A 139,284-nucleotide genomic window follows, 5' to 3' on the forward strand; every position below is an offset into this window, starting at 1 on the left:
ATTCTCGGTGTGATCTTGGGCAGGTGAGTGTCTGTGACTCGGTTTCCCCAGGTGTGACACGGGGATAATGGAGCCGTGCTCTGAGGTCTCCTCCATACCCTGCTCAGAGGGGGACGGCGTCTCGCTGGCAAATCCACTGATGTGCAGAGCTGCAGCCTTGTGAATGAATCTGATTCCCCTTCATCATCCCACAGCTGTTCCCCTCAGCTGGGCCTGACACCGGGAGCCTGCGACACACAGGAAAGGCCCCTGTCAGCACCTGTGGGCCCATCACACTCACTCGACAGCGGCTCTTCCCTGTGCTAACAGGATCCGCAGCTGCCCTGTTCTCCCGTCCAGCTCTGCCCTGGGACTGCCCCTCCCCACCACTGCCAGGGCCAGCCAGTGAGTGTCCCCAGTGAGTGGTTGGCTCACAGGTGTCCCCAGTGAGTGGTTGGCTGGAGCTGTAGAGGGATCCGAGCAGGGAGAATGAGGGGCAAACAGCTGAGCTGTGGAAGAGAGAGCTGCTGAGGGCACAGCCAGCACCCTGTGGCCAGACTGGCTAGCGCTGGCACCTGGGAACCCCAGATGGGGCACGTCTTCCCTCTGGGGCTGTGCTGGGTTGGAATAGGGCACCACTATCACGGGAGGAAGGGCATGAATGCCACCAGGTGGGGCCCCCCACAAATGGTGAGAAGGGCTGGAACTCCAGTGTGGGTGGGACTCTGCTGTAGGGACCTCTGGAAAGGGCAGGATACCAGTGCAGGTGGGACCCCACTGTAGTCAAGGGGATCCAGAAAGGCCTCCCTGGGGTGCCCAGTTAATGGCCCGCTCTGTACCATGCTTTGGAGGACACAACGGCTGCGTCTAGACTGGCAGGATTTTCCGGAAATGCTTTTAATGGAAAAGTTTTCTGTTAAAAGCATTTTCGGAAAAGCGCGTCTAGATTGGCAGGACGCTTTTCTGCAAAAACACTTTTTGCGGAAAAGCGTCCATGGCCAATCTAGACGCGCTTTTCCGCAAAAAAGCCCCGATCGCCATTCTCGCGATCAGGGCTTTTTTGCGGAAAAAAAATCTGACTGTCTACACTGGCCCTTTTGCGCAAAAGGGACTTTTGCCCGAACGGGAGCAGAACAGTATTTCCACAAGAAGCTCTGATTCCTTACAGTAGGAAGTGAGTGTTCTTGCGGAAATTTAAGCGGCCAGTGTAGATAGCTGGCAAGTTTTTACGGAAAAGCGGCTGATTTTCCGGAAAAACTGGCCAGTCTAGACACAGCCAACAAGCGCTCTTTAGACCAGCCAACATGGGAGGATAGACTGCTGACAGTACCTGAGGGCTTCTGTTCATTCTCTCATTGGAGCAGCTGTGGGCTAGTTTCTCTTGCAGGGTGTGGTGGGCTGACATCCCTGAGGTGCAGTCTGGGAGCTGTGAGAAACCGCTGCTCCCCTCTAACCGCTCAGCCGGTCTGACTCTGCCCACACTCTGTTTCTTTGGCTTGGGACACAGCCAAGTCCTGTGCTCAGCAAATACAACAGCAGGTGGCGGCACAACCCCAAACTGAGATTCCCTAAGCTGCTCAAGTGCAAACAGCAGACAGCAGCCAATTTTCCAGCTTCCCAGCCTCACATGTCTTGCTGGGGTAGAAACCAGAATTCTGCCATGCTGCACAGGGGCTCGACAGCATAAGCTCCTAGGGTTCCCCCTGCCTTACAGTGCAGAGAAAATGCAGCTGCCCCTGCACCTTGATTTAAAAAGTTGATTAACTATGGAAAGATCTAAAGTGTTGGTAAGAGATAGCAAACAGATCAAAGCAGATGGCCCAGCACATAAACAAAAGCACAAACAAAGCTTAACATACTAGATAGACTGGATGGGGATTGGTAGTTTCTCACCCTGGTGGATGGTACAAGCTGGCTTGCAGATTCTTAAGCACCAGGGGAATTTGCTTTGCAGCTTGGGTTTGGCAGGTTTTTGTGCTCAGGCTAGAAATCCCTTTCACCTGGATTCAGCACTCCCCCCAGTACAGTCTCTTTAGCTCATGTAGTTCCAGGAGCCTTCATGTGTGGGGAGCGAAGAACAACCAGTGACGGCACACCCTGCGTTATAGAGGTGGAGCATAGGGTGGGGACCCTTTGTCCTGGGCACTAAATCTGCAGTCTAGTTTGTAGAAAAATACAGGCACAAGATGGAGATCAATATCAGGTGGTCTGGTCAAATGCCCTTGCTGGGTCACAGCAGCCATTACTCGGAGGCTGGCTTGAGCATTCATAGGAAGGCTAGGAGCTTTCTCAGTTCATTGTCTTTGCTCATGGGCCATCAGCTCTGTCTGGCTGTTTCACTGTGCACCTGACCGGCTAGCTGTGAGGAAGCCCATTGGAAACGCGGAGACATAGTCAATAGTCACAGCTTTAGAATAGGTTCTGCAAATCATAATTGTTCCAATGACACCTCACATGACTGCTCGTGTACAAAATGCATCATAATGGTGCCATGATCATATCATAGAAATATCCCTGGGGAGATGATGGGGTGCAGCGTTACTGAGGGATCTGAGTTAGAGGGCGGCATAGTGGCTGGAGCTGCCCCAGGGGCAGGTCTCTGAGGGTGTGTCTACACTGTGGGGTTTTTCCGGGATACCATCCTGGAAAAACTGCCTTGTCCAGGGAATGTGTTTTCTCTTCTCTTTTTTGTGTGGAAGGCTCTTTCGGGGAGCCCTGTCTGCCTCGTTCTGTGAGGAATAAGAGCTCCTCTAAAAAGGATGCTTTTCTGTCAATTGGCCCCATTTAGATGGGGCCAAATGTCGGAAAAGCCTCTTCTGGAAAAGCAATCGGAAAACGCTATGCAAATTGTGGAGCACAATTTGCGTAGCTTTTTCCAAAAAAGCCCCCATGCTGATGACATTTGAAGTGGCGTCAGGTTTTTTTTTTCTTTTTTAGAGCCTTCATATTGTGAGGCTTGAAGCTGCGGCTTAGTTAGCTGAGACCCTAATCAGACCCTGGGCTGGGGAAGGACCCTAATCAGACCCTGGGCCAAGACCCTAATCAGCCCAGGCTGGCAGCGCAGAGGGGCTGGGCCAGCTAAACCGGGTTGCTGACGATAAGAGGCCAAGGCTCTGGCCCAGCCAGAACCATTGTTCTGATCCGAGTGGGCTCTGTGTGGGCTGGGAGCCAGAGCCCCTGTGTAGCCACATGACAGGATCACGGTGACAGGGTGAGGAGGGGGGAATCACAGGCCTGGGGGAGCCAAAGGTTTGTTCTCAGGGGCAGAGAGGGGCAGAGGTTTGGAGCTGGTTGGGGCTGGGGCCATGGGACAATCTCCCCAGCCCGGGAGCCAGAAGGAATCCCTGCTCTGCACCTGGGGAGCTAAGGAGGGAAAGCCCTTTCCCCAGTGATCTCCCTGCCCTTCTCTTCACCATCTCAGGGCCTGCACGGGGGGAGAGGGACCGAGTGAAGACACCCGCCTGCTGTTCTACAGCAATGCAGCAGCCCGGCTGCTCCCTCACCAAAGTCTGAAAGAGAACATCACCCCCTCAATCCTGCAGCTTTATGGCACCAGCTTCCAGGCACCTGCCTGCAGTATCCATCCCATGCTCCCTGCCAGCCTGAGATCAGGCTCCCTGCACTGCACAGGATTGGGCCTCAGGCCATGGGGAGAGGGGCCTGGGGCCTGCAGAGGTTACAGACAAATCAGGGCAGCCAGGAGGGCAAGGACCCAGCTAGAATGGGTGGAGTGAGAGAGCTGCACAGGGACCAGAGGGAGAAGGAGCTAAGAGACAGGGTGGGAGGGTCTTTTGTGCAAAAGGGCCAGTGTAGACAGCTGAGATTTTGTTTGCGCAAAAAAGCGAAAATGGCGATCGGGCTTTTTTGCGCAAAACCGTGTCTAGATTGGCCACGGATGCTTTTCCGCAAAAAGTGTTTTTGCAGAAAAGCGCCCTGCCAATCTAGACACTTTTTTCCGAAAATGCTTTTAACGGAAAACTTTTCTGTTAAAAGCATTTCTGGAAAATCATGCCAGTGTAGATGTAGCCAAAAAGCAGAACTAAGTCCTGCTACAGGCTGGGGACCGACTGGTTAAGTATCATAGAACCATAGAGCTGGAAGAGACCTCAGGAGGTCATCAAGTCCAGCCCCCTGTCCCCTAAGCCAAGGCAGGACCAATCCCAACTAAATCAACCCAGCCAGGGCCCTGTCAACCTGCGACTTAAAAACCTCCAGGAACTGAGATTCCACCACCTCCCTAGGGAACCCATCCCAGTGCTTCCCCACCCTCCTAGGGAAATAGTTTTTCCTAATATCCAACCTAGACCTCCCTCACCACAACTTGAGACCATTGCTCCTTGTTTTGTCACCTGTCACCACTGCAGACTAAACAAGCCCAAGATTCTTTCTAAATCTCTCTGTTTCTAAGTTTTCCCTACTTCATCTTTCACTGAAAAGCCAAGTGCCACCGCTTGGGTCCTCCGGGGAAAGGGTAGGTAAGAGAGTTATTATACTCGGTAACTTCCTCTGTATACTTAGATGAGTGCAATTATCTAACCAACGGTTGCTAATGCCACCCTCAGGGGCAAAGAATCGATCTGTGTGATCAGTGCTGTGTGCTGTGTTTTGTTTGCCCTCCGAATACCAGTCACAATGAAAATGGCTTTAATTTCATACTATCCTCCCCCGATCCACCTCCAGACATAGAGTTTTACAGCCCTTAAGCTTTGTGACCTGGGGCAGGAGGGCAAACCTGGAACCTTCTAGTCAGATTGGTGAGCACGACCCACAAAAGTTCTATTTCACTGCTGGGCTCTACCCTCCAGTTCCTGCCTTCTCAACAACCTGCTTTCTCTTAGCTCAGAGCACAGCTCTCCCACCATACCATCAGGGTGCCCCTTATGCCCCAGGGCTGACTGGTTATAGCCACCCCAACTCAACCAGACTGGACCCAACCTGGGACTTGAACCTACGACCCTGTCTGCTCCAGGCCAGCACCCTATGCCCCAGGCCATGCAGGAACCCACCCCAGCACCCTACTGTCAGGGTGCCCCTGGCTGCCCCAGCGGGACCCTACACTGCAGCTTTCAGGGTGGGAGCGAGGAGCACGGGGGCCCGGTCCCCGGCAGTGGCTGCAGCGCGGCCTCCCCAGCATGTCACTCCTGGTTTCCTCCCACCCAACCGAATGTTCCTGCCTGGCGACAGAACGACGTCATCATGTCATCAGCGTCAGCAGGCTCCCAATGAAGCAAGAGTGGCCAGAGAGAGGGGGGGTTGGCGAGAGGAGCAAGCAGGGGGGCAGCCCCTAGTAATAACAGAAGGATGGGAAGTGTTGGGTGCATCGGGCAGGCTGTGTCTGAATCTGATGTCAAGGCAGAACGAGACCAGAAGGGTCCTTGTGATTCATTCTGTCCCTTTGGTGCTTATGAGAATAGTGAAATAATCGAAGTGTGTTTGAATGTGAAGAATAGACGTTGGAGTGCTAGAAGAACAGTAAACGGGCAGGGGCTGGACTCAGTGACTCCTGAGGTCCCTTCCAGCTGTAGGATTCAATGATTTCACGTTCACTTTCACCCAAGTGGCCTTCCACTTTCAAATTCTCAACCAGTTCCTCCTTATTTGTTAAAATCAAATCTAGAACAGCGTCCCCCAGTAGCTTTTTCAACCTTCTGAAATAAAAATTTGTCTTCAGTGTTGTCCAAGAACTTATTGGATAGTCTGTGCGCTGTGTTTCCCAACACGTCTGGACAGTTGAATTCCCCCGTCACCACCAGATCCTGCGCGTTGGATGATTTTGATAGTTTAAAAAAAGCCTCGTCCTCTTCTGCCTGGGTAGGTGTCTGTAGTAGCAAAATGCTAATTCGAACTAGTTTTTAGGTCTAGATGCACTAGTTCGAATTAGCTTAGTTCAAATTAACTAATTCAAATTAAGTTAGTTCGAATTAGCGCTGTAGTGTAGACGTACCCCCAGAGCTGCCATGGGCAGTCGGACCCAAGGGCCATGCCCAGTGAGGGAAGCCCCCTTCTCTGGCTAGAGAAGCTCCCAGAACAGGCGCTGGCGCTGCGGCTTTGTGGGGGCAGTGTGAGCCTGGCGCCTGGGAAAGGTCCTGCTCAGGGACAGTCTGGCGGGAAGATGAGCACGGGAGGAGAACAGGGAGTGGTTCCCGCAGGACAGGAGTTTTCAGCCTGTGCCCCACAGCCCCCGGCAGGCTGCAGACATGCTCTGGGATTTCCAAGGGGCTCTGTGGTGCCTTTGCAGATGTGTTAGGAGCGGCGGGAAACCAGGGGCTTGTGTCTCAGCTACTCGGACTCGGATGGGATGGGATGGGATGGAGCAAAGAAAATCCAATTCTGCAGCTGAGGGCAGATCAAAGCCCCGCTGCACAGTGGAGGTGGGTGGAGCCCAAAGGAAAGACTGTCTGATCATGGAAAGGGTTAGGCAGCCTACACGGGGGGCTGCTACTAGCTCCCCCCCAAACATCCCCACCAGCAACAGGAATTAAATGCCACCCGCTCTGGTAGAATGAAGTTAGGGCTCCAGACGCCAGGCCTGGGCAAGGAGATGGAAATGTGGCTGCCCCCTCTCTGTGCACAGGACAATACCGTCTGTAAACGGGGGGCACGTCCTGTTCCCTGGAGGGTGACACCCAGCTCTCCTGGCCCCAGACAGGCCCAGCCCGCTGGGGTATTTGTGCCGTCGCTGCCCACTGAGACTGAGCTTGTGAGTTTGACTCTTTGCTGAATCTTTCAGTCCCCGGCCCCTCCCCACTGCAGCAGGTGCCTGTAACCCCCCCCCCCCCACACACACACACACTGCACCATGAGCTTCCTGCTCTCAAGGGCCCTACAAAGAGGTTTTGCTTCTCTAGGACGGGGGCGGGGGCTGAACGGTCTGTGGGGTTTCTTGCAACCTGTTCACAGTGTAGGTCTCAGGAACATGAGCCCTGGGCTGCCCTGGGGCCCTGCAGGCCTGGCTGGGCGGCCACAGCGCGTCTGTCAGGCTCTGGCCCCGGCAGGGACCGTTCACAGAGGGGCCCTGCCCCAGCACGGTCCCTGGCGTTACACAGGTGGCACCAAAACACAAACAGGCAGGAGTGGGGGAGGGACAGGCTGCTCCTCCCTCTCTCAGGCTGGGGCTGCCAGGTTCAGCCCAGTAGGGTTGCCAGGTGTCCGGTATTTTTGCGTCCTGTCCGGTAAAAAAATTCAGAAAATACCGAACACCTATAATGTGTCCAGTATTTTCTGACCTTTTTTCCCTGTGTAGCCAGACAGGAACCCCCCTGTAACATCCATTTTTGCTTGCCTGGAGCACTCAGGGCACACAGAGCAGTAAAATCAGCATAGTCTTTGAAGCCTTGACAGGAGGCCCAGATATGCCAGCTCACCCAGTGACCCTGGACAACTGTAAGCAGAGATAAGAGGGTGGTCGAACTAATTGTTGACCTCGAGGCTGCGAGAACTGCCTTGACTGAAACCCATATTGATACGAACACACACTCGTCCGGGGGGAGGAATCTCTCGCCCAGTAAAGAATGTCCAGTACTCACAATTTAGTTCTCTCTCTTGCAAGTGTAAATTAACTTGAAACTCCTTTGTAAGAACTGGCGTCACTAAGACAGACCAACACAATTTGGCATCTTAGATAAGAAAGAGGATACGGGCCCCTATGGGTATAAAGATGGGTCCAGCAGCACACTTACTCTGAGCGTCAATCTACGATCTATCTGCTGGTCGGGTTAGGTAATTGGCCTCCCGAGGTTCCATGGGGACGCCCACCTCGTATTCGTCTTTCCTAGGAATTGAGGGACTGGCCCTGGCCTGTCACGCTGGAGTCGAGAGGCACAGAAGGGGGTAAAAATTGTACCTGGATGTGTCCTTTGTCTTAAGTGTACACATAGACTTAGAGCTCTTTAAAGATTAAGCTGTCACTTGGTACCATTATTTCTATTTTCTATCTTTATTTTCTTTGTAACCATTTTTAAGATCTATATTTGCTAGCAGTTAAGAAATAGAGCAATAGCCATTGTAACCTTCTGATTTATAAGCTTCTTTAATAAACCTGTAACTGCTTAAGTTTTAACCTGACTCCTTCAGTTGCTGTAATGGAACCAAGCACAATTTAAAAGAACTCCAGCCGGACATAAGGGACAGATACGGGCATAGCTGGGCATTTGGATCGTGTCGGTTCCAAAGTACAGATCCGAAGGGGCATCTCTCAGCCTTCCCTAGGCTGCCCGCTGCGAAGGGATCCTGTATCCTAGCAGTCAAAGTCTGAGGTGTAATAAGCTCTCCCTGTAAACTCTGGGGCGTCTGTCAGCCTGTTGGCTGCCCACCATGAAGGGATCCTGATCCTAGCAGTTAAAGACACGGACGTTAAACTCCTCGGGGCGCCCATCGGCCTCCCTAGGCTGCCCGCTGCGACAGGACCTTGTGTCCCAGCAGTTGAAGACTCGGGTGTAACACGCACACGCACAAGCACACGCACTACCCTGACCATCGGATGACACCCTGCCAGGAGGCAAAAGTACCAGACATCTGGCAACCCTCAGACACACTCAGCACCTGGGCCCAGCCCCCCGTGCCTCGGCTCCCTCTCCCGGACCCCCTGCTTACCTGGGGCCACAGGGAAGCTCCCTTCCGGCTCCATGAAGAAAACAAAATGGCTGCCGGCAAAAAGCCTAAAGAACTGAAGCCTTCCCTGGTCTTAGCGCTCAGCCTGTTCCCTCTTGCTACCCCTGTTCTGACTCTGCAGGCACTTAAAGCTGTTTTCACGCTGTTTCATTTATTCATTTTTTTCTTAACTCTTCTTTTTTTGCTCAACAACTTTGGTCTCCCCCCTTTTTTTCCCTCCACAGAATTTTTTCCCTGGTGGTTTTTTTTGGAGGCGGGTGTTTGGTATTTTTGGGTAAATGATCTGGCAACCCTACAGGCCTGGCGAGCCAGTCGAGCTGCGGTGGGCGGCGGGAGAGAAGGGTCGAGGGTGGCTCAGCGTCACTCGGTCCCTACTCAACTGGACTGAGCTAATCAACCCTCCCCCGCAGCACAGCAAGTGCCGACCACTGGGGCGAGGCCTGGGGGAAAGTAGGTCAGGGCAGCTGGTTTATTGCCATGGAGCCTTGTGTAACCAGGGCAGCTCTGCCCGCCGGGGCTGGGACCTGGGGGCTGTCGCAGTTAGCGCAGGGCAGGAAGGGGGCAGAGCCGCAGGCCCAGGAGCGGCTGCTCTCAGGCTGCGGAGGAGACGTGCGAGGAGCAGCAGCCGGGCAGCACAAAGCAAGAGAGCAGCCTCACACACAGGCGGGGGTTGTATCTTGTGTTACGGTCTCAGCAGGACACACGGCAAACCCCCGGGGTCCCCACAGCAGCCCCTGGTTCCCACGGGTGACGGACACCTGGGACCCCGCGGCTGGTCTGGGGGTGGGAGGGGGGAGCAGGGGGATGTTTCCAGAGCAACCAGGGAGGCGTTGGCTGAAGAAGGTGCAAAGGGGGAACAGCAGCAGCCGAGAAGATCCTGGGGTGTCCGGCTGCCAGGGCGGCTCTCAGGACGGGCGCGGGGGGCTGCTGGGTGGGGGCTTCAGCAGGAATTTTCCATCATCTCAGCATCAGGGGCTTTAAATAAACAAACACCCCCTGAGAGAGGATCAACCCCCTCCCCCGCCCGATGGACACCTCTCCACATGGCCCCCAGAACTCTCCCAACCCCCAAAGACTCCCCCCTCACAGTCACCCCCAGACCACAGAGTCCCTTGTGCCCCACATAGACCCTTCCCCCGACACAGACCTCTCCCCCCCACGGCCTTGCCCCCCGGACAGGTGTAGGGACTGGAGATGGGTGGGTGCATCACACCTACCTGAGCCGCAGGGGGCGCTGTACTCAGCCTCTGTGTGCTCCCCTGCAAGGCAAGGGGGGTGAGGGATGAGGAGAGAGCCCCTCCCCCCACTCCCGCCCAGGCAGAGTCTGTCGTCCCAGCCCAGGGGAGCCCTGCTGTGGGTCTGAGCCCCAGAGGGTGTGCAAGGTCGCCCAGGTGTCTGAGTGGGGCTGAGCGCTCTCCCCAAGCCCCGCCCCCCCATGAGTCGCCCTCAACGCGCTGACATAACCACCCTGCCAGCCCTTTGCACCTGGGGGGGAGGTTGCACCTGGGGGGGATTCATGGACCTGGGCCCTTGGGAGGGGGGAGAGTTCAGTGACCCCTCACTGAGAGTGGCACAGCCCCCCAGAGTAGCAGTAACAGGGGTGGGGCCCATGCCGGAGACTGACTGTGCCATGGTGCCCACGGGAGCGGGGGTCCAGGGCGGGCCCTGGCAGGACTCACCCGGCTCGTAGTAATCGTACAGCCTCACAGGGGCTGCTCTGAGATTCTTCACAGGGAAATCCTGCTCCAGGGAGAAGGTGAAACTTGCCACCTCCTTCGTCAGCTACCGAGAGAGCGACAGAGCGAGTGCCTGGGCTGAGCGTCTGCACTGGCAGCGCTAACCCCCTTCCCGGGAGCAGCCAGGCCCAGCTCCCCCACCCCTGAGTTCCCCACAGCCCCCTTCACGCCCCTCCCTGGGGTCTGGCTGAGGCTGGTCCCAGGTCCCCGTCCTTCATGCAACTGGGGCCCTTGGGACGGGGGAGATTTCAGTGCCCCCCCACACTGAGGGTGGCGAGGCCCACCAGAGCAGTAGTTATGTGGGTGGCGCCCGCGCAGGACACGCCCTCCCCATTGGCACCAGCCCCAGAGCCCTGAGCCGCCCGCACTCACCTGGTCCAGGTAGATGGTCACCTGGTCCTTCTGCACCTCCAGCCTCTTCACCAAGGGCTGCTTCTCCAGCTAGGAGCGGGGGGAGGGAATGGCTGAGCCTCGCACGGAGGGGCTGGGACCGGAGTCACTGCCCGGCTGGGGGTGGGACATGGGGCCCCAAACACCCCCCATGGCCCAGGGGCCTGGCTGCCTCCCCCGAAGTCAGTCCCACCTGGCACTAGGGGGCTGCAGTAGGAAGAGGAAAGTCTAGGCAGGGGCGCTCTGTTGGAGGGGAGCTAGTCACAGGCAGGAGCTGCTCAGTGACGGGATGGGAGTCCCAGGGCTGTGCAGCGCCTCACGGCTGTGTTAGGGGGCGCTGTGCTGCGGGGGGCAGGGCGCTGTGGGGGTAGCTCTGTGGGGGTCAGAGCTGCAATCTGTGTTCTCCTGGGGGGCTGGGCTCTCCCCATGGACCAGTCCCTGGATTCGGACTGTGTGACTGGCACTGTCTGGTCTCACCTGCCCCAGGGAGCTCTTGGCGGGGACGTAGCCGGACGGCAGCTTGGCCTCGATGATGGCCATGTTGGTGGCTGAGCGCTCCCCCCTGTACCTGCAAGAGGAGCCAGGGGCTGAGGCCGGCCTCTTCCAACCCTCTGATTCGAAGATTTCAAGGGGCTCCGAGCCCTGGGGGTGAATGGCTCCCCCAGCCCCCCCCAGCCCTGCAGTAGGACGATGTGCTCGGGGGGATTTGGGGTTCAAAGGGTTTGCTCCAGGAGGAGTAACTCTCGGTGTCCCTGGGTTATTGGTGTTACGAGGTGAGAGGGGATTCAGGACCCTGGCCAGTGGCTGGAGGGTGGAGTCCCGTGACCAGGGACCTGCAGACCCAGCTCGGGCCACACGGCCGGTTGGGGCCAGCGGGAGGCCAATGGGCGGCAGAGAGAGGACCCAGTGACCTGCCCGGCTGGTTCCAGTCGGGGAGCGGAGGAGGGGGGAGGGGAGCAGAGAGGGGCCCAGGCGACCCTGGTTACAGGGACAGAAGGCAGGCGGGAGGGCGGGGGGAGCTGCTGGGGAGGGATCTCGGCGGCTTGGCTGGAATACGGGGGCTGCTGGACGGGGCAGAGGGCTCAGGCAGAGGCCCCCAGGCTGCAGGGCAGACTCAGACGTGCTGGCGGAGGGGGCCAGGCCCACAGGCCTGAGAGTTCCTGTGCTGGGTTCAATGCTCAATAAACCTCCTGTTTCACGCTGGCTGAGTCGCTGCGGACTAGAGAACAGGGCTGCGCCGTCCCCCTGGGAGTGCAGGCCCCGGGGCCCGGAGCGAGGGGACCCCCTGAGGGGCCCACGGCAGAGCCAGGCGGGCTGGAGCTCAGAGAGGTGGGGGGACGGAGGAGGGGCTCAGCCCCCAGGGGAGAGCGGATCCCCACGGAAGGGGGTTACCCCTGGGACCGCTGGGTGCCCTGTGAGTGTGACAGACAGCTCTGCCCAGCCCCTTCCCCGCTGCCTGGGCCTGTCCTTGCCCCGGAGTCGGACCCAGCGGGTGGGGGGCCGGGCTGGTACCGGGCGTGCAGGGCCAGGCTGAAGCGGGATGCGGCGCCCTCGCTGCACTCCTTCGGCTCCGTCTCCACCCGCAGCTCAAAGGTGGCGGCGCTCTTGGGGGGCGGCACGTTGTAGCGCAGAATCAGCTGGGAGAAAAGTGAGAGGGTTGGGGCGGAGCCTGGCACCGTGGGGCCCAGCCGTGGGGCAGTCCCAGGGCACAGCCACTCACCGCCGGGCCCCAGGCGCTCCTGCCCTCACCTGCACGAAGACACAGCCGCTGCCGCTGGCCTGCACCGTGTACTGCCCGGGGATCTCCTGCAGGGCCGCTCGCTGCAGCACCAGCCGGTTGGCGTTCTCCACGTGGAATTGCTGCCGGGCCCCGGCCGGGGAGCTCACGGTCACCGACACCGTCCCGCTCGCGCTGTACGTCAGGGCTGCGTATCTGGCCAGGGCCTGCAGGGCCACCACCGTGTCCTGGGGCAGGGGAGTCACCGAGCGGCTGAGAGGGCCCTGCCCAGACTCACTGCAGCAGGATCGGGACCTGCCAGGTGCTGACACCAGGGCCAGGCTCCCAGCCCCTGATGCCGGGGGTGTTAGCCCAAGGGCAGGGCGGTTACCTGTGTGGAGGCAAAGCCCCCGTAGGGGTTCTGCTGCTTGCTGAGCCAGCGGACGATCTGGGAGGCGGTCGCCAAGTCGGCAGCAGACACGTTGGGCAGGGAGAGATGGGCCAGGAGCACGTAAGCCGTCAGCTCCACCTCCGCCGAGGGGGCCTGGTCCCAGTAGGGTCCGGGGCTGGGCAGGGCCTTCACCTTCCTCCGCCAGTGGAGCTGTCCCCCTAGGAGAGGGGCCGAGGGAAGGGCAGCCCCACGGCTGCAGTTACAACACAGCGGGTCACCTGTTTGCCTGGCAAAGGGACCCGGGCCCAGAGGGATTCCTGCCCCCCACCGAATGCAGCCACCTCTGGGGCAGGACACAGCAGCTGGTTCCCAGGGCACTGGGCGGCTACACAGGTGTAAGAGCAGGCCACTGGGCTGGTCATCAGTAGGGTCTGATCCCTGGCTCCAGGGATGCCGGGAGCGTCGGCTGGCTGAGCCAAAAGCCCAGCCCAGGTACATCACGGCGGCAGGTCATCCCGAAATGTCTCTGTCATGCAGGCAGCAGAGGGGGACAGGGATCCCCATGTTAGTTTGGGCTCCTCTCTAGAGGCTGACCCAGCTGAACGACATGGGGCAGAGCTGATGCCTGTTTAACACCCCGCCACCGAGTGATCCCTAGATCCTTGAATGCGGGACCCTCACCCAAGGGGCAACAGCCCCTCGGGGCAGCCCAGGAACACAGCTCAGGCCATGTCCACACGGCCGAGCTTTTCCGGGATTTTAGAGGTGTCCCCGAAAAGCTCTTCCGCGCCCAAGGAGCGGTCTCCGAAAAAGCGGCCGCGTTCTCCCAGCATCCCTGTACGCCTCATTGTGTGAGGAAGGAGGATGGGCCGAAGGAGGAGGGTTTCCAACGTTTGGCCCCATGGAGACAGGTGCAATTTCGAAAACGCCTCTTCTGAAAAAAAGGCAGAAAAAGATCCGCAAACTGCGGTTCCCAATTTGTGTCTTTTTCCGACTTTCCTTTGCAGTCTAGACACAGCCTCAGTCTGAGCTCAAGGGAGCCAGCGAGAAGCCCCAGGGGTGTTGGGGGGCGCCCGCAGGGGCGCGTCCCGTGACTCCCAGAGACGGCAGAGCTGTGAGCCACTGGGTCCGAAGCTGTTGTTTAGCTGGCTTGTGCTTAGCGCTGGCACTTCCAGTCACTGGCAGAGAGCCCCTGCGTGAGTGCGGGGTCCCCCAGGCCTCGGTGCGGGAGGGGAGCACGATGCTGCTGAAGGGCAGGGGTGCAGCTGACGCCCGGCTACCCCCCACCTCCGTGGGGTCTTGCAGATGGGTTCCCCCAGTGCCTCTTAGCCCCTGGTGCCCCAGGAGCAGAGCTTCCCCACCCTGGGGCAGAGGCTGGGTGTTGTGCCTGGCACTGCTTACCAGGGGAGGAGGCAGCACACTAGCCGGGCAGAGCGTGGAGAGAGAAGGGACTGTCCCTGAGCCGGCCGGACCGAGCCCCCGACCACGCAGGTCGTGCCTCTCTGGGGGGGGGGGCAAGGACCCAGCCGCGTCCCCTTTGCCCCGTGTGCTGGGCCCAGGGACGATCTCGCTCTAGGTGTGGGGGGTGAGAGTCCCAGCCCATTGGCCCCTCGCTGGCAGCCTCAGCAGAGACCAGAGGCGGGTTGGGAAGCTCCGCTGGGAGCCTAAGGAGGCGCTGGGGGAGGGGGCCAGTGTGTGGGCAGGGCCGGGGGGGGCAGCCCTGCCCTGTGTCTGGAGGCCGCCAGGGGGGAGGGCACTGGAGCGAGGCGCTGCGGTACCGGCGCTGACGCTGTGCTGGGCCAGGCTCTGCAGAAGGGCGTCCCGCAGCTCCGTGCGCCCCGCCAGCCCGAAGGCGTAGGCCAGTAGCGCCTGCGTGTAGAGGTCACTGGTGCGCGAGGACTCCTGGAGGCACTGGAGGGCCCTGGTCACCGTGGGGTCCTGGGATGGGGGAGACACCCAACAGACGCCCCATCAGGCTGAGCTCTGGGGGAGTCCCCCAGGTACCACCCCCTGGGCCTAACACTGCTCCACCAGCCAGCTGTCACCTGCCCCTGAACCATCTCCCACCCGACTGCCCATAGCGTGGCCCGATCCCCCCACCGCCCCACACCCAGACCCAGACGCTGGCTGAACAGCTGAATATGCCTGATGACCTGACACCGCTGTCCCCAGCCCCTTCTCTCCCTGACCCGCTTCCCAGAACCAACCCTTCTGCCCACTGCCCCCATCACACCCCAAACCTCTCCCTGGAACCGACCCTCACACCTCCCCCATCACACCCCAAACCCCTCCCTGGAACCGACCCTCACACCTCCCCCATCACACCCCAAATCCCTCCCTGGAAAGAGCCCTCACACCTCCCCCATCACACCCCAAATCCCTCCCTGGAAACAACCCTCACACCTCCCCCATCACACCCCAAATCCCTCCCTGGAAACAACCCTCACACCTCCCCCATCACACCCCAAATCCCTCCTTGATACCAACCCTCACACCTCCCCATCACATCCCAAATCCCTCCCTGGAAATAACCCTCACACCTCCCCCATCACACCCCAAATCCCTCCTTGATACCAACCCTCACACCTCCCCCATCACACCCCAAATCCCTCCTTGATACCAACCCTCACACCTCCCCATCACATCCCAAATCCCTCCTTGATACCAACCCTCACACCTCCCCATCACATCCCAAATCCCTCCTTGATACCAACCCTCACACCTCCCCATCACATCCCAAATCCCTCCCTGGAACTAACCCTCACACCTCCCCCATCACACCCCAAATCCCTCCCTGGAACCAACCCTCACACCTCCCCGTCACATCCCAAATCCCTCCCTGGAAACAGCCCTCACACCTCCCCCATCACACCCCAAATCCCTCCCTGGAACCGACCCTCACACCTCCCCATCACATCCCAAATCCCTCCCTGGAACCGACCCTCACACCTCCCCGTCACATCCCAAATCCCTCCCTGGAACCAACCCTCACACCTCCCCGTCACATCCCAAATCCCTCCCTGGTACCAACCCTTACACCTCCCCCATCACACCCCAAATCTCTCCCTAGTACTAACTCTCCCCTCACTATCCCCAAGAAGCTCCAATTCTGCCCCCAGTTGCTCCCCCCCCCCCCCCCCGGGAAGGCAGGGTTTTGCCTCACCGTGAGCGGCTGCCCCAATTCCAGCAGCGCCGCCGTGATGTAAGCCGAGAGAGAGATTTCATCCACGATGCCGCCCTGGGGAGGATGGAGAGACAGGGAGCTACCTCAGACCCAGCTGCGCCTCGCTGCCTGGAGCTGGTGGTCTGCAGCCCAGGCCAGCCCCTTTGAGCCAGAGCAGAACCGGCTTGAGCACTGCACGTTGCTGATTTGAGCTCCTCCTCCAGAATTTGAGTTCCAAGCAGCTATCCCAGGGCAGTGAGTTCCACAGGTGTGCGATAAGAGGTGGTGGTTGTTCCATTTCAGAGTTGTATAAAACTGCCAGAGAAACGGACATTTCCCAGATCTCCTTTCTGCAGCGGCCGAGGGATTCGCCCCTCCCTGGGGGAGCATCTGCTCGTTAAATCGTCCCCCTGCTTCAGAATGTGATTGTTTCCCGAGATTTGTCTCCATCCAGCTCCCAAATGGGTGAGCACAACCCAGCCCTCCCGCAGAGACCCGGCTCCCTGCAAGCTGGGGGCAGGGGCAGGAATTAGGCTGGGACTCAAGCTGCGTGGGATTTCCCACTGAAGAGTTTCTTCAGGCCAGCGCAGTTTCCACAAAGCCGAACCTCGGAGGGAGACGTTCGTTTTGCTGAAATGTTTTGATTTCTCTCGGGAAAGCGGAAACGCAGCCATGGTCAGAAAATCCTATGGGCTTGTTGTGACTGGGTGCTAGGAACATTCCTGGCCTGGGGCCCAGCTCCAGTAAAGTTTGGGGCCAGACCTGTCTCCCAGCCCCACCTGCCAACACCATGCGCTGCCCCCTTTGTGTCCCTGGGCACTGCCTGTTGCCCCAGGTGATTTGAAATGACCCAGAGCCCCCACTGCCAGCACGCGCAGCACAGCGGGGATATAACGGCTTCTGGCCTCTTCTTTGGGCGGCTGCTGGTACATTCATCCCAGTGGCCCTGGGGGTGGGGGTGTCTCTGCACACTGCCCCCGCCCCGAGCAATCCTGCAGCCAATAAGAAGCTGTAGAGGTGGCGCCTGCAGGCAGCAGCGCCTGGAGACCCCCGGTCTCCCTGCTCAGGAACAGGATGTCCCAGGTAAGCTTTGCACCTGCCCCCAAACTCCCTCCCAGAACCTGCAGCCCTTGTCCCCTCCTGCTGACCCACCCTCTGCTCCAACCCAGAGCCTGCACCCAGCGCCCAGCCTCCATCCCACCCCCACATTCCCTCCCAGAGCCAGACCCCTCTTCCCCTCCTGCAGCCAAACTCCCTCTCAGAGCCTGCGCCTTGCAGCCAAACTCCCTCCCAGGGCCCACACCTCCCCCAATTCCAGGGGGGCAGGGGCAGGTGGAGCTGAAGTTCAGCCAGTCTGCAGTGAAAGGCCTCGGTTCAGGTTGACAATCTGGGCAAGGTGCAGCTTGGGGGCTGCAGGCAGCTCACTGGAGTTCTACGTGTGGCCTGCGCATGCCCCCTCCTCCTCTTGTGCACGGGGGGCCCACACATACCTACTCCCCCATGGCTTCCCAGATGGTTTAACTAAAAATACCAAACAGCCTCCTCCCCTCCAAGAAAAGGACCCGACAGATAGCAGGTATTAAACAAAATAAAAAAAAAAAATCATCATGGCCCCTTTAAGAAGAGGCCTTTTTTGCTGGTGGACATTTTCTTTTTTCTGTTCCAGCCACAAGACAAGCCCCTGAAGAACCAAGTAAGCGGGGGCCTGGGGGGGTCTCCGGGGGGACGTCTGGGGGAGTCTCCGGGGGGGCCTGGGGCCGTTTGCTGAGTGTGTCGCAGGGTTGCGAGGTGTCTGGTATTTTCGCCTCCAAGCAGGGGAAAGAAACAGGTGTCTGGCCGAATGGGGCACAAATCACCTGATCCCCGGTGCTCCGGAATGCTGGGAGGGGGAGGGAGGCGGCGGGATGGGATGTGCTCGGGGGGGAAGCAGGGAAGGGGCCGGGTGGAGGTTTGAGGGAAGGGTTGGACTGTGGGCGAGGCCTGCAGCAAAGGGGAGGGTTGAGACAGGCTAGGAGCCAGGAGCCCCGCTGACGGGTCTCGGTGTGTTGAAAAGGGCTGGCAAAGGAGAGCCCAGTGCAACGTATTTCATCTTATCCCTGGACGCGTGGTTAGCGCGCGTGTCCTATCCAGCCTGGTGGCCCACTGCGATGAAGGAGGCTACTCATGCGGCTACTCACTAGGGTTGCCCAACGCTGGCATAGTCTGCCCAGTGCCAGCCAGGAGGCCGGGCTGCACCGTAGCCAGGGGTGGATAGACCAGGGCTCCTCCCTCCTTCTGCAAAAACCCTCTGACCCGGCTGTCCTGGCCATTCAGCTGCCGCTAAAAGGCAGGGAAACGCCCAAAGGAAAGTGGGTTACAACAACCAGCTGCAATGGGGGGGCGGGGGGGCAGCGACTTCCCCACCTTCTCCCTCCACCAGCCCATCCCCTTGAACCTGCAGGGCGTTGTTCAACAGCTTCCCCACGCTGCGGAAGCAGCCGCTCTCCAGCTGGTGACGCTGCAGCCACCCAAGAGCGTCCTTTAGGTGTTTCTCGTCGATGAAGATGTAGGGTCTGGCCTGGCCAAAGGACTTGAGGACGAAGGCCGTCAGCCTGGGCGGGGAGAGACCCGTTAGAAGGACCCTCTGCCGGAGAGCTGTGGGGCAAGAGGGGGGCAGGCCTGGGGGTCAGAGCAGTCAGGGGAGCCCGGGATGGGAATAGGGGATTGGCGAGAGGGCCGTGGGGCAGAGCTGTGTGGGGAGCAGGCTGCAGCCCATGTCTGTCCTGTCCCCACCCGGAGCCCTGACTCGCCCGTGCAGGGTAGCCCCTCACCAGGTGTTGCCCGTGGAGTCGCTCTCCCCGAAGGCGCTGTACGAGCCGTCCTTGTGCTTATAGCGAAGCTGGCGCTGGTACCCTGTGGGGTGGGAGAGACGCACTGAGTCCTGGATCTGCTCGTCCGCAGGGGCTAGAATCCACCCCAGCCTGGGCCCCACGCGGCCTGCTAGCACCACCCCTCCGCCCACACTGAGACTCAGAAATTCTATGGGGCGGTTTGAATGCAGTGACAGAGCTGAGGCCGAAGAGGGCCCTGACCCCCCTAAGTCCTGCAGTGCCCCGGCCTGGGGCTGGGTCCCACCCGCCCCGGGTCCCTAGAGGGGAAAGGGCTTTTCTCCCTCTCCCGAACCCCTGAGCCAAACACTCCCCATGCACCTGGCTTGGAGCTGCGGCCCTGAGAGGAAAGACCCAGGATCCCATTCCCTGACCAGCCAGTGCCCGGAGCTGGGGCTGGACTGGAACCCGGGCCCAGAGATGGCATGGACAGGCCCTGCCCTGGCCCCAGCATACCCAGGGGGTGGGGGTGGAGGTGGGCAGGACACTCACCGCTCTGCAGGAATCCCTGGGCCTTGTCTCTGATCTCCGGGCTCAGCTGCCCGCTCTTCTCCAGGTACTGCTGGATGTAGATGTTGGGAGCGAACCGGACCATGTTCTGCTCTCCACAGCCGTAGGGCATGGCCAGCAGGCGGTCTATGTTCTGCAGAGCCGCGCCCATTATGTCTCCTGCCACCAAGGGGTCGGGGAGCAGAGAATGACCAGGCTGAACAACAGCTGCCCGGTGCTAACTCCATGTCCCTGGAGCCCTGGCACCCAGGGCTCTGAGCCCCCAGTTCAGTTCAGCCTGGGGGGTTACGTGGGTAGCTGGTGAGGAATGGCCCAGAGGCCAATGCCCTGGCACAGCTTCCTGGCACCACCGTGTGAGTCTGCAGCCCCTCGCTGGGCGAGGCCCTGGAGCACAGACTGCAGGACCGGTCCTGCCCCAGCCCAAGGCCCCCACTCCACCTCCTGGGGCTTTCCCGTCCGTGACGCCCTGGCTCTCTGACCGGAGCGCTGGGCACAGCCGGGCTGGCTGGGCAGGCACCGCGCCCTGGCAGGGGTGGGGCAGGGGAATTCCTTACCCAGGACAGTCACGTGGGCCCGCTCGGACCCCGCCAGGACGTTCGCAGGCAGCTGCAAGGAGATTTCTTCGGACGCTGCGAGACACAAAGGCAAAGACACAACCGGAAAGGCCTGCTGGGAGCCTGCCCCAGCCTGCAGCCAATCAGATCCCCCCATTCCACACCACTCGGGGGGTCTCGCCCGGTCACTGCCCCTCGCTCAGTCCCAAGCTCCACGTGCTGCGGTACGCCAGGGCCTTGGGGGAGGGGCGGGGTTCTCAGGGCAGGGCCCTGCCTGTGGGGTCGGCCCCTCTCCCGGCCCCACGGGGCCCTTGTGTTGAGCTCTGCAGGGAGCTTAGGACACGTGGGCCAGGCTGACGGGAGGAGGAGCTGGTGCAACGGGCCCAGTGAGACTCGGGAGGAGGAGCTTGGGCCATTGGTCCATGGCAGCCGGTTCCATAACTGCCCACTAGGGGGAGCTTCTTCCCCGGGCAGCTGGGCCCCGCCCCTGTCACAGGCAGGTCACTGGCCTGGCCTACACCTGGTCTGGTTCGGCCTGGTGGGTCCCGTGCCCCTAACTGGGCTGCTAACGTGCCATAGCCAAGAAACGGCTCAGGTGTCTTGTTACCTACTAGCTCTCTTGGGGAGCGGGCATGATACTCATGGAGAACACCCCCCACCCTGGGGCATCTGCTTGAACCAAAGACAGGGCAATGAAAAGGCAGAGGCAGGGAGATTAAGGGAACGCCCCAGGCTCATCAGCATGGAAGATGGAACAGACAGACCCTCCGTTAGCAAACAGAATGGAGAACGGCACTTCCAATGCAAGGCCCCCGAACAGTGCGACACCAACAGCAGAAAAGAGCAGCCTGGTAGGGTGCTCTGGATGCTAATGAACCCAGGCCTGCTCACACCCAAATCAGTCATTATCAGACCAACTATGGTAACAGATCCTATTGCTATCCAAAATACCGACACTGCCTAGGCCCGTCACGAGCTCTCTCACGGAACAGCGCCCCAGCCAGGAAGGATCAGTCTCTATTGTCCAGCCTAGACAAAACTTTGGAATACTCCCCTGAGCCATCTGTTCACCCATAAACACATCGGCTGTGTCTACACTGGGCCACTTATTCCGGAAAATCAGCCGCTTTTCCGGAATAAGCTGCGAGCTGTCTACACTGGCCCTTGAATTTCCGGAAAAGCAACGATGCTGTACTGTACAAAATCAGCCGCTATTCTGGAAAAACTATTCTGCTCCCGCTCAGGCATAAGTCCTTATTTCGGAACACTGTTCCGGAAAAGGGCCAGTGTAGACAGCCCAGTAGTCTTTTCCGGAAAAAAGCCCCGATCGCGAAAATGGCGATCGGGGCTCTTTTCTGGAAAAACACGTCTACACTGGCCACAGACACTTTTCCGGAAAAAGGGCTTTTCCGGAAAAGCAGCCTGCCAATGTAGACGCTCCTTTTCTGGAAAAACTGAAAACGGAATAGTATTCCGTTTTAAGCATTTCCGGAAATTCATGCCAGTGTAGACAGCTCTTCAGTTGTGTCCCTACAAACATTTCTGCCATTGCTCAAGTCCAGTGTTCTGATGCCTGGGTCTATTCTAAAGTCCGCATCAGTTCCACTGGACGTCATCTGCTCCTGACTGACCATTCTGGGGGCTCTGCTCCACTTGTCTCCAACACGCTGAACCCCCAGCTACCACCATCAACCTCTGGGAACCCCGATCAGTTCAATCTTCACAGACGGAGAGATCTCTCTTTTTCTCTCCCTCTTTAGGTATAGCCTGCTGATAGGGTTGCCAGGTGTCTGGTATTCTACCGGACACTCCGGTATTTGCGCTCTTTGTCCGGTAAAAAAAAATCAGAGAATACCAGACATGTGCAATGTCCGATATTCTCTGATTTTTCCGGCTGCGCACCAGACGGAAGCCTGGCGTGGGTGGGAGGAGTGGCTAGAAGGTGGGACCATGATCCGTGCTAGGAGCTTCTGATTGCGCAGAAGCCTGGTGGGGGCGGGGGTAGTGGCTGGCCAGACTCCCAGGCTTCTGCGCAATCACAGGCTCCCAGCGCTGATGGCGGCCCTGCCTCCCAACCTGGGAGTCCCAGCTGGGAGGTGGGGCTGTGATCGCCGGTCTGGGCCCGTCAGAAGGGGCAGGGGGAGTGGGGCTGGGAGAGGCAGTAATTATTATTCCGCACTCCTTGACCAAAATACTGCGTTTCTGGTATTTTGGGGGGGAGCATGTGGCAACCCTACCTGCTGGCCCTGCCTTAGGCGATCAGTTCCGGTTCGCTAGCCCTAGGGTTTGTAATCCCATTTCGTGAGATGAAATCGTGTAACTGCTCGTTTGTTTGGCTCCCCTTGTGTGGTTACTGCCTAGAAATAAATAACTCTCATTGCTAAGCTGGCTGCTTCTCCCTCTTTCCCTCTCTCTCCCTCGGGGTGTTGTTGGGCTTCCCCGTTCGCTCTTCAGAAGAGGTTCTTGTACCAAAGCTGAAGTTCCCTGGAGCGCCTCAAACTCCGGTGGGGTTTGCTCACCAAGGAGGTTCCCAGCAGGGCGGTTGTGGCGTGAAAGTGGGGATAGGGGGATGCTGGACCTGGGGAGGGACATGAGGGTGGCAGCTCAAAGTGCTGTTAAACCAGCCCACTAAGTCCAGGCACATCTAAGGGGTGGGCTCATGAGTGTGGATTAACGGGCCTCTCAGACGTGCTCTGGGTGTGGCTGTGTGTTTCGAGGGTGGGAGAACCCCATCCTGGGGAACTTAGTTCCTGCAGAAGGGCCCCGTTGGGAGGGAACTGGCCGCGGGGAGAAGTGCAGCTCCATATGAGAGCCCAAGTAGCCCATGCACCCCCCATAATCTTCCCTCCCCCATAAGAGTGTGCCCCAGAGTAACAGGCAAACCTGGTAACAGTCTCCCCAACCCACTGATCCCAGACAGGCGCTGGGCTCCTACCTTCCTGGCAGAGCAGGGAGCTGTGCGACTTCTCCTCCAGGATCCCCCCCGGCTGTTGGGAAGGGGCATCAGAGAGACAGTCAGACACCCCCAGCCAGGGCAGGCTCCTCCCCTATACTACAGCCCGTGGAGACTGTTCCCAGCCGGGCAGATCTCAGATCTCGGAGCTTTCCCCCTGCCAGTTCCCTCCGCCCTCTTGAGCTTTTCTGAGCCGCCCCCTGGGACTAACCCCCGTCTCTGTCGGCCCCAGGACTTCCCCCGACCGCCCCAAGCTTGCAGCGAGGGGCCGTGGGACGGGGCAGTGCATGCCTGGGTCAGGAACGTGCTGGGACGCTATTTTCGATGCCAGCACAAAGGACGATCACCGGTGCAGACTCAGCCTGCAGCCAGCGGGACGAGCGGCGCCGCACCAGTGAGAGAGGGCTCCGCGCGGGGGCCGTGCTCCCAGCCTGTCCTGCTCACCGGCTGGAAGCAGCAGGTGTGTGCGCCATGAAAGGGACGGGCGGGGGGAGCAGAGGCCAAGCTCCTGGAGGGGCCTTACCCCCTCCCCCGTACAACAGGACCGGTAAGAATTGTAAGTTACTTTCACCCCTGCCTACAGCCACCCGGGGTTGGGGGGTGAGCCCCAGGCACCCACCTCCCTCCGCTGGGCCCGGGCCCAGCAGACACTGACCAGGACCCGCAGGGGCTTGATCACGGTGTCCACGCGCCCCTGGGCCGGCACCACGGCCAGCTCGTTGCCGCACAGCTCCTCGGTGCGCAGGGCCTCCGTGCTGACGGTGAAGTTCACCTCCCCTGCGGAGCCAGGCGGAGACGCCCGTTAGACAGCCCCACGCCCATGCCCAGCCGCTGCAGAGGGCCCCGGTCCGAGAGGGGAGGGGACAGCAAGGGGGAGGATGGAGAAGAAGGGAGAGAAAAGCAGAATAAAGAGAAAATGGCGAGAGAGAGAAAGGGGGGAAGAGAGGGCAGGGCGGAGGGAGGTGGCGCCTGTGGGAAGTGGCGCGTAGGCTGGAAGGGGTTTCTCTGCCCGGGTGTCTCCCCCCCACCCTGCAGCTCTTCCCCTGTTCCCCTCCCCCATGGCACCAAGCCCTGAGAGACCCTTTCCTGCCCCTCCCCCCACTTCCAGCACAGAGCCTGTAGTACCCCTACCCCTACCCTCCTGCCTCCCCATGCAGAGCCTGCAGAGCCCCTCACCTGCCTCTCTAGTGCAAAGGCTCCAGCAAGAGGCCCCCCCCACACACACACTTTCCCCGCCCCTCCCCCAGCACAGAGCCCCAGCGCCCCTTACCCAGGCTGCTCGCTGTCACCTCCCACTGGAAAGTTTTCCCTTCGTCTGCACAGAGGCAGCTGCTGTAGGCGCCGTCCTCACCCGCCTGCACCTGGAACTGCGCCGACTCCGCCAGCATCACCCGCACCTGTGGGGCCGACACGAGAGCCCCTTAGGGCTGGGGGGGCCGTGCTCACACGCGCCAGCTCCAGGCCGAGAGGGGACCCCCTGAGGCTCAGGCCCCGCTCACCGCGTTGTGCTGAGCCCAGGGGTCACTGCGGGGTGTCTGGCTCACAGCTAGGGCCTGCTGGTGCCACTCGCTGGCCTGAGCCACTGCCCAGCCCCAGCCGGTCAGCCCTGGGCGGCGCTCACCTTGATGCACTGCTGCAGGTAGTTGAAGACGGTGGCCTTTAGGGTGAAGGCCTCTCCCCGGACCACGGAGTACGGCAAGGCCAGCTCCACAAAGAAGGGCTTGAAGACTGTGAGGGTGGCCGTGGGGGAGAGCCCAAAGCCCCCCTCCGCCGTGCAGAACATCCCGGCTTTCCACTGCGTGAGGGTGTCGGGCACCGAGAGCGGGACGTCCGTCGAGCCCCCCTCACTGGGCACGGACAGGCATAAAGTGATTTTAGACAAACATGCAACTCAGATTTTCTCTGTCATCCCAGCCCGGTGCCTGGACGGCAGCTGTGTGCTGCCCGGCATTACAGACTGCCAGGGAGCGTCCTTTGTGTGCCGTGGTGTCTCTGCATTAGGAGAACTCACATACAGGCGCCCTCCATCCTCGTGTGCCCCCCGCAGAGAACTGCGACCTCGATGTGGTCGAGCACCTTGAGTGCTCCCATGAGTCTGACAGAAACTGCTGGCAACCTCCCCTTTCTGGCAGAGCAGCCATGGCGGCAAGGTTGACGGTGGGTTCCAGGTGAACAGTGATCACGTCCCCACCCTACGTCCTCAGCAGCAGAGCAGGCAGTGGAGGGGAAACCACTGGGAGGGGGGCTGGGGATCACTTACTGGACAAGTGAGCTGCTGGGACTGATTGGGAATCCCCACTTGCACAGGACTGGGGTGCAGCCATGCAGAGAGAGAGCAGGGAGGCAAGACATGGCTCAGATGGAAATGATGGAGGGCTGGTCAGGTGCTCTAGGAAGAGACAAGTGAGGCACCCCATGCCTCTCTCCCTTGCACCTGATGAAGGGGGGGCAAAGTCCCTCAACATTTCCCACCACATAGTCATCTTAACTGCTTGGCACCATCAGATAGGCCCATCCCAGGACTTTTGGGGTAGGAAAACTGCTGAGCCATGGCCTATCCACTAGGCCTGCTGGCCTCCAAGTGAAACTCATTACCAATGTCTATTAAATAATTATTGTCTGGCCTGCTCTGTTATCTGACCTTCCATCATTTTCTGCAAACATGAAAATGTAAATCAATAGAATTAAAACAAAATAAAATAAAACATGGTGTAAAACCCATAATATTGTTCAATTGTGAAAATGTAAATGGATTAAAACTGATTTTTTTTAAATAAACATCAATATGATCTGTCAAAATTATAATTATACAAAAATGAAAACTGAATTCTGCCAAATCAAGACACAGGACTCAGTTCTGCCCTCCATGTGGCCCCGTGGAGCATCCAGGATTTAAAGCGGCCGTGAGCCAGCATGGGCTGTGCTTGCTGACTGGCGCAAAGGTATCCCTCCTTTAAAGACTTCCTTTGTTGCTTCTGAGCTCAATCCAAATACCCTGCTCTGTCCACTACTTCCTGGGTATGTCTACACTTGCCCCCTAGTTCGGACCAGGGAGGCAAATGAAGCATACCAAAGTAGCTAATGAAGCGTGGGATTTAAATATCCCGCGCTTGATTAGCATATTCGTGGCTGGTTGCGATTTTAAAATGCTGGTCGCCTGATTTAACTTGCCGCGTGTAGATGCGTCATAGTCTGCATAGACCACCCCATTTGCAACGAGGAGGGAGCACCACCAGCCCTCTCCCAATGCAGCTCAGCTGTGGCTCTGCTCCTGGCCCTGCCTTCGGACTGCTCGGCTCGGCTCTGTTCCTGGCCCAGGGCTGAGGCTGGGTGCAGGGGCAGGGCTGGGAGAAGAGATGCTCCCGGCTATGGGCCCGGCTGCCAGCTCCCCCACCCCCCATGGCCTGGCTGTGTTTCCATCCCTGATGCTCCTCATGGCCCCAGGTCCCCCTAATTGCTCCCCGCTCCCCCCCAAGAGTGGCTGCCTCGCTTCTGGCCCGGCGCAAGAGGGAGGAGGAGGGGGTGGACAGTGGTAAGGGGGGGGCCACCCTGGGAAGTTTGGGGACCACTGCTTCAGAGGGGCAGCCGTGGAGGTAACGCCATAGAAAGGTCTGCAGTGCCCCTCACTCACCCCACAGGGACCAGGTCCCACAGCCACGTCTCTGGGAAGTACACACGCGGCGCCGGCTCCGCCTGGGCGCTGGGCGCTGGCTCTGGCAGGGCGTTAGCTATATGAGCAGTGTCCATGTCCACGTGCGGTATCACCATTTCGACTGTCAGAGAGGGGATTAGGAAAGTGCACAAGAGAGTGTGAAACCGTCACCCCCACACAGGCAGCTCCAGGCCCTTCCTTTCCCAAACGCCGCTTTCAGGGCACTGCTGTTCTTCCCCTCACCAAACCGCCCACATACGGGCAGCAGCACCCGGCGCCCTGGCCCCTCCACGTCAACCACACCCACCCCTGCCTCCTCCCCCCCACACCTCCACATCCCTCCCACATGCAGCCTTAGCCACAGCAATGCCCTCCCCCCACACTCCTCCCCCATGCAGCCTTAGCCACAGCAACGCCCTCCCCCCCACACCCACACCCCTCCCCCATGCAGCCTTAGCCACAGCAACGCCCTCCCCCCCCACACCCACACCCCTCCCCCATGCAGCCTTAGCCACAGCAACGCCCTCCCCCCCCCACGCCCACACCCCTCCCCCATGCAGCCTTAGCCACAGCAACGCCCTCCCCCCCCCACGCCCACACCCCTCCCCCATGCAGCCTTAGCCACAGCAACGCCCTCCCCTCAAACTAGGGTACCAGATGGTTTGAAAAAATAGTAGACACACTTGATCTCAGTTTGGGAGTGGGGGGTCCAGCCGGGAGGGGAACCGGGCTGGCCAGGAAGGAGTTGGGAGGAGTGGGGCTAGCCGGGGGGAGAACAGGCCGGCAGGAAGCAGGGCTGGCTGGGAAGGGGTTGTGGGGAGCGGGGCTGGCTGGGGGAATCTGGGTCGGGGGGGCGGGAGGGGGAACTGGCTGGTGGGAAGCGGGGCTGGCCCAGGCGCACGCAGATCCTGGGGTGCTGCCCAGGCCACCCCCAGCCCCTTCTCTCCTCTCTCCCGTGTAGTTGCGTAAACACGCAGCGTGAGCATGTTTGCCAGCCAGGCCGTACGCAGCTATGTACTGATACTCATGATAATAATAAAACTTACTTAATTAGAAAATACCGGACATTTCTATGTCCAGTATTTTTGCCGTTTGTTTCCTGGACAGAAAGCTCAAATACCGGAATGTCCGGTTCAAAACTGGACACTTGGCAACCCTACCTCAAACACACACCAACACCTCTCCCCATAGAGCCTTCAATTCAGCAATGTCCTCCCCTCAAACACACCAACACCCCTCCCCTGTACAGCCTTAGGCACAGCAACTCTGTTCTCTCACCCCCCCAACATCCCTCCGCCATATATCCGTAGGCAGCAATTCCCTGCCCTCACAAACACCAACACTCCTCCCCTCACAGTATCAGACACACAACACTCAATTTTTTATGTTATTTCATATGAATAGACCCCAGATAATCCATGGATATTCATTTCATATCTGTGGGTATCCTCATCTGCAGATATGCATGTGGATATCCTTGGCTGATTCTTGCAGATATGGATGCAGATGCAGACACAAATTTGAATCTGAAACCCCGCAAATTTGCAGATATTACTGGATGTCAATGTGATACCCACAGACGTCCGCAGCTCATTTTTGTGGATCAAGGTGCAGATATACATTCTGTATCCATGCTTTCCACATAAGCCAGTGCTCTTGGTACTTCAGGTTCTGGTGGAATTTGGGGAAACTACAGATTTTCTCTGCGGCTGGTGAAAAACTCTTAAGAGTGACTCTTGGTCAAAATTGGCTAGTGCATATTTGTGACCTGAACTTCAAGTGCTCCATCAATGAGGTGCCAGTAGAGGAGAAGAAGCCCTGTCAAGGGCAGCATGGGCAAGCACACCATTTATGAGGGGTTCCCTAGTTTGAAACCCCTGGATTTCATACTTGAGGTCTTCTTAAGCTGCATGCCCTGACTCCAGAGGCAGCTCATCAGAGTTTGAGTTTGCTTGCCGTTTTGCCTTTGGGGTAGGGAGTTGGTTATAAAAAGAGGAGGGAAGGGTGATGACGAATATCAGCAGAACTGACTTAAATGGGGCCTGTGCATTGTATAGTCTTGCCTTAATCTTTGTATTCATGCCTGTGAGTGTGAAAGAAGTTATTTGCATATATAGTTGCTTGTATATGTAATCACATTTAAGTTGAGGCCCTCAGCATGTTCTGTGAGTATCCTTGTGGCCCCCGGGGCTTCCAAAGTTGAGTTCTCTAGCTCATCCCTGACAGGTGTCTGTCTAACCTGCTCTTAAATATCTCCAGTGATGGAGATTCTGCAATCTCACTAGGCAATTTATTCCGGTGATTAATCCCCCTGACAGGCAGGAAGTTTTTCCTAATGTCCAACGTAACCTCCCTTGCTGCAATTTAAGCCCATTGCTTCTTGTCCTATCCCCAGAGGCCAAGGAGAACAATTTTTCTTCCTCTTCCTTACGATACTCTTTTAGATACTTGAAAGCTGCTCTCATGTCTCTTTTCAGTCTTCTCTTTTCCAAGCTAAACAAGGCCAATTCTTTCAGCCTTGCCTCACACGTCATGTTCTCTAGACCTTTCATCATTTGTGTTGCTCTCCTCTGGACCTCCTCAAGTTTCTCCACATTTTTACTGAAATGTGGCACCTAGAACTGGACACAATACTCCAGCTGGGGCCTAATGTGGATGGTTCATTCCCTGTCTAGGGGACACGAGAATGGGTGGGTTAATTTACAATCTTCCTGTTTATTATTTTCCTAGCCAGGAGGGCACAGTGGGTGTGTCTAGACTACAGGGTTTTGTCGACAAAAGTGGACTTTTGTCGACAAAACTATACCTGCGTCCACACTGCCTTTGAGTTATGTCGATGTGACGGACCGGGCCACGTCTGGGCACAGCTGAGGGCGTCCGCTCAGGGCGAATTGCTGAAATCCGGGGCTCCTTACAGCCCCCAGACTGGTGACCTCTCCAAACAGGCCACACACCAGTCCCACAGAGCACTTCAGCAGCCTGCCTGAAGCCTCATGAGCAAAACCCCTCCGACACTCCAGCAATATCCGTGCCCCAGATGGCCCCGGGCCTATACACAGGTGGGGGGTCCTAGCACCCAATCCCACCTACCCCGAACAAGTTCTGTCCTGTTCCAAGAAACCAGCCACAGATCCCTGGTCAATTTACCCTCTGGACCTTACCCACAAATCACGCTGGGCCAATCCTTTAGCATCTAACATCTAAAGGTTCATTATCACAAGAAAGAAAAGCATGAGAGTCAGGTTGTTAAAGAATAGTACGTTACATGCACCGAATCTCCCAGTCCTCGACTGGTTTAAAAGTTCTTGTTGCACATCCTAGGATCAGGATGGGTTCACAGGTCTTCCAGGCTCTTCGATCCCTGCAATGCTGCCTCTGGGATGAAGTGCTGAGCTGAGAACAAAATGGCATCTACCACATGGCCTCTTTATACCTCCTTCCTGGCCTCTTCTTGTATGCAGCAGGTCACCTGGCCCTCAGCCTCTCTCTGCTGGCAGCTCTTAGGTCTCCGCCCTCATGCTTTAGGTGTGTCCTTGGCCCATCGAGTGCCATTGTCCCACAGGGCCTCGCTAATCAGCCTGTCCATAGCAATGCTCAACCACATTCTCAGAAATATTCAGCTTTCACACAGATTACAGATTCCTACCTACACACACAGACATTATACACTCACATAAATAGCATATACAGGATCAGCAAACAATAAGCTCCCATTCAATAACTCACATGGCCCCCTTTTATACCAATTTCTGGGGCCAACACCCCCACCTATGGGTGCAGCAGCGATCTGGCTGCTTCCCTCAAATTTGGTAATGTGACACCCCCAACGCAAAATTGATGCAGGAAGTGATGCCAGTAACATCACTGAGGGCATCACAGGCCTCCCTATGCTTTGGCTCTGTGTCATCACGTTCTACCCAATGGCAGAAACAACAGTATAGAGCTGAATGAGAGTATGAGAACCCAGTGTGCCTAAAATAGGCTTCATTATTGCAAGGTCTGCCCTATTGACAACCATGTCCTTGCACTGTCTCACCAACCCAAGGTATAACTTGCTAAAAACCACAGCTACTTGGATCTGCTTCTGCGGCATGATCCCTAAGTGTGTCAGGTGATTTTGGCCTGAGCTGAAGAAAATAGCGAATTTATCCAGGCCAGCTCTGGCAACTCTCTGAACCACAATTAACATTGTGTGAATGCGGGTATTCTCACCCCAAATCGTGTAGGCATTTTTGCACTTAGCCACGAAAACAAAATGGTGGCGTGCCTCAGTTTCCCTTTTCACACAGGACCTTCTGGCTGGAACCCCTTTTTTCCTGTAAAACGTTCCAAGACTAGTTACAAGCATTAACCATGAACTAGCAACATCACAATGTCCCCTTATATACCGTCTGTCCTTTGGTACATCTCCGGACAGATTACATGGTATCAGATCGTGCCCATTGTATACCTTTACATCTCTCTGCAACAATAATACATTGGTTACAAGAATTAACATCAGTAACAAGAACAATCCTATCCCAGGTGTATACTGACATTCTCCATCATGCCCCTTCTCTGGCCCCACACCATTGCAGTTTTGGCCCCTCAGGTTTAAACTGCAAATCTTCTTTGACAAAGCAAGTCCTGCCCCTCCCCCTTGTCCTCTGGGCCCCAGGCCTGAAACCTCTGGCCTGACCAAGACAAAGGGCTGGCTGGGCGTGACTCCCTGGCTCACAATGGCCCTGGAATTCTCCCCCTTCCCCCACTCAGTGGGGTAACAGCAGTAAGCTGTAGACTCCCAAGTCTCTCCTCTGTCCCTCTCTAACCTCTGTTTCCACATGGAACCAGATATCAACCTCCCTGATTGAGTATGAGTGTCCACAGTGTCCAGAGATGGGAGCGTAACTGCCATCTCCTGCATCCTAGGGAGAGTGACCACACAGCTGTTCTGCTCTGCATACTTAGCTACACAGTCCTTCCCCTGAATCAGAGACACTAACTTCCCACTCTCCTCATTCACCTGGGAATAATCCTGTCCCAAAGACACTGGCTTCCCAGTGTCACACACAGTCACTGGGTTAGCAGCCTGCTCCAGTTCTCTGGATGTTCCTGCCTCATCTGGAACAACCCTCAGTCCCTCCGAGACCTCTCCAACACCATCCACACTGGGTTTCTCTAAACCCAAGTCAGTGGAGTCACTGTTAACAGACAAATTCTGTCCAGCAGGCACTGCAACAAGTGCCTCACACAACAAGCCACTGCCCTTTACAGGCAGAGCCTTCCCTTGAATGCCTTTTCCAAGCAAGGCCCTGTCACCTCCCTCAGTCACTGCAAACTGCTTGCTACAAGCACTGCCAGGACTCTCCTCCCTATGAGCTTCCTTAAGCAACAGTTCACCCTTCCCTGGCTCTGCAGCAGCCTTGCCCTGCTGAGCCACAACCAACTCCTCCTGCAATTCCCTTACTCCCTGAGTCATCTCCAGCCCCTCTGGTGGATTCACAAACAATCCCCTCTCAGGCACACAGACAGACCCACAAGATACAGGGTCAGAGGCACCTTCTCCCCCTTCGCAGCTCTCTAGATGGCTGTAAACGTCCACACCATCATTAGGCTCCAGAGTTAACATGCCCCCATTCTCTCCTTGTGCCTGGGCTAAGGGGTCACCCTGGTCCCACAGAGTCGCTCCCCCCTCTGCCAGCAACACAGCAGCATCAGGCACAACATCAGTGTCACCACTGTCTGGTCTCTGGGGTTCTGGCAAGACACTGCCTGGATCTACCCAAGTCACAGCATCCTCCTTCCCAGCAGATACAAACTTAGAGCCACCTCCTTTCTGGGCCTTAGCCATCTCCAGACCCAGCTCCAGGACATTAGCACTGCTCTAAGCCATCACAGGCTGTGGGGCACCTTCCTCAGACACAGGAAGAAACTCCTCCCCACACTCAGACAGACAACCAGAGACAGCTTCTCCCTTGTCCCAACACCCCTGGCTAATTTCAGGCATACAGCTAGCCACTGGGACAGCTTCCTTTACTGCCCCACTGCTACTTCCACCAGCCAAACTGCCAGCTTGCACACACTGTGCTTCACACAACTCAATTTCAGCTTGTGCAGGTTCAATTCCACAAACCTCACCAGCCAACAACTCCTCAACTAAAACTCCGCTCTGGCCAGCCACTCCAGACTGCCCCATAGAAACATTTCCCTGACTTCTGGGCTCTTCCTGCCCTGGTTTTAATTCCAGCCTCACCTCTGAGGCATCAGACGGGCCCTCACCCACAGGCTCACCGCCCCCCTGCACAGACACACAGCCATCTGCCACAGGCACACATGTAGAGATACTTTCCCCTTGGTTACAGGGAGACTGACCAGCTCCAGGAAACTTTCCATACCCACATGCACCCCCTTCCCAAACCTCCCTGTTAGCTACAGGTAACACAAAAGGTTTGCATTCACACATGCTTTGGGGTTGGGTCATCACATCAGCTGGGCAAAATACGTCTGCCATATCATAAGCGCACCGCATACCCACAGAGTTATACATTGAACCTTCAGGAGAATACAGTCTCTCTTGTTCTTTTAGTCTCTTAAGCTGGAGGTCAAGTCTAGCATTTTCCTCCTTGGCTAGGGCCATCTTCTTTGCATGCTCTTCCATTCTCTCTGCATGTTCTGCTTTTCTCATCTCAAGTTCCCGATCCATCTCCTGCTTTCTCTTAGCAATTTCTTCATCTGCCTTCTGCCTTCTTTCAGCAGCCTCCTTGGCTCGCTTCTGATCCCTTTCATCCACATCTCTGGTTAGTAACAACACTACCAGATCTAGTTTAGAGGCCCTTTTCCTAAAGGCAATGCCTCTCCCCAAGCACAAATCCTTCAGAGCACTTTTGCCCAGACTCTCAGGGTATGTCTACACTACCCCGCTAGTTCGAACTAGCGGGGTAATGTATGCATACCGCACTTGCTAATGAAGCCCGGGATTTGAATTTCCCGGGCTTCATTAGCATAAGCGGGGAGCGGCCATTTTTAAATCCCCGCTGCTTCGAACCCCGTGTAGCGCGGCTACACGGGGCTCGAACTAGGTAGTTCGGACTAGGGTGCCTATTCCGAACTACCGGTACACCTCGTTTCACGAGGAGTACCGGTAGTTCGGAATAGGACCCTAGTCCGAACTACCTAGTTCGAGCCCCGTGTAGCCGCGCTACACGGGGTTCGAAGCAGCGGGGATTTAAAAATGGCCGCTCCCCGCTTATGCTAATGAAGCCCGGGAAATTCAAATCCCGGGCTTCATTAGCAAGTGCGGTATGCATACATTACCCCGCTAGTTCGAACTAGCGGGGTAGTGTAGACATACCCTCATATAGTCCCTGGCTCATTGCAGTGGCTCTTTAACTAACCAAACTCTCAACACCAAAAATCAAATTTAGACAGCGTGGGGTCCTGATCCCAAAGCAAAATTGACCAAGATCTGTGGATCCTGCCGACTACGCCACTGTGACGGACCGGGCCGCGTCTGGGCACAGCTGAGGGCGTCCGCTCAGAGCGAATTGCTCAAATCCTGGGCTCCTTACAGCCCCCAGACTGGTGACCTCTCCAAACAGGCCACAAACCAGTCCCACAGAGCGCTTCAGCTGCCTGCCTGAAGCCTCATGAGCAAAACCCCTCCGGCACCCCAGCAATATCCATGCCCCAGATGGCCCCGGGCCTATACACAGGTGGGGGGGTCCTAGCATCCAATCCCACCTACCCCGAACAAGTTCTGTCCGGTTCCAAGAAACCAGCCACAGATCCCTGGTCAATTTACCCTCTGGACCTTACCCACAAATCACGCTGGGCCAATCCTTTAGCATCTATATCTAAAGGTTTATTATCACAAGAAAGAAAAGCATGAGAGTCAGGTTGTTAAAGAATAGTACGTTACATGCACCGAATCTCCCAGTCCTCGATGCAGGCTCCAGCAGAGATGTTACAGCTGATGGTTTAAAAGTTCTTGTTGCACATCCTAGGGTCAGGATGGGTTCACAGGTCTTCCGGGCTCTTCGATCCCTGCAATGCCGCCTCTGGGATGAAGTGCTGAGCTGAGAACAAAATGGCATCTACCACATGGCCTCTTTATACCTCCTTCCTGGCCTCTCCTTGTATGCAGCCAGTCACCTGGCCCTCAGCCTCTCTCTGCTGGCAGCTCTTAGGTCTCCTCCCTCCTGCTTTAGGTGTGTCCTTGGCCCATCGAGTGCCATTGTCCCACAGGGCCTCGCTAATCAGCCCGTCCATAGCAATGCTCAACCACATTCAGAGAAATATTCAGCTTCCACACAGATTACAGATTCCTACCTACACACACAGACATTATACACTCAGGGTACGTCTACACTACAGCGCTAGTTCGAACTAACTTAGTTCGAATTAGTTAATTCGAACTAAGCTAGTTCGAACTAGCGCATCTAGAACTAAAAACTAGTTCGAACTAGCGTTTTGCTAGTTCGAACTAGCGCGTCCACACTGATTGGACGCAGGGGGGCATTTAAGGGCAGCTGAAACCGGTTCTGGCAGGGCATCAGGTCAGCAGTTGCTTTGTGTGGCTGCTGTCTGAGGCTATCTGAGGCTCGTGCTTAAAGGGACCCCCCTGGACAGCCGGTTCTCAGCTTTTCCTGCTTGCTTGCCAACCTCGCCGAGGGACAGCAAAGCGTCGGTCTCTGTGCCCGTCTGTGTCGGTGCTTCCCTTCGGGGGGGACCGCCGCAGGTGGCAACATGGAGCCACGGCTCGCCCTGCACCTTCTGGTGCACGTTCTGGACTTGCTGCTGCAAGCCTGCCACCAATGGCTCGAGGCTGCCTGGCACCACCTGGGGAACGTCAGCCCCCTGCCTCTCCGCCTGGCCGCCCTGGGGGCCGTGGAGGAGCCGCGGCGGCGCCCCGGCACCAGCGTGCCCCGCCGCATCTGGCGTCTGGACACCAGCAGCGACTGGTGGGACCGCATCGTCCTGGAGCGCTGGGACGACCGACAGTGGACCCAGAACTTTAGGATGAGGAGGGACACCTTCCTGGAGCTCTGCGAGTGGCTCGCCCCTGCCCTGCAAAGAAGGGACACTCGCATGAGGCCCGCCATCCCCCTCCAGAAGCGGGTGGCCATCGCCCTCTGGAAGCTCTCCACGCCGGACAGCTACCGATCCGTCGGGAACCAGTTCGGCGTGGGGCGATCCACTGTCGGAGCAGTGCTCATGCAGGTACGGCGCTCGTCGGCCACCGAGCCGGGGGGGAGGGGGGCTGCGAGGAGGGGATGGGCCGCCCCAGGGACAAAGGGGGGGCGGGAGGAGGCGAAGGCGCCCCGCACCAGAGGGGTCGGGCTGTCCCGGCCGTACTACACGCCGCCAGGGGGGTTGCTTCCGGGAGTGGGGCGCGGGGCACTGCCAGGGCACGCACGCTCCCAGCCACCCGGGCGCCCCACTGATTGACGCTTTGCTGTGTCTCTCTCCGCAGGTGGTCAAGGCCATCAACCGGGTGCTGCTCCGCAGGGTGGTCCGCCTTGCCGACCCGGATGCCGTCATCCGGGGATTCGGCGCCCTCGGCTTCCCCAACTGCGGGGGGGCCATCGACGGGACGCACATCCCCATCCGTGCCCCGGAACACCAGGCGTCCCGGTACGTGAACCGCAAGGGGTACTTCTCCGTCATCCTGCAGGCCGTGTGTGACCACCGGGGACAGTTCATGGACATAAATGTGGGCTGGTCCGGCAAAGCACACGACGCCCGGGTGTACCGCAACTCCTCCGTGTGCCAGCGGCTGCAGGACGGGACCTTCTTCCCCGACCGCCACATCAGGGTCGGGGACGTGGACATGCCCGTCTGCCTGGTGGGGGATGCCGCCTACCCACTGCAGCCGTGGCTCATGAAGCCCTACACGGGGCACCTCAATCCCTCCCGCCAGGCCTTCAATAACAGGCTGAGCAGGGCCCGCATCGTGGTGGAGGGGGCCTTTGGGCGACTGAAAGCCCGCTTTCGATGCCTCCTCACCCGTCTGGACCTGGCCGAGCACAACATCCCTCCCGTGGTGGCGGCATGTTGTGTGCTCCACAATTTGTGTGAGCGGAAGGGGGAGGCTTTCCTGCCAGCCTGGATGGCTGAGGCTGACCGCATGGCTGGACACTACGGTCAGCCCCGCACCGCCGCTGTCCGGGAAGCCTAGCGGGGGGCCGTCCGGATCCGGGAAGCCCTGCGGGAGAGCTTCCTGGAGGAGGAGGAGGACTGACCTCTCCCTGCATGCCCCACCGGGGCCTTCTTCCACCCTACCCCCCCCTTCCCCTTTCCCCTCCCTACCTACTGTCAAATAAAGACACCTGTTTTTCAAACAAAAACGTCTGTTTATTTCACAGAACTGGGGTGGGGGAGGGAGGAATGAAGGTGGGAGAAGGGAGGGGGAAACCTGGGACGAGGGAGCTGGAAGGGGAGGGGAGGGAAGGGAGGAAGGGAAAGGAAAGCTCAGGGGTGGGAGTCCGGCTGCCTCTCCCGTCTCGCCACACTGCGGGTCCGGGGGCGTCGGTGGGGAATGGTTGTGGAGGGGGGGGCAGAGAGGACAGGGGGTGTGGAGGAAGCAGGAGCGGAAGCAGGAGCGGAAGCAGGAGGAGCAGGGGGAGCAAGAGGGGGAGAAAGAGGGGGAGCAGGGGGAGCAAGAGGGGGAGCAAGAGGGGGAGCAGGGGGAGGAGGAAATGGAAAGCGGTCCAGCAGGCTCTGGAGGTGGCCTCGCAGGGCACGGCCCTGCTCCTCCAGGGCCTCCAGACTCCTCTGGCGCAGCCTGAGGTCCTCCTGGACCCAGTGGTCCTGGAGACGGAGCTGTCGGTCCAGGAACCGGAGATGCCGCCTCTGGTAGTCCTCCTGGTTCCTGGCTGTCCTGCTTGCCCGGGCGCGGGCGGCTGCTGCAGGCGGTGTGGTGCGCCCTGCAGGCCCCGGTGCTGCAGCTGTGGTGCAAGAAGACCAGCGGTCAATTACCCCAGGGGCCCAGGTGTGTGAAACCCAGCTCCCCTCTGCAAGGCCAGGGCCCCTGCAGGATCCCCAGCTGCTGCTCCGTGGTGGGCAAGGCCCAGGCGCACGGTCCCGGGGCTCCCTCTCACCCCAGCCCCCCGTACACATAAGGGGAACACGAGGGTACTCACAGGTGGACGCCTCCCCGGCCTCTGATGATGCAGGCGAGCGGCTCTGTGGGGTGCCTCGGGGGTCCCGGGTCCTGGGCAGGCTGGCGGCAGGCTCCTGGCTCTCAGAGCCCTCCTCCTCCTCCTCCGTCTCCAGGAGCGGTCCCTCTGCCCCGGGGTCAATCACGTCCCGGGGGGCAGGGACGGCATGAGGCCCCAGGATGCGGTCCAGGGCATGGAAGTGGGGGCAGGCCTCCGGGTCAGCCCCTGGCAGGCAGGCCCGGGAGTAGGACTGCCGCAAGTCCTTAATTTTGCAGCGCACCTGCTCCCAGCTGCGCTGGTGGCCCCTGGCGGCCAGACTGGCAGCCATGCGTCCGTAGACGGCCGCGTTCCGGTGGCTAGTGCGGAGATCGTGGACATTGGAGGCTTCCCCCCAAACCTCGATGAGGTCCACGATCTCCGCACTTGACCAGGCGGGCGCCCGCCTTTTGCGCCCCCGGGCAGGCTCCCGGGAGCCGCCAGGCTGGTCGTGGGGAGCAGTGGAGGGCTGGGAGCCCTCGGATGGCTGGCTCATGGTGTGGCAGGTGCAGGCTGTGCAGGCACGGGTGCTTGCAGCCTTGCAACTGGCACAAAGTGAGTAGCCAGCCCGTGGCCCTTTAAGGGCTCCGGGGCCGGGAGGGGGGCAATAGAGTTTCCCTGGTGTTGGCCAGAGTGGCCACCAGGGAAACCTGGGAAGCCTTAGCCTCCCACTAGTTCGAACTAAAGGGCTACACAGCCCTTAGTTCGAACTAGCTAGTTCGAACTAGGCGTTAGTCCTCGTAAAATGAGGTTTACCTAGTTCGAACTAAGCGCTCCGTTAGTTCGAATTAAGTTCGAACTAACGGAGCGCTAGTGTAGCGCCTAGGAAAGTTAGTTTGAACTAACGTCCATTAGTTCGAACTAACTTTCTAGTGTAGACATACCCTCACATAAATAGCGTACACAGGATCAGCAAACAATAAGCTCCCATTCAATAACCCACATGGCCCCCTTTTATACCAATTTCTGGGGCCAACACCCCCACCTAGGGGTGCAGCAGCGATCTGGCTGCTTCCCTCCAATTCAGTAATGTGACAGTCGACATAACGTCGACAAAACTCAGCAGTTTGGTCGACGTATGTAAACCTCATTTTATGAGGAATAACACCTTTTGTTGACAGAGTTCTGTCGATAGAAGGCATTATTGCATCTACACTGTCCTTTGCGTCCACACTGTTATGTCGACAATGTGGCTTGCTTTGTTGACAGAACTGGCTGTAGTCTAGATGCTCTTTGTCGACAGAAGCTTTGTCTACAGTATCTGTCGACAAAACTTCTGTTGACAAAACCCTGTAGTCTAGACGTACCCAGTGGTTCTGATGGGAGCTCTGCAGGAAGGCAGCTCGCACTGCCCCCTGCCTGAAACCCCTTGTGCAGGTGTTAAACAACTGTCAGCCCACCCCAGAGGTGACTGCATTTCAGCGTGCCTGAAGCAAAACAGCACCAGCAATGGACAGGGGAATGGCTCCCGGGCATGGCTTGCTCATGACTGCGTCAGTCCCATTGGATGGGCCTCAGCCTCTTTCCTTCCCCTCCCCCACTCTGTGATGGGGCTGTAGATTCAGGGGGAGAGGTGTGGAGGCAGGCAGGGTGTCTCCCTGCAGCAGGTGTAGACACGTCTCTGTATTAATCATTCTCTCATTGAAGTTTTTAGCTTTGTATTGAGTCCTTTTACATGGAAACTTTACGTCTTGGTAGAACAGATCCTAAAACAAGTGAGGCAGAGACTGTCCCTGTGGGGTGAATGAGGTGGGAAGGGATAAGGCAGAAGGTGAGCACTTCTGGGCAGTTGCAAGGGTTGGAGAGGGGATGGAAGCCAGATCCAAGATCAATGAGCCCTGGGAAGTGCGCCCATTGAAAGGAGACTGGACCTGTGGATGCCTTGGGGGTCAGCAGCAAGGGCCTGCTTTGGGAAGCCCCCTCTTTGGAGGTGAATGTGGCAGCATTGAGACACCACCCAGAAGCAGGCACCACAGACACTAACTGCAGATGCATGGGACAGCTCTCACAGATCTTGCACATGCAAAGATGATAGATCTGCAGGAGGGAGGAGCAGTGGTGTAGCGTGGGGGCTGGAGGGGTCAGATGCCCCTGGGCACCATGCTAGGGAGGTGCCAATTTAGTCCACCTCTGCTCCCCCTGTCATTCCTCGGCTCGCCTGCTCCTACTCCGCCTGCCCCTGGCAGCTGGAGCCTCCTCCCCGCCTCTCTGCTCCTAGCTCAACCCTCCTCCATCTCCACTGGTGGGTTAGTGCATGCGGGAGCCCAGCCCCAAGCTGGAGGGGGTTGGGGAAGATACGGCACAAGTTTCCCTTCCGCCCTCCTCCCAGGGTCAGGCTCAGCCGTGTACCAGGTTCGGGGCCCTGCCACACAGTGGTGGTGGAGTGGGGGGGTGCAAATTTTTCCTTTGCCCCTGGGGCACATAACACCCTCGCTCTGCCTCTGGGTCAAGGCTCTCTCTAATGCCATTGAGATACAGTCTCTGTAACCCGCCTCCAACATGGGGCACCTTTGAGTGCTGTTGCACTTTGGGTAGATGGTTTCATAGAGTTCTTTCCCGAGTGACTGAGCGCTTTCCCCAGCCTGAATCCCAGTCCCATTTCTACCCATCAGGGAACGGAGAATCCATGGGGTATTTCAGAAACAAGAAGGATGAAAGCTCACTCTTTGGTGGTCCCGGCATTCCTACAATGCCCTGGCGCCTGAAGTAGGGTTGACTACTGAATTTGTACCATGGAATTTCAGGGCAGATGAAAGGTTTCTTGGTGTTGGCATTGGTGAAAACTTTCAAAGCCGCATCCTGGGAAAAAGGAAATAAAAGTAAAAGAATACAATAGGAAAAAAACTGCACAAGAGGCAGCAAGGGGCTGCTTTTCACTGCCTATTTAAGGGAAAAGTAACTATGAAGCAAGAAAACTGCAGTACTAGCAGTCCCAAGAGTGAGATCCTACATCTGTGAGTGGATGAAAGACGGCAAGTCTTCTAATTCCCAGATGCTCTCAAAACAGCAACTCATCACACAAACAACTCTCCCAGCCCCATGACTCAATCTGGACAATGCAATGAACAACCAGACTAGAAATTAAATTCTACAAAGTACAACAAGGAGTCCGGTGGCATTTTAAAGACTAACACATTTATGAAGGTATCATATATATAGTAGCCCAATGTCTGTGAGTCTGTAACGCTGTAGTGTTACAGTCTTGCCTCTGGGGAGCGCTTTTGCCTCCTGCCATGGTGCTCAGCTGAGTTCTGCGCCACTCAGCTGGGCCACGGCGGGGGAGCAAGCGGAACCCAAACAGCCACTTGCCTCCGCTTGCTCGCCTGCCGCAGCCCAGCTGAGCGGTGCAGAACTCAGCCGAGCGCCACGGCGGAAGGGGAAAGGGGACGAGGCGGTGACATACATGGCCCTGCCCCCTGGATGTGGGGTAGGGTGTAAAAATAACCCGACACCCTTGATCGGGGGCGGGAGGGGGGAGGGACTGGCTGGGAGAGGAGTGGGGTTGGCTGGGGGGGGGAAGCAAAATGGGGGGGGTCAGAGGCAGAGTAGCTGACCAGGGGAGAACGGGGGAGGGACGGCCGGTGGGAAGCAAAGCTGGTCGGGGGTGGGAGTCGGGGGCAGTGAGGCTGGCCGTGGGAAATCAGGAGGAGGAACTGGCTGGTGGAGGGGAGAGGGAATCGGCCGGCGGGGAGCTGGACTCACTCGGGCACCTGCAGATCCCAGGGTGCTGCCCACCCCACTCATGCATCCCTGACGGAGACAGAGGAGAGCAGAGAGAGAGTGAGAGGCAGGAGGGGGAGAAGAGAAAGAGAGAGACAGAGTGGAGAGAGAGTGAGAGGCAGGAGGAGGAGGAGAAGAGAAAGGGAGAGTGAGATGCAGGAGGGAGAGAAGAGAAAGAAAGAGACGGAGAGAGAGGCAGAAGGCAGAGGAGAGCTGAGAGAGAGGGGGGGAAGCAGGAGGAGGAGGAGAGAGAGAGAGAAAGAGACACAGAGCGAGAGACTGGAAGCTCAGGAGAAAAGACTGACGTGGAGGAGAGACCTGAAAATCCTGTCTTATGATTGGCTAATCGGCTAGTTAGAACATAAGCTTTCGTGAGCTACAACTCACTTCCTCAGATGCTGAAGAGAAAAGGACAAAAAAAGGATATAGAGATGGGAGTTTGACAGCTCTGCCAGCTCTGTATTCCTTCCTTCCTTCCTTCCTTCCGAGGAAGTGAGTTGTAGCTCATGAAAGCGGATGCTCTAATACCCTAATATATTTGTTAGTCTTTAAAGTGCCACTGGACTTGTGTTTGCTGAAACAGACTAACACAGCTAGCTCTGTGAAATCTAAATTCAACAAAATACCCTCACTGCCATTCCACTCTGCCCTCCCCAAATCTCTTGCGAGTGCCAACCCTCTCCTCCCCCCCGATGGGCCTTGTAGCATCTGTTGACCTTGAGGGGCAACATGTTCGGGTGACTCTCAACTCAGAGGGCCTCCTGCAGAGAACACCCCACAGCCAGTGTCCCTCTCCCTCGGTCAGTGCATGGGGCTCCAACTCCAGCAGCTCTGCTGGTCTCCCTGTCGCACTGACTGACACAGCAGGCAGGACTACCCCAGGGCATTTACTGCTTCAGAGAGAACATGAAAACCAGCAGCTTAAAGCCCATGCAGAGCAGGCAGGCAAAGCAGACCCTGGAGCACCAGTCCAATGTGGAGTCCGCACGACACTCTAGTGACTCTGCTGAACAGCAGGGAGAAAGCTGCTGCCAGGGGCAGTGCAGCTTCCTCACTGCTGGGCACCCCCTATCAGAGGCGGCCTGAAAAAACAGAGGGGGTATGACCTGCCTGCCCCTCCCCCATGTGTGGCCTCATGCCCCTGAGCTACATTAAGAGCTTCTCACTGCTCACTGCAACGTCAAGTGTCCTTGGGTTTGTTCCTCAGCTATTGTAGAACATCGATTTGAACCTTTTAGGGGCAAGAATAACATCTTTGCTATATTATACAGCCCCAAGTAACACTCAGTAATACACTAGAATAACCTTAAAGATTATTTCCACAGATACAGAGAATGAATGAATTGTCACACTGAAGGCATGTCTACGCGAGGAAATTATTTCAAAATACTGAAAGTTGAAATAATAGCTCCCGAAATAACTATTTCAAAATAAGTTAACCCATGTTATTAATTCAAAAATTAATTGTAATTAATTGCACTGTTGAACAATAAAATACCAATTGAAATGTATTAAATATTTTTGGATATTTTTCTACATTTTCAAATATATTGATTTCTATTACAACACAGATTATAGAGTGTACAGTGCTCAATTTATATTATTTTTTACTACAAATATTTGCCCTGTAAAAATGGTAAACAATTTGTCCCATATAAGTACTGCAGGAACATCTCTTTATCATGAAAGTGCAACTTACAAATATAGATTATGTAGATTTTTTTTGTTACATAACTGTACTCAAAACCAAAAAAGTGTAAAACTTTAGAGCCTACAAGTCCACTTAATCCTACTTCTTGTTCTGCCCATCACTAAGACAAACAAATTGGTTTATATTACATGAGATAATGCTGCTCTCTTATTTACAATATCACCTGAAAGTGAAAACAAATGTTTGCCTGGCACTTTTGTAGCCAGTGTTGCGAGATATTTACATGCTAAGATACACTGAACATTTGTATGCACCTTTATGCTTTGGCCACCATTGCAGAGGACTTGCTTCCATGCTGATAATGCACATTAAAATGCATTAACTAAACTTGTTGAACTCTTTGGGAGAGGATTATATGTTTCCTATTCTGCTTTACCTCCATTCTGCCATATATTTCATGTTATAGCAATCTTGGATGATGGCCCAGCACATTTTTGTTGTTAGAACACTTTCGCCACTGATTTGAAATAACACAATGAAGATATAAAGCTGCAGAGGGGTAGCCGAGTTAGTCTATAACAGGAAAAACGTAAGAAACAGCAAATAGACTAGTAGCATCTTAAAGACTAACAAACCACGTAGCTGGTATCATGAGCTATCTGAAGAAGTGGGCCCATGAAAGCCAGCTACATGTTTTGTTAGTCTTTAAGGTGCTACTAGACTATTCGTTACAATGACAATACTGTGAGATTTCTAAGGTTAGCTACAGCAAGCAATTCCAGGTGTAAGAATCTGAAGTGCTGTCCCAAGTCTGAGAAGGACAAGATGTAGCACAGTGATTCCCAACCTTTTTCCCATGGAGGAACCTCTAAAGTAATTTTTCATATCCCGAGGAACCCCTACCTATGAAAACATTTGCTTGGCCAGAAAAAGTTGACAGTGGGGAGCGCAATTCAATTACTGCTAAATTATTGTCAAGAACATTTATTTGTAAAGAGCTGTTTTATATATATATATATATATATATGTCAGCTTACATTGTAAGAAAACATTTTTGCATTTGTTTATTCCACGATTTCTTGCAGAACCCCAGACAATGGTCTGCGGAACCCCAGGGTTCCGCAGGACCCAGGTTGGGAAACACTGGTGTAGAGTATGCTTTCAAAAGTCTTAAAAGAGCAGCATTCTGATGCAGAAACTACAGAACCCGAACCACCAAAAACGAATCACGACCTTCTGCTGGTAGCATCTGACTCTGTAACCAGACAGGACCCCCCCCCCCCCCCACCTGTAACATCCATCTTAGGTGCCTGGAGCATACAGGGCACTCAGAGCAGTAAAATCAGCATAGTCTTTGAAGCCTTGACAGAAGGCCCTGATATGCTGGCTGCTGTGACCCTGGATGGCTATAAACAGAGATACGCCAATTGTTGACCTCGAGGCTGCGAGAACTGCCTTGGCTGAAACCTATATTGATACGAACACACAGCCGTCCACAGGCGGGGGCGGGGGGGCGAGGAATCTCCCGCCCAGTAAAGAATGTCCAGTACTCACAATTTAGTTCTCTCTCTTGCAAGTGTAAATTAAGTTGAAACTCCCTTGTAAGAACTGGCATCACAAAGACGGACCAACACAATTTGGCATCTTAGATAAGAAAGAGGATACGGGCCCCTATGGGTATAAAGATGGGTCCAGCAGCACACTTACTCTGAGCGTCAATCTACCATCTATCTGCTGGTCGGGTTAGGTAACTGGCCTCCCGAGGTTCCATGGGGACGCCCACCTCGTATTCTTCTTTCTGAGGAATTGAGGGACCAGCCCTGGCCTGACACGCTGGAGTCGAGAGGTACAGAAGGGGGTAAAAATTGTACCTGGATGTGTCCTTTGTCTTAAGTGTACACATAGACTTAGAGCTCTTTAAAGATTAAGCTGTCACTTGGTACCATTATTTCTATTTTCTATTTTTATTTTCTTTGTAACCATTTTTAAGATCTATATTTGCTAGCAGTTAAGAAATAGAGCAATAGCCATTGTAACCTTCTGATTTATAAGCTTCTTTAATAAACCTGTAACTGCTTAAGTTTTAACCTGACTCCTTCAGTTGCTGTAACAGAACCAAGCACAGTTTAAAAGAACTCCAGCCAGTCATAGGGATACAGGCAGAGCTGGGCATTTGGATTGTGTCGCCTCCAGGGGGCAGATCCGTAGGGACATCTGTCAGCCTTCCATAGGCTGCCCGCTGCGGAGGGACTGTGGTCCTAGCAGCTAAAGACACGGGTGTAATAAGCTCTCCTTGTAAACTCTGGGGCGTCTGTCAGCCTGTTGGCTGCCCGCCGCGAAAGGACCCCGATCCTAGCAGTCAAAGACACAGACGTTAAACTTTTCAGGGCACCCGTCAGCCTCCCTAGGCTGCCCGCTGCGACAGGACCTTGTGTCCCAGCAGTTGAAGACTCGGGTGTAACATACACACACACACTGCCCTGACTATCGGCTGACAGACTCATGTGATGAAAATGAACATGTGTGGGTCTGGTCTGGTTTGAACTGTTATCAAGCAGAACTCATCACACCACGGACTCAAGTCCTCTGGAATGGTGGCTGAGGCAGAAAGGGACACGTGAATCTTTGGTACATCTGGTACGTACGATCTTGCAATGCCTCATACAACAGTGCCATGCAAAGGCCTGTTCCCCACGGGTGGGGAACTGATTTTTTTGAAAAATCAGACGGCGCCTCACACAAATGAGAAGCAAAAAACCCCTCACTAAGGTGGCCCCTGAGGCTACATCTTCACTGCCAGTTCTTCCTGCAGAAAATATGCTAATGAGGGGCTCATTAGCATAAGTCGCAATCTCATTAGCATATTTTCTTCTGTTTCTTTTTGTGCAAGGGGTTTTTGCGCAAAAAGAAGCAGTGTGGACTTTTTTTTTGCGCAAAACCCTTTCCTGGAGAGGCATAAGGATTTTGTTCAAAACGGGTTTTGCACAAAAAAACCCCGTCCACATTAGCATATTTTCTGCCAGAAGAACTGGCAGTGAAGACGAAGCCAGACTGAGAAGCAGAAAGACACGCCCCACATTCCCCTCACACCCCAGAGCCTAGGGGGCCCAGGCTAGTAGAGCGTGTGTGCTCCAGCCTCACAGGGAGATGATGGAGGAGCTGGAGTGCCAGCACGGGATCCCCAAGCTGAGGGGGAGAGCCCTGAGCCTTGGAGACTGGATCCAGGCAAGCTGGGGGTCACATACGGCCCCGGACCTCAGGTTCCCTCCCTCTGTGGTAAACAGAAAGCAGGCAACATTATCTCCTGCAAATTGCAACCAAACTTGTTTGAGCGATTGGCTGAAGAAGTACAACTAAGTGCAGTTATTGGCGCTAAAGTTTGAGACTGTTTAATTTTTGAATGCCGCTATTTTTTGTACGTAACTCTATACTTGTAAGATCAACTTTTATGATAAGGAGACTGCACTAGAGTCCTTGTACTAGGTGAATTGAAAATACTACTTTGATTTTTACAGTGAAAATTTAGCAATAACGATAAAGTGAGCACTTTACACTTTGTGTTGTGTTATAACTGAAATTAATACATTTGAAAATGTAGAAAACAGCCAAAATATATGAAGAAAGGGCATTATATTATTTAACAGCGCAATTAATTGTGCAATTCATCAGGATTAATTTTTTAAATTGTTTGACAGCCCTAGCTGCAACAGTGTGACCAGGCTTGTGCGGAGAAATGCTGCTTTAGCTACTGCTGCTATCGGATCCACTAAAAGCAGCCTCAGAGCCAGCATTCCCTGCCTATTGCAAACGTGTAAGTGGCCTGCCCTGGGGGAGGTACTGATATAATCTCTGCCATCTTTTCTGGTTGTTCCCTCCCACCTAATCTCAGCCTTAGGGGCTGGATAGCTCTGCTACGCCCCAGCCTCCACCCAGCTCTGGCTAAAGCACTCAGCTGACCCTGTGCGGCGTAGTGCAAGGGAGACAAGCCAGGATCTTGAAACATGCTCGAAGCCACTCAGGAGCAAAGGGCGAGAGCACCAACCGCTGGGGGCTCTGCTAATGGGACAAGGATACTTAAGGGCACGTTTTTCAGCTCTCTCAGTGCCTTGTGATCAGCAGTCTTCCAGGCAGCCTGGTGCTACCAAGTCCCTCTCTCCCGGGCTAGGCCACCTGCACAATCAACGTCATTTCATTCACTCCACCGGTGCTGGACACTTTTACACCTGCTAGGGAATCTGGCCCTCTCACCTCCACTGGTGCTGGGCCCGTTTACACCTGCCGGGGAAATGGCCCCAACTCCTACATCTATGTCTTGCCGATTTTGAGGCTCCAGTTACGCACCGGTGGCCTTCTCACACGCTGACCCAGGCGTTACCTTAAATAAATGGTAGGAGTCACTGGCAGTGAACCGGACTCGTGAGCGCCTCCTGCTGGGCCGCCGCCAGGGATCCATGAATACAAAGCTCTCATGGAAAAACGGACAGTCACTTGGTGCGGGCTCTCGCGCCAGGGCAGGAGAGTCTCCTTGGGGAAAACGGGGGAGCAAGCTATAGACCTAAAAATAAACAGAAAACGTCAGTCCTGGGAGCGAAGCCAGGGCTCAGTTCTGGCCCCTTCCCTCACTAACACATCTCCCCAGCCCTGGCCCTGGGGCCCAGCCCAGCTCCCGTGTGGGCCTCTCTTGCTGCAGCTCCCCCACGTCCATTCCGCACTGTCACCCAGGCAAGGGGCAAATCCTGCTGCCGCAGAGGAATGGAGGCTCCCACAATGCACCTGACCCACTATCCCCTGCTAGACTTGGGGGCAGAGAATTCTCCTTCCCCTGCCCCTGGGGACCAGCTCTGCCCCGGAGAGCGAGCTCCGGTTTCCCCGGCCATTATCTCAGCTCCGAGCTCCGTGTGCCCAGCCAGAGCCGGGTGAGGGGAATTGGGGGGGGCGCTGCAAGGGCTGATGGGAGATCAGACAAGGGAAGTGGGGACCCCACAGAGTCAGGGGGCCAAGTGCCATTGGAGCAGCCCTGTGACCAGGAGAGGTGGCCTCGAGGGGTGTCCCCCAGTGGCCGTGCATCGCCCCTCCTGCGAGGGGGGAGGACTCGTCGGGGGAGGGGTGGGGCGAATGGCCGAGCTGCTCTGGACTCACCGTGTCGATGCTGAGCTCGGCCTCAGGCTTCATGAGCAGCACGCTGCGATCCACGGCGCGGACGGCGCACAGGGACCCGGGGGCAGCCTGCACCTGCAGCTGGAGCTCCGAGCCCGGCAGGGCCCGGTCCTGCGAGAAGGCCAGCTTCACCTGGCGAGGCACAGGGCATCACAGTGGGGGAGAGAGACCCCCGGGGCAGGGGCAGGCCCTGCGTGTCACTCTGGCCCCAGGCCCTGCTGGCCGAAAGCCCGGGGCTATGGGAGTCGCGCTGGGGTGTGAGAGACAGCCCAGGCTCATTCAGTGTCCCTGTGTGGCTCGTAGCCGCAGCTATTTCTAGACACCCTGGGAGCGTGTGAATGCAGTCGAGAGGGAGCGAGCCTGGAGCACTGGACCTGGTGCAGGACCCTGGCCGGAAGGAGAGGCTGTGAACCAGCCAGGCCCTGCTCCCAGGCCGCTGTCTGGCCCAGGAACCTGGCAGCTCGTACTGGTGAAGAAGGCAGGAGGTAGTCCTGTTCATCTGTTCCCGCTCACCCAGAGTCATCTAGGGTTGCCAGATGGTTGAACGAAAAATACCGACCCCTCCCCCCACCCCACCCCACCCCACCCCACCCCAAAAAAACCACCAGGGGGAAGAAAGCAGGGGAGAGAAAAAAAAAAGACTCGGAGACTTATTAAGCAATAAATAAATAAATAATGAAACAGCATTAAAACAGCAGGGCCCCTGTCAGAGTGAGCGCAGAGTTAGAATGGGGATAGGAACAGGGGCACGGTTGAGCCCTAAGACCCAGGGAAGCATTGCTTCCCCTTCGTCTTTAGGCTTTTTGCTGGTGGCCATTTTGTGTTCTTGTTCAAGCCAGAACTTAGCTTCCCTGCAGAACCTGGTAAGCACAGGGTCCAGGGGCGAGGGGCTGGGGGTGTCGGGGCCCAGGGGGGAAGGCCGGGGGCTGGGCCCGGGCCCGGGCCCAGGCGCTAGGGTTGCTAGGTATCTGGTATTTTCGCCTTCTGGCCGGGAAAAAAAAATCAGAAAATACCGGACATTTTAGGTGTCTGCTATTTTCTGAATTTTTTTTACCGGAGAGGAGGCGAAAATACCGGACTGTCCGGGTCAATACCGGACACCTGGCAACCCTAGATTCATCCCAGCCTAGCAGAAGGTAAGGTAGCTTGACAAAGCAATGATCAGACATCAGAAACCAGGGGAGGGAAGTGGTTGCCGTGGCGTCCCCCAGTTGGTGTGCACGCTGTGTGTGTCAGTTGTGTGTTTTAGTCTAGCAATGTCAGGGGACTTAGCTGGCACTCTTTGTTCAGCGGAGGGGGCAGCAGAAAGTTCCCCGCTGAGTGAGCCGTTCCTTGCCACGGGGCACTCATGTATTAGCATAACCACAGAGCCAGGGTGCCTTGTCATCGAACCAGGCCTGTGGCCTATTGGGGTGTGTCTAGACTACATGGCTCTGTCAACAGCCTGGGTAAGCAACATGGCAGCCTGCTGAACGAATGCTCTGACCTGTCTACTAGCAACATGGCAACTGTAAGGATAGAAGCACCGAGCAGCCCAAACCGCGCTACAGAGGCAGCCACATTGCAGCCTCCAGCACTTAAACACACTGCGCAGTGCTGGCTAGGTCTGCTGAAGGAGCTCTCTGCCCAGAGCTGAGCTAGCACAGAGAAAGAACACACAGTGCACACGCACAGACACACACAGACACACATGCCAACACATACGCACGCACACACACACACACGCATGCACACACACATACGCAAGCCACCTGGCAACAGAGGGTCGGGGGTGCGGTGGGATAGGGACGTCATGACAGAATCGCCAGCCGCATGCGATAACCCTCATGAGTCAGACTCCCTCGGGGTATGTCTACACTAGCCCCCTAATTCGAACTAGGGTGGTTAATGCAGGCATTCGAAGTTGCAAATGAAGCCCAGGATTTAAATATCCCGGCTTCATTTGCATCCTCTCATCCGGTGCCATTTTTAAATCCCCTTAGTCCGAACTAGGGCAAGCGACCAAGGAGCTTGCGAACAGGTGATTGCTAACAGGGAGTTTTGAGAGGGAGTTCTCCAGGTGAAGGAGAAGCAGATACAGGACTCTTGAGGGAAGTGTGTTTTGTTATTGGGGCTTTCTTAGGCTGTGTCCAGACTCCATGCCTCCGTCGACGGAGGCATGTAGATTAGCCAGATCGGAAGAGGGAAATGAAGCCGCGATTAAAATAATCGCGGCTTCATTTAAATTTAAATGGCTGCCCCGATCTGCCGATCAGCTGTTTGTCGGCAGATCGGGAGAGTCTGGACGCGATGCCCCGACAAAGAAGCCTTTCTTCATCGACACAGGTAAGCCTCGTGAAACCAGGCTTACCTGTGTCGATGAAGAAAGGCTTCTTTGTCGGGGCATCGCGTCCAGACTCTCCCGATCTGCCGACAAACAGCTGATCGGCAGATCGGGGCAGCCATTTAAATTTAAATGAAGCCGCGATTATTTTAATCGCGGCTTCATTTCCCTCTTCCGAGCTGGCTAATCTACATGCCTCCGTCGACGAAGGCATGGAGTCTGGACACAGCCTTAGTGTGTGCAGAGCTTGAGTGTGTTTGGTGTGTGTTGGGTTTTTTTTTTTTTTTCCTTTCCCCCCTCCCCCTGTTTGAGTGAGGCTTTAGAGGGGGAGTTCTCCAGGTAGAGGAGAAGTAGATACAGGAGTCTTGGGAGAAGTGGGTGTTGTGCTTGGGGCTTTCTTGCTGTATGCTGAGCTTGTGTTTGTGAGTGAGGGTTGGTGTGTGTGCTTTTTTGTTTCTTTGTTTGTTTATTTATTTATTTTCCCCTGTGTTTGAGAGTGAGGCTTTTTTTTCCCCCTTCCCCCCCTCCCCTTGATAGAGTTTGTGCTGTGATTGGTAGGGGCTGCGATTGGCAGGTGGAAACTGTTGGCTTCTAATTAAAGTTTGAATTCTAGAAGCCTCTGCTGATTGGCTGAGCCTTGGTAGGGGGAGGGGCTTTATAAGGCAGTGGGCAAGCGACCAAGGAGCTTGCGAACAGGTGATTGCTAACAGGGAATTTTGAGAGGGAGTTCTGAAGGGGAGTGGGAAGGGCGGGAGGTTCTCTTGTCTTTCTTTTTAAATCCCTTCTCCAGGACAGCAGCGATGGTTGATGATGGGTCTGCTGTTGTTACCTGCACGGCGTGTGCCATGTTTGTCTTCCTCCCGGAAGAAAGAACGGATTTCATCTGCACCAAGTGCAAGCTGGTCGAGATTTTGGAAGAAAAAATTAGAGGACTGGAGGCCCAAGTGTCGACCTTACGCTTGATCAGAGAGGATGAAGACTTCCTCGATAGAAGGCAGCAATTGATCCTTCAAGCACAGCAGGCAGAGGAGCCAGTGAGGGCAGTACGTGACCAAGAAGAGAACTGGCAGCATGTAACTTCTAGAAGGGGAAAAAGGCCAGCACGGGATTCCCCCGATGCTATAGAGGTAAGCAATCGCTTTCAAGCTCTCTCCACAGGTTCTGCAGTGCTGAAAGCTCTGGAAGGGACCTCACAAGGTAGAAACCAGAAGGGAGCACCATCTACTGAAAGGCATGGGATGCGTAGTCCTAGGGATGGGGGTTCCATGGCCACCACCCCCAAAAGGAAACGACAGGTGGTGGTGGTCAGGGACTCCCTCCTAAGAGGGACTGAGCCATCCCTCTGCCGTCCGGACCTGGAATCTCGAGAGGTGTGCTGCTTACCGGGAGCTCGCATTCGGGATGTCACTGAGAGGCTTAGCAAGCTGATCAAACCTTCAGATCGCTACCCCTTCCTGCTTCTCCATGTAGGAACTAATGATACTGCCAAGAATGACCTTGAGCGGGTTGCTGCGGATTATGTAGCGCTGGGAAGAAGGATCCAAGAATTTGGAGCGCAAGTGGTGTTCTCGTCCATCCTCCCTGTTGAAGGGAAAGGACTGGGCAGGGATCGTCGAATTGAGGGCGTAAATGCATGGTTGCGCAGGTGGTGTCGCAGAGAGGGCTTTGGTTTCTTTGACCATGGGACTCTGTTCCGGGCGCAAGGATTGTTAGGAAGAGATGGGATCCACCTAACGAAGAGAGGAAGGAGCATCTTCGCGGGCAGGCTTGCAAACCTAGTGAGGAGGGCTTTAAACTAGGTTCGTCGGGGGACGGTGACCAAAACCCTGAGGGGAGTGGGAAAGTCAGATACCGGGAAGAAATGCATAGAGCAAGGCGCAAGAAAGGAGGTCCCCAGTTTCGAATGGAGAAGATAGTGCAATCAACTGGTTACCTGAAGTGTTTGTACACTAATGCGAGAAGCCTGGGCAACAAACAGGAAGAACTGGAGGCCCTGGCCCAGACCAAGAAATATGATTTAATTGGGATAACAGAGACTTGGTGGGATGACTCGCATGACTGGAGCGCTGTCATGGAAGGGTATAGATTGTTCAGGAAGAATAGGCACGGGAGAAAAGGAGGAGGAGTTGCACTATATGTAAGAGAGCACTATGATTGCTCTGAACTCCAGTATAAAGAGGGAGAAAAACTTGTTGAAAGTCTATGGGTCAGGTTTAAAGGAGCAAACAGCAGTGATGTTGTGGTTGGTGACTGCTACAGGCCACCGAACCAGGTGGACGAGGTAGATGAGGCTTTCTTTGGACAACTGAGCAAAGCTTCCAGATCGCAGGCCCTGGTTCTCATGGGGGACTTTAATCACCCTGACATCTGTTGGGAAACCAATACGGCAGTACACAGGCAATCCAGGAAGTTTTTGGAGAATGTTGGGGATAACTTCTTGGTACAAGTGCTGAAGGATCCGACCAGGGGCCGGGCACAGCTTGACCTTCTCCTCACAAACAGGGAGGAACTAATAGGGGACGTAGAGGTGGGTGACAACCTGGGAAGCAGTGATCATGAGATGGTAGATTTCAGGATCCTGACCAAAGGAAGGAAAGAGAGTAGTAAAATACACACCTTGGACTTCAAAAAAGCAGATTTTGACTCCCTCAGAGACCAGATGGGCAGACTCCCCTGGGATGCTAACATGAAGGGGAAAGGAGTCCAGGACAGCTGGCAGTATTTTAAAGAAGCCTTATTGAAGGCACAGAAAGAAACCATCCCGACGCATAGCAAGAGAGGCAAACCTGGTAGGAGACCAGATTGGCTTACAGGGGAAATCCTTGGTGAACTTAAGCACAAAAAGGAAGCTTACAGAAAGTGGAAACTTGGACAAATGACTAGGGAGGAGTTTAAATGTATAGTTCGAGAATGCCGGGGGTCTATCAGGAATGCGAAAGCGCAAATGGAGTTGCGACTGGCTAAGGATGTGAAGGATAACAAGAAAGGTTTCTACAGGCATGTCAACAAGAAGAAGGTGATCAGAGAGGGTGTGCAGTCCCTAATGGATGAAGGAGGTAACCTAGTGACAGATGTGGGGAAAGCTGAAGTACTCAATGCTTTCTTTGCATCTGTATTCACGGACAAGGTCGGCTCCTGGACTTCTGTGCTAAGTGACGCAAGACAAGAAGAAGATGGACAGCCCTTGGTGGGTAAAGAACAGGTTAGGAACTATTTAGAAAAGCTAAACGTACACAAATCCATGGGTCCAGACTTAATGCACCCGAGGGTACTGAGGGAGTTGGCAAATGTCATTGAGGAGCCTTTGGCCATTATCTTTGAAAAGTCGTGGAGATCGGGCGAAATCCCGGATGATTGGAAAAAGGCAAATGTAGTGCCCATCTTCAAAAAAGGGAAGAAGGACGATCCAGGGAACTATAGGCCGGTCAGTCTTACCTCGGTTCCTGGAAAAATCATGGAAGGGATCCTAAAGGAATCCATTTTGAGACACTTGGATGAGAGGAAAGTGATCAGGAATAGTCAGCATGGATTCACAAAGGGCAAGTCGTGCTTGACCAATCTGATTAGCTTCTATGATGAGGTAACTGGCTCAGTGGACATGGGAAAGTCAGTGGATGTTATATACCTTGACTTTAGCAAGGCTTTTGATACGGTCTCCCACGCTATCCTTGCCAGCAAGTTAAGGGAATGTGGATTGGATAAATGGACGGTAAGATGGATAGAAAGATGGCTAGAAGGCCGGGCCCAGCGGGTAGTGATCAACGGTTCGATGTCAGGATGGCGGTCGGTTTCTAGTGGAGTGCCCCAAGGTTCGGTTCTAGGACCGGTTTTGTTCAATATCTTTATTAATGACCTGGATGAGGGGATAGATTGCACCCTCAGCAAGTTTGCAGATGACACTAAGCGAGGGGGAGAGGTAGATACGCTTAAGGGCAGAGATAGGGTCCAGAGTGACTTAGACAAATTGGAGGATTGGGCCACTAGAAATCTCATGAGATTCAACAAAGACAAGTGTAGAGTCCTGCACTTGGGACGGAAGAATCCCAAGCATAGTTACAGGCTGGGGACCAACCAGTTAAGTAGTAGTTCTGCAGAAAAGGACCTGGGGGTTACAGTGGATGAGAAGCTAGATATGAGTCAACAGTGTGCCCTTGTAGCCAAGAAGGCTAATGGCATATTAGGATGCATTAAGAGGAGCATTGCCAGCAGATCCAGAGATGTCATTATTCCCCTTTATTCGGCTTTGGTGAGGCCACATCTGGAGTATTGTGTCCAGTTCTGGGCCCCCCACTACAAAAAGGATGCGGAAGCATTGGAGAGGGTCCAGCGGAGGGCAACCAAAATGATTAGGGGTCTGGAGCATATGACCTACGAGGAGAGGCTGAGGGACTTGGGTCTGTTTAGTCTGCAGAAGTGAAGAGTGAGGGGGGACTTGATAGCAGCCTTCAACTTCCTGAAGGGAGGTTCCAAAGAGGATGGAGAGAGGCTGTTCTCAGTAGTGACAGATGCAGAACAAGGAGCAATGGTCTCAAGTTGTGGTGGGAGAGGTCCAGATTGGATATTAGGAAAAACTTTTTTACTAGGAGGGTAGTGAAGCATTGGAATGGGTTACCTAGGGAAGTAGTGGAGTCTCCATCCCTAGAGGTGTTTAAGTCTCGGCTTGACAAAGCCCTGGCTGGGTTGATTTAGATGGGATTGGTCCTGCCTAGAGCGGGGGGCTGGACTTGACGACCTTCTGAGTCTCTTCCAGTTCTATGATTCTATGATAAGGGGATGGTTGGATGAAATAACATGATCTTGGTAACTAATTGACCATTCATTATCAGTTGGAAATAGGTCAATGGAGGGATGATAGGAGTTGCTATAGGGAACTTTCTGGGTGTCTGGCTGGTGAGTCTTTCCCACATGCTCAGGGTTTAGCTGATCGCCATATTTGGGGTCAGGAAGGAATTTTCCTGCAGGGTAGATTGGCAGAGGCCCTGGAGGTTTTTCGCCTTCCTCTGTAGCATTGGGCACAGATCACAGCTGAAGGATTCTCTGCATGTTGGGGCCTTCAAAGTATTTGAAGGCTTCAATATCTGAGACATAGGTGAGAGGATTATTCTAAGAGGGGTGGGCGAGATTCTGTGGCCTGCACTGTGCAGGGGGTCAGACTAGATGATCATAATGGTCCCTTCTGACCTTAAAGTCTATGAGAACTAACTGCCCGTGGCTACACACTGCAGTCTAACGTTAACTCGAACTAAGCACTGGGGGGGTGGCTGTGGGAGGACTGGGGGTGGCTGTGGGAGGACTGGGGGTGGCGGAAGAGCGCTGTGGGTGGCTGTGGGAGGGCTGGGGGTGGCGGAGGAGCGCTGGGGGTGGCTGTGGGAGGACTGGAGAGACATCTGCTCCTAAATTGGAAAAGGGCGGGGCCCTTCCCATCACTGCACCGGGGCGTGTGTTAAGTGGCGACCTGCGACACGGGAGCTAGAACGACTGTACTGACCCTGGTGCTGTCATAAGAGGGGGGGCCCAGGGCTCCAGTTACAGGGCAGGAGCGGTTCCCCCCAAGCCCCTCGGCCCCGAGCCCCAGGCTCACCTTGTTGGGGAGGCACTTGGCCACGCGCAGCAGGGCGCTGTCGGCAGCCATCTCTCCGTCGGGCAGCACCGTGTAACCCAGCACCTTGGCAGCCGGCGCCAGCTCAGTGCCGATGGGCAGCTCCACTGAGAAGGAGCCTTTCAGTCCTAGGGGCAGTGGGGGGCAGTCAGGGGCAGCCAGCAGAGCCCCACCCCCCGCCCGGTCCCTGCCCGGGGCTCCATCCCCGACACGCACCCCTCCCCCCCACTTACCAGCCTCCTCGCCGAGCTCCAGCCCCTTGTGGAGGATCCTGGTGATGGCTCCCTTGGCCACGACCTGCGGAGGAGGAGACGGGAGTCACTGAGCTGAGGCTGAACAGGGGCTGGCGAACGCCCTGATGTGGGGATGCTGCACAGGGCGGGGCAGCCTCCCCCCCCACCCCTTGGACTGAGCCAGCGGAGGTGGATGTGCTGACTGCACACCCCATTCTCTCTCACACATGCACAAACACAGGCACACACACACACACACAGGCGCGCGCGCGAGCACAGACTTTAGCTTCCCAGGTTGGGGCTCACCAGGAAGATGAAATCCAGGCTCTTGGACCCGTTCCCCAGGGCCTCCCTGGCCAGGACATAGTCCACGTGGAGCCGCTGGGCCTGGTCGCAGGGCAGCTCCCCGCCCAGCCTGCGGATCTGCAGGAAACTCTGGCTCTTGGAGTAGAAGGGCTCCACATGGTGATGGGCATCTGGGTAACTGGGACCGATTCTCCCATACTCAATGGTCTGATCCACATGCTTGAAGTGGCCCTGGGGAGAGACAGCAATGAGGCGCGCCGAGTGCTGAGCGCCCTGCACAGGAATGCCAGGGCAGGGCCATCTTTGCCACCTGAGTTCCTCAGCCAGCCCCCTCGCCCGGCGTCCACCAGAGCTGTAATTGCAGCAGAGCGAGCGAGTCTGGAGCACTGCAGGACCTGAGCCCCGGAACACGGTCGTGAAAGCCGGGCCATGCTATGAGCAAACATGGGGCCCTGTCACAAAGCAGGCGCTCGCTTACAAGTCCACTGTCTAGACACAGGCACTGCTCCGTGGCCCTGGTACTCAGTACTGGCCACACACTCCAGACACTTAGCGCAAGTACATCCCCAGCCAGAGTCTCCCGTCATGGCCGCCCCCCCGGCCTGGGCGATGGCTCAGGAGCTGGGCGGCAGAGCAGTGACTGGGGATGTTTGTTTGGCCCAGCAGGTACAAGGTGCAGGGAGATGCAACCTGTTTATATCAATGTGTACAAGGAGACGTCTCTGGGGGGAGGGGAGGGCAACTTTCTCCAGCCTCTGGGGCAGCAGACGCTCCTGGGGCTGACTGAGTGGCCTGTTCTCGTGGACCTGTAACCACAGAGCCAGGGAGCGAAGACGGCGCTTCATCGACGATGAACCGGGCCGAGGCCCTGAGCCAAGCCAGTGACCCTTCTTTGTGTGCCGCGGAGGTCTGCTCAGCCCAGCGGAGATGATGGAGGCAGGCATGAGAGTCACCACAGGTGCTGGGAGGCCCATAACTTACCCGCAGAGTGACCGACCCGGTCCAGCCGGAGGTGTCCAGCGCGAAGGAGGCTCTGCCAGCCTCGTCCGTCAGGAAGGTCTGGTTCTGCCTCACACCTCCATAGGCAACAAACAGCTGCAGCGGCTCATTTCTCAGCGCCGAGCCATCCGCCGCCTTCAGGAGCATCTGAGCGGAGAGAGGAGGAGACGCACGGCTTGAAGGGGAGCATTACGCGGGTGGGAGCAGACAGGGGAAAGCCAGGGAGGATCAGTCTATTGTCCAGACTAGACAACACTTTGGAATACTCCCTTGAGCCATCTGTGTACCCATAAACACATCCAGTGTCCCCTGGAACCAGTGTTGTCTCCAGTCCATGGAGTGGTATTAGCCAGGGGGTAGAAATGGTGTCCCTGGCCTCTGTTTGTGGAAGGCTGGAGAGGGATGGTACGAGACAAATGGCTTGGTCATTGTCTTCAGTCCATCCCCTCCAGGGTCCCTAGTGTTGGCCGCTGTCAGCAGACAGGCTACTGGGCTAGATGGACCTTTGGTCTGACCCAGTACGGCCGTTCTTATGTTTTTATGTTCTAAGCTCAGGGTCGGGGGTCTCAGTGGACCCCCTTGATTTTAATGCAAACCTGCGCCTGGGTGGCCAGGCTGGCAGCTATCCTGCCCTAGACGGCCACTTTCCTGTGCCTAGTGCGGAGATCATGGACATTGGAGGCTTCCCCCCAAACCTCGATGAGGTCCACGATCTCTGCACTAGACCAGGCGGGCGCCCGCCTCTTGCGGCCCTGGGCAGGCTCCTGGGCGCTGCCAGCCTGGTCCCAGGAAGAAGCGGAGGGCTGGGTGGCAGCGGGTGGCTGGTTTGTGCCATGCCAGGTGCAGGGTCTGCTGGCTGGGTGCTGGTAGGCTTGCACCTGGCACGGGCACTGTAGCCAGCCTGTGCCCCTTTAAGGGCTCCGGGGCCGGGAGGGGGGCAGACAAGTTTCCCTGGTGGTGCCCAGGGTGGCCACCAGGGCAAGCTGGGGAGGGCTAGCCTCCCACTAGTTCGAATTAAGTGGCTACACAGCCCTTAATTCGAACTACTTAATTCGAACTAGGCGTTAGTCCTCATAGAATGAGGTTTACCTAGTTCGAATTAAGCGCTCCGCTAGTTCGAATTAAGTTCGAACTAGCGGTTTGCATGTGTAGCGCCTAGCAAAGTTAATTTGAACTAACGTCTGTTAGCTCGAATTAACTTTGTAGTGTAGACATAGCCCAGCTGGTGACCCTGCCTTAGGCGATCAGTTCTGGTTTGCTAGCCCTGAGGTTTGTAATCTGATTTCATTTAGATTTAAGCATGTAACTGTTCTGTTTGTTTGGCTCCCCTTGTGTGGTTACTGCCTAGAAATTAATAACTCTCATTGTTAAGAAGAAAAGAAGAAGATGAGTGGTGGTGGTCGGGGACTCCCTCCTAAGATGGATAGAGCCATCCATCTGCTGTCCAGACCTGGAATCTCGAAGTGTGCTGCTTACTAGGAGCTCAAATTCAGGATGTGACCAAGAGTCTTCCAAAACTGATCAAACCTTCAGATCGCTACCCTTTCCTGCTTCTCCACGTGGAAACTAACAGTACGGCCAAGAATGACCTAGAGTGGGGGCACTGCAGATAATGTAGCCCTGGGAAGAAGGATCGAGGAATTTGAAGCGCAAGTGGTGTTCTCGCCCATCTCCCTGTTGAAGGAAAAGGTCCAGGGAGGGATGCTCAGTCAGAAAAACAAAGATTGTAGAGCAGATTGGTTTACCGGGGAAATCCTTGGTGAGCTTACACACACAAAGGAAGTTTACAACAAGAGGAAACTTGGACTGATGATTACGGAGGAGTGTAAATAGGCACAAACGCCATGCTCATTTCCCGGGATGCGACTTTATTATGACTCCCTCCTCCCCCCTGAGTTACATAGAGTCCCACGGTGTATCTTGTCCCAGAGTAACCCTGGCCTTGCTCACGCCAGCTGGTCGTGCCCGAGGGATTAAGAGGGCGGAGTAGAGGGACTCGGGCCTGCCCTCTCTCCCGAGTCCCGAACCAGGGCCTTAAGACAGGGAGAGCACTCCTTGTTCAGTTAGCTACCCCTAAACTCACCCGCTCGCATGGTAAACGGCCCCGCCCTGGGCTGCTTCCTACTCCACCGGTCCCTGAACCCGAGTTACCTCACTTGGCACCGGCCTTACCCATCTCCTGTCCACAGTCCTTCTCCCCCCTTTTCCCTTTTGAAGTTTGGGTAGGTAGGCTGGCGTGGGACGTCATCTCCCGGCAATCTCCTCCATCGCACCTGCTCTGACGTCATCCCCCGGTGCCTCTGGGGTGCGCCACGCGGCAGTGATGTCACTAGCCTGAGCTGGCTGGATGATGCAGTGGGCACTCTCAGCCAACTGATCATGGGTGTCCCTCTCCCACAGACCCTGCGCGGCGGCTTCGGCTGCTTCCCCACGGGTCTCCTTGCCTGCAAATCCCCTCTCCCAGGCCTTCCCTGACTGCCCCTGCGTGCGGGGTTGCGGCACTCCACTACAAGGAGTATAAACATATTGCTCCAGAATGCAAGGGAGTTATCAGGAAGATGAAAGTACAATTGGAAATGTAGCTTGCAGGGGATGTGAAGGGTAACAACACAGGTTTCTCCAGGCAAGTTAGCAAGAAGAAGGTGATCAGAGGGGATGTGGGGCCCTTACTGGATGAGGGAGGTAACCTAGTGACAGATGATGTGGGAAAAGCTGAAGTACTCAATGCTTTCTTTGCCTCTGTATTCACGGACAAGGTCAGCTCCCAGACTACTGCACTAGACTACTGGGCTACGTCTAGACTGGCCCCTTCTTCGGAAGAGGCATGCTAATTTCTAACTTTGGAATAGGGAAATGCACGGGGGATTTAAATATCCCCCGCGGGATTTAAATAAACATGGCCGCCGCTTTTTTTCCGGCTTGGGGAAAAGCCGGAAAAAAGCGTCTAGACTGGCGCGATCCTCCGGAATAAAGCCCTATTCCGGAGGATCTCTTATTCCTACTTTCAAGTAGGAATAGGGCTTTATTTTGGAGGATCGCGCCAGTCTGGATGCTCTTTTCCGGCTTTTCCCCAAGCCGGAAAAAAAGCGGCCGCCATGTTTATTTAAATCCCGCAGGGGATATTTAAATCCCCCACGGATTTCCCTATTCCAAAGTTAGAAATTAGCATGCCTCTTCCGAAGAAGGGGCCAGTCTAGACGTAGCCCTGCAGTATGGGAAGAAGGTGGGCAGCCGTTGGTGGGGAAAGAACAGGTTAAGAACTATTTAGAAAAGCTAAATGTACACAAATCCATGGTCCGGATTTAATGCATCCGAGGGTACTGAGGGAGTTGGCAAATGTCATTGCAGAACCTTTGGCCATTATATTTGAAAACTCATGGAGATCGGGAGAGATCCTGGATGACTGGAAAAAGGCAAATATAGTGCCCATCTTCAAAAAAGGGAAGAAGGACAATCCAGGGAACTACAGAGCAGTCAGCCTTACCTCAGTCTCCAGCAACTCCAGGACATTGGCATACGAAGGTGTTCAGATCCCTAAGGTCTAATATTGGACACCGAGTTCCCGACTTCTTGGAGACCAGAGACCGGTGGGAGTAAAATCCCTGTCCCCAAAAGTGGGGAGGAACCTTCCAAGAGATATAGAGATTCGAGTGACTAACTGTCTAGCTGTAAGGAGGGGACCCTGGTGGGACAGGGAAGATGGATGGGGGCTTGGGAGGACTGGGCACAGCTGTTGAATTACCTCTAGTAGGTCATTTGAGATGGGTTGGTAGCTCTCCATGGAAATGTCAAATTTACTGCTGTAGATAAAGGAGGGCAGTGACCGTCCGCTTTCTTTTGTGAGGCTCTTGCTTCTTTCTGGACTGCTCTGAAGACCTCTGGCAGATGTGGGGGAATGCAGCAGTAGCAGGATGTCTCTGACATGGGTGGAATTGCTGCCTTTCAGTCTTTGGGGTGTAAGTACTCCAGGGCCGTGTTGGGTAGTATGCAAAGATTTGGGAATGTGTAACCCCAGAGCCCAGGGCTCCTTTGGCAGAGAGCACAGGGGACATAAGGCCAGGTTGCCTCCGAGTCTGGGTTGTCTGTGTGACTGTACCCTAGTTATGTTCCTCCTTTTTACTAGACTATGATCCATTCTGCACAAAGGCCTTGGGAGGTATCATCTGAAAACTCATACTTTGCCAATCATTTTGATCCTTGTGAAATATGGGCAGCAGTTGTGTAAAGTTATAAAATTCTTCCATATGTTCCAAGTCTGGAGAGCAGTCATAAACCAGACCTCCAGAGACAAAAGGACATGACGCTTCTGCCAGGGATTGACAAAATCAAATGGACCATCTCGTGGGTAAGTGGCCACGCTTCGGCAGGAGAGGATGGGGGCAGAACCCGGTATCTCGACAAAGAATTAACTTGAGGTTTTCACGCGAACAAACTTCCTGTTGACCCTCAGGTGAAGATAATTCTCAGGGAAGAGGGAAAACGATAAGACAAGCGAGCAGATGCCCCAGACGATTTCCTCCTGTTTCTCTACCCACTGTCCTGACAGCACGTGAAGAACAAAGGAAGCAGCACTGAACTGGGGAAGGATCCTCTCTGGAAGAGAGTCGGCCATAAGATTGTGGTGAGAGAGACCTTTGCTTTGAATTGACTCAGCGTGTAAGCTAGGTATCAGCTGTTCTTTAACGTAACCAGTTCTGGGCCCCACCGTTCAAGAAAGATGTGGACAAACCAGAGAAAGTCCAGTGATGAGCAACAAAAATGATAAAAGGTCAAGAAAACAGGCGCTATGAGGGAAAAATGAAGAAACTGGGCTTGTTTGGTCTGGGAGAGAGGAGACGGAGGGGGAAGATGACTTTTTTCAATTACATAAAATCCTGTTACGAGGAGGAGAGAGAAAAACTGTTCTTAACCTCTGAGGACAGGACAAGAAGCAATGGGCTTAAATTGCAGCAAGGGAGGCTTAGGTTGGACGTTAGGAACCACCCGGACAGTTCAGATGTTTTTAAGCACTGGAATAAATTGCTAGCGATGCTGTGGACTCTCCGTCACTGGAGAGCTTTACGAGCAGGTTAGCTAAATACCTGTCAGGGAGGATCTAGATCAGGGTGGGGAACCCCAGGCCGCTTGCCTGGATCTGGCCCCCAAGGCGCAGGTCTCCCCTCCTACCTTTGGGGAGCCTGCGCCTACTGAGGGCCTGCAGCACACCGGGAGCAGCCCTAGACGTGCTGCTGGCAACTGGAGCCCTTGGCGAGACGTGCGCCTCCAAAGCCCTCAACGGCCGTTTTCCTTGGTGCCCGAGGTGACGGCCTATGTCGCCTGTATTGACGGGCCGCCACTGGAGCACACACACTCTACTAGCCTGGGCCCCACGAGGCTCTGGTGTGTGGGGCATGTGGGGAGTCGTTCTCCTTCAGCCAGGGGCCATGACAGGGAGGGTTGTTTTGGGGTTTTTTTGACTTCTCACTTGTGTGTAGCCCCCGACTGATGTTTGCATGGGTCAGCAGCCCCCGGCCCAAAGAAGGTTCCCCACCCCCTGCTCTAGATCAGTGGGTCTCAAACTTTTGGGCTCATGGACCTCCTGGCTCAATGCAAACCTTTCTGCGGACCACCAGCTGCTAATGGAAACTCTCCATTAATTACCCTGAGCCATTTTGCTAGTGCTGCAGCTGGGGAGATCGGTTTAACTAAAATGATTAAACAGATCAAGAGTTTTAACTTTCTCATGTTCGTTTATATAAGGTAAAATATTAATTTATGTCCAAAACAAGAGGTTTGAATGTTTTCTTTATTAACTAGCCAATTAGCCCGTCATAAGACAGGATTTTCAGGTCTCTCCTCCACGTCGGTCTTCCCTCCTGAGCCTCCGGTCTCTCGCTCCGTCTCTCTCTCCTCCTACTGCCTTCCCCCCCCCCCCAGCTCTCCCCTGCCTCTCTCTCCGTCTCTCTCTTTCACTTCTCCTCCCCATCCTGCCTCTCACTTGGGGGACCGTGGAGCCCAAATGGTCATTTGGGCTCCGCACACCCCGTGCTGCATGGGGAGCGCGGAGCCCAAATGGTCACTTGTGCCGCTTGCTGTCACGCGGCGGCCTGGCTGAGTAGCGCAGAAGTCAGCCGAGCGCCACGGCGGGAGGCGAAGGAGGGTGGGGCGGTGACGTTCATGGCCAGGGGGCGGGGCCTGGAGCTGCTGTCACGCCGCACATCACAGCCCTGCCCCCCTTCGCCTCCCACCGTGGCACTCGGCTGACTTCTGCGCTGCTCAGCCGGGCCGACGCGGGGGAGCAAGCAGCACAGGCGGCCATGTACATCACCACCCTGCCCCCTTCCCCTTCCTCCATGGCGGCTCAGCTGAGTGTTGCATGCTCAGCTGGGCCGCCGCGCGGGAGGAGGGGCGGGTAGGGTTGCCAGGTGTCCGGCATTGTACCAGACAGTCCGGTATTTGCGCGCTCTGTGCTGTAAAAAAAAATCAGAAAATACCGGACATGTGCAATGGGCAATGTCTGGTATTTTCTGATTTTTCCGGCTGCGCACTGGATGGAAGCCTGGTGTGGGCGGGGGGAGCAGGAACCCTCAGTCGGTTGAGTGTGAGGAGGAGGGGAAGCCTCCCTCTCGCTCGTGTGTCACCGGGACCCTGCGTGGGACGGGCAGCAAGTGCCCAGGTCAGTCCCGCTCCCCGCCGGCCAATTTGCTCACCCCCTCCTTCCCGGCTGGCTGGTTCTCCCCCACTTCCCCTCCTGATCTTCCCCGGCCAGACCCCCTGCACCACCCCCAGCTCTGCTTCCCACCGGCCCATTCCTCTTCCTGATCTCCCCTGCTCCCGCCAGCTCTGCTTCCCGCCCCCCCCTTCCTCCTGGCTAGCGCCACTGCACCCCCTGCCGGCAGCTGTGCTTCCCGCTCCCCCTTCCTCCCGGCCATCCTCGCAGCCCCCAATCCCCTCCCCCAGCTCTGCTTCCCACTGGCCCGTTCCTCTTCCCGATCTCCCTGCCCAGCAGCACTGCACCCACCCCCCACCAGCTCTGCTTCCCGCCCCCCTTCCTCCCAGCTACCCTTGTGGCCCCTGATCCCCCTGAGATGTGCTTCCTGCCCCCCCTTACTCCTGACCAGCCCTGCCCCCTCCCGGCCGGTCCCCCCCACTCCCTGATATCCCGCGGCCAGCCCCATTCTGCCTGATGCCCCCATCTGCTCCAGCCAGCCCCATTGCCCCCCCCTTCCCACCCAGCACCGCTCCCTTCCTGGCCGGTCCCCCAATGAAGTGGGCCACTGCGGGGAAGGAAAAGGGAGCAGGGCGCTGACATACATGGCCAGGAGACGGGGCCGTATACGTCACCGCCCCGCCCCCCCTTCCCCTTCCCCTCCCGCCGTGGCGCTCCGCTGAGTGCTGCACTCTCAGCCAGGCGCAAATGGCTCCCCGTGGTGGCCCAGCTGAGTGCCACGGCAGGAAGGGAAGGGGGGCGGGGCGGTGAAGTACACACGTACACTTCGTCCCCCCGTTGCATGCATGGGGAGCGCGGACCCCAAACAGCCGCTTGCCGCCGCTTGCTCCCCCGCCGGGGCCCAGCTGAGTGGTGCAGCGCTCAGCCGAGCCGCCATGGAGGGGGGAAGGGGGCCGTGTACGTCAGCGTTACAGAACTCACAGACACTGGGCTACTATACATATGATGGCAGGGGCGGGGGACCTTTTTCGTGTCAGGTCCACTGACCCACAGAAAAATGAGTTGGGGACCACACAAGTGAGAAGCAAAAAGATTCCTCCCAAACCCCCAACGCTCAGAGATGTGGCCCCCATGTGAGACTTCTCGCTCTTCTGGAGCCCCAGTCCCATGGGGCGAGGGGAAGGGACAGGGGGACTGAGGTTCAAGGCTCCCCAGAGGCCAGATTTACCCTTCTGGGGTTCCAGAGTTACTGGACTTTGTGGACCCCTTTAGGCTCTGGAGTGGGGACAAAAATGAGGGGTTGAGTGTGCCAGCAAGTGGGAGGGATGGGGGCAGGATCTGGGGAGGGGGGGAGTGCAGGAGAGGGGGAGCTCTGCTGGGAGGTAGGGTGCAGAAGCAGGCTGGGAGTAGGGTGTCTGGCCAGGGAGGAGGGTGCAGGAGCAAGTTGGGGGTGCAGAGTCTTGGCTGGGGGAGGGGGTGAGTGAGGGTCTGGGCATGGTGGGGATGCTTATCTGGTTTCGTTCCCCAGTTGCTCCCATTGGCTGGTTGTTTGCAGAGAGCTGCTCCCTCGTAAGACTGTGCTACCGGGAGCAGGAACGGCCGCTGTAGTGCATTGCTAGCGCAAGCAGGGCGGCCCGTGCCTGTAGGCAAACGAGGCAGCCGCTAGGGCGCCAAATTCCAAAACCTGCCCCTTCCATTTCCCATTCCCTTTCCGGTGCCTTACCTGGAGCACGGCTGCCCTGCGGCCGGGGGGAGAAAGTCCTGGGAGAGGCAGCGCGCGGGGGGGGGGAGGAACACGAGGGGGGGTATCCCTTGTGCCGCGGGGGCGGGGCGGCCCCAGGGGAGGGAGGAACGCGGGGGGGTTGCCCCGTGGGAGGGGGGGTCAGCCCCAGGGGAGGAGGAATACGGGGGTTTCCCCTGCCCTGCAAGGGGGGGGGGTTGGCCCTGGGTGAGGCAGGTCGCCTGGGAGAGGCCCTGGGAGAGGCGCATGCTGGCTCCTCTTGGGGGGAGGGATCTTGGGAGGAGGCGGGTGCAGGGGACTCTCTCCCGCGACTGGCACCCTGTTCTCTCTCCCCGGCCCCCAGTCCCCGAACTACATCCCCAGCCCCCCCTCCCCAGCACAGAACCAAACCCCTCAGTCGATATCTGCCCCTGGGGTTGGGGGAGGGGCGCCGATTGCGTGGTTTGCCTAGGGCGCCAGTGGCTGGCAGCTCGTCTAGGGCCGGCCCTGAGCGGAAGCAGCACAATCCTACAGGCTTTTGCTTCTAAACCAAAACCCAGATGTTTAGAATTGCTGCCCGGTTCAGCCCTCAGGCCCCTCCGTTGTCCTCTCCACGGGCTTTGTGCTTATGGCAACCCCATGGCACCTGCCATCACAGGGAACCCTGAGTCCCGGGTAGCGTTTGGCGGTGCGACAGAGCCAGCCGGGGGTGGGCACTGGGCAATACAGAAGCGTTTCTCGGTTTACACCAGCTCTTCAGTGAGGGTGAAGGTGGGGGGCAGAGTCCCCTAGTGACTCCGCCCCCTCTGGTTACACCCTGCCAACCTCCTGGGGAGACAGGCAGCCCCCCCAGACTTCTGGAGGAGCCCCGCTCTGCATGGCTGCCCAACAGAGCACCCCGCCCCGCCTTGCAAAGGCAGCTGCCTGCGCCGCTGAGCAGAAGGCAGGATGGGCAGGTGCCCCGGGGGAAAGGCCTCTGGGCTCCTCTGCATGTTTCCCAGCCCCGTAGCGCGATGGCGCCAGCCCTGCCGCTTCCAGGGCTTGTCCGTGGCCAGCGCGGCGCCTCCCCCGGGGAGTACCTCCCGGAGCCGGCTCCCCGCAGGCAGGGCTGGATGTCGGGCTGCGGCGGCCCTAGCGGGCTCCCAGAAGTGGTGTGGTGCAGAGCACGACTGCTGCTCTCCCACTGGGCACAGCTGAGACCGCTGCCCGGGTAGCACTGGCCAATGGCAGCAGCGGGGAAGGGGGGCAGTGGGGCGGCAGCGCGGGCTCCCCGCCTTCATGGGTGGGGCTGAGCTCACGCCGTGGATCACCTACCTGGGAGGTGGCTGCGCACCACCCGTGGTCCATGGACCGCACTTTGGGAACCACTGGCCTGGCTCATGCTTAGTCCTGCCATGAGGGCAGGGGACTGGACTAGCTGATCTCTTGGGTCCCTTCCAGGCCTCAGGATCTGTGACCGTGTATCTCCATTGGGAGCTCACGTGTCTCTGAGAATCCTCCCCAACCCCGAAGTGGTTTGCACCGTCCCTGCGCACGGCCAAGCGCCTGTGTTGTGAGCAGAGGGACTCTAGGCCCGAGAGCTCCCTAAGCTACTCGCCCATTGGCGCCAGTGAACTATCAACAAGTAGTGTGTCACAAAGGTAAAGAGAAAAACTCCCGCGACGCGGGAGACCGAGCGCTGCTGCCGGCCCCGTCTCACTGCCAGAGGCTGGTGGTTGCTCCATCGCCTTTCTGCCCTCTGCGGCGGGACGGCACGACGAGCGCGGGTAAAGAATTCTCATCCCCACGGGCACGTCCTGCAGGCCCTCCCCGGGAGTGGAGGCGATCGTGTGGCACGGACACATTCACCCTGCCCCGGCGGTTACCCTCTTACCTTGCCAGTGTAGGGGATTCCAGCCTTGTAGGTCCTGTCAGCTTCCTCAAAGGTCACCGTGGCGATTTCAAACACGATCTTGCAGCTCTTGGTCTCATTGAGCTCCACCCCTAGCAGGAGAAGGAGAGACCATTGGAGGAAGGTGCCAGGAAGGACACCAGAAACGAGGCTGCACCCCGATTTCTCTCCATAACAATCGGTGTGGCCATTTCTACCCCCACTAGCTGTGGGCTGCAGGGTGGGAGGTTTCGCTACATTCGGGGGAGGATACAGCAACTCCCCACTTATCGACATCCTGGTTTGTTTCCTTGTTATGTTGCTCATCTATAAGAGCCCATGCTCATTTGGCGTTGCACAGTGTGTCCTACTAGTGTCACCTGGCTCCTGCTTTGCACACGACTCGCAGGGCTTTCTGGAAAAGCAGCCTGTCCTGGGGGGTTTGGAAGCAGGGTGGGCTGGCAGCCCCCATCAGCTCCCCTATGTTCCCTGTGTAAGGTTTGCTGCTGTCCAACTTCCCCTCCCCCCCCCCCCCGCGCCCCTTTGCCCTGCTGCTTCTGTCCTCTGCCTTGGAGCTGCTCAGGAAACCTCCTGCTTGCTGTGCGGGGGGGGGGGGGGGGGGGGGGGGTGAGGTGGGAGAAGGGTGCTGATGTCAGGATGTCCCCCCCCCACTCCATGAACCAGCTCCACAAAGCAGAATCTCACCCCTACAGAGTCCTGTGTCTGGACTTCCTGGGCTACTTCCAAGGGCAGTGTATTTGAAATGGAGCCGCCCCCCCCATTAGCGATTTTAGCCAAGCAGGTGCTGGCTGCTCTGGACATCAGGGTTCCCAGGGGTTAAATGTGGGGCGCTCTGGGTTCATTACCGAGCAATTGGCACCGGGCTGGGCAAAATATGGCCCGTGGGCCACATTCAACCTGGCAAGCTGCCAGATCCAGCCGGCGGACACAGTGCGGAGCTGCAGGCAGGCTCCCTGCCTGTCCCGCCCCCCCCGCCGCTCAGGAAAGGGGCTGCAGGGACCTGTTTGTCTTTGACCAGCTGTGAGCCCGGGGGCGGGAGAGGCTTTGCGGCTAGTCCTGACCCAGCACAATCCCAATGACCGGCTTCTGGCCGTGGGAGCTGCCTGTCTGAGGAGCAGGCACGGTGCAACGCACCCTCCGCCCTCTGCTCAGGCTTGCAGCTATTCACAGACCCACATGGCCCCTGCCATGGCCAGGCAGGCCTGAGAAATGTGCTGGGCTGCTGGCCAGGAGTTGCCAGTTGCCCAGGTGAGTTTCCCTGCCACAGCCTTCCTCTGGCACCACAACCCTCTGCCCCTCTCCTGCACCCCAGTCTCCTTGACCCAACCCCCCCCCCAGTCCCTTACCCCAAGCTTCCTTCTGCACCCATGTGAGGAAGTGGGGAGTTTTGGGGTCCGAAGGGGGGTGTTGCATACAGGGGGGCACACAGGCCCGGAAGTTACTGGTTTAATGTGACGGGGGGGGGGGGGGAGTTTGTTGTTGCAGAGAACAGCCCAGACTTGGAGCCGTGGGGTCTGGGACTCTGGTGACCCCGACCCTGCTCAAAGGACACAGCCTAGGAAACTAGGCTGCAGAGAGGGACCCTGGTAACCGGCCCAGCTGGTCCCAGTGAGGGCAGAGCACTGGACGGAGGAAAGGAGGGGAGAAGAGGGGGGCCAGGCGATCCTCCTACCTGGGGAGAAGACAATGGCCGGGGGAGGGGCTGTTGCTGGGGGTTTTGGAGGCTCTGCTGGGAGACTGGGGGGTCTGTTTTTTGGGGGGCTGAGAGCAGAGCAGGCAGAGCCCAGCCGGCTGCAGGAGAGACTGATGCATGGGGCTGAGGGGGCCCAGGCCGACTGGCCTGAGGGATCCTTTGCTGCGTTCAAAGCTTTGTGCTGGCTGACAGCCGCTCTGGTCTAGAGAACAGGGGGGCGCTGTTCCTTCTGGGGGTGGAGGCCCTGGGGACCCAGAGGGAGTGGACCCCCCGAGGGGGCTCACGGCAGAGGCACCGTCCCAGAGGCAGAAGGGCAGACCCCCCAGGTGAGAGTAGCCCCCCAAGAAAGGGTCGCTGCACTGGAGTGGGCTCCCTGAGAAGGGGCTGCCGCACTGGAGCGGGGGTCCTGCCTGGGGACGGATGGGCTGAGCATGGGCCCGACCTGAGAGCCGAGACAGCCCGACCTCCATCCCAGACCCCGCGCCTCCTCCATTCATAGAAAAAATTCTTGCCCACCCTGGCGTAACACTTGCCGTTTTGCCTCTGAAGCGCTAACGTCTCTGAGGTGCTGCCTCAGGTCCCAGGACACAGGCTGGGCTCCCCCCCTTTCCCCTCCCCGCCAGCACAGTGCAACGCCAGAGCTAGGGCTGCCAGGTGTCCAGTTTTCTACCGGACAGTCCAGTATTTGCACTGTCTGTCCGGTCGAAAAATTCAGAAAATACCAGCCACGTGCAACGTGCAATGTGCAACGTGCAATGTGCAACGTGCAATGTGCAACGTGCAATGTCCGGTATTTCCTGAATTCCCGGCTGGGCGCCGGATGGAAGCGACTGGGAGGCGGGGCCGCGATTGGCGCTAGGAGCCCTGTGGTCATGTGCAAAAGCTGCGTGGGGTGGGGCGGGGACCAGGACTCCCAGCCACCATCCCCCACCCGACTTTTGCACATGACCAGAGGCTCCCAGCGCCAATCACGGCCCCGCCTCCCAGCTGGGAGCCTCTGGCTGCGTGCAGAAGCCAGGTGGGGGGAGTGACTCCTGCCCCCTGCCCCCACCCGGCTTCGGCTCCGAACTAGAGAGAGTGCCTGCCGGGGGCACGGCCCAAAGGACTCCAGCTGTGGCCAGTGGCTGCACCCCCCCCCGCCAGGTCTAATCCTGCCCCCCTTCCTCTGGGCCCCCCTCTCCTCCCGTCCAGCCCCCGCGGCTCCCGATACCCCCCAGCTCTGCTTCCCAGCCCCCCCCTTCCTTCCGGCCAGCCTTGTGGCCCCCAGACACCTCCCCCCGCCAGCTCTGCTTCCCGCCCCCCCTCCTCCCATATCCCCCTTCCTCCTGTCTAGCCCCGCAGCCCCCAACCCCCCAGCTCTGCTTCCCACCCCCCCTCCTCCCGTCTAGCCCCGTGGCCCCTGAACACGCCCCTTCACCAGCTCTGCTTCCCGCCCCCCCCCCCTCCCATCTAGCCCCATGGACCCCAGACCCCTCCCCCCCGCCAGCTCTGCTTCCCGCCCCCCCTCCTCCCATATCCCCCTTCCTCCTGTCTAGCCCCGCAGCCCCCAACCCCCCCAGCTCTGCTTCCCACCCCCCCTCCTCCCGTCTAGCCCCGTGGCCCCTGAACACGCCCCTTCACCAGCTCTGCTTCCCGCCCCCCCCCCTCCCATCTAGCCCCATGGACCCCAGACCCCTCCCCCCCGCCAGCTCTGCTTCCCGCCCCCCCCCTCCCATCTAGCCCCATGGACCCCAGACCCCTCCCCCCCGCCAGCTCTGCTTCCCACCCCCCCTCCTCCCGTCTAGCCCCGTGGCCCCTGAACACGCCCCTTCACCAGCTCTGCTTCCCGCCCCCCCCCCTCCCATCTAGCCCCATGGACCCCAGACCCCTCCCCCCCGCCAGCTCTGCTTCCCGCCCCCCCTCCTCCCGTCTAGCCCCGTGGCCCCTGAACACGCCCCTTCACCAGCTCTGCTTCCCGCCCCCCCCTCCCATCTAGCCCCATGGACCCCAGACCCCTCCCCCCCGCCAGCTCTGCTTCCCGCCCCCCCTCCTCCCGTCTAGCCCCGTGGCCCCTGAACACGCCCCTTCACCAGCTCTGCTTCCCGCCCCCCCCCTCCCATCTAGCCCCATGGACCCCAGACCCCTCCCCCCCGCCAGCTCTGCTTCCCGCCCCGCCCACCTCCTGGCCGTTTCTCTCCCCCTGCCCACAATCAAGTGTGTCCGGTTTTTTGGCGGGGTGGACCTGGCAACCCTAATCACAGGCTGTGGCCGGACTACAATGATGTAACCACATGTGCCAGTGAGCCCCCCCCCCTTTTAAGGGCTCCCTGCTCAGGGTGCCTGGGCACAAATCTTCTTGGGTTCAGGCTCACCTGTCCCCTCCTCCACGAGAGAGGCCGTGGCCCGCAGCCTCATCCTGTGGCCAGAGTGGGTCAGGTTGAAGGAAGCCGTCCCCACCTCCCAGGAAAGGCAGCCGTCGCTCTCAGTCTGCAGGGAGAGAAGCGCAGCCCGTTAGCAGCAGCCCAGCCCCAGACCCCGCAGGGTCAGCCAGCAGGTCTCGAATCTGGCTGGGAGGAGAGACGCCCAAAGAAAACCCGAGGGTGAAATCTGTCGCCGTGGGCGCTGCTCTCCCAGATGGCACCAGGGGGCGCTGTGCAGCCGGGGTGCTGCGGCGGGTTGAGACGTGAAACAGGCCCTGGCCACACTGACCATCCCGGACGCCGGGTGCTTTCCAGCCACGGCTCACTCTGGCTCAGCCCAATGGACTGAGCCGCCGGGCAGAGCTGTATCCCGCTCCGACCGATTGCTGCTGCTGAGGACGGGCGGCCCGTAGCCTCGGGGGCTAGGCTAGGACTCCAGAGAGCTGGGGCCAAGTCCCAGCAGTGCCCCCGGCTGTCTCCCCGCCCCGAGTGCAGCCACACACAGAGACACCATGCACGGCGCGTAGCACAGCCTGGGGTCGGCGTTCAGGTCCAGCTCCGAAAGCTGGGCGGGGAGGGGCCCCGGGGCCCAGGCTCCAGGCGAGCATCCGCATTCTCACATTGGCCCGGCAGCCGGCAGGCCTGGGCTCGGGACTCACCGCCACAGGGTGTTGGCAGCGCAGATGGACTCAGCCACGCTGTGCCTCAGTTTCCCATCTGTGACAAGGGCCCTGCCCTGCCGCCCAGGGGCTAGCAGGATAAGGCACCTCCCTGCAGCTCCTAGGGCGGGGGCTCCGCTCGCTGGCCCTGCCTGTAGGCACCGCCGCCCAGCTCCCATTGGCTGGGAACAGGGAACCGTGTTCAGGAGAGCTTTGGGGGCGGTACCTGTGGACAATGGCATAGAGCTTCCTTTCCCCCACCCCTTCTTCCCCAGGAGTGGCTAACAGCTCCCAGGAGCCATGTGGATCCAGCCCTGCCACTGCGGAGAAACCCTGCACCCCCCCCGGGCCCTAGGCCCCTGTCCAGCCCTATATTCATGGCCCACCGGCCCGCTTTCCTGCGTAATGGGGCCCTCAGCCGGGCTAACAGCTCTCAGTCCCACCCCGAAGCCTGCCACAGGGGGACCCTGATGGATCCAGCGCACCTGAGTCCCCTGCTTTGCCCCAAATGCCGTTAACCTCAGCCAGGCAAATCTCAGCCTGGAGAGAAGGCTCCTGAGCAGCAGGCCTGGGACCTGCCCGCCCTCCCCAGGGACACTCACCTGGCCAGTGAACTCGGTGCACACGTCCCTCGGGACAGCGCTTTCATACCGGTACCAGGAATACAGCTCCTGACACAGGCTGGCCTGGACTCTCCCCAGCACGGGCTTCCCGTAGGTGTAGCTGTACAGCAGGGGGGAGAGGATAAGTGGGAGGGGAGGGAGCCAGCACCCCTGCCCTGCCTATGCGGGGCTCCCTGCTGGTGTGGGGCTAGCCATGCGGATGGCAGCAAGAGCCCCAAGGAGCACGGGGGGCAGGTCCTGGCCGGGGAGCGCAGGAGAGGGGAGTCAGGTCCAGGGGGCACTGGGCCCGGCAGGGCTGGGTTCGCACTCACCGGCCACAGACCCGCAGGTGGAGCGTCTTGTCCAGCACCGTCACCACGGGGGGCATCTGGAGGGTCACTTCGAACGTGGGCAGCACTGGGGGCAGAGAGGGAGGGGCTGAAACCGACCTGCAGCCCCAGCTCTGGGGGACATGGGGCCGCCCCACGTGATGCAGGCCCCTCACCAGCCTGCGGCAGGGCTAGGAAGGCGAAGGGCCAGGATGCAACGAGGCTTGGAAGAGGCGGGAGGCTGCAGCGAGATTCAGTTCAGTCCCCCACTGGCAATCCAGGTGAAAGCCAGGCTCTGCCTCCCACTGCCTGGCTCCCAAGGGCAGGGGCCACCTGTGAGCTGGGGTGACTGTATGTCCCGAAGGCCAGGGCTGGCGGCAGAGCTGGTTCGGGCCCGGCCCCACCCCCCGAACTGACATGGCTGCCTGGGCGCCCACACGCTCCTCTGCCCCCAGACCAAGTTGGCAAGAGCCAGCGGGACAAAGGCCGCCCGGCTGGCCAGGGCAGGGCTCAGCAGCGCCCGTGTCAGCTGGCTGGAGAGCTGCCCTTTGGGCCCAGCCGGACGGCTGCTGAGAGCTGAGGTCTGGGCCCAGGACCCGGTGGGTCTGAGCGGAGGGTCAGACCCAGGTGCACCCAGTGCTTGTAGGCGAGTCTCTTGGCTGATGAGGTCCCTGCTGTGCCCATCTGGGAGCCAATGTTTGGCTGGGACCTCGCTCCCTGCAGGGCCCCACCATGCAGCCTGGACAGACAGGGCCGGATTCACACCTGGGCTCAGCCCAGGGCAGTTTCTCCTCAGGGTCTGGGCCCTCCTGGGGTACTGACTGGAGCATGTTCTGGGGCCGGCCAAACGGGAGGGGCTGGGACAGGTCAGCGGGGGGGTGGAGTTTGGGAGGGAGCCTCATTAATCTCTTCTGCTTAGGGGCTGAGGTTCGGCAGCAGGAAAGGGCGGGAGCGTTGGGGGGCTCAGAGGCTCATGCCTGAGGGTGCTGGGGTGTAGGAACAGCTGGGGACTCACCGGCTCGTGTCTGAGGGTGCTGGGGTGTAGGAACAGCTGGGGACTCACAGGCTCGTGTCTGAGGGTGCTGGGGTGTAGGAACAGCTGGGGACTCACAGGCTCGTGTCTGAGGGTGCTGGGGTGTAGGAACAGCTGGGGACTCACCGGCTCGTGCCTGAGGGTGCTGGGGTGTAGGAACAGCTGGGGACTCACAGGCTCGTGTCTGAGGGTGCTGGGGTGTAGGAACAGCTGGGGACTCACAGGCTCGTGCCTGAGGGTGCTGGGGTGTAGGAACAGCTGGGGACTCACCGGCTCGTGCCTGAGGGTGCTGGGGTGTAGGAACAGCTGGGGACTCACCGGCTCGTGTCTGAGGCAAGGGAGGGGGTAGGAAACAGCTGTTGCAAGGAAACCAGCAAAACTCTTCTCTCCCCCTGCTTTGCCCGAGCCTGAAATTTGGGGGAAGGGAGGCCAAGAGGGAGCCAATGGGATTTCCTGCTCCCTGGCATCAGCAGCAGTTCTGGGAAGGGGCCGGGGAATAGTGCGAAGAGCCCTTGTGCTCCAGACCGTGCCCAGCTGGGCCCAGAGTGTATGTCGGAACCGCGCCCTCGGTCGCTGCCCCGGCCCCGCTGCGCACCATACTCCTCCACGCTGAACGAACGCCTGGTCCCCTGCACCTCGATGGCGTACGGCCCCAGGGCCGGCTCGGCAGCCAGCGGGAGGGACAGATCCACGATGCCCTGCTGCGGAGTCACATCTCGCCACTGGGCGATGCGGTTCCCGTGGGGATCCTGGCACACGGACACGCCCTGCTCAGCCGCTGCCCGCACACGGCTCCACCCGGCAGCCCCCGAGTGCCTGGCGCTGCTGGCGGGGCTGGATCGACGGCCGGGGCCTCAGATCTTCTCCTTAGCCTGGAGCAGGCACCCCCGGGTAGCCCTGGGCAAGTTCCCCCCACAGTGTCCCGTGCTAGCGCCCCACAGCCCTGACCCAAGGGCTCCCCATCTCCAGCCTGGACAAAGCCCAGGGAACAGCCCTAGGGACCGTCTCCATCTCAGCTCTAGGTCTCCGTGGTAACGTTCCCTGTCCCCCTCCCCCAAGCAGCCTCCCCAAACCTCCACCCCCCCACCTGGTAGCCCACAGAACCCCCCCCACCCAAGGGAGCCCCCACTTAGTTCCCCACTGGCCTGACCCAGCGTGTGGGGGCTGCGAACATTCGGGATGAGTGTCTCAGGCAGGGATCCCAGCCAGGGCCCCACCCCCCAGCCCCTGGACAGCCCCAGAGGCTGCGAACGCGGGTGGGGAGGACGTAACCCAACGGCACAAATGTCCCTCCCCACCCCCACGTGGCCCAGCCCAGAAACACCCTCTGCTCTGGGACCCTGTGCACCCCACGGGCAGGGGGTCTAGGGTGGTTGCTGGACCCTGTGGTCAGAGCCCAGACCCCTCTGGGATCCCCACGACTGACCCCCCCACCCCCACTGCCCTCGGTTGAGCCAGACAGGAGGAGGAGGCTGGGGGGACAGACTGACCTGCAGGGTCACCAGGGGCAGCTGCAAAGCAAACAGACAGGAGATGCCGGTTAGAGGGACAGGACCCCCCCCCCCCCCCCACGGCTCTGCCTGGGACTGCCCAGGGTCCGAGTGTCTCTGATACCCCCTCCCACCCCCACTCTCACCAGCCCTCATACCTCCCCCCACCCCCCTTTAACCGGCCTGCTCGCCCTGCCTTCCCCCCCCACGCTCTGCTCTGCCCCGCCCACGCTCTCACATGCCTGGTGGAATGTGTTACCCTGCCCTTCACCCCCTTCACCCCGCCCCACCCCACCCTCACAGGCCACATGTAACGAGTTACCCTGTTGCCCTGCCCTTCCCCCTCCCCCCGCCTGCCCCGCCCCCGCTCTCACCCCACCCCCGCCCCCACCGGCCTGCCCCACCCCCGCTCTCACCCTGCCCCCGCTCTCACCCCACCCCCGCCCCCACCGGCCTGCCCCAGCCCCGCTCTCACACTGCCCCTGCTCTCACCCCACCCCCGCCCCCACCGGCCTGCCCCACCCCCGCTCTCACCCCACCCCCGCTCTCACCGGCCTGGCGCTGGGAACAAAGTCTTTGTCCAAAGTGACGATTCGAAACTTCACTGCAAAGGGGCAGAGGCAGAGGGGAGTCAGCCCTGGCCTGGTTCTCTGGGTGATTCCCGGGGGACGGTGCCAGCCGGACGCCCAGGCACTGACGGCCTCTGTGACCCCTCGCAACGGGCACAGCCCGGGCAGGGCGGCGCGAGCTTCCCCACGCTGCCTCTGCCCACGGGCCGGGGCCCTGCCCTGGGCGGCTGCCGGGAGCTGAGCCTCCAGGGCCCGGCCAGACCCCGGCCTCCCTGCGGAGGCTGCCAGAGGAGGCCGATCGGGGCCCCTGCAGCCAGCACCAAGGATGGGCTGAGACCCCCCTTGGTTCCATGCAGCCCCCAAACGGGCTCAGGCTTTGGGCCTCTCACCCCCTGGGCCGGGTGCAGACAGGGCCCTACAAGTGAGAGTCCCGTATCCCCGGAGCCCCCCTCCCCTCCCCACAGCCCAGGGTCCCTCCCAAGGGCCTGGGGCCCCACCAAACCCCTCCTGCAGCCCCTGCCCCTCACCTGTCTGTCCCGGCTTGTAGACGGCCTTGTCCGTCTGCACAAAGGTCCCCGGCTCCAGCACCCGCAGCAGCACTGTCGTCCGCTCCGAGAACTGCAGGGTGTCCCCCCGCACCGAGAGGTGCAGCTCTGCGGCTTCCTGCTGCCCCCGAGACGGGGCTGGAACCTGCACAGGGGAACCCCAGCAAGGCCACAGTGGCCAGTGACGGGCCGGTCGGGGCGCAGACCCACTACTGCGCGGAGTGGGGGGTGTCACTGACACGTATGGAGAGTGAGAGGTCCCTGCACCCCCATCCACAGCCAGATGTGACTCTGCCAGCGCGTAGAACACCCAAAATTCCCATCCCCCATCCAGTCATTGTTGCAGTGCCCAGGGAAACTGAGGCACATGCCTGGGGTTATTATAACACCTCAAGGCTCACATGCAATCTAACAAGGGGAATGAAACTTTGTCACAGGGGGGCATTGGCAGCGTGTGTTGAATATGGGATGCCTGGTGAAACTACTCGTATTCAGGGGAGTTCAACAGCAATCAGCTGACTGGGCCCCAGTTAACACACAGAGCGGAGCTGGATTCTCCGCTTTGTAGCTCGAGGGGTCCCACGGGGAGAGGACACAGCAGGGGGAGCGGCAGGCTGGGGTTTGCACTCCCACTGCCATCATCGGCCACTGGACCCCACCATCCCTGGGGGGCAGTGGGCAGCAAACAGGGATCTGGCCAGCAGCAGGACCAGCTGGTGCTGGTGGAAGTAGAGGAGAGAGACAGGAAACACAGGACAATTTGCCTGCTTGTAAGAAAAAGTCAGGCACCTCCAGGAGAGCTTGAATATGGGCCGTCCTGGGAATCTGGTTGTCTGAAGAAGTGGGCTGAGCCCATGAAAGCTCATGATCCCATCTGCACGTTTTGTTAAAGAGCTACCAGACCATTTAGGGTTTTTTCCTGTTAAAAACAGGACGTCTGGTCACTCGAGGCAGGGCTGTTCGCGAGTCCCTGCTCCAGCCTTCCCCAAACTGTGGGACCCTCCTGCCCAGCCAGTGGCCCTCAAGGGGAGGGGCAGTGAACCAGGCGGGCGCTCAGTGGAGCTGAAAGCCAAGGTTCCGTCTGCGCCCCCATCCCTGCCCCCTCCGGCTTGTCGCTGCTGAAGGACGCTCTGTGGCTACAGCTGCCCATGGCCAGGGCCGGGATCAGTCTGTGCCTGAGGCCTGAGGCCGGGCTGGGGCTGCAGGCCCAGGGCTGACGGGCTCGGTGCCCATGGCCAGGGCCGGGCTGGGTGGGGGGCTCACCTGGAAGCTCAGGTTCTCGTGCAGACGGGGCTCCTGGACCTCTCTCTCCAGCAGGGTGACATTGCTGAGCCCCTCCCCCCTCTCCAGCCGGACGCTCACCCGGACGGTCTCGTTGAGGTCGCTGAGATGAACTGACACCGTCCCCGTGTGCGGGTGGTAGAGCTGGGCTGGGCTCACCACCACATAGTGCCTGGGGAGGGGGCAGCACCGTGGGTGGGGGGTAGGGGCAGGGGAGGGGAGAGCCCAGAGAGGGGTCCCTCCTGTGGGGGACAGAGCTGGGTCTGTGGTGCTGGAGGCTGATTTATCTCTCTAGCTGCAGGGCAGGGCAAACACCCCCTGCTCTTTCGCCCCATGGACCTGGAGGGGCCCCCAGGGCACAGAGAGGAGCTGAGTCCCTGCCCATCCCTGGCCTCTCGCTTGCCCCTGCACCAGGGTTGGACAGACCCATTACCGGAGCCAGGCCATGGCCCAAGGAGGGGACCGCTGAGGGAGCCGGTGGCCCCAGGGCATTACCAACCCATGGTACAGAGGGGCTGAGGCACAGAGAGGGGGTGTCTGGCTGAGGGCGCACAGGGCGTCTGCGCAGAGGTGGGCACTGAACCCAGCTCTCCTGCACCCCAAGCCACTGCTCAGCCAGAGCCAAGCTCCCCCTGCCTCTGGGAGCTAGGAAAAGGGGGGCCCCATCAGGGACCCAGCATCAGGGGCTGAGCTCCCGGGGAGAATGGATCTGTCCCCTCAGCTTCTGGTCAAGCAGCCCACTACACACAGACAGACAGACAGACACGGACAGGGCTTACGGCTCTGCAGACGTCCCAGCTGTGAGGTGCAGGAGGAGCAGCAGGCCGGCCGGGGTTACCGGGGCCCCCATTCCTGGGTGCAGGCAGACGTGCTGGGACAAGGGACACACACACGTCACGCCCCTCTGAGTCCTTCTTCCTCCCTCCCACGCTCTGAGCCGGGGACCAGCCTGTTGGGCCCTGATATAAACTCTGGGGCCGGAGCTTCGCCTGTGGGCCGGGCACAGAAGGGTCGGGTCAGGTCTCTGGCGGGGGCTGGTACATGCAGCTAGGACAATATTTACCCACCACCCCCCGCTGCTGGATCCGAGTCTGACGGTTCTGGCTGGCAAAGGCCCAGGCGGCCAGGGGGCCCCTCGCATTGGTTACAGGCCTGGGGGCAGGACCCCCTGTGGTCAGTGGCCGGGCAGTAGCTGGGATGCTGGGAAAGCCCTGGCAGGAGTGGGGGGAGGAGCCTGCTGAGAAATGAGGCTGAATGTTTTTGTAAACTTTCAGCAGAAACAAGCTGAGCCATTTCAGAGAACACGTTATAGCACAGGTGGGTTTTTCCAGAGAAATCCATTTTTCTGAGTATTTTTTTAAGGAGCTCTAGTGACTTCAGGGTTGGTGCCTGGATCTGAAATTTGGCAGGGGATTGTGCTAGGGAAAGAGAAATGTTTTTCCCATTTCTATGGAAATGCATGCTACTCTGGCTGGGTTCGAAATTAGGGACTTCTGCTGTTTGCACCTTTTCTGTAGAGAGTCCGACATGTTCCCGAGTCATTGAGCTCTTGGAAGAAAATGACCGTGAATGGTTATGGGGCAGTGTCCTAACTGATACACACAAGATGGGGGTTAGCTGGGGGGTAACACAGGTAGATCACCCAGTCACACAAAGGAGCAGGATGAGCAGCTCCTCATGCCGCTCTTAATATGTGTAGGGATAAAGCTGTGTGACTATGGGGAGTTCATAGTGAGTGATACGCGCTGGTGGTCTGGTGCTGCTCATACTAAAATATTCTCAGAATTTTGTATTATACACGACAATTTCCCAACTCAAAACATGTTGCATCTGCTATGGGAGTATTCTATATTAGTCCTTATCTGCAGTCATAAAGAGGAACTTATCACAGCTGTATTTCTATCCAGAGTTTGAAAGGGCCAGTTTCAGAAAGCGAAAACAATTATGAGATGAACCAGCCGGGAGGAAGAATTTAGGCAGAAAAATGTACTTGATTTAAATTGTTTAAGATGTCCCAAAAGCCAAAGAATGTCACCATAATGGTTAAAAATCTGACCCAAATTAGAAGGCACAGGAAAGCAACTATAAACTATTTTTTAAATGATGTGTATCGAAGGGAATAAAAAGAAGTTGATAGTGATCGGTATAAATCAAAAGCTAAGAATTGTTGAAAATTGAAAAGGGAAGCAAAGGGATACGAAGCTGGGAGGGGTTGCAACTGCTTTGGAGGATCGGGTCATAATTCAAAATGATCTGGACAAACTGGAGAAATGGTCTGAGGTAAATAGGGTGAAGTTTAATAAGGACAAATGCAAAGTGCTTCACTTAGGAAGGAACAATCAGTCTCACACATATAGAATGGGAAGCGACTGTGTAGGAAGGAGTACAGCAGAAAGGGATCTAGGGGTCATAGTGGACCACAAGCTATATGTGAGTCAACAGTGTGATGCTGTTGCTGATTGGATTAGAGACAAGGCTTTGAGCCGTGCCTACTCTCAGCCTTATACAAAGGCAGCCAGAGTGAATGCAGTGAGCAGCCGACAGGGGAGCTTGCCTGGGAAAGGCCTGAGAGGAGCTCACGTAAGTGTGGCTTTTGGGGGACTGTGTTGTGAGCTGGTGGGGTGAGTATCAAAATGTTTGTCTCTCGGGGTGTGTCTAGACTACATGGCTCCGTCGATGGAGCCATATAGATGAGTTTACTAAACATAGCAAAATGAAGCAGCGATTTAAAGAATCCTTTACATCAAAATGTCCACAGCGCTGTGCTGATCAGCTGATTGTCGGCACAGCGCGGTAGTCTAGATGGGGATCAGCCAGTCCCAGAACCCTTTGTCATCAGACCCTGTAAGCCTCGTTTCATTTTGCTATGTCTAGTAAACTCATCTACATGACTTCATCGATGGAGCCATGTAGTCTACACACACCCTTTGTCTGTGAGCATTTGTTTGACTGTTTGAAAAGAGCAGCAGTTTGAAAAGAGCCACAGTTGTAAAGTTTGAAAAGTGTGAATTGGGAGTGCTTTGTTTCAGATGCTGAAACACCTTTGATCTGAGGAAGTGGGTCTGGCCCATGAAAACTCGTCACCTAATAAACCATCTTGTTAGTCTTTAAAGTGTTGCATAGTCCCGTCTGTTGTTTCAGCAAGATCAGACTAACGCGGCTGCATCTCTATTACTATTGTTTCAGATGGGCCTTCAGGGGCTGATTGGATTAGAGACAAGGCTTTGAGACGGGCCTAGTCTCAGCCTTATAAAAAGGCAGCCAGAGCGAACGCAGTGAGCAGCCAACAGGGCAGCAGCCAGGGGAGTTTTCCTGGGAGTTCACCCTGGAGGGAGCCCCATAGTGTTTGGTGCTCTTTTCCTTGGAATTATTTTCCTCTTCTGCTTTTCAAGGGAGTGTTTAAGCACATCTGAGGAACCTCTCTGAAGGAAGGCAGGTATGGAGGTGATAGGTCTGCTGTTGTTACCTGTACAGCATGTCCCATGTTTGTCTTACTCCCGGAAGACAGAAGGGATTTTGTCTGCACTAAATGCAAACTGGTTGCCATTCTGGAAGAAAAAATTAGAGGACTTGAGGCAACCAGTCCTCTAATTAGAGGACATGAGCATCAGCCCTACGATTCATCAGAGAAGATGAAGACTTCCTTGATAGAAAGCAGCATTTAATCCCGCAGGCACAGCAGACTGAAGAGCCAGTGAGGGCAGTACAGAATAAGGAAGAGAATTGGTAGCATGTAACCTCTATGAGAAGATGGCCAACTCAGGTATCCCCCACTCCTGAAGAGGTAAGTAACCGCTTTCAGGCTCTCTGCACAGGCACTACGGTGGAGAATGCTTTGACAGGGACCTCTCAGGGAAGAAATCAGGAGACACCATCTACCGGAAGGCATGCAATGCATAGTCCTAGGAATGGGGGGTTCCACGACCACCACCCCCAAAAGAAGAAGACAAGTGGTGGTGGTGGTCGGGGACGCCCTCTTAAGAGGGCTGGAGTCATCCATCTGCCATCCAGCCCAGGAATCTCGAGAAGTGTACTGCTTACTAGAAGCTAGAATTCAGGATGTGACCAAAAGTCTTCCAAAACTAATCAAGCATTTGGATCACTACCCCTTCCTGCTTCTCCATGTAGGAACTAACAATACGGCCAAGAATGATCGTGAGTGGGTCACTGCAGATTATGTAGTGCTGGGAAGAAGGATCAAGGAATTTGAAGCACAAGTGGTGTTTTCGTCCATGCTTCCGGATGAAGGAAAGGGTCCAGGGAGGGATCGTCGAATTGTGGAAGTAAACGCATGGTTGGTCAGGTGGTGTCAGAGAGAGGGCATTGGTTTCTTTGACCATTGGACTCTGTTCTGGGCACAAGGATTGTTAGGAAGAGATGGGATCCACCTAACCAAGAGAGAAAAGAGCATCTTTGTGGGCAGGCTTGCAAACCTAGTGAGGAGGGCTTTACACTAGGTTCATTGGGGTACGGTGACCAAAGCCCTGAGGGAAGTCGGATAACAAGGAGGAACGAGCAACAAAGGAAGACCCCTGACTCAAATGGAGAAGGTCAGGCAATCAACTGGTTATCTAAGGTGTTTATACACAAACGCAAGAAGTTTGGGGAACAAGCAGGAAGAATTAGAAGCCCTGGCCCAGTCAAAGAACTATGATTTGATTGGAATAAAGGAGACTTGGTGGGATGACTCGCATGACTGGAGAGCTGTCATGGAAGGGTATAAATTGTTCAGGAAGAACAGGCAGGGGAGAAAAGGAGGAGGAGTTGCACTGTATGTCAGAGAGCAGTAGGATTGCTCAGAACTCTAGTACAAAGCAGGAGAAAAGCCTGTTGCAAGTCTTTATGTTAAGTTTAGAGGTGGAAGCAACAGGAGTGAGGTTGTGGTTGGTGTCTGCTATAGACCAAATCAGGTGGATGAGGTAGAAGAGGATTCCTTCAGACAACTAAGAGAAGCTTCCAGATCCCAGGCCCTGGTTCTCATGGGGGACTTTAATCACCCTGACATCTGTTGGGAGACCAATACAGCAGTACACAGACAATCCAGGAAGTGTTTGGAGAATGTTGGGGATAACGTCCGGGTACAAGTGCTAAAGAAATTGACCAGGGGCCATGTGCAGTTTGACCTGCTGCTCACAAACAGGGAGGAACTAGCAGGGGAAGTAGATGTGGGTGTAAACCTGGGCAGCAGTGATCATTAGATGGTCGAGTTCAGGATCCTGACCAAAGGAAGAAAGGAGAGCAGCAAAACACACACCCGGGACTTCAGAAAATCAGGCTTTGACTCCCACAGAGAACTCATGGGCAGGATTCTCTGGGATGTTAACATGAAGGGGAAAGGAGTCCAGGAGAGTTGGCTGGATTTTAAAGATGCCTTATTAAAGGCACAGGAAGAAACCATCCTGCAACCATTCTTGCAATAAGAAAAGCAAGTATGGTAGGTGACCAGACTGGTTTACTGGGAAAATTAGGACATTAGGAAAAAATTCCTAACTGTCAGGGTGGTCAAATATTGGAATAAATTGCCAAGGGAGGTGGTGGAATCTCCCTCTCTGGAGATATTTAAGAACAGGTTAGATAGACATCCGTCAGGGATGGTGTAGACGGAGCTTGGTCCTGCCTTGAGGGTGGGGGGGCTGGATTCGATGACCTCTCGAGGTCCCTTCCAGTCCTATTATTCTATGATTCTGTGAAAATCTATGGTGAGCTTAAACACAAAAAGGAAACTTACAAGAAGTGGAAACTTGGTCAGATGACTAGGAAGGAGTATACATATATTGCCTGAGAATGCAGGGGGTTATCAGGAAGGCAAAAGCACAGTTGGAATTTCAGCTAGCAAGGCATGTGAAGGGGAACAAGACATGTTTCTTCAGGCATGTTAGCAATAAGAGGGTGATCAGAGAGGGTGTGGGGCCCTTACTGGATGAGGGAGGTAACCTAGTGACAGATGATGTGGGAAAAGCTGAAGTACTCAATGCTTTCTTTGCCTCTGACTTCACAGACAAGGTCAGCTCCCAGACTACTGCACTAGGAAACGCAGTATTGGAAGGAGGTGGGCAGCCCTTGGTGCAGAAGGTACAGGTTAAGAACTATTTAGAAAAGCTAAACATACACAAATCCATGGTCCGGATTTAATGCATCCAAGAGTACTGAGGGAGTTGGCAGATGTCATTGCGGAGCCTTTGGTCATTATCTTTGAAAACTTGTGGAGATCGGGAGAGATCCCGGATGACTGGAAAAAGGCAAATGTAGGGCCCATCTTTAAAAAAGGGAAGAAGGACAATCCAGGGAACTACAGTCCAGTGAGCCGTACCTCAGTCCCCGGAAAAATCATGGAGGGGATCCTCAAGGAATCCATTCTGAAGCACTTGGAAGAGGGGAAAGTGATCAGGAATAGTTAACTTAGATTCACAAAGGGCAAGTCATGTCTGACCAACCTGATTAGCTTCTATGATGAGGTAACTGGCTCTGTCGACGTGGGAAAGTCAGTGGATGTGATATACCTTGACTTTAGCAAGGCTTTTGATACGGTCTCCCACAATATTCTTGCCAGCAAATTCAGGGAGTATATATTGGATAAATGGACTGCAAGATGGGTAGGAAGCTGGCTAGACTGTCAGGCCCACCGCATAGTGATTAACAGCTCGATGTCAGGTCGGCGGTTGATTTCTAGCGGGGTGCTTCAAGGATCTGTTCTTGGACTGGTTTTGTTAAACGTCTTTATTAACGACCTGGATGAGGGGATGGATTGCACCCTCTGCAAGTTTGCAGATGACACTAAGCTAGGGGGAGAAGTAGATACATTGAAGGGCAGGGATAGGGTCCAGGGTGACCTAGACAGATTAGAGGATTGGGCCAAAAGAAATCTGATGAGGTTCAACAAGGACAAGTGTGGAGTCCTGCACTTGGGACGGAACAATACCAAGCATTGTTACAGGCTGGGGACCAACTGGCTAACTGGCAGTTCAGAAGAAATGGATCTGGGGATTACAATGGATGAGAAGCTGGATATGAGTCAACAGTGTGCCCTTGTAGCCAAGAAGGTTAATGGAATATTAGGGTGCATTAGGAGGGGCATTGCCAGCAGATCCAGAGAAGTCTTAGTCTCCTTTATTTGGCTCTGGTGAGGCCACATCTGGAGTATTGCGTCCAGTTCTTGTGCCCCTACTATAGAAAGGATGTGGACGCATGGAGAGGGTCCAGTGGAGGGCAAGCAAAATGATTAGGGGCTGGAGCACTTGACCTATGAGGAGAGGCTGAGGGTGTTGGGTCTGTTTAGTCTGCAGAAGCAAAGAGTGAGGGGGGATTTGAGAGCAGCCTTCAACTTCCTGAAGGGAGGTTCCAATGAGGCTGGAGAAAGGCTGTTCTCAGCGGTGACAGATGGAGAACAAGGAGCAATGGTCTCAAGTTACAGTGGAGAAGGACTAGGTTGGATATTAGGAAAATCTATTTCTTTTGGAGGGTGATAAAGTACTAAGGGTATGTCTACACTACAGCGCTAATTCGAACTAACTTATTTCGAATTAGTTAATTCAAACTAAGCTAATTCGAATTAGCGCATCTAGACTTAAAAACTAGTTCGAATTAGCGTTTTGCTAATTCGAACTAGCACATCCACACTGATTGGATGCTGGGGCGCACTTAAGAGCAGCTGAAACCGGTTCTGACAGTGTGACGGACCGGGCCGTGTCTGGGCACAGCTGAGGGCATCCGCTCAGGGCGAATTGCTCAAATCCGGGGCTCCTTACAGTCCCCAGACTGGTGACCCCTCCAAACAGGCCACAAACCAGTCCCACAGAGCGCTCCAGCAGCCTGCTTGAAGCCTCCTGAGCAAAACCCCTCCGACACCCCAGCAATATCCGTGCCCCAGATGGCCCCGGGCCTATACACAGGTGGGGGGGTCCTAGCACCCAATCCCACCTACCCCGAACAAGTTCTGTCCGGTTCCAAGAAACCAGCCACAGATCCCTGGTCAATTTACCCTCTGGATCTTACCCACAAATCACGCTGGGCCAATCCTTTAGAATCTATATCTAAAGGTTTATTATTACAAGAAAGAAAAGCCTGAGAGTCAGGTTGTTAAAGAATAGTACGTTACATGCACCGAATCTCCCAGTCCTCGATGCAGGCTCTAGCAGAGATGTTACAGCTGCTGGTTTAAAAGTTCTTGTTGCACATCCTAACATCAGGATGGGTTCACAGGTCTTCCGGGCTCTTCGATCCCTGCAGTGCTGCCTCTGGGATGAAGTGCTGAGCTGAGAACAAAATGGCATCGACCGCATGGCCTCTTTATACCTCCTTCCTGGCCTCTTCTAGTATGTAGCCGGTCACCTGGACAGAGGCCAAACTCTGTGTCCCCTGCTGGCTGCTCTCAGGTGACAGCCCCCATTCTTTAGGTATGTCCATAGCCCATTGAGAGCCATTGTTCCACAGGGCCTCGGTAATTAGCATGTCCACAGGCTCGGCCCTGCCCAATGCTTAACCACATGCAGGGAAATCTTCAGTGTCCATACAAGTACATGCTAATAATTGCACACACAGACATTATACAAACACCAGAACAGCGTACATAGGATTATCAAATAATAAGCTTCAATTCAATACCTCACATGGCCCCCTCCTATACCATTTTTGGGGCCAACACCCCCACCTATGGGTGCATCAGGGATCTGGCTGCTCCCCTCAAGATCCAGCAACGTGACAGACAGGGCATCAGGTCAGTAGTTGCTTTGTGTGGCTGCTGTCTGAGGCTATCTGAGGCTCGTGCTTAAAGGGAACCCCCTGGACAGCCGGTTCTCAGCTTTTCCGCTTGCTTGCCAACCTCGCCGAGGGACAGCAAAGCGTTTTTCTCTGCACCCGTCTGTGTCGGTGGTTCCCTTCGGGGGGGCCGCCGCAGGTGGCAACATGGAGCCAGAGCTCACCCTGCACTTTCTGGTGCAGTTTCTGGACTTGCTGCTGCAAGCCTGTCAGCAATGGCTGGAGGCTGCCTGGCACCACCTGGTGCACGTCAACCCCCTGCCTCTCTGCCTGGCCGCCCTGGGGGCCGTGGAGGAGCCGCGGTGGCACCCCGGCACCGGCGTACCCCGCCGCATCTGGCATCTGGACACCAGCAGCGACTGGTGGGACCGCATCGTCCTGGAGCGCTGGGGAGACAGACAGTGGACCCAGAACTTCAGGATGAAGAGGGACACCTTCCTGGAGCTCTGCGAGTGGCTCGCCCCTGCCCTGCGCAGAAGGGACACTCGCATGAGGCCCGCCATCCCCCTCCAGAAGCATGTGGCCATCGCCCTCTGGAAGTTCTCCACGCTGGACAGCTACCGATCCGTTGGGAACCAGTTCGATGTGGGGAGATCCACCGTCGGAGCAGTGCTCATGCAGGTACGGCACTCGCCGGCCACTGGGCCAGGGGCGAGGGGGGCTGCAAGGAGGGGATGGGCCACCCCAGGGAAAACAGGGGGATGGGGGGGAGGAGGCGAAAGTGCCCCACAACGGAGGGGCCGGTCTCTCCCGGCCGTACTACACGCTGCCCGGGGGTGTTGCTTCCGGGAGTGGGGCGCGGGGCACTGCCAGGGCATGAACACTTCCAGCCACCCACGCGCCCCACTGATTCGCGCTTTGCTGTGTCTCTCCGCAGGTGGTCAAGGCCATCAACCAGGTGCTGCTCCGCAGGGTGGTCCGCCTCACCGACCCGGACGCCGTCATCCGGGGGTTCGGCGCCCTCGGCTTCCCCAACTGCGGGGGGGGGCCATTGACGGGACACACATCCCCATCCGTGCCCCGGAACACCAGGCCTCCCAGTATGTGAACCGCAAGGGGTATTTCTCCATCCTCCTGCAGGCCGTGTGTGACCACCGGGGCCAGTTCACGGACATTAATGTGGGCTGGTCCGGCAAGGCACACGACGTACAGGTGTACCGGTACTCCTCCGTGTGCCAGAGGCTGCAGGCCGGGACCTTCTTCCCCGACCGCCACATCAGGGTCGGGGACGTGGACATGCCCATGTGCCTGGTAGGGGATGCGGCCTACCCCTACAGCCCTGGCTGATGAAGCCGTACACGGGGCACCTCAACCCCTCCTGCCAGGCCTTCAATGCGAGGCTGACCAGGGCCCGCATCCTGATTGAGAGGGCCTTCGAGCGACTGAAAGCCTGATTTAGATGCCTCCTCACCCGTTTCGACCTCGCAGAGCACAACATCCCTCCCGTGGTGGCAGCATGTTGTATGCTGCACAATTTGTGCGAGCAAAAGGGGGAGGATTTCCTGCCAGTCTGGATGGCTGAGGCTGACCGCATGGCTGGCCACTACGCTCAGCCCAGCACCGCCGCCATCCGGGAAGCCCAGCGGGGGGCCATCCGGATCCGGGAAGCCCTGCGGGAGAGCTTCCATGTGGAGGAGGAGGACTGAACTCTCCCTGCATGCCCCACTGGGGCCTTCTTCCACCCTCCCCCCCTTCCCCTTTTCCCTACCTAACCCCCCTTCCTAATGTCAAATAAAGACACCTGTTTTGGGAAAAAAAATCTCTTTTTATTTTACATAACTGGGGTGCGGGGAGGGAGGAGTGAGGGTGGGAGAGGGGAGGGGGATACCTGGGTGGAGGGAGCTAGAAGGGGGTGGAAGGGGAGGAAGGGAAGGGAAAGCTCAGGGTTGGGGGTTGGGCTGGCTCTCCCGTCTCGCAGCACTGCGGGTGCGGGGGCGTCGGGGGGGAATGAGTGTGGAGGGTGGGGCAGGAGGGACAGGGGTGCGGAGGAAGCGGGAGGGGGAGCAGGGACAGCAGGGGGAGCAGGGGCAGGGGCAGCAGGGGTGGGAGGAGGAGTGAGAGCTGGGGCAGCCGCAGAAGCTGGAGCAGGAGGAGGCAGGAACCAGTCGACCAGGGTCTGGAGGTGGCCGCTGAGGGCACGGCCCTGCTCCTCCAGCGCCTCCAAACTCCGCTGACCCAGTGCTCCTGGTTGCGGAGCAGCTGCTCCAGGAACCAGAGGTGTCGCCGCTGGTAGTCCTCCTGGTTCCTGGCACGCCTGCTGGCCCGGGCTGTTGCAGGCGGGGTGATGCGCCCTGCAGTCCCAGGTGCTGCGGCTGTGGTGAAACAAGAGCAGCGGTCAATTCTCCCTGGGGACAAGATGGGTGAAACCCAGCCCCCCTCTGCAAGGCCAAGGCCAAGGCCAAGGCCAAGGCCAAGGCCTCTGCATGACACCCAGCTGCTGCTCCATGGTGGGCAAGGCCCAGGCGCACGGTCCCTGGGCTCCCTCTCCCCCCAGCCCCCCGTACACATAAGGGGACCATGATGGCACTCACATGTGGAGCCCTCCCTGGCCTCGGACGACACAGGTGATGTGGTCTGTGGGGTTTCTCGGGGGTCCTGGGTCCTGGGCAGGCTCCCGGCAGGCTCCTGGCTCTCCTCCGGCTCCTCCTCCTCGGTGTCAGTGACGGGTCCCTCTGCCCCGAGGTCGATCACCACCCGGGGGGCATGGACGACGTGAGCCCCCAGGATGCAGTCCAGGGCCTGAAAGTGGGGGCAGGCCTCCGGGTCGGCCCCTGGCTGGCAGGCCCGGGAGTAGGACTGCTGCAGGTCCTTGATTTTACAGCGGACCTGCTCCCGGCTCCGCTGGTAGCCTCTGGCAGCCAGGCTGGCAGCCATGCGGCTGTACACGGCCGCATTCCTGTGGCTAGTGTGGAGATCTTGGACATTGGAGGCTTCCCCCCAAACCTCGATGAGGACCAAGTGGGTGCCCGCCTCTTGCGGCCCTGGGCAGGCTCCTGGGAGCCGCCAGCCTGATCCCGGGAAGAGGCAGAGGGCTGGGTGGCATCAGGTGGCTGGCTCATGTTGTGGCAGGTGCAGGGTCTGCTGGCTGGGTGCTGGCAGGCTTGCAACTGGCACAAACACTGTAGCTAGCCCGTGGCCCTTTAAGGGCTCCGGGGCTCAGGAGGGGGGCAGAAGAGTTTCCCTGGTGTTGGCCAGAGTGGCCACCAGGGAAAGCTGGGGAGGGCTAGCCTCCCACTAGTTCGAATTAAATGGCTACACAGCCCTTAATTCGAACTAGTTAATTCGAACTAGGCGTTAGTCCTCGTAGAATGAGGTTTACCTAGTTCGAATTAAGCGCTCCACTAGTTCGAATTAAGTTCGAACTAGCAGTTTGCATGTGTAGTGCCTATCAAAGTTAATTCGAACTAACGGCTGTTAGTTCGAATTAACTTTGTAGTGTAGACATACCCTAAGATAGGCTCCCTAGGGAGGGGGTGGAATCTCCATCCCTAGAGGTTTTTAAGTCTCGGCTTGACAACCCCTGGCTGGGTTGATTTAGTTGGGATTCGTCCTGCTTTGGGCAGAGGGCTGGACTTGATGACTGCCTGAGGTCTCTTACAGCTCTATGATTCTATGAAAAAAAGCAAACATGATTCTGGAATGCATTAACAGGAGTGTTGTGAGCAAGACACAAGAAGTCATTCTTCCGCTCTATTCTACACTGATTAGGCCTCAATTGGAGTATTATGTCCAGTTCTGGGCACCGCATTTCAAGAAAGATATGGAGAAATTGGAGAAGGTCCAGAAAAGAGGAACAAGAATGCTTAAAGTTCTAGAGAACATGAGCTATGAGGGAAGACTGAAAGAATTGGGCTTGTTCAGTTTGGGAAGGGGAAGACTGAGAGGGGACATGATAGCTGTTTTCAGGTATCTCAAAGGATGTCACAAGGAGGAGGGAGAAAACTTGTTCTGCCTGGCTCCTGAGGATAGAACAAGAAGCAATGGGCTGAGGGTATATCTACACTAGCCCCCTAGTTCGAACTAGGCAGGTAGGCATTTGAAGTTGCAAATGAAGCCCGGGATTTAAATATCCCAGGCTTTATTTGCATCTTTCCGTCCGGGCGCCATTTTTAAATCCCCTTAGTCCGAACTAACTGCCCGCGGCTACATGCAGCAGTCAAACGTTCACTTGAACTAAGTCCTTTGTTCAAGTTAACTGTTATACTTCAGGTAACTTCGAAAGCCTAGATTAGCCTCCCTGGTTCGAACTAGGGGGCTAGTGTAGACATACCTTTAAACTGCAGCAAGGGAGGTTTAGGTTGGACATTAGGAAAAAGTTCCTAACTGTCAGGGTGGTCAAACACTGGAATAAATTGCCCAAGGAGGTTGTGGAATCTCCATCTCGGGAGATATTGAAGAGCAGGTTAGATAAATGTCTATCAGGGATGGTCTAGATAGTACTGGGCCCTGCCGTGAGGGCTGGACTCGATGACTCTCGAGGTCCATTCCAGTTCTAGTGTTCTATGACACAAAATGAAATAGAAGGCCAGCAGAGTTAAGGACAATAAGAACCAGTTTTAAAGTATGTTAAGAACAAAATGAATTCTAACAAAGGCATTGGTCCATTGCCAGATGAAATTTTAGAATGATCAGTAACAATGCAGAGAAGGGGACTGGAACAGGAATACCAGAGGACCAGGGCCACATCGCTTTTAGAAGTGGCAGAAGTACTGTAAGGGCAACTGACGAGTGGGGGGAGGGGGAGAGGAGTGGGGGGCGGGGGAAGGGTGTAGCTGGGATTATGTTTTCCAATATGCCTTCCCTTGCATTTATCAACAAATTCATCTGACACTTTGTAGCCCAGTCACCTTGTTTTGTAAGATCCTTTTGAAGTTCTTCATAGTTTGCTTTTGACTCAACTATTTTGAGCAATTTTGTATCATCTGCAAATTTTGCCAATTCAGCGTTTACTGCATTCTCCAGGTCATTTATGAATATGTTGAATAGGATGAGTCCTAGTACAAACCCCTTCTGGACACCACTAGTTCCCTCTTGCCGTTCTGAAACTGCCCATTTATATCTGCCCTAGGGTGGGGTCTGTACAGTGGCATGTAGGGAAATGCTTTTCTTTAATCCTCCCCCAGCACTGGAAACGAAACCCAAGACTCCATCACAGGAGCATGAAGTTTACAAAGTCTAAAGGGAAACGTTCAGCGATGCCCAGTGCAGATGTCCCGGATAAGCCCCATTCAGCCACCTTGTCAGGTAAATCAAGCGCAGTCTGTGCTCACACAATCACAGCCTGGCTACGTCTACACTGGAAGGATTTTCCGAAAATGCTTTTAACAGAAAAGTTTTCCGTTAAAAGCATTTTCGGAAAAGAGCGTCTAGATTGGCAGGACGCTTTTCCCCAAAAGCAATTTTTGCGGAAAAGCGTCCGTGCCAATCTAGACGCACTTTTCCGCAAAAAAGCCCCAATCGACATTTTTGCGATCGGGGCTTTTTTGCGGAAAACAAATCTGAGCTGTCTACACTGGCCCTTTTGTGCAAAAGTCTTTTGGAAAAAGACTTTTGCCCGAATGGGAGCAGCATAGTTTTTCCGCAAAAGCAGTGACACTCTTACATGAGATCGTCAGTGCTTTTGCAGAAATTCAAGCGGCCAGTGTAGACAGCTGGCAAGTTTTTCCGCAAAAGCAGATGATTTTGCGGAAAACTTGCCAGTCTAGACACAGCCCCTGTGTGTTCCTTGGTTCAGCATTTCCTACCCCCAGCGCTCAGCTGCATGGCGGGAATAAGGTGCTTTCCAGGAGGTTTATGGTATGAAATAATTACTCAGGGTGCAGCAACCTCCCAGCTGGCTGAGCACTCGCAGTCACACTTGGGCACGCACAAACACATGTGCACAGACGCACATGCCACCGGCAGACCCCCAGCTGGGGTGGGAGGAGAACTCAGTTTCTACATTTGTCCTCGCTCCTGGGGGCAGAGGAGAGCTGGGGTTTCCTTGAGCCATGGGCAAAGCGGCTGGGTAACAGAGACACCTGCTGCCCCATAGCACCCACCCTGGTCCATTCTGACTCCCTGCAGTGGGGTGGGTGTGCACTGAGCCTCGTTCACTGCCCGGCCAGGGCTGGTCAGATGGGGAGGGGCTGAGGAAGGAGTGTGCCTTGTGTCTCAGCAAAGTCCTGTGCAGCACAGAGGTCTGGTGGGGGCGGGAGAGGGATGTACGATCCATTGGGACAGGCTGGGTCCCGCAGGGAGACTCCCAGAAAACCCAAGGGAGTGAGTTGGGTTTGAGACAAGGGGGAGGGCAGAGGGCTGCCCCCCATACACTGCAGACACCTACACAAGGGGGCTGCAGCCCACTTGCTCTGGCCCTGTGTCAGCTCCAGGGCTGCAGAGATCCGGCCTCAGGTCACTGCCCCAGGCTGGTCTAGCCTCAAATATTTACCAGTCCCCTGGGACAGTTCAAAGGTCACAGGAATTTCAGCCCCAACAGGCAAACAGGGCCCTCAGGGCTGGTGGGGCCGGGGGCAGGGTGGGAGGCCCCCAGAGGTGTAGCGAGGGTGTTATTCACCCTGGGGCAAAGGCAAAATGTACGCCCCCCCAAACCTGGCACACAGCTGAGCCCGACCCTGGGAGTAGGGGGGGAGCTTGTACCATGTCTTCCCCTGGCCCCCCGCTCTGTTTGGGGCCGGGCCCAGAGAGGCAGGGAGGAGGCTCCAGCCCGGGCCAGCAGGCGGAGGAGGAGCAGGCGAGCCATGTGAAGGGGGACTAAATTGGTGCCCCCTTAGTGTGGCAGCCGGGGGCAACTGCCCCCCCCCGTCGCCCCTTCGCTACTCACTGGAGGGCCCAGCCCGTGCAAAGCGATTCAGGCAGGGGGAGTATCAGGCATCAGACCACGGTCCCATCTCCCTTAGGTCCGTGTCCATGGAAAGGCTCAGGTCTCTGCCACAGCCAGTCCTGGCGCCACGGAGCCCAGTTCTGCCCTCGGTTACAGCTGTGCATCCCCAGAGCCCAGCCAACCACCCGAACAGGCTACGCGGCCACGGCCTGGTCTGGGCACCGCCGCAGGAGTGTCTGAGACCAGCCTGCACCCTGGAAAGCAGAGCTGGGACGGAGCCACTGGGGACAGCTCGTCCTGCCCCTCCCGACCCATCCCTGTCCCTGTCCCTGTCCCTGTCCCATGCAAACATGGCCCGGCTGGGTGGAGATGGCCCAGGGGATGGGCCTGCAGCGCCCCCTGCTGAGCAGGCCAATGACTCTCGTGATGATGAAACACTTGGGGGGAGCCATCAGGGCTGTGCAGATGCCTGATACTGTGGAAGATTTGAGTGGACAACATGCAAATGAAGCCGATACGCCAGGGCTGAGAGGACACGAACCAGCCGGGTCCAGCCAGGTGAACACTGGCCCCACCCCCGAGACACCCTGAGTGTCTCAGAGATTTCTCCCCCCCCACACCCACCGGCCTAGCTGTATCTCAGGCTTCGCCCCATCCCCTGTGGGAAGCCCCCACCTGGCTCCCGGCCTTGTGCACCTCCTGTCTAAGGAAGGACCCCCAGGGGCTAGAGAACACGGCGGCATCACCGCCAGCCTCCCCTCCACACAGACTGAAGAGACTCCAAGAACCCCCGGGGGGCCCACGGCCAGTGCCCAGAGCCCCCCAATACAGGGAACTCTGGGAGGTGGGACCTGAGCCCACGGGGGCTGGGCAGGGACCCGCTGCTCTTGCACAGCCTCCATTGGGTCTGCTCCGCGGGTTCCCGTTGTGTCCCAGAATCCCAGGGCTGGAAGAGACCTCAGGAGGCATCGAGTCCAGCTCCTTGCCCAAAGCAGGACCAACCCAACTCAATCGTCCCAGACAGGGCTCGGTCAAGCCGAGACTTAAAAAGCTGGGACAGATTCCACCCTGTCCCTAGGGAACCCATCCCAGTGCTTCCCCAGCCTCCTGCCATCGATACCATAGAGAAGAGGAAAGGTGAAAACTCCGACTGGTAGCTCTCATGGGAGCTCGTATTCTTCATCCCGGGGAAGGCTCTGACTAGGGGACTCCCTGAGCATCTGCTAATCATATGCCACTGGCATCACAGTGCACTTTTAGGCCAATGGGAGGAAGAGCAGGCATGATATTTGTAGCCTTCAGGTGAATTAGAACAGCAACGGGATCATCCCACTTTCTTTACTGACCTGGCAAATGCGTTTGACAGCCCCAGGAGACCTGGGCTTTTGCTGCGATTATAGACAATGGGTTGTCCAGAAAAATCTGTCAACATGCTGGGGCTAAGTGATGGGGGAATGTGTGGAGGAGTTTGCATAGATGCTGCTCTGTCTGACGCCCCAAGAGATTCGCAGGGCCTGCAGATTCGCAGGGCTGGCAATCGCTGGGCAAGAGAGAGGCCATAGATTAACCTGTGCTGGGAAACTCTGCATAAAACCAAAAGCCGCCATAAGCACCCGCCGCGGGATGGGGTTCCAGACGTCCGCTCTCTGGAGAAGGAGCTGACAAGCTGTGCAACAAAGCTCAACATCATCAACAGCTCTGGTCGTTAGGCAGAGTCTGGCAGCAACTTGGTATTAAGTTTCAGTCCTGGTCTCTAAAGTGATGTTGCTGTCCAGCTTCCTGGATGGGTGTGAGACCTGGACTTGCTGTGTCCGTGTACAGTCTCTGCAGGCCGTGCGCTACGCCCTGTGGCAGGGTCGTTATCCGGGGTTTGGAACATAGTCACTGCTCCGGGTGGAAGATCAGTGCCCCACGGTCCCCAGGAGCCGGCTGTGTGGTGAGGTGGACAACAGCAGATTGCCAGGTGCTGTTTGGCAGACTGAGGTGGCTGAAGAAACACGTCCAGGACACACGGGTGCCTGCCTTGAAATGGTTGACAGCCAGGCGCCACCAGCAGCAGATCACGCTGGCAAGAAACCGTCAGCGATAGGGTGACCCGGGTCAAGGTCAGCCAGTGTGCGTCAGAAACAGATGGCTCAGCAGGCACAGATGATAATCCCTTTCTCGGCTCTGAGCAGCTGACGCACGTCAGACAGGAAGCACTGCCGCTCGCGGATCAGCCTTGGTTACAGCCGGACGCATGAGCTGACAGAACAGCACACAGATCAGAGTGCCTGGTGCGTGTGTTACCAGCACACTTCTGTATGGGAGTGAGACACAGACCTTCGCTCTCGGCAGGAAAAGCGGCCCGGTCCCTTTGCCAAACCTTGGGAATCTCCTGGAGGGGCAGAGCCACCCACACCAGCATGCCCAGCATGCAAACAGCCCCCAGACAGAGACGCCTCCACCGCCTGGGGCCAGATGAATGATGGGTGCACCCCAAAGGACAGCATCCGTGGCAAACTGCATTTGGGAAAGGACCCAAAGGATGCCCAAAATTGCCTTTCAAGGATGAGTGCGAACGCGACCTCAACGAAGTGGACATGGATGTGGACAAACGTGGACACTCAAGACAGGAGCTTACCAAAGGGCTCTGGAGTTCTGAGACCAAGCAGCCCAGCTAAACCCAGCCCAGAGGGTGGAAATGTCACCTTTAAATACACCCAGCAACGTTCGCCACTGCCGGAAACCCAACTGGGGTGCTCAGACGCAGGGTCTCTTGAGACCGAAGGATGCCCGCTAAGTCTCAAGTGTGAAACTCTCAGTACTGGCATTTTTGGCCCTAAACAGCAGCAGCCTCACGACCATTCACACCAGTATCAGACCCCAGATGCCCAAGTCATGAAGTCTGATCCAAAGCCCCTTGAAGCCAGTGGAAACGAAGTGCATATGGGCTACTCTACACTGGCAGCTCCTTGTGCAAGAACAGCTGTTCTTCCGCAAAAACTTGGGCTGTTTACACTGCACGAGTGTTCTTCCAGAAGTGAATTGCCGGTACAGCGTTGGAAAACAGGGCTTCTTCCGGAAGAGCTATTCCTCTCCCCTCTGGCGCAAGAGCTCTTCCAGAAGAGGCCAGTGTAGACAGGCAACATGAATTTCTTGTGCAAGAAGCCCCTCTGGTTAAAATGGCCATGTGACTGGTGGGTGCCCAGTCTGTTTATTGAGTCCTTATTAACACAGTTGCTAAGGTCCCGCCACCTCACTCCAAGTCCACGCGCTTCAAGTCTTTTACCCGTCTTTGATTTAATTAATGGTAGTCGGATCTTGCCTTATGACCGGAAGTGATGATTTACCTGAGTCACCAGACGACCCTCCTTGGGTATGGCAGGGAGAGGGGGCCCAGCCCAGGGCCCTACGGACAAGGACTTGGCTGCAGTCCTGTCCGACCGGCGGGGCTTTCCGCCACAATTCGCCAGCCCATGTCTTACCTCTGCTGCCTCGCCCTGGGCTACTTCCTCTCCCCCCCATTGCGTGCACCTCCCCTTTCTTTCGGCGTGCTGATGTCAGCTTACGTTGTTAATCTGCTTCCTCCTCCCCCTCCCCTTCCGCTGCAGTCTTGAGGGAGCTGGCTGTGGTGTGCCTGTTTGGCAGTGGCTGAACAGCTGGTGCACCGCCGGCATCCTGCCCCTCGCGCCGCAAAGCACACAGTGACCAGGGGATCTAAAGTGCGGGGCGGCGCTGCCCCGTCACAGACCATCAGAGCTTTCTTGCGCAAGAGAGTGTCTACACTGCCATAGACGCTCTTGTGCAAAAGCACATCTCTTGTGCAAAAGCACATGGCAGTGTAGACGCCCCCTTGTGGAAGCGTTTTTGCACAAGAACTTTTCTGCAAAAGAGTTCTTGCGTGAAAAGCTGCCAGTGTAGACGTATGAGTTTGCTCATAGCACAGGGAAGATAACGGTCAGTTCCAAATATCTGCCTAATCCCCGTGAGCCATCCCGCCGCCCCCCTGAGGGCCAGCATGAGCGCTAGTCACAATTTCTTTCTCTGCTAGCTCAGTCGCCCTGCCCCCGGACCGCTGCGGCCTTTCTCTGCTAGCCCAGTCGCCCTGCCCCCGTCCCGCTGCTGCCTTTCTCTGCTAGCCCCGTCGCCCTGCCCCCGGCCCCCTGCTGCCTTTCTCTGCTAGCCCAGTCGCCCTGCCCCCGGCCCCCTGCTGCCTTTCTCTGCTAGCCCCGTCGCCCTGCCCCCGGCCCCCTGCTGCCTTTCTCTGCTAGCCCAGTCGCCCTGCCCCCGGCCCCCTGCTGCCTTTCTCTGCTAGCCCAGTCGCCCTGCCCCCGGCCCACTGCTGCCTTTCTCTGCTAGCCCAGTCGCCCTGCCCCCGGCCCGCTGCTGCCTTTCTCTGCTAGCCCAGTCGCCCTGCCCCCGGCCCGCTGCTGCCTTTCTCTGCTAGCCCAGTCGCCCTGCCCCCGGCCCGCTGCGGCCTTTCTCTGCTAGCCCAGTCGCCCTGCCCCCAGCACGCTGCTGCCTTTCTCTGCTAGCCCAGTCGCCCTGCCCCCGGCCCACTGCTGCCTTTCTCTGCTAGCCCAGTCGCCCTGCCCCCGGCCCACTGCTGCCTTTCTCTGCTAGCCCCGTCGCCCTGCCCCCGGCCCGCTGCTGCCTTTCTCTGCTAGCCCAGTCGCCCTGCCCCCGGCCCCCTGCTGCCTTTCTCTGCTAGCCCAGTCGCCCTGCCCCCGGCCCGCTGCTGCCTTTCTCTGCTAGCCCAGTCGCCCTGCCCCGGGCCCGCTGCTGCCTTTCTCTGCTAGCCCAGTCGCCCTGCCCCCGGCCCGCTGCTGCCTTTCTCTGCTAGCCTAGTCGCCCTAATCCCTGGCCCACTGCTGCCTTTCTCTGCTAGCCCGGTCGCCCTGCCCCCGGCCCGCTGCTGCCTTTCTCTGCTAGCCCAGTCGCCCTGCCCCCGGCCCACTGCTGCCTTTCTCTGCTAGCCCAGTCGCCCTGCCCCCGGCCCGCTGCTGCCTTTCTCTGCTAGCCCCGTCGCCCTGCCGCCTTTCTCTGCTAGCCCGGTCGCCCTGCCGCCGGCCCGCTGCCGCCTTTCTCTGCTAGCCCGGTCGCCCTGCCCCCGGCCCACTGCTGCCTTTCTCTGCTAGCCCAGTCGCCCTGCCCCCGGCCCACTGCTGCCTTTCTCTGCTAGCCCAGTCGCCCTGCCCCCGGCCCACTGCTGCCTTTCTCTGCTAGCCCAGTCGCCCTGCCCCCGGCCCGCTGCTGCCTTTCTCTGCTAGCCCAGTCGCCCTGCCCCCGGCCCGCTCCTGCCTTTGTCTGCTAGCCCAGTCGCCCTGCCCCCGGCCCGCTGCTGCCTTTCTCTGCTAGCCCAGTCGCCCTGCCCCCGGCCCACTGCTGCCTTTCTCTGCTAGCCCAGTCGCCCTGCCCCCGGCCCACTGCTGCCTTTCTCTGCTAGCCCCGTCGCCCTGCCCCCGGCCCACTGCTGCCTTTCTCTGCTAGCCCCGTCGCCCTGCCCCCGGCCCGCTGCTGCCTTTCTCTGCTAGCCCAGTCGCCCTGCCCCCGGCCCGCTGCTGCCTTTCTCTGCTAGCCCAGTCGCCCTGCCCCCGGCCCGCTGCTGCCTTTCTCTGCTAGCCCCGTCGCCCTGCCCCCGGCCTGCTGCTGCCTTTCTCTGCTAGCCGAGTCGCCCTGCCCCCGGCCCGCTGCTGCCTTTCTCTGCTAGCCCAGTCGCCCTGCCCCCGGCCCGCTGCTGCCTTTCTCTGCTAGCCCAGTCGCCCTGCCCCCGGCCCGCTGCTGCCTTTCTCTGCTAGCCCCGTCGCCCTGCCCCCGGCCTGCTGCTGCCTTTCTCTGCTAGCCCCGTCGCCCTGCCCCCGGCCCACTGCTGCCTTTCTCTGCTAGCCCAGTCGCCCTGCCCCCGGCCCACTGCTGCCTTTCTCTGCTAGCCCCGTCGCCTTGCCCCCGGCCCACTGCTGCCTTTCTCTGCTAGCCCAGTCGCCCTGCCCCCGGCCCACTGCTGCCTTTCTCTGCTAGCCCCGTCGCCCTGCCCCCGGCCCGCTGCTGCCTTTCTCTGCTAGCCCAGTCGCCCTGCCCCCGGCCCGCTGCTGCCTTTCTCTGCTAGCCCAGTCGCCCGGCCCCGGCCCACTGCTGCCTTCCTCTGCTAGCCCCGTCGCCCTGCCCCCGGCCTGCTGCTGCCTTTCTCTGCTAGCCCAGTCGCCCTGCCCCCGGCCCGCTGCTGCCTTTCTCTGCTAGCCCAGTCGCCCTGCCGCCGGCCCCCTGCTGCCTTTCTCTGATAGCCCAGTCGCCCTGCCCCCGGCCCACTGCTGCCTTTCTCTGCTAGCCCAGTCGCCCTGCCCCCGGCCCGCTGCTGCCTTTCTCTGCTAGCCCCGTCGCCCTGCCCCCGGCCCGCTGCTGCCTTTCTCTGCTAGCCCAGTCGCCCTGCCCCCGGCCCGCTGCTGCCTTTCTCTGCTAGCCCAGTGGCCCTGCCCCCGGCCCACTGCTGCCTTTCTCTGCTATCCCAGTCGCCCTGCCCCCGGCCCGCTGCTTCCTTTCTCTGCTAGCCCAGTCGCCCTGCCCCCGGCCCGCTGCTGCCTTTCTCTGCTAGCCCAGTCGCCTTGCCCCGGGCCCGCTGCTGCCTTTCTCTGCTAGCCCAGTCGCCCTGCCCCCGGCCCGCTGCTGCCTTTCTCTGCTAGCCCCGTCGCCCTGCCCCCGGCCCGCTGCTGCCTTTCTCTGCTAGCCCAGTCGCCCTGCCCCCGGCCCGCTGCTGCCTTTCTCTGCTAGCCCAGTCGCCCGGCCCCGGCCCGCTGCTGCCTTTCTCTGCTAGCCCCGTCGCCCTGCCCCCGGCCCGCTGCTGCCTTTCTCTGCTAGCCCAGTCGCCCTGCCCCCGGCCCGCTGCTGCCTTTCTCTGCTAGCCCAGTGGCCCTGCCCCCGGCTCCGCTGCTGCCTTTCTCTGCTAGCCCAGTCGCCCTGCCGCCGGCCCGCTGCTGCCTTTCTCTGCTAGCCCAGTCGCCCTGCCCCCGGCCCGCTGCTGCCTTTCTCTGCTAGCCCAGTCGCCCTGCCCCCCGGCCCGCTGCTGCCTTTCTCTGCTAGCCCAGTCGCCCTGCCCCCGGCCCGCTGCTGCCTTTCTCTGCTAGCCCAGTCGCCCTGCCGCCGGCCCGCTGCTGCCTTTCTCTGCTAGCCCAGTCGCCCTGCCCCCGGCCCGCTGCTGCCTTTCTCTGCTAGCCCAGTCGCCCTGCCCCCGGCCCGCTGCTGCCTTTCTCTGCTAGCCCAGTCGCCCTGCCCCCGGCCTGCTGCTGCCTTTCTCTGCTAGCCCCGTCGCCCTGCCCCCGGCCCGCTGCTGCCTTTCTCTGCTAGCCCAGTCGCCCTGCCCCCGGCCCGCTGCTGCCTTTCTCTGCTAGTCCAGTGGCCCTGCCCCCGGCCCGCTGCTGCCTTTCTCTGCTAGCCCAGTCGCCCTGCCCCCGGCCAGCTGCTGCCTTTCTCTGCTAGCCCCGTCGCCCTGCCCCCGGCTCCGCTGCTGCCTTTCTCTGCTAGCCCAGTCGCCCTGCCCCCGGCCCGCTGCTGCCTTTCTCTGCTAGCCCCGTCGCCCTGCCCCCGGCCTGCTGCTGCCTTTCTCTGCTAGCCCAGTCGCCCTGCCCCCGGCCCGCTGCTGCCTTTCTCTGCTAGCCCAGTCGTCCTGCCCCCGGCCCGCTGCTGCCTTTCTCTGCTAGCCCCGTCGTCCTGCCCCCGGCCTGCTGCTGCCTTTCTCTGCTAGCCCAGTCGCCCTGCCGCCGGCCCGCTGCTGCCTTTCTCTGCTAGCCCAGTCGTCCTGCCCCCGGCCCGCTGCTGCCTTTCTCTGCTAGCCCAGTCGCCCTGCCCCCGGCCTGCTGCTGCCTTTCTCTGATAGCCCAGTCGCCCTGCCCCCGGTCCACTGCTGCCTTTCTCTGCTAGCCCAGTCGCCCAGCCCCCGGCCCACTGCTGCCTTTCTCTGATAGCCCAGTCGCCCTGCCCCCGGTCCACTGCTGCCTTTCTCTGATAGCCCAGTCGCCCTGCCCCCGGTCCACTGCTGCCTTTCTCTGCTAGCCCAGTCGCCCTGCCCCCGGCCCACTGCTGCCTTTCTCTGCTAGCCCAGTCGCCCTGCCCCCGGCCCGCTGCTGCCTTTCTCTGCTAGCCCCGTCGCCCTGCCCCCGGTCCACTGCTGCCTTTCTCTGCTAGCCCAGTCGCCCTGCCCCCCGGCCCGCTGCTGCCTTTCTCTGCTAGCCCCGTCGCCCTGCCCCCGGCCCGCTGCTGCCTTTCTCTGCTAGCCCAGTCGCCCTGCCCCCGGCCCGCTGCTGCCTTTCTCTGCTAGCCCAGTGGCCCTGCCCCCGGCCCACTGCTGCCTTTCTCTGCTAGCCCAGTCGCCCTGCCGCCGGCCCGCTGCTGCCTTTCTCTGCTAGCCCAGTCGCCCTGCCCCCGGCCCGCTGCTGCCTTTCTCTGCTAGCCCAGTCGCCCTGCCCCCGGCCCGCTGCTGCCTTTCTCTGCTAGCCCCGTCGCCCTGCCCCCGGCCCGCTGCTGCCTTTCTCTGCTAGCCCAGTCGCCCTGCCCCCGGCCCGCTGCTGCCTTTCTCTGCTAGCCCAGTCGCCCTGCCCCCGGCCCGCTGCTGCCTTTCTCTGCTAGCCCCGTCGCCTTGCCCCCGGCCCGCTGCTGCCTTTCTCTGCTAGCCCAGTCGCCCTGCCCCCGGCCCGCTGCTGCCTTTCTCTGCTAGCCCCGTCGCCCTGCCCCCGGCCCGCTGCTGCCTTTCTCTGCTAGCCCAGTCGCCCTGCCCCCGGCCCGCTGCTGCCTTTCTCTGCTAGCCCAGTCGCCCTGCCCCCGGCCCGCTGCTGCCTTTCTCTGCTAGCCCAGTCGCCCTGCCCCCGGCCCGCTGCTGCCTTTCTCTGCTAGCCCAGTGGCCCTGCCCCCGGCTCCGCTGCTGCCTTTCTCTGCTAGCCCAGTCGCCCTGCCGCCGGCCCCCTGCTGCCTTTCTCTGCTAGCCCAGTCGCCCTGCCCCCGGCCCGCTGCTGCCTTTCTCTGCTAGCCCAGTCGCCCTGCCCCCCGGCCCGCTGCTGCCTTTCTCTGCTAGCCCCGTCGCCCTGCCCCCGGCCCACTGCTGCCTTTCTCTGCTAGCCCAGTCGCCCTGCCCCCGGCCCGCTGCTGCCTTTCTCTGCTAGCCCCGTCGCCCTGCCCCCGGCTCCGCTGCTGCCTTTCTCTGCTAGCCCAGTCGCCCAGCCCCCGGCCCGCTGCTGCCTTTCTCTGCTAGCCCAGTCGCCCTGCCCCCGGCTCCGCTGCTGCCTTTCTCTGCTAGCCCCGTCGCCCTGCCCCCGGCTCCGCTGCTGCCTTTCTCTGCTAGCCCCGTCGCCCTGCCCCCGGCCCACTGCTGCCTTTCTCTGCTAGCCCCGTCGCCCTGCCCCCGGCCCGCTGCTGCCTTTCTCTGCTAGCCCAGTCGCCCTGCCCCCGGCTCCGCTGCTGCCTTTCTCTGCTAGCCCAGTCGCTCTGCCCCCGGCTCCGCTGCTGCCTTTCTCTGCTAGCCCAGTCGCCCTGCCCCCGGCCCGCTGCTGCCTTTCTCTGCTAGCCCAGTCGCCCTGCCCCCGGCCCGCTGCTGCCTTTCTCTGCTAGCCCAGTCGCCCTGCCCCCGGCCCGCTGCTGCCTTTCTCTGCTAGCCCAGTCGCCCTGCCGCCGGCCCGCTGCTGCCTTTCTCTGCTAGCCCCGTCGCCCTGCCCCCGGCCCGCTGCTGCCTTTCTCTGCTAGCCCAGTGGCCCTGCCCCCGGCCCGCTGCTGCCTTTCTCTGCTAGCCCAGTCGCCTTGCCCCCAGCCCACTGCTGCCTTTCTCTGCTAGCCCAGTCGCCCTGCCCCCGGCCCGCTGCTGCCTTTCTCTGCTAGCCCAGTCGCCCTGCTCCCGGCCCCCTGCTGCCTTTCTCTGCTAGCCCAGTCGCCCTGCCCCCGGCCCGCTGCTGCCTTTCTCTGCTAGCCCAGTCGCCCTGCCCCCGGCCCGCTGCTGCCTTTCTCTGCTAGCCCAGTCGCCCTGCCCCCGGCCCCCTGCTGCCTTTCTCTGCTAGCCCAGTCGCCCTGCCCCCGGCCCCCTGCTGCCTTTCTCTGCTAGCCCAGTCGCCCTGCCCCCGGCCCGCTGCTGCCTTTCTCTGCTAGCCCCGTCGCCCTGCCCCCGGCCCACTGCTGCCTTTCTCTGCTAGCCCAGTGGCCCTGCCCCCGGCCCGCTGCTGCCTTTCTCTGCTAGCCCAGTCGCCCTGCCCCCGGCCCCCTGCTGCCTTTCTCTGCTAGCCCAGTCGCCCTGCCCCCGGCCCCCTGCTGCCTTTCTCTGCTAGCCCAGTCGCCCTGCCCCCGGCTCCGCTGCTGCCTTTCTCTGCTAGCCCAGTCGCCCTGCCCCCGGCCCGCTGCTGCCTTTCTCTGCTAGCCCAGTCGCCCTGCCCCCGGCCCCCTGCTGCCTTTCTCTGCTAGCCCAGTCGCCCTGCCCCCGGCCCCCTGCTGCCTTTCTCTGCTAGCCCAGTCGCCCTGCCCCCGGCCCCCTGCTGCCTTTCTCTGCTAGCCCAGTCGCCCTGCCCCCGGCCCCCTGCTGCCTTTCTCTGCTAGCCCAGTCGCCCTGCCCCCGGCCCCCTGCTGCCTTTCTCTGCTAGCCCAGTCGCCCTGCCCCCGGCCCACTGCTGCCTTTCTCTGCTAGCCCCGTCGCCCTGCCCCCGGCCCGCTGCTGCCTTTCTCTGCTAACCCAGTCGCCCTGCCACCGGCCCCTTGCTGCCTTTCTCTGCTAGCCCAGTCGCCATGCCCCCGGCCCGCTGCTGCCTTTCCCTGCTAGCCCAGTCGCTCTACCCCCCGGCTCCGCTGCTGCCTTTCTCTGCTAGCCCAGTCGCCCTGCCCCCGGCCCGCTGCTGCCTTTCTCTGCTAGCCCAGTCGCCCTGCCCCCGGCCCGCTGCTGCCTTTCCCTGCTAGCCCAGTCGCCCTGCCCCCGGCCCGCTGCTGCCTTTCTCTGCTAGCCCAGTCGCCCTGCCCCCGGCCCGCTGCTGCCTTTCTCTGCTAGCCCAGTCGCTCTGCCCCCGGCCCGCTGCTGCCTTTCTCTGCTAGCCCAGTCGCCCTGCCCCCGGCCCGCTGCTGCCTTTCTCTGCTAGCCCAGTCGCCCGGCCCCGGCCCGCTGCTGCCTTTCTCTGCTAGCCCCGTCGCCCTGCCCCCGGCCCGCTGCTGCCTTTCTCTGCTAGCCCAGTCGCCCTGCCGCCGGCCCGCTGCTGCCTTTCTCTGCTAGCCCCGTCGCCCTGCCCCCGGCCCGCTGCTGCCTTTCTCTGCTAGCCCAGTCGCCCTGCCCCCGGCCCACTGCTGCCTTTCTCTGCTAGCCCAGTCGCCCTGCCCCCGGCCCGCTGCTGCCTTTCTCTGCTAGCCCAGTCGCCCTGCCCCCGGCCCGCTGCTGCCTTTCTCTGCTAGCCCATTCGCCCTGCCGCCGGCCCGCTGCTGCCTTTCTCTGCTAGCCCCGTCGCCCTGCCCCCGGCCCGCTGCTGCCTTTCTCTGCTAGCCCAGTCGCCCTGCCCCCGGCCCGCTGCTGCCTTTCTCTGCTAGCCCAGTCGCCCTGCCGCCGGCCCGCTGCTGCCTTTCTCTGCTAGCCCCGTCGCCCTGCCCCCGGCCCGCTGCTGCCTTTCTCTGCTAGCCCAGTTGCCCTGCCCCCGGCCCGCTGCTGCCTTTCTCTGCTAGCCCAGTCGCCCTGCCCCCGGCACGCTGCTGCCTTTCTCTGCTAGCCCAGTCGCCCTGCCCCCGGCACGCTGCTGCCTTTCTCTGCTAGCCCAGTCGCCCTGCCCCCGGCCCGCTGCTGCCTTTCTCTGCTAGCCCAGTCGCCCTGCCCCCGGCACGCTGCTGCCTTTCTCTGCTAGCCCCGTCGCCCTTCCCCCGGCCCCCTTCTGCCTTTCTCTGCTAGCCCCGTCGCCCTGCCCCCGGCCCCCTGCTGCCTTTCTCTGCTAGCCCAGTCGCCCTGCCCCCGGCCCCCTGCTGCCTTTCTCTGCTAGCCCAGTCGCCCTGCCCCCGGCCCGCTGCTGCCTTTCTCTGCTAGCCCCGTCGCCCTGCCCCCGGCCCGCTGCTGCCTTTCTCTGCTAGCCCAGTCGCCCTGCCCCCGGCCCGCTGCTGCCTTTCTCTGCTAGCCCAGTCGCCCTGCCCCCGGCCCCCTGCTGCCTTTCTCTGCTAGCCCAGTCGCCCTGCCCCCGGCCCACTGCTGCCTTTCTCTGCTAGCGCCGTCGCCCTGCCCCCGGCCCCCTGCTGCCTTTCTCTGCTAGCCCAGTCGCCCTGCCCCCGGCCCACTGCTGCCTTTCTCTGCTAGCCCCGTCGCCCTGCCCCCGGCCCGCTGCTGCCTTTCTCTGCTAGCCCAGTGGCCCTGCCCCCGGCCCGCTGCTGCCTTTCCCTGCTAGCCCAGTCGCCCTGCCCCCGGCCCGCTGCTGTCTTTCACTGCTAGCCCAGTCGCCTTGCCCCCGGCCCCCTGCTGCCTTTCTCTGCTAGCCCAGTCGCCCTGCCCCCAGCCCACTGCTGCCTTTCTCTGCTAGCCCAGTCGCCCTGCCACCGGCCCACTGCTGCCTTTCTCTGCTAGCCCAGTCGCCCTGCCGCTGCTGCCATGTCATGTTCTGAATCCCCCCCTTCTGCCGGCTCGCAGTGACTTCAGCAGGCAGGAGGGCAGTTCCCGTGTTCACTGGTCCCACACAAGGGCTCAGGCTCAGCCCCTAGACTTGCTCTGCAGTAGGATCAGCTCTGACAATGACCAGCTGGTAGGGTTGCCAGGTGTCTGGTTTTCTACCGGACAGCCTGGTATTTGCACCCTCTGTCCGGTAGAAAAATTCAGAAAATACCAGAGACGTGCAATGTGCAATATCTGGTATTTTCTTAATTCCCGGTGGTCCTCTTAAAATCAGGAATAAGGGACCTTCCGGAAAAGGCTTTATTTTCCAAAAGATCCCGTCTAGACTGGCGCTTTTTCCGGCAAAGCCCCGAGCCATGTTCATGCAAATGAAGCGGGGGGGGGGGGTATTTAAATCCCCACTTCATTTGCAATTCTGACTTGTCTCATCTGCATCCCTTCTCCAGAAAAGGGGTGCAGTGTAGACACAGCCTGTGTGTTTGGGGGTTACTTGCTAGTTGCCTGAAAGAAACTGTGTGCCGCGCTTCTGTCTGTCTGGAGATTCAAGTGCTGAGCTGTTTGTTGGAAGGACTCTGTGCTGTGGCCGGCGGTTGGAGGCTGTGAGTTTCTTAATAAGGATTTGAAATCTAGAACCCGCTGTTCTTGTGTGGCGGGTTTGACTCACTCCCTGCCCGGCTCTTCCCTCAGGGTGGCTTTGGGTGTGGTGTCTCGTCAGGGCACTGCCCTCCGGCGGTGACCACTCCAATCTTGGTCTGCGTCCCCTTCCAGGGGGGGTCATTGCTCTTCCTTCAGTCCTCCTTCCAGGGTCCTCCCTACTCCCTAAGAGCCCTAGCTCTTCCCGGGAACACCCAGCTCCCTCCTGGAACACACAGGTCCTCAGCGCCCTCCGTGGCCCGCTGCCAGTCCCTCACTAGCCCCTCCGGACAGACTGCAGTTTCTCCTGGCCACGGGCGCACCTCTGCCTACCCGGTTGCCTCCTGCAACCCCAGCTTGTGGCCTTATGGCCTGAGGCTTCTCTGGCTCAAACTCCCCCAGCCTACCGCAGCTGCATCCTTGCAGCCCAGCCTTTCAGAGCTGCCTCCATGTGAGCCCCGCCTTCCACGACTGCCTCCTTGCAGCCCTGGGCCTCAGGCCTGATAGCTTGGGTTTGCTAGGCCAAAGCCTGTCTCATTGCAGGCAATACTCTCTCCTCCTTCCAAGAGTTGCTTTATAATGACCTCCAGCTGGTCTCTCCTTAGCTGCCTCAGCTGGGCTGCCCTCCTTCACTCCAGCTCCCAGCTCCTTAAAGAGCCAGTGCAGGGCAACGCCCTGCCACCATTGGTTGAGCCTTAGCCAAGGGGCAGGGCTAGCAGGAAGACCAGGGCTTTATAAAGCCTGTGAGTAAGTGACCAGGGCAGCTAACAGGGAGTTTCAAGAGGGAGTTGGGACGGGCATGAGAGGCACTTGCCCTTCTTTTAAACTAAACTATAACCAAAACTTCCTGATTTACATAAAACCCCTATTAATAACATAAGTAGCTGTAGGAGAGAATGCAGGCAGAAGCCCAGCAGCAGAGTGGGGGCTCGCCTGTTTATTGCACTCAGTGTAGCATGTATGATCACCTGCCCACAGGGCTAGTAGTGTACGTGCATTCAGTGCAAGGAGCTCCTGGCCCTCAGAGACCACGTATGGGCTTTGGAGGCGAGGGTGGCTGAACTGGAGGAGCTAAGGGAGGCCGAGAAGTGTGTAGATGAGGCTTTCCGGGACACTGTAGAACTGTCCCACCTCTGGTCAGACAGCCCCTGTGCTGTTAAGGGGGATGAAAGGCTCAGGGAAGGAAAACATGGAGGAGGGAAATGGTCCCATAACTGGGACCCTCCTTCCAGAGGATCATAGAATCATAGAATAATAGGACTGGAAGGAACCTCGAGAGGTCATCGAGTCCAGCCCCCCGCCCTCAAGGCAGGACCAAGCTCCGTCTACACCATCCCTGACAGATGTCTATCTAACCTGTTCTTAAATATCTCCAGAGAGGGAGATTCCACCACCTCCCTTGGCAATTTATTCCAATATTTGACCACCCTGACAGTTAGGAATTTTTTCCTAATGTCCAATCTAAACCTCCCCTGCTACACTTTAAGCCCATTACTCCTTGTCCTGTCCTCAGAAACCAAGAGGAACAAATTTTCTCCTTCCTCCTTGTGACACCCTTTTAGATATTTGAAAACCGCTATCATGTCCCCCCTTAATCTTCTTTTTTCCAAACTAAACAAGCCCAGTTCATGAAGCCTGGCTTCATAGGTCATGTTCTCTAAACCTTTAATCATTCTTGTTGCTCTTCTCTGTACCCTTTCCAATTTCTCCACATCTTTCTTGAAATGTGGCGCCCAGAACTGGACACAGTACTCCAGCTGAGGCCTAACTAGTGCAGAGTAGAGCGGCAGAATGACTTCACGAGTTTTGCTTACAACACACCTGTTGATACAACCTAGAATCATATTTGCTTTTTTTGCAACAGCATCACACTGTTGACTCATATTCAACTCGTGGTCCACTATGACCCCTAGATCCCTTTCCGCCATGCTCCTTCCTAGACAGTCGCTTCCCATCTTGTATGTATGGAACTGATTGTTCCTTCCTAAGTGGAGCACTTTGCATTTCTCTTTATTAAACTTCATCCTGTTTACCTCTGACCATTTCTCTAATGTTATGGGATCCTCTCACACTGAGTACACATCTCCAGGGGAGGGGGGACGCTCCAGTCATTAGGAAAAGGCAGGTGTTCGTAATGGGGGATTCGATTATTAGAAACATAGATAGCTGGGTTTGCGATGACCGGGAGAACCGTATGGTGACTGGCCTGCTTGGTGCGAAGGTTGCGGATCTCTCGAGACATCTAGATAGACTTATGTGTAGTGCTGGGGAGGAGCTGGTGGTTGTGGTACACGTTGGTACCAATGACATGGGGTAGGTAGGAGAGAGGTTCTGGAGGCCAAATTCAGGCTGCTAGGAAAGAGATTGAAATCCAGAATCTCTATGGTAGTGATCTCGGAAATGCTTCCAGTTCCATGTGCAGGGCCAGGCAGGCAGGCAGAGCTTCAGAGTCTCAATGTGTGGATGAGACGATAGTGTAGAGAGGAGGGGTTTAGATTTAGTAGGAATTGGGGAAACTTGGGATAGGGGGAGCCTGTACAGGAAGGATGGGCTCCACCTAAGCCAAAGTGGATCCCGATTGCTGGCACTTAACATTAAAAAGGTTGTAGAGCAGTTTTTAAACTAAGGGCAGGGGAAAAGCCAACAGGTGCGGAGGAGCACATGGAGCGGACAGAGACATCTATTAGGGGAGACTCTATTAATAGAGATTCTCTATGTTCTACTCAGGAGGAGAGGATGGAATATGGCAATGTCTAAACTATACCCCTCTGTTGGCAGAGGGATGTAAATTAGACGTATCGAAAGGGCAAAGAAGCCGGGATTTAAATATCCCATGCTTCATTTTGCATAATGGCGGCCGCTGATTTTTTTGGAAATGGGGCTTCTTGAAAAAAACTGGCAGTTTAGACTGGGCATTTTCAACAGAAATGCCCCATTTCAACAGATCCTGTACTCCTCATTTCTGTCAAAAAAATCCCTTTCTAAACTGCCTTTTTTTGTTTTTTGTTTTCAAAAAGCCCCGTTTCCAAAAAAAATCAGCGGCCGCCATTATGCAAATGAAGCATGGGATATTTAAATCCCAGCTTCATTTGCACTTTTGATATGTCTAATTTACATCCCTCTGCCGGCACAGGGTTATAGTTTAGACATAGCCTATGGGTTGGATCAGATGAGACACAATCAAAAGAAAAAGAGTCTAACACATCAGGAAATGGCAGGCAGATAAACGGTGATAAATTATTAAAATGCTTATACACAAATGCTAGAAGTCTAAATAGTAAAATGGGTAAACTAGAGTGCCTAGTTTTAAAGGAGGATATTGATATGATAGGCATCATGGAAACTTGGTGGAATGAGGACTATCAATCAGACACAGTCATACCAGGGTACAAAATATATCGGAAGGGCAGAACATGTCATGTTGTTGGGGGAGTGGCACTATGGCTATGTCTAGACTGCAGGCTTCTTTCGAAAGAGGCTCTTTCGAAAGCATCTTTCGAAGAGCCTCTTTCGAAAGATCGCGTCTAGACTGCAGGCGGATCTTTTGAAAGAGAAATCCGCTTTTTCGAAAGAGAGCACCCAGCGAGTCTGGATGCTCTCTTTCGAAGACGGCCTCTTTACATTGAAGAACGCCTTCTTTCGAAAGAGGAACTTTCGAAAGAAGGCGTTCTTCCTCGTAAATTGAGGTTTACCGCCATCGAAAGAAAAGCCGCGTTCTTTCGAAATAATTTCGAAGGAACGCGGCTTGAGTCTGGACGCAGGGGAAGTTTTTTCGGGAAAAGGCTACTTTTCCCGAAAAAACCCCTGAGTCTGGACACGGCCTTAATGTGAAAGAAAATGTAGAATCAAATGAAGTAAAAATCTTAAATGAGTCAAAATGTTCCATAGAATCTCTATGGATAGTAATTCCATGCTCCAATAATAAGACTATAGCTGTGGGGATATATTATCGACCACCTGATCAGGACAGTGATAGTGACTATGAAATTCTAAGGGAGATTAGAGAGGCTATCAAATTAAAAAACTTGATAATAGTGGGGGATTTCAGCTATCCCCATATTGACTGGGTACATGTCACCTCAGGACAGGATGCAGAGATAAAATTTATTGATACCTTAAATGACTCTTCTTGGAGCAGCTGGTTCTGGAACCCACAAGGAGAGAGGCTATTCTTGATTTAGTCCTAAATAGAGCACAGGATCTGGTTCAAGAGTTAAATGTAACTAGACTGCTTGGAAATAGTGACCACAATGTAATAAAATTTACCAAAAACACCTCAGCAGCCCAACACTGGCATTTAATTTCAGAAAGGGGAACTACACAAAAATGAGAAAGTTAGTTAAGCAGAAATTAAAAGATACAACGACAAAAGTAAAATCTCTGCAAGCTGCATGGAAACTTTTCAAAGACACCATAATAGAGGCCCAACTTAAATGTATACCCCAAATTAAAAAACACAATAAGAGAACTAAAAAAGTGCCACCGTGGCTTAACAACCAGGTAAAAAGAAGCAGTGACCGATAAAAAGATATCTTTTAAAAAGTGGAAGTCAAATCCTAGTGAGGAAAATAGAAAGGAGCATAAACTTTGTCACATTAAGTGTTAAAAATATCATAAAAAAAGCCAAAAAGGAGTTTGAAGAACAGCTAACCAAAAACTTAAAAAGTAATAGTAACATGTTTTTTAAGTACCATAAATTAGCATATATAATCTGTGGGTTATACATGTTTTTCCAACACCCCCCCCCCCCCATGGGGTATACATGTCCGCGGGGTATACACATTTATTTTTACTCACGGGGCCTGGGGGCTCTCCATTTCCCCGGGTTGTGCCTGGCTGCAGCTGTGCAGGGCCTGGGCGTGAGTGCAGTGAATGCAGTGAGTGGATGAATGCAGGACCCGCGGGCTATACGCGTCCACAGGTTATTTAAGGGTTCTTTTACACAAAAAAGAAAAACTGCGGGTTATACACGGGTGTGGGTTATAGTCACTAAACTACAGTACATCAGAAGCAGGAAGCCGGCTAAACAACCAGTGGGTCCCTTGGACGATTGAGATGCTAAAGGAGCCCTCAAAGATGATAAAGTCATAGTGGAGAAGCTAACTGAATTCTTTGCTTCAGTTTTCATGGCTGGGGATATTATGGAGATTCCCAAACCCAAGCCATTCTTTTTAGGTGACAAATCTGAGGAATTGACACCTCAATCTGGGACATTAGAGGAGGTTTTGTGTTGGATTGACACAAATATTCTTTTTTATATGTGTAGTTTAGGGTTAGTAATGTAGTAATGTAAGGTAATACATAATTATATTGAATATTGTAGTAAGTCAAATCCTTTAGTTAAGTATATATCTCCTCTATTTCTTTGTTTTAAAGTGTAGTGAGTAAAGAGATCGAGTTTTGGCATTGTGTCTGTGTTAATGAGACTAGAGGAATGTTGAAGGCTAAGGCCTTAATTGTTTGATTTACAATATCTCTTTGCTTTGCCCAGTGCAGATACTGAAGTTATGTTCTTCCTTGAGACATCCTTGTAAAAGATTGTTTATGTGTGAAAGAGGTATGTATGTGTCGAGATAAAGGTGCGAAAGTTATTGCTCAGAACCAGATGGCCGAAGAAGGAGGGGTGAGCATGGGCGAAAACTAGACGACCTGGCGTTAAAGAAAAACCATCTATAACCATCATGCATACCCCTACTCACAAGATGATTGGATATTGGCAGATTGACGGCCTTAAAGTGGAGCTAGCACCCCTGAAAGACGACTGAATTCAGGATGAGCTTTGGAAAATGTTTTGGGAACACTGACACCAAAGAGATAACACTCCGGTCACGGGCTGACACAGCAAAATCCATAGACTTCAACAGAAAAAAGGATTATGAGAGCAGGGTGCTTTGCAATGGAACTTTGGGTTCGTCTTGCCACCAACTCCAGAGGAGCATTGGATCGATTGATCGACAAAGGCCCTGCTCTCCCTCTGTGTTCAATCTAACTGGCCATGAGACTGATACAGAATCTGGCGGGACTGTGTGTATGGTGTTTGTGTGTGTGAGTGACTGAAAAGCATATGCAACTGTTGTATTCTCAATAAATGCAGCGTATTGCCTTTTCCCCTCTAAAAGATCTCATGTGCTTCATTGAAGCATAACTTTTGGACCAGATGACATTCACCCAAGAGTTCTGAAAGAACTCAAATGGGAAATTGCGTAACTATAAACTGTGGTTTGTAACCTATCCTTTAAATCGGCTTCTGTACCTAATGACTGGAAGATAGCCAACATGATGCCAATATTTAAAAAGGTCTCTAGAGGTGATCCTGGCAATTAGACTGGTAAGTCTAATGTCAGTCTGAGCAAATTAGTTGAAACTATAGTGAACAATAAAATTCTCAGATACATGGAGGAATACAATTTGTTGGGGGAAAGTCAACATGGTTTCTGTATAGGGAAATTATACTTTAGTAATCTGCTAGAGTTCTTTGAGGGGGTTAACAAACATGTGGACAAGGGGATCCAGTGGATCTAGTACACTTAGATTTCCAGAAAGCCTTTGACAAGGTACCTCACCAAAGGCTCTTAAGTAAGCTGTCACGGGATAAGAGGGAAGGTCCTTTCATGGACTGATAACTGGTTAAAAGACAGGAAACAAAGGGTGGGAATAAATGGTAAGTTTTTGTAGTGAAGAGGTAACTAGTGGGGTCCCCCAAGGGTCTGTCCTGGGACCCATCCTATTCAATTTATTTATAAATTATCTAGAGAAAGGGGTAAACAGTGAGGTGGCAAAATTTGCAGATGATCCCAAACTGTAGAAGATAGTTAAGACCAAAGCAGACTGTGAAGAGCTTCAAAAAGATCTCACCAAACTCAGTAGTTGGGCAACAAAATGGCAAATTAAATGTAATGTCGATAAATGTAAAGTAATGCACATTGGAAAAAATAAACCCAACCACACATACAATATGATGGGGACTAATTTGGCTACAATTACTCAAGAGAGAGGTCTTGGAGTCATTGTGGATAGTTCTCTGAAAATATCTACTCAGTGTGCAGTGGCAGTCAAAAAGAATGTCAAGAGTCATTTAAAAAGGGATAGAGAATAAGAAGAAAATATTTTATTGCCTCTCTGTAAAACCATGGTACACCCACATCTTGAATGCTGCATACGGATGTGGTCACCTCATCTCCAAAAAGATATATTGGCATTGGGGAAAGGTTCAGAAAAGGGCAACAAAAATTATTAGGGATTTGGAATGGGTCCCATATGAAGAGAGATTAAAAAGAGTTGGACTTTTCAGCTTTGAAATGAGGAGACACGATAGAGATCTATAAAATCAAGACTGGTGTGGAAAAAGTGAATAAGGAAAAGTTATTTACTTATTCCCACAATAAAAGAACTACAGGTCACCAAATAAAATTAATAGGCAGCAAGTTTAAAACAAACAAAAGGAAGTTTTTATTCACTCAGCGCACAGTCAACCTGTGGAACTCCTTGCCAGAGGATGTGGTGAAGGCCAGAACTTTAACAGGATTCAAAAAAGAGCTAGATAGATTCAAGGAGGTTAGATCCATCAATGGCTATTAGCCAGGATGGGTAGGAATGGTGTCCCTTAGCCTGTTTGTCTGGAAATGGGTGACGGGTGAGGGATCATGTGAGGATTACCTGTTGTGTTCCCTCCCTCTGGGGCATCTGGTATTGGCTCTGTCAGTGGACAGGATACTGAGCTAGACTGACTGTTGGTCTGACCCAGTGTGACCATCCTTGTTTGTGTGTACGTGTGTGTGTGTGTCCAGTTACTGAGACAGAGAACAAAGTGTCCACAAAAATCTATTAGCTTTGTCAGAAACTCTCTGATAGTTCTGACATTTTTCATTATCCTGCCAGGTGTCAGATCATTAGCATGGACCAAGCACACCAGGATTCTGAGGAAAGAGCTTTTTCATAATTCTGTCTTTCCACCACATGATACAGGCTGACATCTGATTAGCAACCCCCGTGTAGCCGTGCCTTGGACCAGATTTCTAAAGGATTCTCATCTGTTTATATAGACACCAGAGGACTGCACTCAGCATCCCTTGCATATTTCCCAATTAAGCCTCCCTTTCTGTCCCCTGAGGCAGTCTCCATTAACATACTTGACAAATCTCTGCCAGTGGCCAACTTGTGCATCAAGGAGAGGTGCATCAGGGAGTTTTTAGGTCTAGCTGCACTAATTCGAATTAGCTTATTTCGAATTAACTAATTTGAATTAAGTTAGTTCAAATTAGTGCTGTAGCGTAGACATGCCCCTAGTGACAAATGATGTGGGGAGAGCTGAAGTACTCAATGCTTCCTTCGCCTCTGTATTCACGGACAAGGTGGGCTCCCGTACTAATGCGCTAAGTGACGCAAGATGGGATGAAGATGGACAGCCCGTGGTGGGTAAAGAACAGGTTAGGAACTATTTAGAAAAGCTAAACATACACAAATCCATGGGTCCGGACTTAATGCATCCGAGGGTACCGAAGGAGTTGGCAAATGTCATTGAGGAGCCTTTGGCCATTATCTTTGAAAAGTCGTGGAGATTGGGAGAGATCCCGGATGATTGGAAAAAGGCAAATGTAGTGCCCATCTTTAAAAAAGGGAAGAAGGACGATCCAGGGAACTATAGGCCAGTCAGTCTTACCTCGGTTCCTGGAAAAATCATAGAAGGGATCCTTAAGGAATCCATTTTGAGGCACTTGGATGAGAGGAAAGTGATTAGGAATAGTCAGCATGGATTCACGGAGGGCAAGTCGTGCCTGACCAATCTGATTAGCTTCTGTGATGAGGTAACTGGCTCTGTGGACATGGGAAAGTCAGTGGATGTGATATACCTTGACTTTAGCAAGGCTTTTGATATGGTCTCCCACAATATTCTTGCCAGCAAGTTAAGGGAATGTGGGTTGGATAAATGGATGGTAAGATGGATAGAAGACCGGGCCCAGCGGGTAGTGATCAACGGGTTGATGTCAGGATGGCAGTCGGTTTCTAGCGAAGTGCCCCAAGGTTCAGTTCTAGGACCGGTTTTGTTCAATATCTTTATTAATGACTTGCATGAGGGGATGGATTGCACCCTCGGCAAGTCTGCAGATGACACTAAGCTAGAGGGGGAGAGATAGATACACTGGAGGACAAAGATAGAGTTCAGAGTGACTTAGACAAATTGGAGGATTGGGCCACAAGAAATCTGATGAGGTTCAACAACGACAAGTGCAGAGTCTTGCACTTGGGACGGAGGAATCCCAAACATTGTTACAGGCTGGGGACCAACCAGCTAAGTAGTAGTTCTGCAGAAAAGGACCTGGGGGTTACACTGGATAAGAAGCTGGATATGAGTCAGCAGTGTGCCCTTGTAGCCAAGAAGGCTAATGGCATATTAGGGTGCATTAAGAGAAGCATTGCCAGCAGATCCAGAGATGTCATTATTCCCCTTTATTTGGCTCTGGTGAGGCCACATCTGGAGTATTGTGTCCAGTTCTGGGCCCCTCACTACAAAAAGGATGTGGACGCGTTGGAGAGGGTCCAGCGGAGGGCAACCAAAATGATTAGGGGGCTGGAGCATATGACTTATGAGGAGAGGTTGAGGGAGTTGGGTCTGTTTAGTCTGCAGAAGCGAAGAGTGAGGGGGGATTTGATAACAGCCTTCAACTTCCTGAAGGGAGGTTCCGAAGAGGATGGAGAGAGGCTGTTCTCAGTAGTGACAGATGACAGAACAAGGAGCAATGGGCTCAAGTTGTGGTGGGAGAGGTCCAGGTTGGATATTAGGAAAAACAATTTCACTAGGAAGGTGGTGAAGCACTGGGATGGGTTCCCTAGGGAAGTAGTGGAGTCTCCATCCCTAGAGGAGTTTAAGTCCCGGCTTGACAAAGCCCTGGCTGGGTTGATCTAGTTGGGATTGGTCCTGCCTAGAGCAGGGGGCTGGACTTGATGACCTTCTGAGGTCTCTTCCAGCTCTATGGTTCTATGGTTCCTTCTGCACCCTCACACATGACTTGTTCCATCCCCTGCCTTCTTCATGCCCACCCCTCTTACAGTACCTCTTCTCCCAGCACCCACTCCTCTCCTCTCCTCTCCCTCCCTCTTGCCCCCATTGTCCCTCCCCTTTCCTCTCCCAGCATCTCCCTGTCCTCTCCTCTTTCCCACTGCCACTTATACCTCCCCTCCCGTCCTGTCCTTTTCCTCATTGTCTTCTCTTGGCCCCTGGAATTTGTCTCTCCTGCACACTGCCCCTTGGTGCCTTCCCCTTTCTTCTCCTGCCCTGCCCCGCCCCCAGTACAAGCCCCTTCCTCTCCTCACCCCGCTTCACCTTAGTTCTCCCCCTGCCACTTCCGCCTTCCAGAAAGCAGTCTGCGGGGCTGGAGCCTGTGGTCTGGCCCTAGAAATCTCCACAGCCCAGGCCCCAGCTGCTCCTGAGGCAGGACTGTTTGCCGGTACTGGAGTGGAGGCTGCCCATGGTGCTATTTCTAGTGCTGTGGTCCTGTCCCCACAGGCTGCCGGGCTCCAGCTGGAGTCAAGCAAGAGCCGCACGAGGCCCATCCTGGTGAGGCTACCCTGGCTGGCAAATGCCTTGTGCGGCTGCTGCCTGACTCCAGCTGGAGCTGGGGCCGCCTGCGGGGACCTGGACTGCAGTGCTAAAAATAGCACCATAGGCAGCCTCTGCCCAAGTCCTAGCACCTGCTGAGCCCAAGCACCCCCAGGCCCGAAGCGCCCCAGCCGGGCTCTGCGTGGCTCCTGCCAGAGCTCCAAGGTGGCCTGGAAGAGGAGGGGCCGGTGCTGCCAGACCAGGACCCCATGCGGCAAAGGCAGTTCTGTGGGGGGAGGGAAAAAGCGAGGGGCCACGCACCAGCAGAAGCTTGGCTAGCTGCCCTATGCGCCTGCTGGGGGGGAGGGGCTGCTACGCTGTCCCGGGGCCCCATCAAGTCGTGAAATGTCTGGCATGGCTTTCTGGGACATTTGACTACTTGGCGGGGCAGCGGGACAGAGCACTGAAATTCAGGACACTCCCGGGAAAATCGGGACGTCTGGTCAGCGTATATTTGGGTGATCACAGCAAGGCCCTGGGGACAGACAGATGAAGAGTCCCAGGCAAGAAACATCAGCCAGGTCTTAATATTTCTCAGGTGCGCTAGGTCTGGGCAGCTGTGGCTGGCGGGAGCGGCTGGTTGGCTCTGAGTGGCCTGTGATAGGCGGCCTGGGCAGGAGCCTTTCCTGCAGTCCCGTGACATCGGGACCCACGATGGGTGGCCTTGCCGGGCCGGGTGAAAGGCCGTGCCTGTCCGGCTCTGCGCCGGGTGCACACAGGCAGCCAGCCCTCTTAGCGGCCCTTCTCTGCCAGGCCGGGTTTCTCAGCACTGAAGCTGCTTGGCTTCCAGCAGGCTGAATAAAACCAGAACAAAGCAAACCTTCAGCACACGGGGGCAGTGAGACACCACCACACTGAGCAACGCACCCGAGAGCCGGCAGCCGGCCATGCGGCTTCAGCAACAGCAGGCTGTGGCAAAGTGAAGCGGGCACCAGTTCATTCCTGCTCCCACTCTTCCCACATTGCTGCCAGCCGAGTCCAGGGTCACACTCAACAACATGCCTCCGGTGAGGACTCCAACTCACACAACTGTGTACGAGCACGTGCAAGCCTGTGCAAGCGTGTGCATGAGTACGTGTGTGCCAGCGAGCGTGCAGAACGCACACGAGTCAGTGCATGAGTGAATTTGAGTGTGCAAGGGTTTGTGTGCACAAGCGTGACTGTGTGCATGAAGAACACGTTATGTTCACATGCTGGGAGCTTCTGGCGCCCTGCTTTGCAGGGCCTGGCTGCAGGCTTAGGCTGCAAGGAGTATTCCACATCTTTGGGGTGCCAGCACCCCTGGAAAAGGTATAGCGGGTGCTCAGCATCCCCCCAGCCCCAGCTGCTTGGCACACCTGTGGGCAGCTGGGGGCAGAGACCAGCGAACCTTGGGAGAGCAGGAGCCTCGGGGAGGTGTTGGCGCAGTGGGGGGAAGAGGCAGAGTCAGGATGTAGCTCAGAAACGGGGCAGGGTCTTGGGCACGGGCCAGGGGGGTGTGAAGGGGCAGAGCCGGGGGGAGCATCGGGGGGTGGGGGCAATGAAAGTTAGCGCCTACGTCCCCAGAACCCGGTTAGCGACTGTGCTGAGTGTGCCCAGCCCAACCCAATCCCCTCACGTTTGCTCCCCCCCAGCAGGTTACCCCCCCACATTCCCTAATTCTCGACTGTGCGCCCCAACTGAATTCACGAACTTGCCCTCTGCGGCGGCGTCTTGGGAGCGGTGCCTTTCGCAGGCGCCTCGCTGCCACTCGAAAATCGTCTCCCTTTAGCCACTGGAGCCCGCGGGCCAAAGCTGCCGTGGGCAGAAAACGGCTCAAGTGAGCCTGGCCGGGGAGCCGTGGTCCGGGGGGGCGGCAGTGAGTCGGAGCCAGGCTCCCCTCGCCGACCCTGCCGGTCCTCTCCACCCAGCCTCAGGCTTCCACCTGGCTCCAGCCGTAGCCACCGGGTGGGGGATTTGGGCAGGAAGAGCCTGAGCACCGGTGCGGGCTCGCTGGCTCCTGCCCCAATAGTTCCCGTAGCCGGGGGTGGGGGAGGGAAAAGTGCGGCGCGCCTGGGCCAGAAGCACCACAGCGCCCTCGGCCAGCGCCGCTGGTGCGCTCGCCCCTAGATCCAGCCCTTGGGTCCTTGTACAGGGTGGCAGCTGGATCAGAGAGAGGCTGAGTGACCAATCGGAGAGGGGAGCCTGGCCCCTCGAGGTAAAGGGCAGGCTCCTGCTCTAACCACTAGACCGCACTGCTTCCCAGAGCCTGGCCTTGCTGCAGGTCACAACTGCTGGAGTAACATGAGCCAGGGCAAGCTGAGAGGGAGGCTCTCACCCCCTGCGCGCTGACACTGCCCCACAGGTGTGTGTGGGTGTGGGGAATGATTTAGCAGCTGTGGGTCAGTGGGATCTCAGCTAACAACGCGGATGGGGCGAGGGGCAGGCGGCCGGGCCCCTCTGCAGAGCCAAGGACTGGCCAACCGGCGGCTGTAACCGCAGGGCAGGCCACGCAGAGCACCTGGGGGGCAGAGAACCCTCTCCCCTTGCGCCCATGCCCGTGGGACACGCCCGTTTCCCAGTAGCAGCTGGAGGGAGGGGGGAGTCTGAAGCCCCTGGTGCTGCCTGTGACGTGTCTCATCTCCCTCCCGGTCCCCCAATCTGCCTCCTGCTCCCCACCTTCTGCTGCCCCCGTCTGCCCCCCGCCCCGTCCCCTGCCCCCCAGTCCACCTCCGGGCCCCAACCTTCCCCTGCAGTCCCTCAGGCTACCTCCAGTGGGGACGCAGCATCAGTCCCCTCTGAATAAGGCCAACTAGCCCACAGCCTCTTTCTGCTCCGTTTTCCTGGGCTTGGACGTGCTGCCCACATGCCCGTTGGTGGGCCTTTTGCTGAACCTGACTCCCTTGGGTTGTAGCAAGCACCCCCTCCCCCAGTGCATACTGGAGCCCCGTGGGGAGTCTTCTCTCCAGTCCTTGCTTTGCCTTCCTGGCTGATTTCACCCAGTCTGTGACCTGGCTGCGGTGTCAGAGCACGGCCCTCCGGCCATCCCAGACAGCAGGAGCCCTCGGCCCTGCCTGCTTCCTTTGGCCTCCGGCCTCCTCCCTTGGACTGAGCAGAGCCCACGCCCATCCCGCCGGGGCTGCGATGGAGCTCCCGGCCTCCCGCGAAACTCTGCCCGTTGATTATTCCCCCTCGGGGTCTGGCTCAGGTCCCTCTCTAGCGCCTGTTACCATAGCAATCTCCATCGCTGCAGCATAATCGTGAACGTAGCTGTGCTCCCCGTGCCCCGGTGAGGTAGGGCAGGGCCCCAGGCCCCCCCCACGGGAGTGACACGGTGGAGAGACACCCCAACCCAGCGCCCATCTTCTCCCCGTGCCCAGTGCCAGGTGCTTCCGAGGGCGTGGGCCGAACTGGGCCCTGATCCCGCCCCCTCGCGAGTCCTGGCCTCTGGCAGTTGAAGGGTTAAGGGTGGCCAGTGCGTGGGGCCCTATCCCTGAGCCCCCTGGCGAATTCCGAATGCCCCTGGCTCTTCCCCGGCGCCGCGGAGCTTTGGCCTCGCCCTGGTGATGAGTCCTCAGGGGCTCTGGGAGACGCCGCTGGGGCGCCGCGAGGGTGACAAACTGGGGACCACACACAGTCAGTGGGCCGCTGGGGCGCCGCACACGTTTTTACGCATGTAAAGGGCTCCAGAGCCCAGAACGTTTGAGAGCCGCTGGCCTACGGCATCGGGGCCTGACCCGCGATTCTGTGGGCTGCCAGGGCACTCAGAATGGATTCAAGGCACGTGTGGCCTTGCCCTCTCTCGGATCCCGCTGCGGCCGGCACTCCGGGCGATAGACGTCCGCTCCCTCCCACGCCTCCCCATGCACACGGCGCTTGGCTCGGCTCGGGAAGAGCCTCTGTTGATCCGGGTTCAGTCTTTGCCTCCACCCAAGGTGCTCACAGAACAGTAACATGGCTCTCGCGTGTGATTATTGCCTGGCATGGCTCCCTGGGGACGCTGCCCTTGGCAGATAACCTGCCTGCTCGTCCCAGCCTTGGGGCCCAACCGAATGCCACTTCCCAGGGAGGCCCCTTCTTCCAGCATCTCTCAGGATCAGACCCTTCCAGGGACAGGGACTCTGCCCTCCGCCTGCAGCCGGCTGTCTCAGTGCAGCTGAGCAGGACTTTCCTGTGGCTGGGGGAGGAGGGGCAAGCCGAAGGCTGCGGGGCTTTTCTTGTCACATGGATTCATTGCTGACAGTCTTTGTGTGTTGCAGACCGTCCGGTTGGGGCTTGCAGTCGAGTCCTGAAGGGGCCCTTTGGCGAGAGCAACCCTGGGACTCAGTCCAAAGCACTGGGGCCGGGTCCCGCACTTACTCCCAGAGAGCCGTGCCTGGAGGGCAGCAAAGGGCAGGGGGCTGGAGCGAGGAGCAGCCCCACAGACGCCACGTGAGCAGGGTGGAATCTCTGCTTCCCCTCCGAACAGAGCCCCACTGCAAAGACGGGCTGGAGAACGAGACGCGTGTGAGGGAAGCCGTGAAGGCTGCCTGGGCTTGCCGAGAGCCTGCGTCAATAGTTCTTAAACAGGGGAGCTGCCCGGGAGTCCCAAGGGGATGTTAGTGCCCAGCCTGACAGCTCTTGGGGGGTCTTGCCCCAGCAAGGCACGTGGCCCTGGTCCGCACGGGGGTTGGGTTGGCAGAAGGGGCTGGCTATAACTCCTGCTTTCCACACGGAGCAGCGCTGCTTTCGAATAGCGCCTGCGTGGACGCTCCACTGCTGCTATGTCGAAGTTTCGACTCCCCGGGGCCATTCCAAGCAATCGCTCCCAGCACCTCCTGGGGCGCGAAGCCGAGGGAGCACGGGAGCCTCCTCGGCCTCATTTTGAGGCTGCCCCCATTGTGGGGAGCAGAGGGAGGGAGAGGGGCCCCAGGGGCTCAGCCAGGGAGCTGGTTTCCCCTAGGCCGGCCCTGGCTGTGATGCCCAGGGCTCCAGCCCCGCTCTGCGAGTGCCATGGCTGCTCAGAGGCAGGTAGCTCTGTGCTGCACAGGAAAGGCAGCCGTGGCCATTGGGCAGCACTGCCAGCACACGCACAGCCGCTGGGACAGAGAGAGGTGCCCACAGCAAGGGCAGCTGGGACCAAGGCCCAGAGCTGCTCAGACCTGTGGCTGGGGGTAGCAGGAGCTCATGGTCAGGCTCCAGGCTGGGGCCAACACCAAGGACCAGGGTCCAGGCCTGGAGCGGGATGCAAAGCCCCAGTCCTGCCAAGGCTGCAGCTGGGAGCTCGGGGGCCAAACGGTCCCAGCTGCTGCAGACGAGCCGCGCTCCGCCTGGACCCCCCCGAGTGTGTGTGGTGGGGGGCCCATCGGGCTAGGGAGCTGCTGCCCGGCAGGCCCCTTGAGGCGGGTTGTGGGCACAGGGGGCAGTAACTGCGGCTGGCTGCCTGTGGGGCCTGCAGCCTGGCACACTGGGCTTTGACCAGGAGCTCCGTGCGTCTCCCCCTAGCACCCGGCAGCCCCTTTAGAGCGAGGGTGTGACGCAGCTCTCATCCATGCAACCCCCTCCTCCACCCGGCCTGCCTTACGGCTCAGCTGCATTGGCTGAGGGCCCGGCTCTGGCCACCGAGGCTCCTGAAGGGTCTCCCATCCCAGGGTGCTGCTCCCAGCCCTGCTCGGCGCCCGACAGCTGCATGATCCATATGCCAGGGAAACACCTTCGTCCGCAGCATCCCACGGGCGGCGATGCAAAGCCAGTACTGCTCATAGCAGTCCTACCGCGCGCTTCCCCATTGTCACAGCACCAGGAGCCTCTGCCACTGTCCTGCTGGGTGGCCTTGGGCAAGTCCCTTCCCTTCACTGTGCCTCAGTTTCTCCTCCTACTCTGTCCGCCTTGTCTATTTAGACTGGAAGCTCTTCCTATGGGTACGTGCAGCGCCTAGCACAGCATGGCCTTGAGCTCTGTGATGCCCTCCAGGTGCTGGCATCAGAAGAGTCCTGCGCCAGTCACAAGGGGGTGCTGGGCTGGCAGCTGTCAAACCCAGACCTGGGAGCAAACCCCGGGGCTGTTCCTAGGAGGCCTGGCCTATTTTGAGATTCATGTCAGTGCTAATTGACTAATGTCGGTCTTTGCAAATTGCCCTGGTAACGAGCGGAACAGCCACAGCCTGTGCAAATCACCCTGCTAATGACACTCAGGGATGCACTAAGCCGCTTTGCTTTGTCATAGGGCCAGGCTGGAAATAATTGGAAGCTGAAAGGTCAGGAGAGGGGGGAACCTCATCTCCTCAGAGCTCTATGGCAACCAGGGTGCACGGGGAGGCTGCCCGGAGACACTGCCCTTGGGCCTGGTGCTTCGTGCAGGTCCTGCTGCTTCCGTGGGCTTGGCCAGCTCTTGCCGCTGGGCCCTCCTCATTGAGGGCACCTGCTGCAGGGCTCCCCTGCCCGCCGCAGGGCGAGGGCACAGCGCTCCCGCCGCCTGCGCCCCAGTGGCGACTGGAACACGGGCGCCCAGGCGTCCGGCCCCACGGCCGAGCAGTGAGGGGCATGATTTAGAGGGAGGGCAGGTCTGCACTGAGTGACCGGCCTGGGGGGAATCTCCAGAGCTGGCCGCACTCGCTGAAGAGCCACAGACTGAGAGTGGGTGCGATCCCACGGGGCAGCTCTGAGGACACGGGGCTGGGGGCAGAGCCTGCCCGGGGGTAGCCGTGGCTGAGGCCGTGGAGCAGCCGAGAGCTGTGTCACAAATGCTCCCATTTATCCGTTAATCAGCTCTCGCCGCAGCTTCACGAGGGACCGTGGCTGCTTGCCCACGTGGGAAGAAGGGCAGGGCTGAGACACCACGGGCAGCCATCTTTCCTGTGGCCTGGAGCTCTGTCCCTCGTCACTGGCTCCCGCCTGTTCCAGGCAAACCCTGTGCAGCGAGCGAATCGCTTCTCAGCCGGGATTTACCTGCCACGCTGAGCTTTTAGATTAACGGGGGTTCTCCTCGTTACTGGGGGGGGAGCAAGGGCCGGGGAAGAGGTGAGCATGGAGTGACAGGAGGTGTCTGGGTTTAGTCCCGGCCACACGCTCCCCCCAAGAGGAGCCTCGTCCGTGCCCACGAGGAGGGACCCCCCCCTGAGGACTGGCTGCTGGCAACTCCAGCTCCCTGCTCCGTGCTCAGCAACCCCCACTGGCTCTCACCAGCCATTTACCCCTCCCGCTCGTCACAGCCCAGTGCCTAGTCCCCACAGCGCGGCCCCGCCACCGGATCCACGGCCGCGCCGCACGCTCCCAAACGGCCGTTTATTTAATGGGGCCCGAGCTGGAGATTCCAATGGGAGGGTTTGAGGTCGGGGCAAACCTCCGCCCCTACTGTTAACGAGTGAGGAATGTCGCCCCAACCCCCCCGCAGCACAAAACAAACTCCCACGAGAATCAACTGATGGAAGAATCCTGCCTCAGGTCCTGTCGCCCATGAAATGGCCTCCCTGCCGGTTGAAATCCCAGGCCACCAAGAAACCCTGCAGTGCAACCTGATTAGCTTGCTCCTCTCCCCAGTCACCAGTTGCATCTTCTGGCTCCCAGTCCCGGATCTAAATATCTCCTGGAAGGTGCAAGCGATAGGATTCGGTTCAGGCTACAGCCAGCAATGGTTTCTAGTCAAGCCCAGCCGGAAGGACACGAGAAACAGAAGGAAAAGGCCACTGCTTTCCAGGACCAGCATACGCAAGGAATTGCAATACTGAGATTTGCCAAAGCAATTGGTTAAAGAAACGCTAGTGACCTGTCCATGCACAGGACCCGAGATCCTGCCTGCCCATGCACAGGTCCTGAGACCCTGCCTGCCCATACACAGGTCCTGAGACCCTGCCTGCCCATACACAGGTCCCGAGACCCTGCCTGCCCATGCACAGGTCCTGAGACCCTGCCTGCCCATACACAGGTCCTGAGACCCTGCCTGCCCATACACAGGTCCCGAGACCCTGCCTGCCCATGCACAGGTCCTGAGACCCTGCCTGCCCATACACAGGTCCTGAGACCCTGCCTGCCCATACACAGGTCCCGAGACCCTGCCTGCCCATACACAGGTCCTGAGACCCTGCCTGCCCATGCACAGGTCCTGAGATCCTGCCTGCCCATGTACAGGTCCTGAGACCCTGCCTGCCCATGCACAGGTCCCGAGACCCTGCCTGCCCATGCACAGGTCCTGAGATTCTGCCTGCCCATGCACAGGTCCCGAGACCCTGCCTGCCCATGCACAGGTCCCGAGACCCTGCCGGCCCATCCACAGGTCCCTAGACCCTGCCGGCCCATGCACAGGTCCCTAGACCCTGCCGGCCCATGCACAGGTCCCTAGACCCTGCCTACCCATGCACAGTCCCCAAGACCCTGCCTGCCCATGCACAGTCCCCAAGACCCTGCCTGCCCATGCACAGGTCCTGAGACTCTGCCTACCCATGCACAGGTCCCGAGACCCTGCCTGCCCATGCACAGTCCCCAAGACCCTGCCTGCCCATGCACAGGTCCCGAGACCCTGCCTACCCATGTACAGGTCCTGAGACCCTGCCTGCCCATGCACAGGTCCCGAGACCCTGCCTGCCCATGCACAGGTCCCGAGATCCTGCCTACCCATGCACAGGTCCCGAGACCCTGCCTGCCCATGCACAGGTCCCGAGACCCTGCCTACCCATGCACAGGTCCCGAGACCCTGCCTGCCCATGCACAGGTCCCGAGACCCTGCCTGCCCATGCACAGGTCCCGAGACCCTGCCTGCCCATGCACAGGTCCCGAGATCATGCCTGCCCATGCACAGGTCCCGAGACCCTGCCTACCCATGCACAGGTCCCGAGACCCTGCCTGCCCATGCACAGGTCCCGAGACCCTGCCTGCCCATGCACAGGTCCCGAGACCCTGCCTACCCATGCACAGGTCCTGAGACCCTGCCTGCCCATGCACAGGTCCTGAGACCCTGCCTGCCCATGCACAGGTCCTGAGACCCTGCCTGCCCATGCACAGGTCCTGAGATCCTGCCTGCCCATGCACAGGTCCCGAGACCCTGCCTGCCCATGCACAGGTCCCGAGACCTTTTGGCTCCAGCCAGGGCCCAACATCCCATTTCGATGGCTCCATCTCCTGTCAAAACTGGAACTTGGGGCCCGTAAGCGGGTCCCCTCCCTCGGTCTGGTGCGGGGTGCGGTCACCCGTCTCTAATCCAATTAGTTCTATCTCTGTGTGTCGAATCCGACCACATTTCTCTTTTTTCTTGGTTGGGGGAAGGAAGGGGGGCCCGGGCCTGCCCTCACTCACGGGCCCCAGCCCAGGGCCTAAGGACAGAGACTGCGCTCCAGTCTCGGTCCGGCTGGCGGGGTCGTGCCCCTAAATGCACCAGCCCACGGGCTACTTCACCGCCCTGCCCTGGGCTGCTTCCTTCCTCCCCCACTTTGTCCTCGGGATGCCCTTTACTCACAGGGTCGGCTCCTCCCCGGGAGGTTGTCCCGAGTGCGCCCAGGTCTCCCCCCCACTCGGGGAAGCCTGGTCCTCTCTGTGTCCCCCCCATCTCCAGCGGCTGGCGGGTTGTTAAAGTCACCGCCGACCCGGGAGGGGTTTACACGCCCCGCCCCCCTGACGTCTGCCGCGGCGCGTCCTTGTGCCTTCTCTGACCGGCGGGGCTGGGGCGGACTCCGCTGCGCCACGGCCTTCCCCCAGCTGAGCCGCGGGGTCGCTCCGCCGGTATCCGCTCTGCTGCCTCTCTGCAAGGGCGCAGAGTCCCGGATGTCGGGTGAGGGGTCTCGGCACCCCGTCACAGGGCCCCACCTCGATCACCTCCTTATAGAGCCCCTCCCACCCCATATCCCCTGAGTCCTCCCACCCCGCCTGGGCTTGCCTACAATTTCCAGACCCAGATGCTGCCCCCCGGCCAAAATTTGGCCCCCAAATCTGGTATTTTTGTTTTGATTTTGGTTGGAAATCAGTTTTCTCTTTTTAATATTTTTTCCAAAGGAAAGCCGATGTGTTCACTGAAAGCTAGTTTCCGTGAGAGCTTCTATTTAGTCAAAACCCCGTTTTCCATTCCAAAAAATTGTGGACGGAAACTTTCCAAGCCATCCTCGTCTAGAGCAGTGCCACCCTTGAAGGCGTGTACACGGTGCGATCAGGTGCTAGCTAACGGGGAGGGGAGCCGCAAGCCGCGAGAGGGGCCTTGCTTGGCACGCGTTTCAGTGCATGGTGGAACGAACGTTTCTCTGAAGAGGGGCGTTTCCGCATCGATCCCTTTGATGTCTCCGGGAGCGCGTGGCTCATGGAGGCAGCGCCTCTCCACGGGTGCAGCCAGGATGGAAAAGAAGCCGGAAGCTCGTTCCTCCGTCTCCCGTGGGAGGAGGGGGCGAGGGGCACAAGGCCGGGTGGTGGGACACCTCGTGGCTGTGAATGAATAAAGTCCAGGGCTTGGGGCTGGCCCTGCCCCAGTGGGGACCTTTGCCAGATGCAGCCAGGCTGGAAATCAGGAAAGCGTCGCCAGTGAGCGTAGCTCAGCGCTCAGCCGGGTACCTGGCCCTGTGGGGCTGCCATCCGTGGAGGGGCCAAGAACAGGCTGGACAACCCCCTACTGGGGATGGCCCAGGGCTACTCGGCAGTGCCCCCTTGTGGAGCCTGGGCCAGCAGGCCCCCAGCCCTACGCGGCTGTGATACAAGGGGGCACCCTCACCTCCCTAGTCCTCCACCCCCTCCTAGGCTCAACAGGAGGGTCTGCTCCTGCCCCACCTCCTGCCTTTCCAGGCTGCCCCCTGGAGACTCCTGGTGGGATATAGCCCCCTGCCCAGCCTGCCCCTCCCTGAGGGCTCCCGGAGGCGCGTGGGCTTTGCTAGCTCTGCTGTACCGTGGGGTGACTGAGGCAGCCAGGGAGTCTGGCCCCAGGCCACAGAAAGAGCCAGTGGCCAGGGCCAGAATTCAAGGCTCGGGGAGAGCGGTGCCCTCAGTGCCCACGTTCAGTGGCAGGCCTGGCACCCAACGGGTGACACTCGGCTGCAGGCCGGGCCCGGCACCACGCCAGGAAGCGTTGTGTTGTTCCGGCCCCGGCCCTGGGGAGACTGACCCCAGCTTTGGCCTCAAAGGCCAGGCACTGGGAGTTCGTGAGAGGAGGGGGATGCAGGGAGCTCTCTGCTGTCCAGCCACATGCTTCCCACACGTGTGGCACACAGGAAGAGCCGGGCGCAGACACTGCCGAGCTGGAGAGCGGGCCGGTGGGCGAGGGCGCTCCCTCCAACGTGGGCTCAGGCAGTTGCAAGCTGTTGGTGCTGCCAGCAGACAGGGCTGGGTTTTATTGTGGTTCAGGAAAGCAAGATCATTCCTCCCTCTGTCCCCGTCCCCCCCACAGCCTCTTCCCCTGCTGTCCTGACACTGGGGCGCAGGGGCTGCAAGGACAAGTACATCACATGCCGTAGCTCCCATGGTCTGGACCTACGCACCTACTGTCATTTGCCTTAGTGGCCAGAGCTAGGAACCGCCAGGACTGGGCATCTGGTGCAAACAATCCCCAGGCAGAAGGGACTTTGTTCAGACCCCTTCTGAACTGGGAGGGACATCGAGAGTCATCAAGCAGGACCAAGCACCGTCTAGGCCAGTGTTTCTTAAACCACGTTCCGTGGACAACTCGCAGGTTTGCCGCCACCTCTTCGTTGGTTTTGTCTTTTTTGTCCGACAACAATTTTTTTAAAGAAAATGTTCATAGATGTTCCACATCAAAAAATTATTGTTTGGTGTTCCGTGGTCTCAAAAAGTTTAAGAAACACTGGTCTAGACCATCCCTGACAGGCGTCTGTCCAACCTGCTCTTCAACCTCCAGTGATGGAGATTTCACAACCTCCCTCGGCAATTTGTTCCAGTGCTTAACCATCACAACAGTTAAGCCATTTTCCCTAATGTCCAGCCTAAACCTCTCTCGCTGCAATGTAAGCCCATTGCTTCTTGCCTTATAATTTTTTCACCCTGCTCCCCATAACAACCGTGTAGATGCCTGAAAGCCGCTCTCATGTCCCCTCTCAGTCTTCTCTTTTCCAAATTAAACAAATTCAGTTCTTTCAATGTGCCCGCTTAGCTCATGTTTTCTAGGTCTTTAATCATTTTTGTTACTCGTCTCTGGATTTTCTTCAATTTCTCCACATCTTTCTTGAAATGTGGTGCCCAGAACTCAACACCTAGAATTATTTCAAAGGTTAGATAATAAATCTGAGAAAAATCACAATTGATCCTGCATATTTTGAGAACAAAAAGAGATGACCAAACAACACTCCTTATTCATTAGAGTTTGAATCCTGTGCAAACACCATGTTTCTCCTTGGCCTTGAGCAAATCCCTGAAACCTCTCTCATTCAATTTCTCTATATGCACACAGGTATAATCCTTGCTTACTCAGAGCCAGCATGTGGGAGAATTAGTTAGGCAATGAATGATGCAAACTGAGCATGGTTCCTGTTCTTGTGTGTGTGCAGTGATATTATTTATTAATTTGAAAATAAATACAATTTTACTATGCATGTAATTTCAACCCTTAGCAAATTAACTGTGGGCATATTAATAACTCTAACCATCTAGAGGCTAACAGAGCTGTGAGAAATACACCACTCAGGCTTATTAAAAGCAAATCATGGTAGAGAAAGTGAATTGCGTTTTTGATACAATTGCTGCACTGGTGGATGAAGGGAATGGATCAGGCATTCGTATCTCTTGATTTTAGGAAAGCATTTAATAGAGCCAAGTACAATTTAAACAGACTTGTATTTACCTGCAAATGTAATGTGAACTGGCGTAGGTTAGAGCAGTGGCGCACACAAGTGGAGCATAAAACGACTGCAGGACTTGTGCCAGGAAAGGCAAATGGGAGCCATGCAGTTAGGTAACATTTAATAACAGAACCGAGCTCTTGTACAGAGCTCTGTCATCAGCAGGTCTCAGACGCAATCCCCAGTGCGCCTGTGTGCTCTTAGGCCTGTGTGATAGAGGAGTGTGCCCGAAGACACTGTGACGGCGCGTTGGGGGTCCCCCGTCTCCTGCACCCCTGAAATGGCACGAACAGACTCCGCCAGCCAGTAGAATAGAGGTGGTTTATTGCTTCCCCAGCATACAGCACAGCACAGATGTCATCAGGGTACAGGGTAGGCCTAGGATGCCTCAGCCCCCCTTGATATGGGGCCGGGGTCTCGGCTTCTAAACCCCCCAGCCTGTTGCTGAGGCTCCATGCTCCCAGACAGAAACTAACTAACTCTCCTCCAGCCCTGCCCCCCAGCCAGCATCCACCTTCCTTTGTTTCTCCCCATGGGGGGTGGCTGGTCGGACAGGTTGAGACCCTCTTTGCATAGTGACTCATCGCTTGTCTTGCTCGGTGGTGCTACAACCAGCAGCCGGTGAGTTAGCAAGTTCCCCCCCACTACGTCACAGACACAAAGGCAGGTGGGAGGGGCGGGGGAGAGAGCCTAGCGCAGGATCTGAAGCAAAGTCAGGCCACGTCTGAACGCCGAAGTTCACTGCTCAGCACGTGAACGTGGCAACCTTGTTACCAGGGTACAAGGCATTACCTGCAACCCAGTCTAGGCTAGTCCAACTGCAGAGGGTTTGGCAGGACAATGGGTGTTTTGTTTGCAAACTTGGGAACAAGGGGAGCTCTCGAAATGTCAAGGCATCGCACCGTCATTCTTTGTGTGGCCGTGGGTCAGCAGCAAGTGCTGGTGCTGGCTAGCAGCTCCTTGCTTTGGGCACTCCCCTGGCGGTGGCCCTGCAGCACGGCTTGAGGGCCATAAACCTGGCCAAGCGCCTTTGGCACCAAGCTGAGCCCATGATGTGAGTACCTGGAGGTCTGCGCAGCCAGCAGGGAGCAGGGAGCAGGGTGCAGGCTCCTCCTGCTCTCACAGGCAGGGCGGAAAGTCTCAGAAAAAGGTAAATGAAAATCATTGATGTATGCTTCTTCCCCGGCTTCGGGCATTGTAGCCAGTCTTATGATTCCGGGGCGGGGGAGCCATGATTTTTGAATGGTTGGGGCTGGCAGCAAGGGGGATTGTGACGGCTCTCCGCTGAGAAGTCATCCATCCTCCAGTGGCCGGGCGTTTTCCTAGAATTCAGTTGCTGAAACTGGCCACTACCACACCGTTTAGCTGAGTAGTGGGAGCCTGTGGTTGTGGAGGGGCTGGGGGCGTGGAAAGTGAGACAGCTCAGGGGAGACAGGCCCAATCGGGGAGGGCTCTGGCTGTCCCGGTGCACTCGGGAACTTGAAACCAACGAGAGCACGCCTCCTGCGTCTGGACAATGCCGCAGCTCAGATATCACTATCGGGCCAAGTGATTATACAGCAGCCTGCGTCCTCGGCCTGGGATCGGACCATGGGCAGCGCCTCAGATCAGAGGTAAGGCTGTTCATGGCGAGGCGAGGGACCTGCTTTCGCTGTCGGCCCTAGTGAAATGCATTTGGTTGCAGGGGGCTTTGTGCCTTTTGCTTAGCAAGAACACGGAGAAGCTGCCTGGGCACCGCTGGGTCGCCAATAACCAAGGCTGGATTAAGGCATGGGTTAGCCGGGCAGCTGCCCAGGGCGCCAACCTATGGGAGGTGCCTGATGGCAGCTGTGAGGGGGGCACAGAGCCCAGCTCCAGGATCGCAGGCTGCAGCAGCTCCCAGTGGCCACCCTGCAGCAGCCACCTGGGGCGGGGGCCAGCAGCGTCCCTCCCCCCGCAGCCGCAGGGCCCTGCATGGCCAGGCTTGGCCCCCCCCCCCCGGGTGGCCCCGGGCTACACGCCAGCAGTGGTAGCCGGGCTGGGCCAGGCGGGGCGCATGTGTCCTGCCGCCACCAGCTCCGCGTGCCTTCCCCCATGCGCCAGGCGGGGGCGGGGCTGTGCACGAGCCCTCTACCATGCACCGGCGCAGGGGCAGGACCACGCATGCGCTCTCCCCCACACGCCGGCCCTCTCCCCCAACCCGGGGTGCAATTCAACTGTCTGCCTGGGGTGCCACGACGGCTCGGTCCGTCCCTGCCAATAACCGCGTACCGACGGGACACAATCCTGCCAGGCCTTGCTCAACACGCCCTGCTGCCCCAGCTGGTTTCTGGAGGCTTGGACACTCCGGTTACCATCTCCAGAGCTGAGCTTGCCCCCTCCGCCAATGGAAGGTGGCCCAATAAAAGCCGTCCCCTACCTGCCTTGTCTCTCACTGGTAAAGGCGTGCGGCCCTGCTCTGGCTCCGTGGAGAGGGGTCCGAGAAGGAACATGGAGTTCCCCACAGTCCCCCCATCACTCCTCTCGCGAGACTTTACAAAGATCTTTGTCCACATCCACAGGCCGAGGGGCCCGGTGGCCTCTGATGGGCAGAGCGGGAGGGAAGAGGACATGGGTGCCGGTGACAGAAGCTCCATCTGCAGGAAGGATTCTTAGCCTCAAACTGTGTGTTTCTTCTGTGCTGCCAGTGCGACCCTTGAGGGGTGTCACATGCCTCCCCCCCCCCCCCCCGTGTCTAATCCACGGTGATGGTGAGATTGTTACAGCCCCGGCTGAGACCTGCTGGCTCTTTAGCATGTGGGTTTAGCTCTGGCGGTCCCCAGGGTATTGGCCAAGATGGTGCTGGTCATTCTAGCATCTGTGGAAAGGATCTCGTTGTTCTCGCTCTGGCTTTGCACTTCCAGTCTCTGGGATTCAGACCCAGATCTCAGGCTTCCTGGGACCTGCACTGTATTTGGAGGTTTAATCCATGCTCCTCTTCACTGGTGACAGCCAGAGGGGAGTTGCTGGGCCGCTGCTGGAGTAGAGTGGGGGTGTGATGGAATGTCTGCGGGCAGAGAAGGTGTTAACAGAGCCTTAAGGAGGGTGCAAGGGGAGCAGCCAATCAGGGATCAGCAGATGTAGTGCAGAGTAAAGTCAGTCGCTGCCTGGAGCCCCAGGAATGGGATCTGTGTCACCTTCAGGCTGGGAGACCCGCAGCACCTTGGACAGAGCAGCCGCCGGCAGGGAGTTGGGGAGAGCAAGGTGAGCTGTTGAGACTGGTGTGACGGCATGTTGGGGTTTTCCCGTCTCCTGCACCCCCGTAATGGCACGAACAGACTCCCCCAGCCAGTAGAACAGAGGGAGTTTATTGCTTCTCCAGGATACAGCACAGCACAGATGTCATCTGGTTACAGGGCAGGCCTAGGATGCCTCAGCCCCCCTTGAGATGGGTGAGACTGGGCCCCTAAATTCCAGCCCCTTTCCCTAGGCTGTCTCCTCCATGCTCCCAGACAGAAACTAACTCCCTCACTTCCAGCTCTCCCCCAGCCAGGGCTCCACTCCCCTTCTTCCCATTGTTCCGCTCCCTGGGAGATCACTGGTGGGACAGGTTCGGAGCCCCTTGCATAACGACTCATCCCCTGCCCTGCTGGGCCGTGCTGCAGACAGCAGCCAGTGGAGGTCACTCAGAACCCAAGCCTAGCAACCAGCAAGGTACCCACACTACGTCACAACTGGGTAATTGCAAGTCTTGCTGAGGCCATAGGGAAGTGGCCAGGGAGACACAGCAGTAATGAAAGGAATTTGAGATGCAGCAGGAGGCCGGTAGCTACAGGGTCCCTCAGCTGAGGGCTGGAGCAGTTGTTGGGTCTGGGTCCCCTCCCCACGTGTATGCATACAACCAGGAGACAGGTGGCTGGATTGTGGATCCGGGAAATAATCCCCCACCCTGGATGGGGGAAAACATGGATGGTGACCCAGCCGGAGGGTAACCCAACTGGAGGTTCTGAGTCATGAAGAAGATGCTGTATATTTGGACTGGGTAGCTCTCCAGGTGGGATGATGACAGGCCCAGCACCACCAGGAAAGAGAAGGCACATTGGCTAGCAGAGCGAATCCCATGACAACCAGCAGGAGGCACCGCTGCGGTGAGCAGAGCCCTGCCACAGAGCCAGGCTCAGTCCCAGCTGGGATAGCTAGAACCGTTGCTTGTCCATGTCCCATTCAAAGGCCGTAGCAAAGAAACTCCATTGCCAGGTGTGACGTAGTGGGGGTACTTGCTGGGCTGTGGTGACCCCTGCTGTCTGGAGCAAGACCCAGCAGGGAAAACCTCGCTAGGCAGAGGTAAGGCCAAACTTGTTGAGCCAGGGGCCAGACACCCCCCATGGAGAGGAACAAAGGAAGGTGGAATGCTGCCCTGACTGGGGGGGCAGGGCTGCAAGGGAATTTAGTTAGTTGGTTGGTGGCTGTCTGTGAGGATGGATGAGACAGCCTAGGGAGAGGAGCTGGAGTTTTAGGGGCCCAGTCTCCCCCATCTCAAGGGGGCCTGAGGCATCCTAGCCCAGTTCCTGTAACCAGATTACATCTGTGCTGCGCTGTGCTGGAGGAGCAATAAACCACCCTCAATTCCACTGGCTGGTACAGTCTGTTTGTGCCATTTCGGGGTGCAGGAGACGGGGAACCCCCAACGTGCCGTCACACTGGTGTCAGGGGTGGGATGCACTGCACCCCGTGGATGAAGCTCCCAGCGGCAAGCGACAAGGCGCAGTAGAAGCAAGAGCCCTGGAGCCAAGCGTGCTGGAGACAGAGCGAAGCGGTTCCTGGGAATCGTGGGGCGCTGCAGCACTAGACTGGTGAGTCTGCACTGAGAGGCCCAGCGGGCAGATGGCCTACACCCGACTCTTGAAGGCAGAGCTGGTGGGGCTGTGCAGAGAGAGGGGCTTGCCTGTGCGGAAAGCAACCAAGGCCCAGCTGATTACCCAGCTGGAAGAGAATGACCAGCCACAGGGCCAGGATCTTGTCCCCAGGGGAAGCAGCCAGACCCCCCCTGAGAGTGGGTCAGGCTCAGAGAGGGGGAGGAGCGCTGGAACCCACCGGAGAGATGAGACAGCGTCTCCCGGGAGGCCTGCAAGCCGTAGCCCATCTAGGGCAGGGGCCAGCCCAGCGGAGCTGCGGCGGCTGGAGATCCAGCTGCGGATCAGGGAATTGGAAGTAGAGGACCGAGAGAAGGAACGCCAAGATCGAGAGAGGCAGCGACAGCATGAGCTGGCCATGGCAGAGCGGAGAACCGGCGGGGCACCGGCTGCGCCAAGTGCGGATGGGCCCCAGGGTCCCAGGACTGCCAGACGCTTGGAGAGGCTCGTGGTGGCCCAACTGAAGGACATGGGTGACATAGACGGGTTCCTCAGTGCCTTTGAGAGGGCCTGTGGACTGCAACGGGTCCCCCCAGCTGACTGGCTGCAGGAGCTCATCCCCGCACTGAACCAGGAGGCGGCCGGAGTGCTCAGTCAGCTGGAGGACCTACAGCCAGGGGATTACAACCGAGTCAAGGAGGCCCTGCTGCACAAGTTCGGGCTGACCCCCGAGATGTACAGGAAGAAGTTCCGGGGGGTACAGAAAGGGCCACAGGAGACCTATGTGGACCTGGCCTCCCGCCTGGCGCAATACTGCCGCAAGTGGGTGTCTGGAGTCGGAGCCCAGACCGCAGAGGAGCTGCTCAAGCTGGTCATGATGGAGCAGTTCTATGAAGCGTGCCCACCCAAACTGAGGCTGTGGCTCAAGGACCGGAGACCAGAGAACCCCCAGGAGGCCGGGAGACTGGCGGATGAGTTCACGGAGAGCCGGTCCGGGTGTGAACGGGAGTCCCGGAGAGAGAGGGAACCGCGCAGAGACCGGATCTCGGCTGAGCGACGGAGGGAGTCAACTACGGGGCGAGACCAAGGAACAGGTCGTCTGCGCCCCGGAGAACCAGCCAGGGCCTGGACAGAGACAGTCCAAAGCCTAACTTGCCATCGCTGTGGGCAAAAAGGCCACAAGAGGGCTCAGTGCACCAGGTCCCAGGACCGGGGACTTTCCAGGGTTAACTGGCTGGGGCGGGAGGAAGGGCAGGCTGCCCCAGAGGCAGGGGCTGGCAGGCAAACCTCAGCTCAGAGAGAGGGGAAGGATGCTCAGTGCACCTCCCCTGGGAGGTCTGATTCTCAGGAGGCGGATTTCTCCGTGTACCGGGTGGGGGCAGGACGGCCCCTGCGGAGCGAGTGCCTCCTACCCCTGGAGGTGGATGGTAGGAAGGTGACGGGCTTCTGGGACACGGGGGCGGAGGTGACGCTGGCCCGATCCGACATAGTGGCCCCGGAGCGGATACTACCCCACGTGCAGCTGACCCTGAAGGGCATAGACGGGTCCCCGTTTAAGGTGCCTGTAGCCAGGGTGCATCTGAAATGGGGGGCCAAGGAGGGCCTCAAGGAAGTGGGGGTGCACCCGCACTTACCCACCGAGGTGCTGATGGGGAATGACCTAGAGGAGTGGCCCCATGAATCCCAGCGGGCTCTAGTCACTACCCGGAGCCAGAGCCAGCGGGGGGCTGACAACGTGGGTCCAGGGAAGGACTCCTGGCAGCGTCCTCAGGGTCCCATCCCAGTGGACACGGGGTCCAGCCAGGCTGGGACTCCGGACCTAGGCAGAGGTGGGGGACAGGTCCCGATCCCTGCCTCAGCAGCTGAATTCCAGGCTGAGGTGCAGGCAGACCCCTCCTTGCAGAGGCTGAGGGACCAGGCTGGCCTCCATGCAGCTCAGCCCCGGGGGAGAGGTGGCCAGGAGAGATTCCTGCGGGAGCGTGGGCTCCTGTTCCGTGAGTGGCTCCCCCCCAGGAAGGCGAGGGCATGGGGGGTCCAGCGGCAGCTGGTCGTCCCCCAAAAGTATCGCCTCAAGCTGCTGTATTTGGCCCACGATGTCCCCGTTGGGGGCCACCGGGGGATCCGGAGCACCCAGCTGAAGCTGCTCTAGCACTTCTATTGGCCGGGAATCTTTACAGCCGTGCAGCGGTTCTGCCGGTCCTGTGACTCCTGCCAGAGGGGCGGGAAGGCCCAAGACAGGAGGAAAGCGGCTTGGGGGTCTCTACCCCAGATAGACCCTCTGGGCTTGCTGAGAGAGTTATGGGAGGGGAAGACCTCCCTGGATGGAGCTTCGGGGGTGGAAGCCGCCCTGGTTGTCCAGAGAAGGCTCACTGGGCTCATGGCCCCGGCCCGAGAGACCCTGGCCAGAGATCAAGGCCAGCGGAAGGCTGGGTGTGACCCCCGAGGACAGGCCTGCGCCAGTCGCCCTGGAGCGGGGCGGCGAGTGGACAGAGGGAAGCCAGCTCATGTGGGGCCTTGCCACGGCCGGCCTGAGTCAAGGGGAGCACCCATGTCCCCGGGGCGGGTTCCCACGCAGAGGACCCGAACTTCCCTAGGTCACGAGCGGAGTGACCCTGCTCAGTTCGCTCTCGGAGGGGGGAGAACTGTGACGTAGTGGGGGTACTTGCTGGGCTGTGGTGACCCCTGCTGCCTGGAGCAAGACCCAGCAGGGAAAACCTCACTAGGCAGAGGTAAGGCCAAACTGGTTGAACCAGTGGCCAGACACCCCCCATGGAGAGGAACAAAGGAAGGTGGAATGCGGCCCTGACTGGGGGGGCAGGGCTGCAAGGGAATTGAGTTAGTTACTGTGTGAGGATGGATGAGACAGCCTAGGGAGAGGAGCTGGAGTTTTAGGGGCCCAGTCTCCCCCATCTCAAGGGGGCCTGAGGCATCCTAGCCCAGTTCCTGTAACCAGATTACATCTGTGCTGCGCTGTGCTGGAGGAGCAATAAACCACCCTCAATTCCACTGGCTGGTACAGTCTGTTTGTGCCATTTCGGGGTGCAGGAGACGGGGAACCCCCAACGTGCCGTCACACCAGGCACTCTGGTTCTCTGAGCCCAGGCCAGCGGGTGTCGGGGGCAGGATGGAGACTGCTCCGAGTGTGACTCAACAATCTCTCGGCGAGATCAAAAGGCCTGTGCCGAGTGCGGGCATCTGCCACTGCCCGTAACCCTCAGGGTGGGCGTGCAGCCCGGTCTGGGGCAGCAGGAGTCAGGGCTGGGGAAGGGGTGATGTGTCAGAGGGTAGGACGGGGTTACTGCTCATCTGCCTAAAGGGGTCCCCTGGAATCCTTTTCTGCTGCATCAGTGTATCTGCTGCCGGGGCTGCAGAGCAGGCAGGGCCCAGCTGTGAGCAGCCGGGCGAGGACATTGAAAGGGCAGACATGGAGCCCAGGCTGGCAGGCAGTTTGGAAGGAGAGCTGGGCGCTGGTGCTCAAGGGGGGTGTCTGAGAGGCCGGGACTGGATGCAAAGTGGGAGCGGCCAGGACATGAATCCTAGAACGGTTCTTGGGATCTTTCCTCCGCACACTGGCCCTGCTCCCTGCAGGCTGCTGGAACTAGACAGGGTGGAACATTTTCTGATGAAAAATAACAGCATGGGAGGGTGCTCAGGGCAGCGGGAGGCCCCGTCCCCGGCAGGGGGCTCAGGGCAGCGGGAGGCCCCGTCCCCGGCAGGGGGCTCAGGGCAGTGGGGAGGCCCCGTCCCCGGCAGGGCGCTCAGGGCAGCGGGGAGGCCCCGTCCCCGGCAGGGCGCTCAGGGCAGTGGGGAGGCCCCGTCCCCGGCAGGGCGCTCAGGGCAGCGGGAGGCCCCGTCCCCGG

The 139,284-nt window shown here is 57.7% G+C and overlaps 2 protein-coding genes across 2 annotated transcripts; both read right to left on the reverse strand.

Moving 5' to 3' along the window:
* Nucleotides 1-7,896: 7,896 nt before the first annotated feature.
* LOC102461409 (alpha-2-macroglobulin-like protein 1) lies at nucleotides 7,897-79,530 on the reverse strand. The gene is made up of 36 exons (XM_075911657.1): nucleotides 79,324-79,530; nucleotides 78,527-78,716; nucleotides 77,246-77,408; nucleotides 76,701-76,753; nucleotides 76,150-76,170; nucleotides 75,255-75,408; nucleotides 73,630-73,714; nucleotides 73,298-73,418; nucleotides 71,989-72,103; nucleotides 67,927-68,036; nucleotides 57,667-57,831; nucleotides 56,686-56,916; nucleotides 56,380-56,443; nucleotides 56,129-56,274; nucleotides 48,207-48,356; nucleotides 47,443-47,622; nucleotides 40,360-40,495; nucleotides 26,502-26,643; nucleotides 24,492-24,717; nucleotides 24,141-24,267; nucleotides 23,526-23,647; nucleotides 22,853-22,904; nucleotides 19,918-19,992; nucleotides 19,346-19,522; nucleotides 18,797-18,878; nucleotides 18,421-18,577; nucleotides 15,987-16,061; nucleotides 14,602-14,761; nucleotides 12,824-13,041; nucleotides 12,465-12,680; nucleotides 12,228-12,352; nucleotides 11,193-11,283; nucleotides 10,698-10,766; nucleotides 10,269-10,371; nucleotides 9,807-9,848; nucleotides 7,897-9,564 (listed from the first exon to the last, which is right to left on the reverse strand). Exons 1-36 carry the CDS (start codon nucleotides 79,392-79,394, stop codon nucleotides 9,530-9,532), a joined length of 4,449 nt encoding a protein of 1,482 aa, XP_075767772.1. The 5' UTR covers nucleotides 79,395-79,530; the 3' UTR covers nucleotides 7,897-9,529.
* On the reverse strand, nucleotides 36,859-40,353 carry LOC142821027 (uncharacterized). The gene is made up of 2 exons (XM_075911659.1): nucleotides 37,643-40,353; nucleotides 36,859-37,447 (listed from the first exon to the last, which is right to left on the reverse strand). Exons 1-2 carry the CDS (start codon nucleotides 38,190-38,192, stop codon nucleotides 36,972-36,974), a joined length of 1,026 nt encoding a protein of 341 aa, XP_075767774.1. The 5' UTR covers nucleotides 38,193-40,353; the 3' UTR covers nucleotides 36,859-36,971.
* Nucleotides 79,531-139,284: the final 59,754 nt, after the last annotated feature.

The sequence above is a fragment of the Pelodiscus sinensis genome, chromosome 29, assembly GCF_049634645.1.
Source record: "Pelodiscus sinensis isolate JC-2024 chromosome 29, ASM4963464v1, whole genome shotgun sequence".
Lineage (NCBI taxonomy): Eukaryota > Metazoa > Chordata > Testudines > Trionychidae > Pelodiscus > Pelodiscus sinensis.

What these genes read in the sequence shown, in the direction of transcription:
- LOC142821027 (XM_075911659.1), bottom strand. Translation starts at nt 38,192, where the DNA reads ATGAGCCAGCCATCCGAGGGCTCCCAGCCCTCCACTGCTCCCCACGAC. An exon ending in GGCCGGGGAGGCGTCCACCT is followed by an intron (nt 37,448 to 37,642) that starts GTGAGTACCCTC and finishes CTTGCACCACAG; the next exon opens with CTGCAGCACCGGGGCCTGCA.
- LOC102461409 (XM_075911657.1), bottom strand. Translation starts at nt 79,394, where the DNA reads ATGGGGGCCCCGGTAACCCCGGCCGGCCTGCTGCTCCTCCTGCACCTC. An exon ending in ACTCCTACCATTTATTTAAG is followed by an intron (nt 40,496 to 47,442) that starts GTAACGCCTGGG and finishes CCTTTTTCCCAG; the next exon opens with GATGCGGCTTTGAAAGTTTT. An exon ending in GGTGACAGCGAGCAGCCTGG is followed by an intron (nt 23,648 to 24,140) that starts GTAAGGGGCGCT and finishes CTGGCTCCGCAG; the next exon opens with GGGAGGTGAACTTCACCGTC.